The 144,179-nt window shown below is 40.1% G+C and overlaps 1 protein-coding gene across 1 annotated transcript; it reads left to right on the forward strand.

The window, feature by feature from the left end:
* The first annotated feature begins 5,059 nt into the window (after positions 1-5,059).
* On the forward strand, positions 5,060-81,189 carry LOC126165754 (ribosome quality control complex subunit NEMF). The gene is made up of 17 exons (XM_049920346.1): positions 5,060-5,236; positions 5,330-5,501; positions 5,592-5,794; positions 22,382-22,518; positions 28,105-28,268; positions 28,379-28,582; positions 36,286-36,572; positions 36,722-36,832; positions 36,915-37,111; positions 43,455-43,635; positions 60,133-60,327; positions 64,873-64,985; positions 77,763-77,985; positions 78,066-78,181; positions 78,381-78,523; positions 78,620-78,954; positions 80,763-81,189. The coding sequence occupies exons 1-17, from the start codon at positions 5,181-5,183 to the stop codon at positions 80,959-80,961; spliced, it is 3,036 nt and encodes a 1,011-aa protein (XP_049776303.1). The 5' UTR covers positions 5,060-5,180; the 3' UTR covers positions 80,962-81,189.
* Positions 81,190-144,179: the final 62,990 nt, after the last annotated feature.

The raw sequence follows: 144,179 nt of genomic DNA on the forward strand, positions 1-144,179 counted from the left end.
AAAGTTAAGTGCAGGATATACAACAATCAAAAGACTGAAGACGAAATAGGAGAAGCAATGCCAGAGGAAATGGAATATGGGATACCATAGCTGTAACGCATTTGCATGAGTTATTCTTAAAGAGAGGTACCTAGGTCACTTTTTATAGTTTTGTGAAAAACAAAATAAACTTATTTTTTCTTATGTGGTATTAAATACTGTTTTGGTAAAATTACAAATTAAAAATGTACATACGCCTACAATTAGGCACATGACATCATCACACGACGTGTAATGCCCAATAGGAAACAAGAAAAATTTGTTTTATCTTATTGACTTAGCGACCTTTCAACACTCAACAAAATTTAAAGTATGGTTTTGCTGCAAATAATGCAGGTTTTTATTAAATAATAAGTAATATCTGCTGTCTGTTAGCTCACAATATAGACACAAATCTTTAACAGTCGATGGATATTATTACTTTACAAAGACTTGTTTTACTGAACATTATTCATTATTGTCAAGAGAAACTGAAACTACTGGCCACTGTGAAAGTTAATCAAAAAAGCCTTTCTGTTTTCTACAGACATAACTTTCTTTTGCTATTTTACATGGGCATCCTTCCTTGTGGATAATCTTTGTAACTGGGTAAAGATACTACACTAGTGTTCTTCAGAGTAAAGGTATTCGGGGTTAGAAAACCACCTAATCTATGTCTTCACTTGTTTTTATAAGACCTTTATCTTTATAATATCTTTATGTTTTTATGTTCACGAGAGTACTCCAGATAATGATATTTGTAAATACTAAATTGGAATCTTTCATTTCTTGGAAGGTGTCTGGTTTCAAGAGAGACAGGACTTCTTGTAATGAATAGACCTCCAAGTAGAATACCTGATGATCATGTCGATCTTGGCTGGTGTTATTGTCCCTGGATTTTTTTTCAGCATTAGTTATAACCTCACTACTTCATGAGGAGTGTAGATAGTGTCACATTTCCTAATGGGACATTCTATTATGCTGAATTTATAAAAATGTCCATTTAAAGGGAAAATCTGTTTAATCGTTTGAAACCTGCAAATATCGGTTAGATCAACACAAACTCTTGACAATGTATGGTACTTGCTTTGTCCAGGACAATTATCTGAAAATAGGTGTTACTCAGTAAATGTCTGAGGAACATGGTTTTTATGTAGTCCAACAAGAATAAAGCAAATTCAACAGGTCCTTTGTGGACCTGACTTTCATGGTAGATGCAGTAATGGGCTAAATCTGTTTTAGTGTTGAAAAGACAGCAAAAAAAGTCACTAAGTAATAAATTTCCTGAACAGGAATCTTCAACAAACTTACATGTTGCATATAATCAAATACAAGACCTAAGATATTTTCATTTTCTTTACACTTTTTAGTCATTTCATTAAGGGCATATTTGAAATGTTTAACTCACATCTCTGCAAAATAATTTTTGCAGTCTCAACTCCTTTTGCAGTGTCCCATAAATGAGGACTGTGCATTCACACCCTTTTTTCCCTAAAAAAAACCAACATGTGGCAGTTTGTGGTTTTCTGACCTTTAAGTTAAAATTTTCTTTGAAATATACATAAAAAACTCATACTTGGTATCTGAAACAGGATGTTTTACCTCATACAAGTCATATGGTTTTTGACAGTTATTTCAGATGACAAACATGTAAAGTTTGTATCAGATTCATAGTGCATTTTGTACCTAGGAAATGAGCTTATATATTCACATATCCTCAAAAGTCCATTTGCGCCAATTTTTCTTGCATGGGAATGACTGTCATAATTCTCATGTGATAATGTCCTTCCAGACATAACTGTCTAATATGTTTAATACGAGTCTCAGTCACATCATAGAGCTTAAAGAAGCCCCCCCCCCCTTCAACAAACTTTTATCTTTGTTTCATGAAGAATTGAGGGAGGATAGTACACAGTTAACAAAAGATTACATTACTGATAATTTTGTAGAAATTATTTCTTATGGTACAAAATGTTTGTCTTTGTTCAAAAGAACAGTTTGCTGCCTACATTTTTGAATAAAAAATACTTTGCAACTAATTAACAAATGAATTTATCGTTTTAGTAAATGATGCTGCATAGTACACAGTGAAACAGTCATGATTTCTTACATTATCAATATCTGAATGGCTTAGATCACACACTAAACAATAATATAAATATTAAATATAATTATGACCATTAGGATACAATAAGTTTTGCTGAGCGAAAATATCAAATTTACCAAAAGTGATTGGACATAATTTCGTCATCTCTTGGTAACCATAGGCAACACTGAAGGCAAAATCATCATAATGTTCTTGTGTGATACACAAACAATTTCTTCTGCTTCTGGGAACACAGAACCAGTTATGTCTTTTACTTTTTTGAATTATGAGACTTCATATTTATCACCAGCAAGTAGCTTCAACACTTTAGCAACAAAAATAGAATCAACTATACTCACCACTCACATTATGGTTCAAATACAAAAGATGTAGTGATAAATTCTCCTCTGATTCATTGGATGACACATCATCCCAATTTCTTTGTTCATCACTTTTGCTGGAGCCCCTTTCACTTTCACATTGCTAAGTTTTCTGCTTGTTGGCTCGCTTCACATTTCTTTTCTCTTTTCCGTCTAACTTTGTCCTTTCCCTTAAAGCTTTTTTTCCTTCATTTGCAGCCTTCTCATGCATTAAAGTCAATATGATGCTTCCTCCTTGGGTAGTTCCCAATTGTTTTCTTAGGAGGAGCTTTTGGGAAATCATGAAACTCCTTCAGTGAGATATATGATTTGCTGGTGCTAGTATTATCAGTGTATAAACTTTTACTGTGTGCTTCAGCATTTTGCACATCATTTTCCTGAGTGTTTGTCGGTGCACATGACTATCTAAATCCAATAGTTCTACTGGATTAGACACACCATCAGAATTTAGAGCGTTGTCTGAAACTACAATATAAGGAAAACCAACTCACTGAAGATCTTGGCATAAATTGATAAATTCCACATTTTCTGAACCCAGAAGTTTCATTTGTTGGTGTCACTGCCTTAAGATAATTTTCACCGGCACATTCTTTAACTTCATAAACTGTCATAAGCCTGAATTTCTCAGTGTCCATGACTGTACATTGTTTCACTGTGTATTGTAGCAAACAAGTGTTTCACTGTGTACTAAAAACACTGTAAACTAAAAAAATTAGTTGAGATTCATAACCTACATATCTGCCACATCTAAAACTCATTAGTATATAATTAAATGCATATATTTGGCCCCAATAGAGAAAATTCCTCTTTGCTGCAAGTATTATGGAAAATATAAAATTTTTAAAGAAAATTAACAATAATTTGTGACTGGCAGAAAGATACAATAACAAACACACCATTACAATCAAAAATGTCTCTCATAAACGTCAACACCAAGGAGGTGTGGTCAACACATAGTGATACCAACATGAAGCAAAAATATTACTAGAAGCAGCTTAAATGGAATTTCACTGTGTAACATGTTTCACTGTGTACTACTCTCCCCTACATGGATTTAAAGAAGCACCATAATTCCTCATATGATGTAGCTTAACATGGGTCACTTCTGTCATCCATACAAAAACTTGTTTATCTTTAGATTGCGAATCAGCATGTAGAGAGTTGTATACCAATGCTTTATCTCTGTCTAAAACTTTGTAAATCAGTTTCTTTTTCCCCTAAAACCAAATAAAGAGATATTTAGGTTTAGGTAATGAATAAAATTGAAATGAGAGGTGATTACTTTTGTTCCTAGTAGTAAACAAACACCCACATAGCTACAGACATTTACCACAAGAGACAATTTTCTGTCTCCATACTGACCTGTTCATTGGGATAAACCACCTATTAGCCTATCACCCAATCATTTATCGCCACAACAAACAAAAGAAGCAAAAAGAACCAGCAGTAAAAAACAATTTGCATTGTAACCAACTCTTGAGAGTTGAAAGGGACCAGAGTCACTGACGGTTGTTGCTTATGAAACTTGCTTCAGAAAAGACCCTGGATGTAGCGTGTATAAAGAAAGCTTGACTGAGGGGCGTTTTGACAGTCGAACGTGTGTAAACCCCAACAGATAGCGAAAATGACCTCAAAAAAATATGACTTAGTTATCTTTTAACAGTCACCCACTCGTTTGTCTGTCTCCATGACCATTTGCAAATATCTACATCTACATTTATACTCCGCAAGCCACCCAACAGTGTGTGTCGCGAGTCGTTATGCCCTGTAACCTGCAAAGTAAATTAATATGTGAAAACTACTATCGCTTAACGAGCCACTGTCGCGACCATTTGGATCGTTTTTCCTGCCCCTTACAGAATGTTTGCAGTTTTCTTTTGCAAGACTTGTTGTGAACACAGGTCACGGAATAAGTCTCTACGATGAGCTAATGTGCTGAGCTGAAATATTCTTTGCGCGACCGGAGCCGCTTGTCGCTAAAATTTCTTTCCTAGTCCGATCTATGGCGGGTCAGCAGTGAATAGAAACTGTGTCGGGCGAAGGCACGAGATGTAGTTGAGTTATTGCATACACGGACATTTGCGCCAATGCTTGAATAGTTTCCTCAGCAGGGTTAAGGCCGACTGCCTGTCGTGTCGTCGTAAAAACATACTTAAATGTTCTGTGTGTATTTGAGCTACTGGTACATATTTCCATTGTATTATGATGAAAAATCTTGTAACATTGTAACATGATCCCTGGTTAATTCAATAAGATATCTGTGCAGACAGATCGTTGCGCGTGGACCGGCTCCACTTTACACCATCCCACACATACGTTTACATTCTGAGGACGAAGGATTTCATGCCCGTATAATGACTTCCTAAACGGGTAGTCGTAGACGAATTGTTACTTTAAAAAAAAGTTCGTTTAAAGAGTGTTAGCGTGGGTAACACCATTCCTTTCCTCTCATGTAACATATTTTATAGTGATTCTATCCGTTTCCCTGCTTTTACATGACAATTTACAATTTGCCAGGGTGGTATTATCTAATTCGTTGCCTGTGACCAACATTGGCTGCCCTGCATAAGCAAAACAAAAGCGAAAATGTCATCAAAGTACTTGAAAGGCCAAAATCTCTGAAGGACCTGTGGGATATGACGGCGTAACAATATGAGAATTGTTTATTTACAGTAGTTCTTGAACAGTTATTGAAAATGAAGACCAGATTTAGTACGTTCGATATTGTTTCAATTGCCACTGAACTTCAAAGGTAGTTTCGTCGTTTTGTGTATTAATTTGTTTGTGACAGTATTCCAATGTAGGACGTATTGATACAGTTTTATCCGCAAATTTTGTGTTTTAGGTTGATTGGCATGCGCGTTGCACAGGTATATGATATAGATAACAAGACATTTCTTATCAAGCTGCAAAGACCCGAGGAAAAATGTGTTCTGCTTTTGGAATCTGGGAACCGTATACATACGACGGGCTTCGAGTGGCCAAAAAATGTAGCTCCTTCGGGTTTCAGCATGAAGGTAGTGTTCACTTTAAATTACTTTGTTCCTTCACGCCACGCCCCCTCCCTCTTCCCAATAAACAAGTGAAATGGCTTAATTTTTCTTCAGATGCGCAAGCACCTGCGCAACAAGAGACTAGAACATTTGAAACAACTTGGCATGGACAGAATACTGGATCTTCAGTTTGGAACAGAACAAGCAGCGTACCATATCATACTTGAAATGTATGACCGAGGCAATATCGTGTTAACAGACTGCGACATGACAATTTTGTACATTCTACGGCGTCATGTGGAGAATGAAGATGTGAAGTAAGAGTTATATCTGAACTACCACTTCTTTTAGAATCATAGATAGTTTTACTTTTAAGATATTCATATTAAGCTAGACCCTTTACACTCTGAAGGCAACTTTTGGATATGTTTTAGCAGTATTTTTATACCTGTGTATAAGCGTTTTTCACAGTGCATTTGATATACTAACACCAGTTGGTGTATGTTTGGTTAGCATTTATTACTGAGCTTCCTCAAATCGAAGTAAGATGTGTGATTCATGAGAATTATTTCAGTAGAAAATCACAACGATAGTTTTAATTTCTGTAAGACTTTTCCACAAAACTAATGAATGCTATAGAAGAGTTGTTATAAATTCTGTTGTACACTGTCTAGCAGTCGAGTCAGATCGGATACATTTTGGATTAGACTGGAGAATTGGCACTTTTCTCATTTGTTGTCCCTAGACTACACTAGTTCATACCAGAACACATCACTTAGTTGTATGATGATTTAAGTCATCATTACTACTAACAAACTATAACTTGACATCTCATTTGTGGGGAGAGGCGAGGGTGCATAGGATTTCCTGTGGGAAGAGAGAGAGGTAGGTAATGAGCTCTGCCTCCATGCACTCCAGGTACGCAGTGTAGATAACATAAAGATGTGTTTGGAGCTTCCACAAGCTCCTGAAAATCGCCATTCTTTTCCAAACTGGAGTAGGAAGTAACCCCTCGTTGGACCAGCAACCACATCACCACCACTCATTTTCGAAGAAATCACAATGAAAATATCACCATGAAATGCAGACAGCACAGCTCAGCAGCAAATATGATGACACTGCTGTCAACACTGGCTAAATGTGCAGCACAGTTGGCAACGAACATCTGCAAATACCTACAGCACCAAGTCTCCAAACATCTACTGTTGGGAGTCCATATGCCAATTTATAGTTCCCACATAGTGCTCTTATGTATTGTGATTACTATCTTTGCTCACTTTTTTGTTGTCGCTCACTGTTTACATTCTGTGTAGTATTATACGCAACCCATGTTCAAGTATAAATGTAAAGGCTCGTTTGAAGAATGTGGATGAACCACCTGTTGTACTGATAAAAAGTGTTTCATGAGGTATAGTAAATACTGTAGGTGCTAACAGTATAGACAAACTTGAATACAAGATCCCATGTAACATACGTCCAATTTTTGTTGATTACTGAGATACAGCTGTTAGAATGTAGCCAAACAATTACAGAAGGTGTTAAGGAGAGGAAAATTATTAAGTTCAAAATTGTTTTTCTTAAATTTCACCTCTAATTTCAATGCATTATAGATTTCTCATAACAACTCCACGTGTGTCCGCGGCTCGTGGTCTAGTGCTAGTGTCACTGCCTATGTATCACGGGCTCCCAGGTTAGATTCCCGGCCGGGTTGGGGATTTTCTCTCCCCGGGGACTGGGTGTTTGTGTTATCATCATCATTTCATCCTCGTCATCATCATTTGTGACAGTGGCCAGATTGGAGTGTGTAAAATTTGATACTCTTTACGGGTGCTAATGAGCTCGCATTTGAGCGCCTTGCGAACCAGATATCATCACAACTCCATGTATAGCTCTTCTGAAGTCATTTGATGTTCTTTTATGAAGGCACCACTATTAATAATCTGAATGAGCAGTTCTTCTCTTGTTTTATTTTTTCTTTGTAGACTTCACTTTTCGGCCACCTCCACTGGCAAATCCCTCTAGAGGGTTGGGGTACAGGACCTTAGTGGTCAAGAAAAGTGACCATTTCTGCCAATCTGTCTCTCAGAGAATGTTAGGAGTACATGATATGTCACTTGATGACTAGAATATGCAGAGCCCCCAGATTTTAGATTAGATTAAATTCAGTTTTCATTCCATAGACCCAAGAAAAATGAAATGATTCTCATAGGTGTGGAACATATTGGACAGGATAACATAAAAACATAAAACACTTGAATATAATACTTGCTACCCTGATCATTTGTCATTAGATTGTCGATATAGGTGAATACAATGAGGTAAACTGGAACAGCTAATATTTGTGGAACTAACATGCTGTCAGAATGAAATCTGTTACGCACTATTAATAAATTTATCATACGCAAAATACCTGATCTTGACTGTTGTGACCAAGTGCTGTCAAAACTGAAATCTAACAGATATTTTTACTTAAGCTGGCTGAACAGTCTCTGTTAAGATATTCATTTATGGAGTAGAAGGAGTTGCCTATCAAAAAGTATTTCGAACTCCGTCTAAACTGTGCTTTATCTGCTTTATCTTTTACTGAAAGAGCATACCCATCCTTGTAGCAAAAAAAACTCTTCCAATAGCCTGTAAGAATGTGGTAGCTAAATGGGGCCCTGTAATATGATGCAGTAACATAGCGGGTCCAATGGACTGATGGTGTATCACACCACACTAAACCTTTACTAGGAAGCATTATTGAAAAAGTTGTATGGGTTTTTGTCAGACCACCAATGTGATCTATTAGTGTTACTGATTCAGTCACAACTGAATGTCGCTTCATTAGTAAATAATATTAATGACATTACTCAGTGATTTGAATTTAGACAACAACAAAATTACAATGGTGCACTTGCATCTTCTTTGGTAGGTGTTGAATATTCTGTAAACGACAAGGGAGAGGACCATGCACATGTTACATCATCTATGTTCTTGTGTGTGAAACACAGATACCTGTAGAAATTCTGCATGTGTTTGTTGAAGAAATGAGTCCTACCAACTGAATAATATCTTCTACCTCATTCATACTCTATTCATTTGCATGTGCAGATGAAATATGTCTGCTGGGTACTGCACTAGCCACACAATTTAATGAAAACACCGGCTTACACTCTTGAATCTGGTACTATGCGGTTAGGAAATTGTCTACCACATTCTATATAAGCAGCTACATAGTTTCCATTACAAACCCTGTACAGAAATACTATTTCTGCATTTGTAAATATGTGTGGCACACTTAAATGATACAGCATATTGGCCAGCTAACCGCGATCACAGTTGATAAATTCAGCTATGTAAACTCCATCACAACTTCACTGCTTGAACTTCAGAACAAAAATGACAGTTGATAAATACACCCATAACAACTGAAATGAAAATATCTCTCTTACCAGTAAAATGATATGCTATATGGAGTCTTTTATTTAAATTAGCATTTACTACCATATCCTAAAATAATTAATTTTTCTACTGAAACACACTGTATATGTTTAAGAATGATCGGTAGATACATCATTCAATTTAAATCATAATTCATTTCTCTGAGATTTATGAGGCTGTCAACATCATTTGAAATTTTGAACAAGTATTAACTTTTATTTATTTATTTTTAATCTTTCTACATATTTATATAAGGTCAACTCTGTGTCTATATGCACTATTACTGATACACAATTTTATAGAGAATTTTTATCATGTGATTACCATTATTCAATATACTCTGATGTTATGATTACAAAGTGTGGAAGAAATGAGCTCTTTGCAACTCACAAACTGCTATTCAGAGAAAAGCATTGTGGGTTGGAGGGGGGAGGGGTGGCGGCGGCAGGAATAAGCTCCGCCCACCTCAGACAGTGCTGATTCTACTGTTGGGCTGTGTGTTTCATACACATTTCACTCTGCAAACCATTGTGAAGTGCCTGGCAGAGTGTACTTTCCATTGTACTATTTATTAAGCCTTTTTGCCATTCCATTTACATATAGAGCACGAGAACAATGATTCCCTTTGTTGCATGCTGTTAGTTTAATATGGTCTTCACAGTCCCTATGGCAGCAATGTAGGGGGTCGTACAAAAGTAGAATTGATACACAGTAGTGATGAATGACTGTTGACACGCTTATTCTACATGATGATACTAACTATGTAGGGAAAAGATAAATCACTACTTACCATAAAGATGACACATTAAGTCGCAGACACCACAGTTAAGACACTTACACATAAGCTTTTGGCCACAGCTTTTGTCATAAAAAGAAAGCGAAACACACACCATTCATTCACATGACCAAGCACAGCTCATGCACACATGACCAGCAACTGCTGGTAGCTTGGGCCCAGACTGCTGGAGATAGCTGTCGTGTGTGTGTGTGTGTGTGTGTGTGTGTGTGTGTGTTTTTTTTTCCCCCTGTTGAAGACTGTGGCGTGTGTAAGAGTCTTTTAATTGTGCCTGTCTGCAACTTAACGTGTTACCTTTATAGTATGTGGCAATCTGTCTTTTTCCTACAGTGCTGATATTTCTGCCAGGAATTTTGATTGTTTAATGGTACTAATTGTTGGAGATTTCATGGCCTCATAAACAGCATTTGGTTGCAATGTTAATCATTTGGGTCTTGTGAACAACCCCAGTAGTCAGTATGTTCTTTGAAATTTGGCGTCATATTTTACACAGAGGGAGCTGAGATATTTTTTGTTTCTAAGTTTCAGATATAGATGTTGGTCTGATGTTATGTTTATAATATTTCTTTTATGTCTTGTAGGCAGTAGCTTAGATGGTTTTGTTTACTAGATAAATATAGCTCAATGGAGATGATGATCCATTGAGGAGGAACATTATTTTGAATAGTGTGGTATACTAGACCTATACATGTTGGTCCTTTTTTTGTGAGGTTGTGGAGACAGACTGAACCGTAGCATTGCCCAAGATCTAAGTAGGATTGGAAGGAAGTAGGTTTGGAAGTTGGTTATGAATTTGCAACACCAGTGAATGTGTTATGACTGCATTTTATATACATCGCACATTTCAGTTACGTTTGCACCCTTGAAAAACCTCATTTTCACACTGTGATCTGATCTTCAAAAGTTTTTAAAATGTTTGAGGCATTAATAACAACAAAATTCCCATCTCAAAATCCACTAATCCCTTGGGGGCCATATTAAGAAGTTATCAGACATTATTTTGCTAATATTTTTGTGTGGTTTGTGACGTCATCCGTTGGTCATTTCTTAAGGCTAATATCTCCACCGTGACCATGAGATCATTACTCTATCAGTATGGTGTCAAGTTATTGCTTATCCCAATTATTATTGTAGCTTCGGTGATGTATCTTTACTTCTAACTCTGCCTTATCTCTGTACTGAAAGTAGATAGTTTTTATCAATGTACAATTACTGATCTACTCTCTCTGATGTCCCCCTTCATCTTCGTCTAATCTCATCCTAATTACAGGTTGGTCTCTATCATTCTGAGTGACTTGCCCTTCATTTTTAACTTTACCCAATCTATCCTTCTCTGCTCCATGATGAAGAAACTGTTAGTTTCAAAAACAAGATAATCTGTATCTTTTACGTGGAGCTATCAGTAGTAGTACATGTTTCACCTCCTGAAAGTACGTGTCACCACCAAAACGGTGTCATAATTTACTTACTGATCTTTCCTCCTCTTTTGTTCAAGCATCTTACCCCATTACCCCCATTTCTGATTTCATTAAATATAATTGTTGCCATTTCCGTTTGTAAGTACACCAGGAAACAGTTTTGTTCTGGAAGCTGAGTGTGTGATATTATGCATGAAATATTTGCTCTCATGTACAATTTACACTGGTCAAAGCAATTAGGCAAGCACTCAGGAGTTCATCAAATGTTTTGGGAAGAATAGTAGAGTCACTTTGTGTGAAAAACACAGAGCTGGTCACCAAAATAAGTGGCTTGTGAGAGTTTGTTGATTACTGGTGATTAAAATGACGACGACTTTTGACAGTTCTGCACAGAGGAAGGATTGGGAGGCACTTAACGCTGGCACATGCCAAAGGTTCCTCACTGACTTTTGGTGCATAGTGGTTAATGGATCATCAGTGAAGCATTGTTAAATAGTAAATGAATGACAATACTGACCAGAGCACTGCAGTCAATAACTATTTTTATAAATGCTCAAGTTAATGCCATAAGTGGCATGGTTCCTAGGTAAGGATTATTGGGTCTACGGAAGCATCCAATTCCACCCGTCTGCTTAGGCCCATGACATAATGGTGGTGTGGTGTGTGACGTCATTACGACGCAGAGTTTACGCGTTGGTTGTGTCCTGTTGTGTTTGATGATGATGACCTCTCTCTCTCTCTCTCTCTCTCTCTCTCTCTCTCTCTCTCTCTCTCTGTGTGTGTGTGTGTGTGTGTGTGTGTGTGTGTGTGTGTGTGTGTGTGTGTGTGTGTGTGTGTGTGTGTGATAGCCATTTCCGCCATATTGACGACATCATGGGTCAAAGCTGACAGTTGGAATTGGACACTTCCATAATCCTGGAGCATCACTACCCTCTTGTTCGGAGACAGACCTGGCTGGTGCTGGAGCTGGTGTTGACATTCACGGATACGTTTCATCAACTGTGTTCTTTGTATGGCTACTATGAGGCATCGTATGTAATAACTTCTTCCATCAGCATTTCTTCCTCATTAACATTAAACTGCATGTTTAGTTATTGTTCTTTGCCACATAACTTTTCACCGAGGCCCATCTAATAGGACTGAAATGGGTGTGGTACGGAGAAAGCCTGATTATGCTACATTCCTTTGCTGTAACCAGTTCGACGACATAGTAACGTGGCGTTTTTGGCTTGTACAGCTTTACGAGTTGCATCATTTCTGCCTTATTCATATGACCTTCAGTTTTCTCAAGTGGAATATTTCTGTGTACATAGAGAAAAATACCTGATTTCCTCCAGTGCATTGTCAGAACTTTGTTCAGCACAACACTGTGGTATAGCACATTGTCTATTACCATTGTTGAATTTGGAGAAATATTTTGTAGCAGCAAATTGGAAAACCACCCTGTGAAATCTGTGGTGTTTATTCCCTCATGACAGTAACTCTTTCTTCTGGAATGAAATAGCAATAAAGAGCTTGGAACAATGACGCAAGCCAAACCAGCATGAAGGACGATTATGCTGCCATCCTTTCATATCATTGCTTTTGTTTTGTCTTTGGCTGTGTGGTCTTTCCAGGCTTTTGACAATGTGACATGCATTAGCTCATGTCTCCAAAAGCCACACAATGTCATTTGATTTAAATGCAGATATCGATGTCTGCAGGCCAGTGTGTCATTTCTCTTGATGATAAGCATCTGAGATGAGTACTTTTCATGCCGCATATCAAGCTTGTAGAGACAGTTTCAAAGAGACAACTTACTGTCATGAAATAAATCTTCTTTGATACTAGCAATATGATATGCCTCTAAATGAGATTTGTCATAAAAGTGGTCATATGAGAACACATTCAGTGCTTTAAAGGTATCAATGGTTGGAAGGGGAATTTCAATTTGCAGACAAGGCCACAATTTGTGGCTTTGTGTGTGTTGTAACTTCTTTTCTTTCCATTTCCAGGAAAGAATAACTTGATGCTGCTTCATCATTCTTGTCTTCCTTCTTTTCCTTCTCCTTTCCATTTTACAGCACCTCAGACCTAACAATTTTAAATGGAGTGGCTTTTCTATCCATCACTCTTGGAACATCTAAACCTTTGCACTCCATGTCAAAGCACTGTGTACAGAGCACACAAATTGTGGCCTTGTCTGCAAATTGAAATTCCCCTTCCAACCATTGATACCTTTAAAGCACTGAATGTGTTCTCATATGACCACTTTTGTGACAAATCTCATTTAGAGGCATATCATATTGCTACTACAGAAACTCTAATACACACATTCACAGAAAGCTTTGACAAAGTTAAAACACCCCAACAAACAAAGAAGGAAGTAAAAAAGAAAAGAACCACCACACTTCACAACAAGAGGAGAGGAAAACAGAAGCAACTGATGTTTAACTTCACAGAATGCACCATATTTGCCGATCTGTTACTAGCATAGGAGGGAAAATGGGCTCATCATTGGTGTCACCTGGGCAACAGCTTTGTGTCACTTCCACCAGACCAAACTGTCAAAAGTCACTAGTTATTTTAGTCGACAATAACTATGGCTTGTCTACTGCATCACATTACCCCTTCATTGACGGTATTATAAACTGATTTCAATCATCTTGTATTCTGTAACATCATGAGCCATTAGTTGGTTAAATACTGGTCAGTTACCATGTGGCATGGAAAATGGCATTTGACAGTATCATAGCATGATTTCATGAATGTAGACTTGATTTCAAGAAAACTGAGGTAAAAAAAGGTAGAATCTTCTGTGAGCAGCTTCTTGAAATAAAGGACTGAGTTTAGGATGTTACATCTGATAACCAGTTGAGATCAAGTACAACTTTGTATAAGACAGGAATCTTATAGAATTTTTGTCAGAGCCTATTAGAAGACATCCTTCATTGAAAAAATAGATTTACTGAGTTTAGCTCAACATGGGTTCAGAAGCAGTAAATCTACTGAAACCGCAGTATATGATTGCATAAATATGCTGTTAGAACTGTTAGATAGAAAACAACCCATAACAGGCATATTTCTGGATCTGTCAAAGGCTTTTGACACTGTTGACCACAAAATATTACTGGAAAAATTAGAACACTATGGTATCAGAGGAATTGCAAACAACTGGATTGCTATATTCCTAACCAATCGGATGCAGGGAGTCAACATGAAATATACTAGGCCTAATAGACAAAGCAACTCAATAACCAAAATACTATCAAGTAATAAAACTGTAAAGCAAGGTGTTCCACAGGGCTCAGTATTGGGACCCCTACTTTCCCTCCTGTATATTAATGACTTGAGCCTGAATGTTGATGCACACAAAACAATAATATTTGCTGGTGACACAACTGTACTCCTCAAAGGGGAGAATACAGAGGCTGTCCAAAAAGCTCTGAACTTGGCCACTGAACAACTCAGCAACTGGGCTAAAATCAACAGATTAACTATCAACACCAAAAAGACAGCTTCCATGAACTTTCACACAACACAAAATGCAAATTCCTCTCAGCCATTTGTAACTGTAAATAACCAGTCAATAGATACCGACACTGTTTTCAAATTCCTGGGTCTGTGGGTTCAAGATAACCTGAAATGGAATACACATACAGGAAAGGTAAATACCAGGATTTGTACTGGCTGTTATGCATTGAGTGTACTGAAAACATATGCTAGCCTGAAAACATTAACCAGTGCGTACTACACTTACATACAAGCCCACCTAAAATATGGTGTAATATTCTGGGGACATTCTCCAACTGCTCTGAGCACATTCAGAATCCAGAAGAGAGTAATGAGGATTATTACTGGGAGCAAACCCAGAGACTCCTGCAAACCTATCTTCAGAAAGTTGGAAATCCAAACACTGCCTTGCCTCTACATTCTTGAGACTCTAAAATTTTTCAGAAACCACATAGTGCCAACTGAACCCAGAGTTGTAAAAAATAATGAAATACATGAACACAACACCAGGAAAAATGCAAACCTGCATGTTATACGTACAAACACTCAACTGTGTAAAAAGGGAGCTTTCCACATAGGCCTCCAACTGTTCAACAATCTTCCCACCAGTATTAAGTCCATTGAAGACAACATAAAACTAGCAAAGCCGTGAAGTCATATTTGTTGTGTCGCTTTTTTACTCTGTAAATGAATACTTAGAACAGTAATCTTGCTGTTTGTGTTAAATTGAAAACATTGAGCAATATAATACATTAGGATACTATAGGCCTATGTTAATATATGTTAACAATGATAAATGATATTTTCCGACATCTGCAGCACACTGTGTACCATCAGATCACATGGAATAAATAAATAAATCCTCCTGACTCATCTTATGTGATTAGATTAGATTCAGTTTTCGTTCCATAGACCCAAGAAATGAGATGATTCTCGTGGGTGCGGAACATGTCAGAAAGTATAACATAAAACATTTGAATATAATACTTACTCCATTGCGCTGTTCACCAAACCTGATAACACCAAGATGTCAGTAACAGAAATGAAGTAGTTGTTTAAGAGGTTTGCAACACTAACTGTACTTGTTACCAAAGTTTCATTTATTTTTAGAGCTATCTGTTACTCTTTCTTTTTGGCCCCACTTGTCTCTGTCTTCACAATATCCCATACAGTTTTTACTTTGTTACCTGATGTAATTATATTTTTCTCATAATAAAACTGCTTCGATTTCTGGATTGCTTGCTTCAATATTTTACAGTGTTCTTTGTAATGCATTACAATTCTAACCTCAGAGCTGTTCCTAGATAGTAAATAGAGTCTCCTTTTTGTCCCACGTGATATCTTTATTCCTTGTGTAATCCACAGTTTATTTTTTGACTTGTGTGTGAGTTGAGTTACCTATAGGAGAAAACAATTGTCAAAAGTGGAGGCAGCTTTATTAATGGATGCTTTGTATTTTCTATTTGAGTCAGATGTATTGTAAACAACTATCCAGTCCATGTCTTTGAGCAATTTCCTGAATCTCTCAATTTTTTACTTATTTATTACCCTCCTGTACTCAGATTTAATAGATTTTTTTTATCCTGACAAGTTTCAACATTTAACGCAAGATGCTGCATGTCATGATCAAATAGCCCATTTACTATTGGTTTTGTGATAGTACTTTTTTCCCTAGATTTGTCTACAAAGATATTATCAGTAGCAGTCTCAGAGCATTTACATATCCTAGTAGCAAAGTTCACAGTAGGAACTAAATTGAATGATAGTGTTACTGACTGCAATAATTGTTCACTGGCAGAGCTTGTCAGTAAATCTACATTAAAATCCCCAGCAACCACTGTTTCCTTGTTTTTTGCTATGAGATGGGACAGCAGAGCTGTCTCACAGACTTGTTATAAAGAGGTTAAAATTCCCTGAAGGAGATCTGCATATACCTACTATTATAAAGGACTTATTATGAAATACTACTTCTATAGCACAAGCTTCTAAGTGCTGCTCTGAGCAAAATTTATTAATATCAATATTCTTGAAATCAAAACAGTTTCTGACAAATACAGGAACTCCTCCTTTCTCCATATTTCCTCTACGGAAATAAGAAGCTAACTTGAATCCTGTAACATTTAACATATCTATACCAGTGGTCACGTGATGTTCTGAGAGGCAGATTATATCAGCTGGTTTGCTCAATTCTAATTCTTCAACACAAATAAGCACCTCATTAAGCTTACTGCTTAGTCTTCGGATATTCTGATGCAATAGTGATAGCTGATTTTGTGCACTGGCTGAATTACAACTGGATGAACCTACAGCAGGTATAAATGTGGATGACAGAGGTACATTTGAACACATTTCTTTCCCCATATGAATCATTTTTCGTGGCCGCCATGCCACATAAACTGTAATGCACAGAAATACTTTATCACATTTATGGTAATATAGATCTTGAATCTTTTTCGCACCCCTGTATGCGAGTACCCCTTCATTTTAGGATCTGCAGAACTCAGTATGTGAATGACTGAATGAAATGTGCTGCACTTAGTGACACAAAAGGATCAGTGCTTAATATTTTTAAATATTGTTTGGAAAAAATAAGAAATATTTATTTTGATGTCTTCAGATATTTATATTAAATTTCCAACTATCCCATTTACCTACATTGACAAAAAGAAAAGTTACAATCGCCTATGAGCAGCTTTTTGAAATAAAGGACTAAGTTTAAGATGTTACATCTCATCACCAGTCGAGATCAAGTACAACCTTGTATAAGACAGGTGATTTGGTGTGGCTATAACAAAGGTGCCTACCACTGACATGCCACTCACAGTCAAGTAGACAATAGCTAGGGATCGTGTTCTCACGGAGGAAACAGCATCTGTGGGAGAGGATAGTATTTGAGGTACCTTTTGTGAATGTGGTATGTGTATATAGGTAGCTCTCCCAGCACACTCGTTCTCTGCAGCTCTCTGTCGTTTGGCAGCAGTCCAGATGATTTCCAGCTGCATGCAGACAGCATTTAACTCATTTGTAGTGATATGAAATGAAGTCATAAGTACAGCAGGTAGTAGACCAGTTCACTGGTAAGGTACAGGAAAAATAAAATAAGTCTCCAAAATATACTGCTTTCCTTGAGTATGTGAGACTCATACCAAATAGGACTATAGTGCTCTGCACATAAGAAAGCAGATAGTGGGGCGATGCACAGTGCAAGGACCAGTGCATCACATGATGATCCAGCCAGTAGCATCATTCTGCCACATCTGTCCATAGCATTTACTTCGGGGTGTGTGTAGAGTATTAGCATTGATTTTAGTTTGGGTGTGTCTATAACAAAGGTTATTAAATATATAAAAAAGGGCAGCACAAATGGTCACTGGTTTGACCTAAGGAGAGGGTGTGCTTCTACATTTGGGAATCCACGGAGGGAAGATGTCACTCTTTTCATGGGACACTGTAAAGAAAATTTAGAGAACTGGCATTTGAAACTGACAGCAGAGCGATTCTACTGCTGCCAATGCACATTTCATGCAAGAAACACCAAGATAAGAGAAATTAGGACCAGTATGGAGCCATAAAGATAGTTGTTTTTCTCTTGCTCTGTTTGTGAGTGGAAAAGAAAAGAAAATGACTATTAGTTGTATAAGGTACCATCCACCATGCTCCATAAGGTGGCTTGTGGAGTATGTATGCAGATGTAGGTACATCAAAGGCCACTGATATTTTCTGCGACGTGAATTGTGGGGTCCTGCCCACTCGTCTCGTGTAGGGTGCCTAAAGGATGCTGTGCACTCGGAATGCTGTACAACAATTCAAGCAAATCACATTAATAGTTTTTATTACAATAAAGAAGATAGGCCTAGGCAATACTTAACTCTGTATTACAAGAACGTGTCGCAAGCGATGGGCGACAGGCAGACAGACAGTGTCTTTCTCGGTATACTGTGTCCATACAAGCAATGGATATCCATAAGTAATAACTGCTATTGTAGTGCTCTCCTAGTGCAGGTCTAGTAGTGTGCAGCCGATGCTGGCAGTAGCGGTTCTTATATTCCCTTCTTGTAGAGGCCGCTCCTGTCGTGATGCGGTCCTTGTCGGCGGGCTACTGGCTGGTGTCGTCTCACAGCCTTCTCTGCTCTTGCATTCTTCGTCATTGTGCGGACGCTTGTGGTTACACCGGTACATGAATAACAATGCCATTTTAAGAAAACTGTAATGTAGTCACAAGTAATGATGCAAAATGGTTCCAGTCAAGTTGCTCTAACAGGAAACAAAGAGTAATAGTATGGAAAACCCATGAATGAAGCTGTCAGCAGTTGTCAGTCAGTTAAAAATGGTATTGTTGCATCAAACAATGAAAACTATAGGACGGAAAGTCAACAATGTAGAAAAAAAAGATAGGTTGCTATTTACCATAAAGATGACACATTAAGTTGCAGGCAGGCACAATTAAAAGACACTTACACGTAAACTTTTGGCCGCAGAACCTATGTTAAAGATTTTCTGAGGTCACAAATGTTTTTGTCCCCTCTCATTGAATTAAACAGTTAATAATACACGCACCAAATACTGGGAAGTGCTGTTTGACTTAATAGTTTTAGAAGTTTTATGTGATGACCAACATTTGATGTGACACACACATTACACCCAAAGTGTTTCCTTAAATGACTCAAAAGACATTGTGGGCATTTCCTGCACACTTTAAAGCAAACGGCACATTGTGTATAACAATATTGTTCTTATACGTAGAACAGTTAGATGAAACAGCAAAGAAGGTACAAGAGGAATTTTGTTGCAGATGATGGTTTCAGAATATAAAGAAATGTAAGCACTGAGTGACTTAGGTAAAAAAAACTTTAAATCTGGAGATGATCTTTTCACTAACTGACACATCACAGCAGTTTGAACTAACAGTATTTCCTCTGGAAAGTTTTACTAGGAGGGGGAGTGTTGATTGCAGTTGACAAAAATATTCTCTCTATTGAGGTCGAAGTGGGAGTGTTACAATGAAGTTATCGTGTCGTGTATAACAGTTTGAGGTGAAACTAAGTTAATTGTTGGATATTTTTACCTGCCACCTGATTCTGCTGTGACAATTCTAAAGTCATTCAAAGGAAGTCTGTGGTCAGTAGCATGTAAATGCCCAGATCATGCACTACTAGTTGGTGGCTACTTTAACCTATCGAGTATAGACTGGAATATCTGTAGATACATTGCAGGGGCAGATAGTCGTACAAAGTACTTTTGAACACGTTTTCTTATAGCTGTCTTGAGCAGCTAGTTCAGCAGCCCACATGCAATGGAAATATCTGAGACCTCGTAGCTTCAAATAGGCCAGACCTTATCGACAAAGTCAGCATAGAAATGGGAATTAGCAATCATGGTGTCATTATTGCAACTATTGTTACAAAAGTTAATAAATCGGTTAAGAAGGCTGGGACAGTGTTTCTGCTAGAAAGAACAGATAAGCAGTCGTTAGCATCCCACTTAGACAGTGAAATGACATTACTTAGTTCCAGTAAGGTGAACATAGAGGAACTGTGGGCAAAGTTTAAGGAGAATTGTGTGCCTAGTAAGTGAATTAAGGACAGAAAAGATCCACCATGGCTTAATAAAGTGAGGAAGCAAAGGCTATTGCAGTCTCAGTTCAAAAGAGTACACGCAGATGACAAGCAGCAAAGATTAGTAGAGATTCATGCATCTGTGAAATGATGTGTACGAAGCATACAACAGCTACCACCATCATACCTTAGCAGAAGATGTGGCAGAGAACACAAGAAAATTCTGGTCCTATGTAAGATTGCTAATTGAGTCTAAGGCTTCCATCTAGTTACTTGTTGACCAGTCTAGTGTGGTAACTAAAGGTAGTAAAACAAAAGCTGAAGTTTCAAATTTCACATTCAAGAAATTGTTTGCACGGGAGAAGCATACAAACAAACTGTTGTTAAACCATAAAACATACTCCTGTATGGACGACATAGTAATAAGCATCCTTGGTGTAGAGAAACAGCTGGAGGAGTTGAAAACAAATGTCATCAGGTCCAGATGGCATCTGAGTTCAGTTTTTCAAAGAGTAATATATAGCACTGGTCCCTTGTTTAGCTTGCATTTATCATGAATGTCTCACCCAGCACAAAGTCCCAAGCAACTGGAAAAAAAAGCGCACAGACTCTTGTGTGTAAGAAGGATGAAAGAACACACCCACAAAATTACAGACCAATATCTGTAACATTGGTTTGCAGCAGTATTCTTGAACATATTCCAGTTTGATTGTAATAAATTTTTGTGAGATTTAGAAACTTACATCCACAAATCAACATGGTTTTAGAAAACATTGCTCATGCAAAACTCAGCTTTCCCTTTTCTCACCTGATATACTGTGAACTGTGGATGAAGGATAACAAGCAGATTCCATATTTCTAGATTTATGGATAGTGATTGACACTGTGCCCTATTGCATGCTTTTAAAGAAGGTGCAAGCATATGGAATAGGTTCACAGATATGTGAGTGGCCCGAAGACTTCTTAAGTTATAGAATTCAGTATGTTGTCCTTGATGGCAAGTGTTCATCAGAGACAAGGGTATTGTTAAGAGTGCCCCAAGGAAGTGTGATAGGACCACTGTTTTTCTCTACATACATAAATGATTTGACGGACAGGGTGGACAGCAATCTGGGGTTATTTGCCGATGATTCTGTGGTGTACGGTAAGATGTCAGAGTTGTGTGACTGTTGGAGTATACAACATGATTCGGACATAATTTCTAGTTGGTATGATGAGTGGTAGTTAGCTCTAAATGTAGAAAACTAAGTTAATGCAACTGAGGAGGAAAAACAAACCCATAATGGTTGGATATAGCATTAGTAGTGTCTTGCTTGACACAGTCACATCGTTTAAATATCTGCATGTAACATTGCATAGTGGTATGAATTGGAACGAGTGTTTGAGGATTATGGTAGGAAAGGTGAATGGTCGACTTTGGTTTATTGGGAGGATTCTAGGAAAGTGAGGTTCATTATGGCTCGATTGTTTGGGATCCGTACCAGGTCAGATTAAAGAAAGACATCAAAGCAGTTCAGAGGCAGACTGCTAGATTTGTTAATGGTATGTTCAAACGACATGCAAGTGTGATGGAGAAGCTTTGAGGAATCCCTGGAAGAAAGACGATATCCTATTCAAGGAACACTATTGAGAAAATGTAGGTAACCAGTATTTGAAGCTGACTACAAAACAATTCTGTTGGCTCCACCATACATTGCACACAAGGACCACAAAGATAAGATACAAGAAATCAGGGCTATATAGACAGGCATATAGATAGTCGTTATTGCCTCATTCTCTTTGCTAGTGGGACAGGAAAGAAAATGACTAATAGTGGTATGAGGTACCATTTTCCATGCTTCGTAAGGTGGATTGCAGAATATTGATGTAGATGTACCCTTGTGCATAAACAGCAATGATTTCTTACCAAACCAATTCTTTGAAATTAACTCATGCTACTGGCACTGTTCATAATTTTCATTTGAAATGTGCACCTATAAACTCCTGCAAATATTAGATATTTGGTGGCCTGATCATCTGACAATAAATTCTAAATTAATTTATCATCATTGTAAATTCTTTTGATTATTTGAATTAGTATTAGTTTCTGTATTCACTTCTGCAATTTCATACTCTTGATTGGCCTCTTAGGGACTTCACTATCATGTACGTTTGTACCTTAACTATGTAATTGTTTTTTCATGCACTTTCAACTTTTACTTTCTCTCAAACATTTTGCAGATTTGCGATAAAGGAAAAATACCCAATGAACAGGGCACGAACTCATGAAGGAGCACCATCTCTAGAAAAACTTCAGTCAGTATTTGCATCAGCCAAAGAGGGTGATAATCTAAAAAAGATATTGAACACAAACCTTGGTAAGTATTACATAAATGTGGTAATCATTCTATAATGAGGGTGTTGGTAGGAACTATCAGTTCCAAAATTTTATTATATGTTTATGTGAAAGAAATATAATGTTGACAAGTTTCAGACATTTGCAAAGATTTTTGCAATTTAATAGTGTTTCACATTACATATTTCATAATAAATTAGTGTTATGATTTACAGGTACTGTAAGTAAGTAACATATCCTGTCATATTAGTTCTCTCATTTAATTGGAGTGTGTATTGTTTGCTTTTATCATAAATTAACGCTACTCTCAAATTTTCTTTGTGACTATAACCTGAAAAATGCTACGGAGAAACAGTAAAACTTGTACCAACTTTTTGCCATCGTAATAGATATCTCATTTTTGGTTATAAATCACTTACATTCCAATAAACTACTGGTAATATTTGAAGCATATCAAACTAGTAAATTAAAAGAGAATCAGCAAACTCAGTATAAAGGTATTTGTTTTTTGTTGTGTTAAATACTGTTCCAGGTATAAGTTGTTTGTTGACTGATATGTAAAATATTGTACCAGTTATAATGCAGCCCCACTGTGTTTGCTGTTCTCAGGCAGGAGATGAGTTGGTTGCTGTTTGTTAGCAGCTGGAAATCGCCCTGACTTCCTATCATGCAACTTTCTGGCAGATTAAAACTGTGTGCCGGACCGAGACTCGAACTCGGGACCTTTGCCTTTCGCGGGCAAGTGCTCTACCAACTAAGCTACCCAAGCACGACTCACGCCCCGTCCTCACAGCTTTAATTCCGCCAGTACCTCGTCTCCTACCTTCCAAACATGCAGTTTAGAGACTGTTGTGAAGGGGTGTGTTGGTAGTGAAAATGGCAACATTAAGTTTCTCAATAAGATCCTGAATGTGGGCTTTCCACAACAGTCTTCTGTGATGTGGACACCTAGAAATTTGAACTGTTCAGTTTCACTAAGCACATGCCCATTCTGTGAAATTAAAACATCGGGTTTTGTTGAATTGTGTGTTAGAAACTGTAAAAACTGAGTCTTATTATGATTTAGCATTAGTTTATTTTCTACAGGCTATGAACTTATGTCATGAACAGCACTATTTGAAACAGTACCATTGTTGCGCCCAACATCCTTTACTACCAAGCTAGTGTCATCAGCAAACAGAAATAGTTTAGAATCACCTGTAATACTAGAGAGCATATCATTTATATAAATAAGGAAGAGGAGTTGCCCCAGCACTGATCTCCCAGAGCCCAACCTTAGATTCAGTAAAGATGGAGAAGGAAATAGCCACGTCTTCTCAAAGAAACCATCCCAGCATTTACCATAAGTGATTTAGAGAAATCGTGGAAAGCCTAAATCAGGATGGCTGGATGTGGGTTTGAACTGTCATCTTCCCGAACAAGAGTCCAGTGAGCTACCCACTGCACTACCCTGCTTAAAGAAACAGAAACTACTGCATAATAGATATAAAACAAAGCATAGAGCAGTAGCTAGACAGATGGTGAATGAAATGCATATGGCAGCCAAGGGAGCAATGTGTGAAACTTTCAATGACTTCTGTATAGATTAGTGTCAAAAGATCTTCCACAAGAACCAAAGAAATTCTGCACATATGTAAAGGCTGTTAGTTGCTCCAAATTTAGTGTCCAGTCACTCATGGACAAGGTAGTAACTCAAAATTGAGAGCAGTAAAAAGCGGAAATGCTTAACATTTTTTTTAAAAGTTCCGTTACAAAGGAAAACCCAGGAGTACTGCTGCAGATTAATTCTCGTGGCACTAAAAGGTGAATGAAATAGAAATTAGTGTCAGTGTCGGTGAGAAATATCTGAAATCATAAAAACTGAACAAAGCCCCAAAGCCCGATGGACTCCCTATTGGATTTTACACCCAATTTGCAGCTGAGTTAGCCCCTTTGTTAACTATGATCTACTGTAAATCCTTCAAACAAAAAACCATGCTCAGTTGCTGGAAGAAAGCACAGGTCACACCTGCCTATAAGAAGGGTAGCAGGAGGGATCAAATATCCTTGACATCCGTTTGTTGTTGAATCTTAGAACATATTCTGAACTAAAACAAAATGAGAAATATCAGACAGAATGACCTCCATGCCAACCAGCATGGTTTTCAAAAGTATAGGTCATGTGGAACCCAACTCATGTTTTTCTAACATGATTTCCTGAAAGTCATCGATCAAGGAAGTCAGGTAGATGAAGAGTTTCTCAGTTTCCGAAAATCATTTGACTTAGTACCACACCAACACTGATTATCAAAAGTGCGATAGTATGGGGTATCAAATGAAACTTGTGACTGGTTTGAGCATTTATTGGTAGGATGCAGCATGTTATCCTGGATGGAGGGTCACCGACAGATGTAGACGTAACTGCCCCCAGGGATGTGTGTTGGCTCCCTCTGCTGTTCGTGTTGTATATTATTGATCTTGTGGACAATATTAATAGTAACGCCAGACTTCTCGCAGATGATGCAGTTATCTACAATGAAATGCAGTCTGAATGAAATGGTACAGATATTCATTCAGACTTCGATAAGATTTCAAAGAGCTGCAAAGATTGGCAACTTGCTTTAAATATTCAGAAATGTAAAATTCTCCATTTCAGAAAATAAAAGAAACATAGTATCCTAAGAATGTAGTGTGTGAGTCGCAGTTGGAATCTGTAAACTCATTCAAATACCTGGGTATAACACTTTATAGGGATATGAAATGGAATTAGCACATAGGCTCAGTCTTCCATAAAGCAGGTATCAAACTTCAGTTTATTGATAGAATATTACGGAAATGCAATCAGTCTATAAAGGAAAACTAAACTCCGTCCGAACAGGCTATGAAGGCCCAATGGTACCGACCAGCCGGTGCGCCATTCCCTCAGCACACAGGTGTCACTGGATGCGGATATGGGATGGGGGAGGGGGGGGGGGGAGTGGGCACGTGGTCAGCATACTGCTCTCCCAGCTGTATGTCAGTTTACGAGACTGGAGCCACTACTTCTCAATCAAGTAGTTCTTCAGTTTGCCTCACAAGGGTTGAGTGCACCCCACTTGCCATCAGCTCTAGGCAGACCAGATGGTCACCCATCGAAGTGATAGCCCAGCCCAACAGCACTTAACTTCAGTGATCCGACAGCAACTGGTGTTACCACTACTGCAAGGTTGTGGGCAATTTATATACGAGATTGCTTACAAATCACTCGTGTGACCCACGATAGAATATTGCTCAAGTATGTGGGACCTGTACCAAATAGTACTAGCAGGAGATTTTGAATGTATACAGAAAAGGGCATCACGAATGGTGACAGGTTTGTTTGACCTGCAAGAGAGTGTCATAGAGATGATGAAGAAACTGAACTGGCAGGCTCTTGAAGATGGATGGAAACTATCCCAAACAAAATTTCAAGAATTGGCTTTAAATGACTAGGAATATACTACAACCCTCCCCATATCACTCCCATAGGGACCATGAGGAAAAGATTGGATTACTTACGGCATGTACAGTCGTCAAACAATGGTTCGTTCTGTGCTCCAAATGTGAATGGAATGGGAAAAAACCCTAAAAACTAGTAAAGAGGGGCATAACCTCTGCCATGCACTTCACAGTGTATGGATATAGTTGTAGATGGTAATATTTGCAGAAACTAATTTCATTTCCTTTTTGTGACCATTAAAGTAAAAATAACATGCGATTGAACTGGGGAAGGTGATAAACCAAATGAAAACCCAACTTCTAGTGCAGTGCTCAGATATTATCTTCAGTTTATGCAATGTTAGTGGTGAAATTCACCCTAGCTTTTGTTATTCAGCTGCCTTGTGATGGTTGTGCATTGGCACATTCAGTATTGATAGAAAGTGTTGTGGACAGTGTTCACTATGTGTGTGATATCCATATGACTTTTCTTTCTAGAGGTTTTTGTGTGTCATGTAAGTTGTACTGAATAATAGGAAATTTAAAATGTCTGTGAGACTTGCTTCTGCCCTTCCAACCCAGTATTAAGTGGCTCACCAACACATACTGGTCTGTTAGCAGAGAACAAGGTGGCACATAGGCTAGGGCAGTGGATTGACATTTGGAAGGAGCAGTGTTAACATCATGGCCATTTAATTATTTAGATTAGGTTTTCCTGGGTTTCCTTAAACTGATGTAGGTGAATCCAGCATATTTCTTTGGAAAACAGCCTTGCCAATTGCCTCCCAATTCGTTCTTATCTGAGATTGTGTTCCACTTGGTTTTAATTTATGCTCCTCTTTGTTCATGGTTTCTCTTCCACATCATTTCTGCCCCCAGTGTTCTGTAAGGATTCTGCATTATAAATCTCTCCCTCCCTCCCTCCATGCGTGTGTGGAGGGGGGGCGCTGTGCATTATAATCTGCTATTTGATACCTTTTTTTTTTTTAACCCTAATTTCTTTTTTTGTCCTTTTTACCCCTAATTATCCATCAACGTTCCCCAAATTTTTACAGTTTTCTATTGTTTTTATTTCTACCTGTCTGCCTCCATAGCCAAGTGGTCACTGTGACAGACTGTCTTGTGGGGGACCCAAATTTGATTCCTAGTACTGCCAGGGATTTTTCCTTTGTGAAAGGACTGGACTGGGCTGAACTTAGCCTCGTGATGCCAATTGAGGCCCTACCTGATTGAGAGGTAACAGCCCACCTTTTTTTTACCTATCTTCTTGAACTACAGACCTTCCCACATCCAATTAACAGTCTCTGCACCATGTCAAGCCACACATTGAGGGATGTATGGCATATATAAGTGGAGATGCAATGTCTCCGTATCCTGTACTTCTCTCCCAACTCTCCAGAGTGAGCCGACAGAAAGAATCAAATGATTTCAAAAGGTTCATCTGCATAGAGGCTTACAGATTTGGGCATTCCAACAGAAATGTACCCTGGATGTTATACAAATTTAGCTCCATTGCTATCAGTGTCATTGTGAAGTAGAAATACAAAATACAAAAAAATATTAAGGCTCACTCATCCACTTGGTTAGTCTAAAACATGCTGTAAAGTATACTGACATCAGGCATCCTTCTCATTCATTATACAGTACTTCTGCTCCATATGTAGATCAGAACTATTCACAGAGAGGTGATAGCATGAGATTTGCTGTCCAAAAGCTCATTGCTAATAGAACAATACGTGTTGGTGAACCAGTTCACATCTCGTAAATTCGAATGCTAGAAGTGCATATATACCCTGACAAAATTTGTCGTTGGCACTTCTGTCAAGGCAATTTGCAGTACCACGTAGGAAATTATGTCCAGTCTTCAGTGCATCAGCAAATTGTGTTACAGAAGTAAATTGTGCAGCTGCAGCTATATGGCTACATAATTGTTAAAGTGATAGTAAAAATAATTTAAAAGTAATAATTTCACATCACTTTAGCTCGATAGATTTATTCAGTACCTGTATAGAAGTTAAAATTAAATACGTTTGCATGTTTCTCAAAGTAAGTGTTGATCTTGTCATTAAGACAATTCCTGTGTCAGTCTTTTCTTTGATAATAGAGTCCATATGATTGAAGTAGTGTTTGTTTGAACTATAACTTTCAAAATAATCATCATGCATTTGTTTAGAATATGGACCAGCAGTCATTGAGCACGTACTACTTAGAGGTGGCTTTCCCAGTGGATGTAAATTTGGGAAAAATTTCAGTGTGACAGAGGATTTGCCAAAGCTTTGTGAAGCACTTACTGAAGCTGAAAAGCTTATGGAAAATGCTGCTAGGCAAGTTTCAAAGGTAGAACTGATTTTTCATTCTTGCTTTGATTATTTTGAATTCACAGAATTTTCAAAATTTGTTTTTTCCATGAAGTGGTGTTTCTATGTGTATTATTTACAACTGTGCAGGGATACATTCTTCAAAAGAAAGAAAAACGTCCACTACCAGATGGAGGCGAAGAGGACTTTTTTACAAATATAGAATTTCATCCAATGATATTTGAGCAGCATAGTAATCAGCCGCATAAGGAATTTCCTACCTTTGATGCTGCAGTTGATGAATTTTTCTCTACACTGGAAGGTCAAAAGATTGATATGAAAGCTTTGCAGATGGTGAGAATGTTGTCTGAATCTTATTAGTGTTTTTTGAAATTATTAAAGTCTGCACAATAAGCATGAAACTATTTGTTGATGCTACAACCCTGTATGTAAATACTTGGCTAAGTGCAGTTGCACCAGGCCCCCGACACACTACACTTCAAATATTTTACAAATGGCATTTGCACAGGCTAGCCACCAGAGGCGTCCTGTGTGGGCCACTTGACTTGTGCACACAGCACATCATCTGCTACACCATCTACCGGAGGTCTCCTCTTTATAAGCTCAGTGCAGCAGGCACTCGCACTTATATTGTGTTCACACTTATTGTCAGCAACTGCTTGTATCAGGACTGTGATTGTTTCTGTGTTTGTATTCTGAGCTGCTGTTTGCTTGTAAGTGGAAGAAGAATAAACTTAGATTCTTTGTGGTCATGCTGTTGTTTGTGACTTACAGTATGATAATGTTGATAGGAGAATACGACTGCATACCTTACCATGAAGTAAGCTGGGTATTATGTGAATACTGTTAAATTTTATGCACTGTTCTGAGGTTGAGTATTTAAGAAATTCATAGTTATATTGATACTCATAGTGCTCTTTTGAACCCCAAAGCAAATTGGTATATCTGATGCAGGTTGGTAATTGTGTGAGTGTATTATTCTGTCTTTGTGTTTCTGCTTTAATTCTCTTGCAACTTTTTTTTAAATGTATATTATTGTTCACAGTAATTGATACACCACTTCTGTACCGCCGTTACCCACTCCTGCTGACGTGACTACTTAGGCCAATAGGAGAGAGTTGGAGAGAACGGTGACTGTGTGTGTGCGTGTGTGTGTGTGTGTGTGTGTGTGTGTGTGTGTGTGTGTGTGTGTGTGTGTGTTGGCAGGGGGGGGGGGAGGAAGAATGTTTTTTATTTCTTCTTACAAAGGACTTTAGAACCTTCTCCTAAAGCTAAACATCCAATAATCTACTATTAAATGTGCCTGTCTACTGCTCAGTGCTACCTCTATGTGCTGAGTAATATTCTATCCTAATTCATCACAAGTTATTCCTCCTTGGGTTTCCATTGTTTTATTTTGCCTAGTAGTTTCTCTACCATCTTACAACCCAGTACTCTTTCCCTTTATTTCTGTTCGCTGTTCTGTTACACTACTCATTGTCTGTCTTTTATTAGTTGTAATTTTTAAGACAGTTCTAAGTGTTTTTCATCCTCCACTATAAATCCCTGCCCCTGCCATCTGTGGCAATACTGATCCTGCATTATTGCCTCACTTGTGGAATCCCTCCCAAATAGCCTTACCACAAAATTACCCAGCTCCATCTGCAATCCATCCTTCCATGATGACCACAACCTTTTTAAATTCCATCAGACTATAACCCTCACCAACCTGGTCGTGCAAAACCAATTACTAAAACCCAGCCTTCTTGCACTACCCCTGCTCCAGCTCTAAAATCCTCCTCCTCTGGAAGACAGATTAACATTCTTATTCTCCAGGAACTAGAGCAGCATGCACACCACCACCACCTCAAAAAACTGTCCAATCAGTTCCCCTTGTACAATTGTAGGATGATCACTGCCCATCACCATCACAAGAGCCTCCATCCAACCTCCCCCACACTCCTTCATAGTCACCAAATGCTGTGTTACTGACCTACTACATTTGCCACACTCAGAAATTTCCTCCTGTCACACTACAAAACCCAGAGCCCAAACTGATCCATAAACAATTATGAGCCTGTCTTCCAAAAGCCTAAGTATCAGTCCTTTCCAAAGGCCTCAACCTTTTCTGCCTCTGCTCCAAAGTCCAATCATAATGGGCATATTAAATATCCTCTCTTCTTCTCCTGATCTCTACAATGGAAACACTTTTCCGTCACCAACCCTACCATTCAGACTCGTCCCAAAACCAGCCCTGCTGTAATCAGTTTATTCCATCAGCCAACTGTGATCCACCCTGCTGCCACTGAACCATCAATTGATAACTTTCCAGAATTTCCAAACCTCAAATATTACCTTGTCATCATTCCCCCAAAACCCTCAACATGAAAACTAGCCTCACACCCACAGAAAGAACCACAATCCACCATATTAAAACTTATTACAACCTTACAATCCTTCCTGCTAACAAAGGCTCCACCACTGTTATGAACTGCAGGGATTACATAGCTGAGAACCCACATCAGCTGTTGGACAGATCCACCTACGTGCCCTCCCATAGTGGCCCCATTCCAGAAATCCAGCATGATATCCAGTCCCTCTTCACAGTCCCTCTTCAAAACTGTAAGTCCCCTCTCCCATGAATTTCTCCCACTCCTCATCCCTGCTCTCATGCTTCCTAAAATACACAAACCCAACCACCCAGCATACCCCATTACAGATGGGTAGTACCCCTACAGAGAGAATCTTTGTGTTGTGGATCAGCACCTTCAGCCTATTAACTATAGCCATTCTGCTGTATACAAGATACCAACCATTTACTGTACTGACTCTCCACAGTTCCTGTTCCTTTACCACTTGGCACTCTGCTCACCACTCTCTATGCCCCCTCTTGGTTCTACGGAAGAGTGTTGAAAACTATGTGGAATGATAAGATAGAGAAATGAAATAGTACTCCAGAGAATTGGCGAGGAAAGGAATATATGGAAAAAACTGGCAAGAAGGTCAGTAGGTACAGAATAACTTCCATCGTACAAGAGGGAACTGTAGAGGGTAAAAACTGTAGAAGAAGATAGAAAATCCAGCAAATAATTGAGGAAGTAGTTGCATGGCCTCACCACCATTGAACACTATCTTTCTCAGTGCCCGACAGAGTCCAAACCAACTTGCTGGTCATCATGGCCAGCTATATCTTCACCCATAATTACTTCTTCCTTGAAGGCATCACCTACAAACATTTGGGAACCCGCTTGACACCATCCTGTCCCAACTTATTTATGGGCCATCTAGAGGAAACCTTCCTAGCCACACAGAATCCCAGACCTCCACACATGCTTCGGACACACTGATATGTTCATTATCTCGACCTAGGGCAAGGATGCCCTATCCATATTCCTCCAAAATCTCAGTACCTTCTCTCCCAGTCATTTCACCTGGGCCTTGTCAGCTTAATAATCCACCTTTCTCACTGTTGATATACACATTTCGGATGGCTCCATCTATACCGCTATCCACATCAAACTTAACAACCACCAACAATTCCTCCTTTTTGACAGATTCTAACAATTTCACACCAAGAAGTCCCTTCCATACAGCCCCACCCATCATCATCAATGACCAGTCACAAAGGCAAAGGAGTACCACTTCATGACATGGCGTCACCCAGGGCTGGAGCAACTGAATCACATTCTCTGATAGTGTTTTGACTACCTCTCTTTGTGCCCCGAAATGAGGCATGTGCTCCCACAGTGTTGTTCTGCCATGCACTGTGAACCTACACAGTATTCTGGTTCTGGTCCATCCCTGTTTCATTCTTCCTGCCAACCCCTTTAACTATGGCCCTTGTCCTTACAAAAGACCAAAATACAAGACCTTAGCAATACATCCTCCCACTACCACCTATTACATTCCTGTCCTAGAAATTTCCTACAAGGCAGAGTCACTTGTGAAAGCAGGCACTTAGTCTACCAACTTATCTGCAGACACTGTGCAGTGTTCTCTTGGACATGAAGAAGAGGCTGTGTGTTCTCATGAATGGCCAATGCCAAATAGTGGCGAAAAAACAGCTTGACCACCAGTTGCCGAGCATGCCATGCAACACGATGTGGTTGACTTCAATGACTGCATCACATCTCAAGCCATCAGCTTTTCTAAATGGCAGGAGTTCTCTCTGGAATGTATCCTTTGTTCCCATGACCCCCTTGTCTCAACCTTCGCGAATGATGATCGAGTTTAGGCTCATTCTGTGCACCTAAATCGCATATTCTGCAACAGCCAGTGAACATTCAGTATTATTCTGAGCAGTCTGCTCAGATGAAGCTAATGCAAGCATTAAGCTTGATAATTGAGAGTTACATTGTGAATTTTTATCCCATTTGTAGCAACTTGTCATTGCTGATGGTGATAGTAAGTGACAAATTGTACATACGTAAGCAAGAGACGTAATTTGGAGGATACATGCTTTCCTCAAGTGCAAAGCATTTGTATTTGTGTACTGCAACTGTCATTTGTAGCTGGCAACACTGTATCCCCATCTGTGCCTTAGCCTGTGTAAACCACATTGTTTGTGAAACTGGCTATAGTACCTTTTCTCCATTCTTCCAGCCTCTATCCCCTTCCCTGCTTCTGCTTCAGCCTTAATCATGCCTCCTATTCACCTCCCCCTCCCCCCCCCCCCCCACCCTAGTGCACCTCCATTGCCCTTCTCCCTTCCTCCTTCTCTGCTTGTCTTTTTTGCTTCCCCACCCCCTCCATAGCCAAGCACAGCCTCATGATGCTGAAACTAACAGCTTACTATCCTGCCCCAATCACGTTACCTCTTCCCTGCATGCTCCTACAGGCAGCACTGTGCACGTGTGTGCATGTGTTCATCTGACAAAAGACTTTGTGTCAAAGCCAAATAACATCCAAAGCCTATTTTCAAATATGTTTGTCACTACTGGGGACCTCATCAGTGTGGTTGGTAATAATCTGTCCCAATTCATATTAAAAGTAGATTAAGGAAGGACTATTCATGTTTACTAAACTTCTAATTACTCATGTGTACTAAACTTCTAATCAGCATTGACTAGGATATAGATAACATTGCTGACACACCCCTCCTGCCCCCTCGCCCCACCCAACCCCATACCATCACACACCCCTACTGCCATTCTTTCCAGTTTTTGCAATATTCTGAAAGTTGAGTTTCTTTTTATTCCATAGGGTCATTATAACAAAGTCATATTATAACAGATTGTATAAAAACATTAGATGAAAAACGACGTAATACACTTAATATATAATACACCAAATGCAAATTGCTAATAATGAGTAAGGAATGGAAATGTGACAGCCATAGCTTGTCATAAAGAATCATTGCAGTATTTAGGAAAACTAAATTTGGGTTGGGTGGATCAGGTAACAATTCTGACTCACTGCTGTATGTATGATCCTTCTGAAATCTCAGTTAAATAAGTCTTAAGAATTCCTGCAGAGAATGGAAGAGGTATGGCAGGGGAAAACCATGTAATTGTCCTTGAAAATACAAGGTTTCTTTCTGACTATCTTCAGTTCTTGCAAAAACCTCGTAAAATACTTTTCAGAGTAATAGAGAAGAGAGTGTTACTCACAGGTAGATGATTTCTCTGTCTTGTGTTCACTGAGTGCCGCAGCTGTTTGTTAAATAGTGGTTTACACCATGTTTTTCTTAAAGGAAGACTGTTGATGGCATTGTTTTTGAGGAGGCTGCAAACAACATAAGTGTGAACTTCCTGGCAGATTAAAACTGTGTGTTGGACCGAGACTTGAACTCGGAACCTCTGCCTTTCGCGGGCAAGTGCTCTGCCAACTGAGCTACCCAAGCATGGCCCAGGACTTGTCATCACGGCTTTACTTCTGCCAGTACCTCATCTCCTATCTTGCGAACTTTATTCCAGGAGTACTAGTTCTGCAAGATTCGCAGGAGAGCTTACCGTATTTACTCGAATCTAAGCCGCACTTGAATCTAAGCCGCACCTGAAAAATGAGATTCGAAATAAAGAAAAAAAATTCCCAAATCTAATCCGCACCTGAAATTTGAGACTCGATATTCAAGGGGAGAGAAAAGTTTTAGGCCGCACCTCCAAATCGAAACAAAGTTGGTCCATTGTAATATGAGACACAATTTAGGTCTAATGAATGACGATACGGCTACAGTAGTTTGGTTCGAGTCGTAAGCTTAGCAGTTAAGCTATATCAGGTAGCCATTGCTATGCGTCAGGCGCTCCGTCCGTATTTATACGGATACCCTTCCTTTTTCACGTGCTTCGTCTGGTTTCAATCAATTGCTTATTTTGCTTTGATGTGATAAGTGCCGTTTTCTATGTTATAGGTGTTTACGTCAGTCACTCTAAGCTGAAAATGCATTACTGTACTGTGTCATGAGTTGTTTGTCGCATTCTGATAGTGCGTGTTTACGGCCTGTCGCTGCTCGCGGCATGGCTTGCTTTTGTGCGCGCTACCGCCGCCTACAATTAAAAAAAAGAGGAATCGTCTCATTAGTGAAACAATGGCAGGAGACTGCTATTTGTTGTTACTTACACTGCTGCTTTCTTTGATAATGATCAACAAGAACCAAATCATAGACTGCGTATGATAGAACATGTTCTGAACGAGAGTTTGGCGAAAATTTTTCTCCGTTTGAAAATCTTTGCAGCCGCTTCTTTAGTACATCAAATTCTGCACAGAAATTAGTCATCTTAGATTTAAAAATCTAGTCAGTTGCCGTGCTTCATTTCTGACTGTATCACTATTAGGCATAAGAGTAATACGAATATAAACATGATACGTTACGTATATTCTTCCGCGTTTGCTGTTGTCTCACTCTAGTTTCGTAGTTTATTTGGCAGACAGGATTTAAATGAGATAGAAGCAAACACGAAAGAATACACGGCAAAATGTTTATATTCGTATTATTCTTATGGTGAAGAGAATACTGCATGTGATTCACATTTCATCAGGTTCCTATTAGCAACCATCTCTTCTCACAGGTAGGAAAAAATTCAGAACGTAGAGTTGGCCATAGTGACAAAAATCCCAGTCTCGCCAGTCAGATTTTCGTAGTACATTGAAATTCTGCTACATTCGAAGATGAACAATACGGAATTTGTATTTACTTCGTTGGATAATGTATGAAAATGCAGTGGTCGAAACTCGGGCGGAGAAAAAAAGCTCGTCTTGCAATTTTTTTTTAATTTTATTTACTGACGCAGAGGTTTTGGCGCCAGTATTTATCTTTGTGCCTACATAGGATGCCTGTGTAGCGCTACATATATATGCGACGGCAGAAGTTAGTTGTGGCGGCACTTACCAACATTTTTCAGAACTTCCGATTGCTTTGCACTTGATTCTAAGCCACAGGCGGTTTTTTGGATTACAGAAACCGGAAAAAAAGTGCGGCTTAGATTCGAGTAAATACGGTATGTGAAGTTTGGAAGGTAGGAGATGAGGTAGTAGTAGAAGTAAAGCTGTGACAATGGGTCGTGAGTCGTGCTTGGGTAACTCAGTTGGCAGAGCACTTGCCTGCAAAAGGCAAAGGTCCCAAGTTCGATTCTTGGTCCGGAACACAGTTTTAATCTTCCAGGAAGTTTCATATCAGAACACACACTGCTGCAGAGTGAAAATTTTGTTCTGGAACTTAAGCGGGATCTGTTTTTTGGTTTTATGCTAACTCCTTTCCATGTAAGTAGGAGACAGAGTTGATAAGTGCTTTACATTATGGAAACTGAAATTTCTTCTGCAAGGAACAGCTGTCTGTAGTGTCTGTAATGGAGCAGAACTCACTTTCATGTAACTCACTACAAACCAGCACAGAACATTGTGTTCAATAATTACGCTTTGTCAGCCTCATTTACACTATACTACTGTTGAATAATTTGGTGGCAGTAATGCTTATGGTCCAAAGTCTTTTTAATTTTTTACTCCAGAAAGAAGGAATGCAAAAAAGTGAGTAGATGGTGCATACTATGTTAATAAATTGTGCTGTTAATGGAACACACTTTCTCATTTGAGCTTGAAATTTATGAGAGTATCAATTGCAGGAGCGAGAAGCTATGAAGAAACTAGCAAATGTAAGAAAGGACCATGATCAGAGACTTCAAGCGCTTGAGCAAACACAAGAACTGGATAAGCAGCGGGCTGAGCTGATAACCCGCAACCAACAGTTGGTTGATGATGCTATCATGGCTATTCGTGCCGCACTGGCCAATCAGATGTCGTGGCCAGACATACAGGCCATGGTAACAGAACTCCAAAACCGTCAGCATCCTGTTGCATGTGCAATTAAAGGACTCAAACTTCAAATTAATCATATCACACTGCATCTCAGGTAAACTAAAAATGTTTCAATATATTTATTGTTTTTCTGTTACTGTTGAATATGGTCCATAAAAATTAAACATTTTGCCAGTGAACTTTTTTTATATATCTATTCTAATGTCCTTTAAATTTTTAATTCTGTTGACATTGTGCTTTCAGTGACCCGTATGCTGATGAGGATTACTCAGATGATGAAAGTAGGGATGAAGTTCTTAAACCAATGACAATTGATGTTGATTTGGATCTGTCTGCGTATTCCAATGCAAGGAGGTGACAATAAACATTCTTATGGTTTGTAACAGATATGTAAGATGAAACTGCTTATTTGAATCACAAAATTCCCATTTTACAGGTACTACGAACAGAAAAGAAATGCTGCCAAAAAGCAACAGAAAACCATTGAGTCTCATAGCAAGGCCCTGAAGTCTGCTGAGAGGAAAACAAAACAAACTCTTAAGGAAGTTCAAGCAATGGTAAACATCAGTAAAGCACGAAAAGTGTATTGGTTTGAAAAATTCCACTGGTTTATTAGCTCCGAGAACTATTTGGGTAAGTGACGTAGAGGGAATATTACAATAAGAGAAATTCCAGGCCAGAAACAATAAAGAAAAATGAGGAAGGACAACACTTACTTGTAGGTGACTGATGTTCATCATGCAGATACACTTAAGGTAGAAAATCTGTAACATTCTTGTAATATCTTAAATGACAAAAAAGCATCAAAATTAGTGTGTAACATACATCTTCAGTATTTTTCCAAGACTTACTTTAGTACTGTAATTGTTTTGGGTGGTACTGTTTGACTGCAGTTCTTATATAGTACAGGGTGAGTCGCTAACTATTGTCACCGAGAATAACTGTGTGAAAGTATGATAGGAACTGAAAAGTTGTGGGACAAAAGTTGCATGGGACAATTTGGGCCATAATATGATGTTGGTTTTTTGTTGGTAGGTGGGGTCACTTCAGAGATATGAAGGTCAACTTTGTTTTTTTTTAAATGGGATGCTATAGTTTGGTACTTATTTTCTGATAACAGCTATCGAGGTGAACCCAATGATGTCTCTTGGAAGGTCATCGAAGGTCACAAAGGGGGTATGAATGTCCATTTACAGAAATTGTTCGAAGTGATGACCATTGGTATGAATGCAGTGCTGCAATCTTCTTATTATGGATTGAGTGGTATTCCTTATCACATCGGCACTTATCAAAGCACATGCTCTGACAATTCTCTCTCGCATATCTTCAGGTGTAGTTGCAACGTCTTTATAAACAATGTCTTTTATGAATCCCCACAAGAAAAATTCCAGAGGCATCAAGTCTGGCGAACAAGCCGGCCACGGCAAACCTCCTCCATGTCCAATCCAACGATTTGGGAATTGTCTTTTGCAATCATTTCTAGTCATCAGTGAAAAAGGTGCTGGACACCCATTATGTTGATACCACATTCTGTTCCTAGTCCCTAAAGGTATTTCTTCCAATAACAGGCCTAATGTTTCTTGCAGTAATGTGGTGTACTTCCTACCATTAAGATTTCCTTCGATGAAATAGGGACCTATAATTCTATCCTCCAGAATCCAACACCATACATTCACCAATGACGGTTTTTGGTGTGCAACTTGCTGCAACCAACATGGATTTTCAGTTGCCCAATAATGCATGTTATGCAAATAAACATTTCCATGGTTCGTGAATGTAGCCTCATCAGTAAATAAAATAAAATTAATAAATGTGTCATCCCTCTGAATCTGAAGTTGAGCCCATCAGTGGAATTCAGTGCGACGCATACAATCCATACCAGTTAATAGTAGATGGAGACTGATATGGTAAAGAATATTTATGGGGGTACAGAATATGAACAACACTACTCTGGCTCATGCCAGATTCCCTTGTGATTTGATGCGAACTAGCTCAAGGATATTGAACCACAGTGGCAAGAGTACCAATTTCTGTTTCCTAGTTAGTAACTTTCCTTTGCCGGATGTGTTTCCAATGTGTTAAAGATCCAGTTGTTCTCAATTTATTGTACACATATTTTATGTGTAGGGCGAATATGTTGAGGATATCTTTCCGCTTATGAGTTTCTAGCTCTCACTGAATTTCGTTGGCATTCTCCATAAATGAGAAGCATGTCGACCTGCTCCTCGAAGGAATACATCATTCACATTCACCTGATTCAACAATACTAGTCATACTGTTCCTATTAGTGTTGTATTGCAAAACCGTCAAATGGTGTTTACATGTCAATGGCACATTAGATGGGTATGCCGTATTGAGCAAATATTTACTATTCGCATGATATACAAGAGAGAATTGTCTGAGCATGTGCTTTGACAAGTGCCGATGTGATAAGGAATACCACTCAATCCATGATAGGAAGATTGCAGCACTGCATCAATACCAATGGTCATCACTTCGAACACCTTCTGTAAAAGGACGTTCGTGCCACCTTTTTGACCTTCGTTGACCTTTAAAGATCTTACTGCTACACATCATTGGACTCACCTCTATAGCTGCTATCAGTAAATTTAAAAAAAAAGTTGACCTTCATATCTCTGATGCGACCCCACCTAGCAACAAAAACCAACGTCATATTATAGCCCCCATTGTCCCATACAACATTTGTCCCACAAATTTTTCAGCTACTATGATACTTTCGGAGATGTCCTAGGTGGAAATAGTTAGTGACTCACCCTGTATAGCAACACCCTGAAGAATTAGATATAGTAAGAATGTGCTTCAGCCTCCTGGTTATCTGGTTATCTAGTTCTTGTGTTTGCTCATGCACACGACATCTCTAATTGTGGTTCTTTTTTGCTAATTTTTTCATAGTTTCTTGCTCCTGCAAGATATAATAAGAGAGTGCTAACGTACAGGTTAGATGTAGTTACACTGACAAGGCCATCTAGTAGTATATCTTAGTCAAATAAAGTGAAGCTCCTTCACTGTTGCCACCAGAAAATTACATAAAAGATGGTGATTTATGGTTCCAGCAGAATCCTTTAAAACATCTATCTTGGCATAAACCACTAAACAAAAGAAAGGTCTTGCAACTGTGGGAGAAATAAAATCTCGAAGGTACTGGAAAGAGATGTACATGTTGTCACTGTGTGACAATTATGAGGAACTTTGGATGGACAAGGGAAACTGGAGGAGACTCATATATGAGGTCTGTTCAAAAAATTCGGGAAAATTCGTAATTTCATGCCAATGGAGTGTTGGAGTGAAATGCGGTTTGCATCCCTGCACACGCCTGTGTTTGGTATATAACTGCCAGAAGTTTCATTGTTGTATGTGCGTGAGTTATTGTTCAGTGCTGTATTGAGTAGGACGTTGCATCACACAGCAAATTTCGAGATGGCAGAGGTTGAGGAGCAACACTTCTGCATTAAATTTTGTGTGAAACTCAAAAAAAAACTTTAAGAGACACACCAAATTATGCAGGGAGTCTATGGTGATGAGTGCTGAAGCCATACTTGTTGTAACGAATGGTTCACACACGGCCAGATGGAAGTTAAAGACGATTCTCGTTCAGGACGCCCTTCAACATCTACTGCCAACACTCATGTCAGCAACATCATCAAAACTGTGTGTACCAATTGAAGACTGACTGACTGAGAGATTGCAGAAGAATGTAACTTTTCAGTTGGATCATGTCATGAAATCTTGACACAGCATCTTGAAATGCATCGTGTTGCCGCCAAGTTCATCCCATGGCTCATTCTGTGAAGAGCTTTTGGCCTGGTGAAACAATTCATTCCTCTTGCATCGTGATAATACATCCGTACATTCCTCCCTCTTGGTGCACAACTGTTGCACAAAAATTGAAATCACTGTGCTGCCTCATCCTCCGTACTCTCCAGACCTGGCCCCAGTGAAAACTTTTTATGTCCAGAGTTAAAAATGCCATTGAAAGAACAACGATTTGCAATGATAGATGAGATAAAAGAAAATTGGCAGATGGCACTTTGCACAAACCGGCAAGAGGTGTACCAAGATCGCTTCCAGAAGAGGAAATAGTGTTGGGAGTGGTGTGTCAATTGTGGAGGAGAGTATTTTTTAAGGAGACCATGCACAATAAGTAAAAGGTAGGCATAGAAATATTTTGTGATCAAAGTTCCAGAATTTTTACAATAGACCTCGTACATCATCTCCCAGTTTTCTGGATGTGTAGACTGATGATAAACAACATAGTGGAAACAAGGGTTCTGTGAAGTATACGGATAGTTGTATTAGTTTTTCTGACATCTTCCACATCCTAGATAATGTCCACTCTTCGGATCTGTGAAACAGTGTACCTAATCTAATAAGAACTACTGTAGAGTACCACATGGATCTGCAAATCAGTTTATACACAAATCTTGCCTTGACATGGTATCAATACTGCCTAAAATCCTTCTAACCTCAGGTACACTTGATAGACCTTAAAATATCCTTAATGGTATCAAAGTTCCCAGTGGCTTTAATGCATATAAGCCAGTCCACACTGTAAAAATGGTGCTCTGCACCATACCAGATAGCCCAACCCGAATTCACTGAAAAGCATATGGTTTCATGGGAAGGGCTACCTATGACAGCATTTAAGTGATCTTTTTAAAGGCCTGTATGTTTTGTTTGCCAGGTGAGGTGGCTCAATGGTTAAGGCACTGGACATGCATTCAGGAGACTCAGAGTTCAAATCCTCCATCTGGCCATACAATACACATTTTCTGTGGTTTCCTGAAACTGCTTAAGGAAAATGTTGGGATGGTTCCTTTGGAAAGGCCACCACAGTTTCCTTCACCAATTCAAGTTTCTGCTCTGTCACTAAAGACCTTCATCCCCTTTCCCCTCTCTGTGTGTGTGTGTGTGGGGGGGGGGGAGGGGGTGGGGGGGTGTTACATTTACTGAGGGGACTGTGCCAGAATGAAGTGTTACCTCGTGTGAACTATGGATGTACTTGGATAAAATTTCACCATCACTGTTCATTCTTATTAATCCTGACTTTCAGCCTTTTTGTTGTGAGTAATCTGAATGACTGTGCATTTCCTTTTCATTGTAAACATCTTGACCTTTGCATTTTCTTCTGTGCTAGTTAATGAGATGTTTTCTTCATCTGCTAAATGATCTAAACCATTTCTCCAGAAACATTCATTTATTGACTCTTATTTAAAACCAGAAAATATTTCATAACAATTCTTGTTAATAGATGAACTCTGTAGTTCCCATGACATGATGCCGATTGTCACAGTACTTATTGCTCTGTGGCAAACAACGCATCTGCGAACTGGGACAACACTGCACATAAATCAGCAGCTACAGCAAAGCTTGGTAAAGCAGCTATCGTCATCCTGTCTTTCAGAAATGCTGTGTCCATCTGCAAAAGATTTCGTGCACAAATGAGATAAGATTCCCAAATAGTAGGCAAGTGTAAATTGACTCTGTAAACTAAAGAATATCTTTATAGTGCCAATCATCATTTTTTTGTTACAATAGACATTGTGCAACATATCAGTTTACTAGTGTGATAGGTTACACCGCAGAGAGAGAGAGAGAGAGAGAGAGAGAGAGAGAGAGAGAGTGTGTGTGTGTGTGTGTGTGTGTGTGTGTGTGTGTGTGTTTGCCCTGGCTTTGCAAGGGTGGCACTAAGAAACAGTGGCCTGATGACGTGTAAAAATAATAATAATAATTATTATTATTATAAATTATATATACAAAACATCCCTTTGAATCTAACTGTCTACCCGGAAAAATAGTTGAAAATCCCTACAGTAGTTCCTGAGGTTAGTCTTCACATAGACAAACAAAAGCAGCAGGGGACTTTAGTAAAGTGAATAGATACCATAATTGTACGCAGGTGAGTAGGATGGGTAAATAAACAGTGACCATGTTTCTTCACCCACTGAACAGTAGTATCTTCTTTTGAGAAGATTGCTGCTTCATTGTAGGATCAGAACAATACATCCACATTGCTTTGGCTGTTCTGATTCTGCACATTAAGTTTGACTTACTTTGAATTACTTGTTGTGCTCTTCAAAAGAAAGGATATACTTTGTCTCATGCTCTTTTTATGTACTTGAAACCATTGACATCTACCATACGATAGTTCAAAGATACTATGTATTTCACAGACTGCCTGCCCCAAGTCTTCACAGGTAACTTCTATTGTGATTATTGTGCCCTGTGCCTATTTGTTCGAAAAAAATTTTGAAGTGGGTAATCCACATAAATGTTATCCCTTGACCTAAAGATGCCTCACCAAGATCCAACAGTAGTTATCTTCAGCTTGAACACCTTCTTCAGCTTGAACACCTTTAGTACAGATCCATTTCTTAGGTGAAGTAACACTTAGCGACAGGTGCCTATTGGCAAAAGTTAGTACCACTACCAGTTGAGGCATATTATTTAGATTCACGGAAATGCCAGTCATCACCACCTACTTTAATATTGTCATAATACAAGCTGTTACTTGTGCCTCTACTCCCTTCCTGTTTCATTCATGGCTTCCCACTGATCTTTGACACCATTTTGATGGCTGCCTCTTTCTCCTTCACCTCGTCCTGTGCACAGTTGTCTAGGTATATGTTACTTTTTTACTTTTCAACCATTCCTAAAAAGTGGAATTTTGTGTGTATATCCCACAAAAAACTCCTTTATGTGGGAAGTACAGAAAGTGAGACATTTAGCTGTCACATTAGGAAAGATTTATTTGTTATAGCATTAACCTGCTCATAAAAATGTCATTGTGCTTTCGATTTTACAGTTGGAAAACTACTTATAAAGTTTATTTAATTATGATGAAAAGTTCTCTTTCTCAATCCTGTATGGCAGAAAATTCTGCACAAGCAGACAAAAAGAATAATTTGACTGAAAACTAAGATAATCCAGTTTCTTTTCTCTTTCTCTCTTATTTCAGTCATTGGAGGTCGTGATCCAAAGCAGAATGAACTGATTGTGAAACGTTATATGAGACCAGGTGACATATATGTTCATGCAGATGTGCAGGGAGCAAGTAGTATTGTTATCAAAAATCCATCTGGGCAGCCAGTGCCCCCGAAAACCCTCAATGAGGCTGGCATCATGGCAATGTGCTACAGGTAAGTGGACAGTCCTGTCATAGTTTATTTTGTTGTAATTTCAGAATAAGAATAGTAAATCAATACAGCTTGTCACACATTTTGGATAATGTTGTAAAAATGAACATTATATATGTCAAATAATAATTGGAATGTTTTAAATATTTAATCAGGAAACATACACATTTATGATTTCTACCAGGGAAACATTGACCCAGCAATCAAAAATGTGTAGCCATGTGACTGTCAACTCGTCATCTTTTTACTTTGCCTGCCTTGCATATGGGGGATACTGTCCTACATTTTAGAGACACAGTGCGGTTTCTAGGCCTCATTTTTGACTCCAGGTTGTCATGGCTGCCACACCTACGTGACTTGAAAGCCAGAACGCTGAAGGCACTGAACATTCTCAAGTGCCTCAGCCACAGGTCTTGGGGCGCGGACAGGGCGTGTCTCCTTCAGTTTTATGGTGCTTTTGTGCGTTCACGGCTGGACTATGGCTGCACAGTATATGGGTCAGCGTAGCCATCTTATTTGCGGATCCTTGATGCTGTTCACCATGCTGGGATCCGACTGGCCACGGGTGCTTATCGGACCAGTCCCGTACCCAGCCTCTGTGCTGAGTCTGGCGAACCGCCACTTACCATCTTGCGGCAGCTCCTGCTGGTGCGCCAGGCTTGTAAGTTTCTTGCAGCTCCCAGCTCGCCTGCTCACCATCTTGTTGCCCATCCACCTCTGGACCGCCTTTTTTCCCGCTGTCCCCGGGCTATGTTGCCATTTGGGATCCGTGTGCAACGTGTACTAGAGTCGCTTGGTGTGGAGTCTATACAACCCTAAATCCAGGGTTTTAACTGCCTGCCACCCTGGTTACTGAAGAGGCCCAGAGTGATTTTAGATTTATTGCAGTACAAGAGAGATTGCACTCCTGCCACCGTTTTTAATGCAGCATTTTCTGCCATTTTATCTGAGCACCACGACTATGTAGCTATTTTTACGGATGGGTCGAAACAAGGGGATTCTGTTGGTTGCTCAGTTGTTTTTCCATATCGTGTCCTCAAGGTCCGACTGCCTCAGACTTTTACTGTCTTTGATGCAGAATTGTCTGCGATCTTGCGGGCACTGGAGCACATGAGACATTCTTCCTCTCCTAATTTTCTTGTCTATTCCGATTCACTCAGTGCCCTTCACTCATTGCAACGTTTGTATCCGGCAGACAAAATTGTCCAGACCATCCAGGATGCCCTCCTCCGACTACAGTGCCTGGGGAAGGTTGCAGCTTTTTGCTGGGTTCCGGGGCATGTCGGCATTGCTGGGAATGAAAGGGCAGATCTCGCAGCCAAGAAGGCGTGTCTCGATCAGTGTGCTATCCCCTTGCACGCACTCACCTCGCTGTTGAGCTCACGGGTCATGCGTCGGTGGGAGGATGAGTGGCTGGAAGTGACTGACAATAAGCTCCGTATAGTCAAGCCCACAACGCGTGTGTGGTGTACTTCCTTTCAGCCCCATCGACGGGACGAGGTTCTCCTCACTCGGCTTCGAATAGGCCACAGCCCTATGACGCATGGCTTCCTTCTCCGGCGAGAGGACCCTCCAATGTGTGGTGCTTGTGGCGTCCAGGTCACTGTGCGCCACGTTTTATTGGATTGCATTTTATTTTCTGACCAGCGGGTCGCGGCTGACTTGCCAGCGGACCTGCCATCTCTTTTAGGCAACACTCGGACGAATGTGGTTAAAGTTTTAAAGTTCTGTGCCCTATCAAATGTTTTTACAAAGATTTTAGGGAGAGGATTTTAATTTGCTCACTGTGTGACAAGCTCGCCCATTTTTTATGTAAGTGGCCAGCCAATAACAATTTCCTGTGACATTTTTGTTGCTATGTTTCCCCTTTCCTTAAGTTTTACTTCCTTATGTAGCATTTTCCTTCTTTTCCTACTTTCTTTGAGTGTGTGCTTTAGTTTTCTTAGGTCTGTCCACATTCGTTCCTTTTAATGTGTGTCAGGGCGCTGATGACCTCAATGTTGAGCGCCCATAAGCCCCAACACACACACACACACACACAGAATTGGAGAAAGAAATGTAGTTTTTTTTTTCTTAATCTTCAAAATTTTTACTGTAGAAAATTGAGCCTTCATTGTATACATGATAAGAAAACTTAATATGAAGCTAGGGGACAAAAGTTGGTTGTTCAGTTCTGTGGAAAGCACAGTTATTTACCTACCAAAAGTATGGGAATAAATAAAATCTTGAAATAAAAAATAATTGTATGCGAACAGTTTCAGAGCCAGCGTAGCAGTTTTTCAATGCAGTACATGACAGAAAAGAAACTTAGATAACAAGACAATGTTCATCCATTCACTACAGAAATTGTTCTACTCAAAAATTGTTCACCTTTGTTGGTTTTATACTGCAATAAGTGCTGGCAGATCTCCACACTTTTGTATTTTTTCTCTGCTGTAAACTCAGAACTAAAGATTCAATCATGAATCCATAGAAAACAGCATATTCACTTTGAACTTTATTGATTCATATGAACCATCTATCAAGCTTGTTGAATCTTCCCATTAGCAATGGATGTTGATGACCATCCTAGTACATTGTCATTTATAAAGTGACTTTTTAGTTTCTTTTTTCTTTTCCACTCATTCACAGTTCTGTGAAATAGAACAAAATTCCTGTATTGTTAAAAGCTTTGAAAGCATTTGTCTTAATTTTTTAGTAACATAGGAATCAGTGTTTACCTTAATTTATGTTTCACTAAAGACTTATTCTAGGGTTACGATTTTCTCTCTCCGTTGTAATATTTTTTCATTTACTTATCTTCCTATGTTGTCTCAAGTAATCCAAGTAATCCTTCTAGGTCATTATTTATTTAAAATCAAAGATGATGTAACTTACCAAACGAAAGTGTTGGTATGTTGACAGACACACAAATAAACACAAACACATACACAAAATTCAAGCTTTCGCAACCAAAGGTTGCTTCATCAGGAAAGAGGAAAGGAGAGGGAAAGACGAACGGATGTGGGTTTTAAGGGAGAGGGTAAGGAGTCATTCCAATCCCGGGAGCGGAAAGACTTACCTTAGAGGGAAAAAAGGACAGGTATACACTCGCCCCCCCCCCCCCCCCCCCCACACACACACACACACACACACACACACACACACACATCCATCCGCACATATACAGACACGGATGGATATGTGTGTGTGTGCGAGTGTATATTTTTCCCATGTGGAATGTTTCCCTCTATTATATTCATTATTTATTTATTTATTTATTTTGAATAATCCTTTTGGGGGGGGGGGGGTACGATAAATCAACTTTGTTTCTACTTTTGTTTTTAGCTGCAGTTGGGCTTTTATTATACTTATGCTTATGATGTGCTTAATATTTCTCCATTATATACGATTGTATTTTGCTTTTAAGAGGGGGACGGGGGGATCTTAGCCCACTTATATTGCTTTCAATGTAGTCAGGCAGTGACCTATTCTATTTCTCTTATAGTAAGCTTATGCACATTTGTTAGTATGCACTTATTGAGTGTATGGGGAGGTATTATTCCTAACATGATGTACTGTATCTGTTATATTCCTTTTGGTTTCAAATATGTGCTAAGATTCATCTACTTTGAGAAAGATTTTGACTCAGTTTATACAAAATTGGTGCTAATATACTAACAGACCATGAAAAATAAGGTTCTGATTCAACCTTTGTTAGTATAGTGAAGAACATACACATCAGTGGTACATTACAACTTGTCTTATACTTAATCGACTTAGTGAGACATTAATAATCTAAAGAAGACTGAGGCAAGAAGGTTTGGTGTCACCAGAACTATTCTCAGTGGTCCTAGAGAAATTTTTGGATGCTTAGACTGGAAACAAGAATGTATAAACTCCCGTGCAGTGTCAGGGGCCAGAATGGACCCACAGTTATTCCTTGGCTGTCATGGGAGGTGACTAAAAGGAGTCTTCTGCATAGTCAAGCTCTTACATTGATGACTTGGCTGTTTTAGGACACCTGTCAGCCTTAGCTCACCTTGCAACGTTTCCCTCAACCTTGTTGGCTATTCTACTTATGGACCACTTTAGATGCCTGACCTCCATTTTTCTAAATATTACAAAAGTGCAGGCTGTTCAGGGAAGGGCACTTTCTGGTACACAGTCTATCTATTGTACGCTGTGATCTTCTGCACTTACTACAAGACTGGATTTATGTTCACACTCTGAATCCAATGCAGTTGCCAATTCATTATTGAGGGGTTGTCATGTACCATGATGATGGTAGCTCTCTGACAGTGCAGGTATCAAACTGTTGAAGGAATTTGATGATGACGATTTTTGGTTGTGGGGTGTTCATCGGCCCGGTTATCGGCACCCATACAAATTCCCAGTCTTGTCACTGTCCAGTCGTGCCATTTTCCCATGATAATGAAATGATGAGGACAACACAAACACCCAGTCCCCAGGCTGAGAAAATCTCCAACCCGGCTGGGAATTAAACTCGGTACCCTGTAATCGAAAGGCAGCAACACTAACCACTATAACACAAGCTGCAGAAGGAATAGGTGCCTGTCCAATCTGGGGCTCAGGGCAACAGCTATTATCCCAGGTACCTGTTGCAATGGTGGGGCATTCCCCATGGGGAGAGCGTTCAGTTGGAGTGAGGGACATCAGGGCTGACAGTCCGCAATGAAATGGATTAAACTCACCCATACTGGTGGCCTTGCCAACATGCCCATCCCACTAGACAGAAAGCAAGATTTTGATGCAGAAGCTTATAACCTGTGAAGTTCCACTGCACCTGAATTGTGATATTGACTAGCGAGGTAAATCCTGCTTGACAGCAGTGATTTCCTGTTATCCAGTTTTGCTCACCTTGTTATTTCTTCACAGTCCCTATATCTCATCATCAGATTTCTTTTCTTGAAATGCGGCACTTTCTGCTGGAAGGTAAGACTACAGTCAAACATCTAGGATTTCAAAATAAATATGGTGATTCTCATAAACTAAGTGTCATATATTGTACTCTCATTTACAGTGACCTGTGTAATGAAGTTGTTTCTTTATTCAAAGCATCACAAATACATTAATACAGATTATGCCCAAAACAGTTGTAGTTAAGTTACCAATTGAATATACAGATAGCAGTATTTCTCTTGGCCCTGTAACATCATTGGAATTGCTATGACAATTTTTTGTCCATGGCTTGCGTCATATCTCTAGGGCAGAGTCATCAGTTTTACAATCTGCAGCCTGAGCATCTCTCTCCCTCTCCTCTTTTTCACCTCCCCTCCCTCCCTCCCTCCCCGCCCCCAACCTACCACCTAATGGAACATAAACCACATTGGTCACTTTGGAAGGCCAACTGTTTTCACCTTCAAAACAACTTTTGAAATCAGTCAAGAGAAGGACATTGGAGGAGTGGTATGAGTTGATATTGACACTATTTTAAATACTGTGGCAGCAATGATTTCATTTTGTTCGGGTCCTTCGCACTGAATACATGTGCCATGATGGTCTGAAGTAGTACTGCAGCTATCAGAGAGCATAAAAGGGCACTTCAGTCACACAAACATTATCCTTCTGCAGAACATTTAATAGCATTCAAGATGTGGTATCGATAGCTACGATGCCACAACGTAGGTGCGCTCTGCTAGGTTGGCACTACGACACAGACGACAGCGCCCTCTATCCGTCGCTGTGCAGCTGTACGAGCGCCGCTCCAGATTCAGCCCATTTGATTCCGAGTAGACGACCGAGCAACATTGTTTCTATTTCATAGTTGGCGAGCCACTACAGATTTTGCTTTTGTAACTTGATGTACAGCTTTGCACCTACCGTATTTACTCGAATCTAAGCCACACCTAAAAAATGAGACTTGAAATCAAGGAAAAAATATTTCCCGAATCTAAGCCACACCTGAAATTTGAGACTCGAAATTCAAAGGGAGAGAAAAGTTTTAGGCCGCACCTCCAAATCGAAACAAAGTTGGTCCATTGTAATACGAGACACAATTTAGGTCGAATGAATGACGATACAGCTACAGTAGTATGCTTCGAGTCGTAAGCTTAGCAGTTAAGCTTTACCAGGTAGCCATTGCTATGCGTCACGCGCTCCGTCCGTATTTATACGGGTACCCTTCCTTTTTCACGTGCTTCGTCTGGTTTGAATTGATTATTTTTCTTTGATCTGATAAGCACCGTTCTCTTTGTTATAGGTGTTTACATCACTCTAAGCTGAAAATGCATTACTGTACTGTGTCATGCATTGTTTGTCGCATTCTGATAGTGCGTGTTTACGGCCTGTCGCCGCTCGCGGCATGGCTTGCTTTTGTGCATGCTACTGCCACTTACAGTTAAAAAAAAAAAACCAGAGAGAGAGAGAGGGGGGGGGGGGGGGGGAATCGTCTCATTAGCGAAACAATAGCAAGAGACTGCTATTTGTTGTTACTTACACTGCTGCTTTCTTTGATAGTGATCAACAAGAATCAAATAATAGACTGCGTATGATAGAAGATGTTCTGAACGAGAGTTTAGCGAAAATTTTTCCCCGTTTGAAAATCTTTGCAGATGCCTCTTTAGTACATTACATTACATTCTGCACAGAAATTAGTCATCTTAGATTTAAAAATCTAGTCAATTGCCGTGCTTCATTTCTGACTGTATCACTATTAGCCATAAGATTAATACGAATATAAACTTGACAATAATACGAATATAAACATGACATGATATCTATATTCTTCCGCGTTTGCTGTTGTCTCACTCTAGTTTCGTAGTTTATTAGGCAGACAGGATTTAAATGAGATAGCAGCAAACACGAAAGAATACACCGCAGAATGTTTATATTCGTATTATTCTTATGGTGAAGAGAATACTGCATGTGATAATGCAACATAGGAAGATAAGTAAATGAAAAAATATTACAACGGAGAGAGAAAATCGTAACCCTAGAATAAGTCTATAGTGAAATATAAATTAAGGTAAAAACTGATTCCTATGTTACTAAAAAATTAAGACAAATGCTTTCAAAGCTTTTAACAATACAGGAATTTTGTTCTATTTCATAGAACTGTGAATGAGTGTTTACGGCCTGTCGCCGCTCGCGGCATGGCTTGCTTTTGTGCACGCTACCGCCGCTTACAATTGGGAGAAAAAAAATAATACAATAAAAAAAAATAAGAGAGAGAGAGAGAGAGAGGAATCGTCTCATTGGTGAAACAATGGCAAGAGACTGCTATTTGTTGTTACTTACACTGCTGCTTTCTTTGATAATGATCAACTAGAACGAAATAATATACTGCGTATGATAGAAGCTCTGAATGAGAGTTTAGCGAAAAATTTTCTCCGTTTCAAAATCTTCGCAGACGCCTCTTTAGTACATAACATTCTGCACAGAAATTAGAGTCATCTTAGATTTAAAAATCTAGTCAATTGCTGTGTTTCATTTCTGACTGTATCACTATTAGGCATAAGAATAATACGAATATAAACATGACATATGTATATTCTTCCGCGTTTGCTGTTGTCTCACTCTAGTTTTGCAGTGTATAGGGCAGACAGGATTTAAATGAAATACCAGCAAACACGAAACAATACATGGCAAAATGTTTATATTCGTATTATTCTTATGGTGAAGAGAATACTGCATGTGATTCACAGTTCATAAAAGTTCCTATTAGCAACCATCTCTTCTCACAGGTAGGAAAAAATTCAGAACGTAGAGTTGGCCATATTGACAAACATCCCAAACAGTCTTGCCAGTCGTATTTTCCTAGTACATTGAAATGCTGCTACATTCGAACATGAACAATACGGAATTCGTATTCACTTCGTTGGATAATGTATAAAAATGCAGTGATCGAAACTCGGGGCGGAGTAAAAAGCTCGTCTTCCACCTTTTTTTTTTTTTTTTTAATTTATTTACTGACGCACAGGTTTTGGCGCCAGTATTTATCTTTGTGCCTGCAAAGCATGTCTGTGTAGCGCTACATATATTCGACGGCAGAAGTTAGTTGTGGCGGCACCTACCAACATTTTTCAGAACTTCCGCTTACTTTGCACTCGATTCTAAGCCGCAGGCGGTTTTTTGGATTACAAAAAAACGGAAAAAAGTGCGGCTTAGATTCAAGTAAATACGGTATGTGCTCATCTCAGCCAAAATTAAGTACAATTTATGTATTCAAATTATTGTGTGGTGATCACCTGCTCCTCCAAGCTTCCTACATTCAGCCTACCATTCAGTTTTCAGGAGCAGACCCATGCGCCACCTTCCAGGCGGAATGCAAAACAAGAGACTTTGAGGGAATGCACAGATTTTAATAAAGAAAAGGAAGCAGAAGAGTGAGAAGAGTACATACCAACTTTGAGAGCACTCACCCCATCATCTCAAATATGGACTAAACTCTGCTGCATTTTGTCCACATTAGCTTCTGGCACATCCCTCATTGGCAACATCTGTTTTTTTCCCACGGTCATTAGTAAATGTTTTACAGTACACTTCACCAAAGTATCTGCATTCAGTAACTGCCATACTAATTTCCAGGGGGACACACACCTCGTGGAGTGAAACTACTTATCGTTCTACGTATAAGGCCCTGAATCTTGCAGTGTTCCATTAAGTGAATGGGAATTTCACAGCACTTTAGCAGAGTACCACAAGACTGCCCCTGGTCTCTGTAAAATCCGTAATCAAATGCTTAAACACCTTAACATGAACAGCATACAACACATCCTCCCCCCCAATCCCCACCCCCCATGCCCAGTGGTGGGAGTGTATTATTATTCTTACCAGAAACCAGGAGAAAACACACATATTGATTAATTGTAAACTGTGTAAATTATTTGAGAGAATGGTTAACAGATGACTTTATTGGGGCCTGGAAGCCAGAGGATATTATTGAAATTTCAACATGGCTTTCAGGCATTTCGATGCAACTCAGACCCGTTAATTCATCTATGATCTGCAATATGCAATGCTTTTGCACATCGTCAACATCTGATTGCCATGTTCTTTGATCTGTAAAAGGTGTATGATAACACTTGACGCCAATACATTTTGTCTATTCTGCGCAAGTAGGGCTTCCAGTGCTGCTTACCGATTTTTATCCAGAATTTCCCATCTCCCTATGACTGTTTTGGGTCCAGATAGGTTCAGCCCTGAGCAGCCAATGCATACAGGAAATTGGGGTCTCTCAGGGCTCAGTTTTGAGTGTTACCTTCTATGCCCTCACTATGATTTGGTATCGTAACTGTAGTGGGATCCACAGTCTCACTATCACTACATGTGGGCAATCTTTGCCTGTTATGGCCCTACATTATTGTGCACTGCAGAATGTCAACTTCAGGGGGCCGTACAAAAAGCAAATAACTGGGTCCTGAATCAAGAATATCAGTTTTCTCCCACTAATACTCGCATCATGCACTTTTGTAGACTGAGGATTCTGCACTCACACCCAAAACTTTACCTCTGTAACAAGTTTGGGTCACTTATTTGACAATAAGTTAACATGGATACCACAGATACGCCAGCTCGAGACTTCTTGTGCGAGGAAATTTAATGCCCTCAGATTTCTCAGCAGCACCTACTGGACACAGACCACACAGATATTCAGTGATTCTACAAAGCTTTGATTTTATCCTGCCTGGACTAAGGATTTGTCACTTATGTGTCAGCAGCACTATCAGTATTGAGCTTGTGCTCTACAGTGGTGAGTGGTCAGCAACTGGAAATTTCCATGTTAGTTCTGTATACAGCCCACTGGTGGAAGCTTGTACCCCACCACTGGGGGTCAAATACCAGCAACTCTTGACGAACTACGTGGTCACAGTCTGTCACGGGTTTACCCATGTGTTGTTACACGATTCTGTTTCACAACCAGTTGCTCAGACTGTTCATAAATCGCCCAGAAATTGTTAGACCAGCTGGGATATGGTTGAAACTCTATACGAGGGCCTCCAACTGCCCACTTCTGTCTGTGTTCATGGAGTTCCCTTTAAGTACCTTCCCCCTCCCTCTCTCCCCCCTACCCAGTCCAATAATTCAGTTGGACCGCTTCTGTGGCACTAAGAAAAATGCTGATCCCACCATTATCAGACACATGTTCTGTTCAGTTCTCCAAGACTACCCATATTCCACACGCGTCTACATAGGCGGATCAGTGACATAGTTGATTGTGCTTTTGCACACACAAGGGGCACGAACACTGCAGAGTTGGTGACCCTATCACAGCCTTTCCAGTACATTAATCTCACCGCAAACATCTTCCTGGTTTGTAGCGACTCCATGAGCTGCTTACAGGGTATATCTCAGTGCTACCCCATAAATGTTTTGGTTTCTGACATCCAAGACCTCTTAGTTGACCTCCACAGCTCTGGTATGGCAGAAACATTCTTCTGGACACTGAGCCACTTAAGTATTCTGGGTAATGAACTTTCTGACAAATTTAGCTAAAGAAGCAACCACAGGAAACAAACATGAACCTGGAGTGCAGTGTGCAGACCTATGATTTCAACTGCGGCATCAAATTTGAAAACATCGGATACTGAATGGTAGGCTACACAAACCTTATCAAGCTGAGAGCTATTAAATGGACCAAGAAGGCCTTTTCTCCAGGTCTGTTGGGAAGATGCCAGCGTACCGTGCTGTATGCGTATCGGCCACTCTAGACATACCCACGAGTTTCTTGTGTGTCAAGAGGAGTCCAGTTAATGCATCTGTGGTGATCAACTCATGATAGCCCATCTTCTTGCAGAGAGAACCCAGCTGGCTTACCTTAGACAAGTCACCAACCAGTCTACCTCCCCACCCAGATACTTGCAGACAGTGAGACAGCAGCTAACAAAGTCATATGTTTCTTGAGGGAAAGTGGATTTACCAATAAAATTTAATGCCTCTCAATATTCAATATCGGGGGTGGATGTGGAGGGACATCTGTCTTTCCTGCATGTATCCTGAGCGGCCTCTAACTACATCCTACCCATGCACTGTCATGCATCCTAAAATTATTCTGTACTTACTTTATTTATCTCACTGTTTGAAGACTGTGCAGATTACAGAACTAATTTGCTTATGTTCCCCATCCAATTTTAGTTGTACAGACTGTAGTGACCTTCCTTAGGGTGTCCTCGCAACGACCGGCTTCAATTTTTAGCTGTCTGGGTTTTATCTCACTTTTAACCATCTGACTTCAGCAACTGTCAAGCTGATTTTTAATCATGGCAATATGGTCACCAGCCCTGGAGCTGTCAGTTCTCCTTTTCTTGTTCCACACAATTTCATGTGCAATGAGAGACTGACAACAAAGATGTTTAATCCCTTTAAATCCATATCATCATTATTATCTGAAAGATATCATATTAATGATGTTGTAACTTTCTTTGCACACTTTGTGGTTCTTTAGTGGATACAGGAGTGAGAAACAGATCCAGTTCATTGACAGAGAATGCAAATATTAATTTAATCTACATCTAATATCAAATTGTGAAAGTAATAAGTAACTTTGTTAGCTTTAGTTGTAACATCAGTTGTTAACAGTAGATTTGAATGTTGAAATATATACAGATACGAAGGTTTACAATTCAGTCAGTATTCAATACAATGAATATTCCATAGATGATGAACCCTGACCGCAATGAAAGTCTGTAACTGTTATGAAATGGCAAAAAAAAAAAAAAAAGAGAGAGAGAGAGAGAGAGAGAGAGATCTTTTCATCGATGTTTGAACTTAAGTAGACCCACTGCTAGAGCTCAGAAGAGGGGATGCTTGCACATTATTTGTAGCAGTGCAAGTGTTCATAGCAGCAACCCATGCTGTGGTGGCGGCCGTAGAAAACATGGCGGCGTGACTGGCGGTGGGCGTTTTAAAGTGCAGCCGATGGATGGTGGCTGATACTGCAAATGGAACAATTTAACTGCCTTTGTTATACCCTAGTGCAGATGAACTTTGCAAACAAATTGAAGAATTTAATACAGCAACATTGAAAGACGTACTAAAAATAAATTATAAAATAATCTGCAATCGAAACATCAGAAAGAAAACAGCGTGCATTGGCACTGAAGTCATAGAATCAGTTGAGAGTTTTCGTATTTAGGGCAGTTAAAGGCAACTGAATGGACAGCAGAGTAAAAAAGACCAAGGGTGAGTATGGTTAACTAAACAGGGTTTTTAAAATTAAGTGTCCAATGTCTCTGAAACAAAGTTCATTACAATCAGCGTAGATTCCAGCACCAGTATCCATTTTTGGCAGTGAGACATTACAATCAGCGTAGATTCCAGCACCAGTATCCATTTTTGGCAGTGAGACATGAACACACTCTTTGTTCAGTTATCACTCAAGAGATGTGAATTGAAAATTACTAGAATAATAATAATAATAATAATAATAATAATAATATTTATTCTACATCGAATAATCATATACAATCCCTAGAAATAATACAGTTACAGGACATCATACAGATTATTCTTCTGAATACGTCAGTTTATAAATTACAAACTAAAGATTTATTTGTATTAATAAATTTTACATTTTGATGGATTTTACATTTGGTAGTATACAATCACGATATTACAAATATTGTTTTTATCAACATTATATTAGTTGTAGGTTACTTAAAACTATGAGCTTGACATACTTATGAAGCACTTTTCATACGGATATAATACTCGTCTAGGGAATAAAAAGGGTTTTCAATTAGAATTCTTTTTAGCTGATCTTTTAATTTGTTAGTAGGAAGGGCTATGAGACTTTTTGGTAGGGCATTGGCTAGCTTCAGCCCAGCATGAAGTGCATTTTTTTTTTTTCATATAAAGCTGTTCTGTGGCTATTTACGTGGTATCTGAACTTTTGCCTTGTATCATACTGGTGCAGGTCACAGTTGAAATTTGGATTTATTGTTTTCACAAGCAATATAACTTTCAATATGTATACACCTATAATGGTAAGCACACCTAATTTTGGGAACAGATTCCGACATGATTCTCGAGGTTTGGCACCACAAATAATTCTGATAACTTTTTTCTGTAGTATTAATAATGTACTTAGGTTGGCTTGAGTTGTTGCACCCCATATTTCTACAGCATAGTTTAAGTTTGATGAGAATAGGGCATGATAAGCAGTTTTTAGTACACACATGTCCTTACAATATTTGCTAATCATATTTATAGGAAACACATTCTTCGACAGCTTACATGCTAAGGAATCAATATGCATGTCCCATTTGAGGCTGTCCTGGATTGTAATTCTCAAGAACTTTGTCCATTTTTCCTTTTTTACAATGTCATTTCCTATGGATAATTTCATGTCAAATTCTATTTGTTTCCTTGTGTTTAATTCCATCATTGCAGTCTTTGAAGCACTTACATTTAGATGGCTTTCATTAAAATACTTGACTATTTCATTAGTTACACTGTTGCACTGTACCTCCAGACTCTCATAGTCTTTGTGTTTACACACTATTGATGTGTCATCTGCATACAATATTTTTGTACAGTTAGGAGAACAGTACTGTATATCATTAACATAAATCAAGAAAAGAAGGGGTCCCAAGACAGAACCTTGAGGCACTCCATATTTGATATCAGTAATTTTAGATTTGTAAGACCCACTGTTTGTTTTAAGCAAGACAAATTGTTTTCTATTGCTCATATACGATTTTATTAGCTCATAGCCAGTTCCTCTGATACCCAGGTTCCACAGCTTGTCAAGTAATATGGTGATGTTGACACAATCAAAAGCTTTTTCTAGATCAAGGAACACTCCAGTTACATACTCCTTGTTCTCTATGGCCATTATTATTTTGTCTATTAATTGTGCTGCTGCTACTGATGTTGACTTGTTTTTCATAAAGCCATTCTGATTTTCAAATATTAAATTGTGTTGACTCAGGAATGTCATTAGTCTAGTATAAATAACTTTCTCAACTACCTTAGAAAATGCAGGTAAGATTGAGATGGGGCAGTAGTTTTCAATTTTAGATTTATCACCTTTCTTGTGAATCGGGGTTACTTGTGCTGTCTTTAGACTATCTGGGAAACAACCTGATGCAATTACATCATTTACTGCTGTGGCCATGGCATCAGATATGTTGTCTATGCATCTTTTCAGTGTACTGATAGACAGTCCATCATAGCCTGCTGATTTTGTATTTTTTTAATGACATTACTATGTTTTTGACTTCCTTGTTATTGGTTGGGGCCAAGTATATGGTTTGTTTGATTGGAATGCCCCTATATCTATGCTGAAGATTCTTAAAATGGTCATTGACAGATTTTCCAACAGAAGAAAAGTACTCATTAAAAACATTTGCAATCTGACATTGACATTTCATGATATGCCCTTTATGGTTTATAGTAAAATCACTTGTTGATCTGTCCTTACAATCCCTAAAGCTATTTATTACTTTCCAAACAGCTAAACCTGTTTTAGTAGAGTTTCTTAACATTGTGGCTACATATTTACTTTTAGTTTCTAGCAGAAGATCTTCATAGTAATCCTGATAGTTCTTAAATTCTACCTTTAGTCTATTATTATTATTGTTATTATTTATCATTGCATATTGGAAGAGTCTAAGTTTCTCTCTTGCTGTTTTTACTTCTTGATTTATCCAGTTATTTTTTTGTATCTTTTTGCAGTCATTTACTGTAAAGGTCATTTCTGGACATGAGACATCGAAGCAATAATAAAAATCTGATGAAAACTCACTGAAAGTAATGCTGTTTTTTTTTTCACCCCATTGTAGGCTTTTTAGCAAACTGTTGAAATCTTTAACATTGTCATCATTGGTCATTCTTTTTGTCAAATATTGTTTCTCTTTTCTATTGACATGAAGATTTTCAGCTTCTATCAATACCTGTACTGCGTGGTGGTCAGAAATGGCAAGCTTCAGAACTGATGCACTACATGTAAAGTGGGACATGTTAGTTATATGTTGTCAATGCATGATTTTACACTATTGACCTCTCTAGTGGGCTCGTTTATCAGAAATGCTAAGTTAAATTGAGCTAGTATTAGCATTAGTTTTTTAGACACACAGTCATTGGACAGCAAGTCAATGTTTATATCTCCAGTTAGTATTATGTTAACCCAGCCATTTTTATTGCAGTGTTTACTGTCAATGTCAACAAGCAGGTCATTAAGAACATCAAAGAAACTATCTAGGCTACCAGATGGAGGTCTGTATAGGCCTATAATAATTAAGTTCTCTTTCCCCCACTTATAATTAATTGCTGCTAGTTCTATTACACCCTCAATTTTGAAAGCACTTACATCTATTACACTATAATTACTACCACTGGCTGCAAAGATAGCTACCCCACCACCACGTTTCTCTTTTCTACTGAAGGCAGAGCAAAAGATCATGGAAAGTGGCTTACATACACTAATTAGCTCATCTGTGTACCAGTGTTCGCTTATAACTAAAACATCAGGGTTATCAATTGCTGCAATGGTATCCAACTCGTGCTTATTGCCAAGACTTTGAAAGTTCTGCTGAATTAATTTGAAAGTGAGCTTGGATTGTTGAACGCTTGATGGACGTGTCACCCTACCAGAACCACTTATACATTTATCCCTAAAAAAGAAATATCAGTTGACAGAGTGGGTTTGGTATTTTTCACTATCCATTGATTCAAGTTGGTCTGTTTCCATGTACTGGGAGCCTGGGAAGAATCAGCTTTACATGGTGTTTTCAGCAGCCATTTGTCCAATGTCGTCTGTCTATACCCATTGCTGCAGTCTTCTTGTGTTGCGGAGCACTCATTATTCGAATGTGTGTGTTTTGAGTATACGTTGTTCGTAGCATTTACGACGATTTCACAAATAATGGACGCTAAGTGACTTTTTCCACGCCGATTGACAAAAGAGACAGGAAAACAGTCAAATGGATCAGGGAGTAATCTGGAATGCAAGCAGTAATAGCATAACAACTGTAACAAAAATTAAACAGAAATATTTGGAACAAGTATTTAGATGAATGGATGGAAAATAGTCCAAGGAAATACTTTACTGGGTTCAAAGAGACAAGGGAAGATAGAGACAGTGATATGATGAAAGGTATGTAAATGTTATAATAATAATAATAATAATAATTCAGAATTAATGTGACTGAGTGTAACGGAAAACTATAATGTATGGAAAAATCCAGTGGAGTCATTTATTTAGCAGTATACATCAAATGGCTGATGATGATAAATACAATGATGCTATTAATTTAAAAGCAAATACTATTTGGATTGATATTTCAGTGAATGACAATGCAATTTACCTGCAGTCCCACCTCCCAAAATGTTTATGCCATTCCTGTGACAATGAACTCTATAGTGTTCTCATTGTTAAGTGCTAAACAATTGTCAGATAAATAATATTTAAAATAGGAAGTAGCTGAGGTGGAAAGGAGAGAAACTATTTTAGCTGTGGATCACTCATGCCTTTGTGTAGGTACATCTGAATTGTTTTATCATCCATTTTGTTAAAGACGTAAGGTCATGCCCTAAGTGTTATTTCTTGTTCTTTAGTGTAGCATGGGATGCAAAGGTTGTGACCAGTGCTTGGTGGGTACATAGTGACCAAGTTTCTAAAACAGCACCAACCGGAGAATATCTGACGACTGGAGCCTTCATGATACGTGGAAAGAAGAACTTCTTGCCACCTTCCCATCTGATCATGGGCTTTAGCTTCCTTTTTAAACTTGAAGACGATTCCATACAACGGTACAGTATAAAATTAGTAATATTTTATCCAACTTTTGAATCTGATGTTAATAATTGGAATGTGTAGCTTACTCTTCAGTTGTGTAAGATATTTGTTGTCGTAATATACAAAAATGAGGAAAACCAACCATTCATGCACATTATTATGCACACACAAAGATAATACAGAGTGAGTCAGTTGCTCCTACTGTTTTATGCAACCCACAATACTACATCTGGCCTTCAGAAACCAGGCACGAGATTTTCATATTCTTTCGCTTGCTACATGCAGCCCATGTCCTACAGAAAAAAATGAACAGGACCTTATTCTTTGGGGGTTGTAATGAGATACCTTTTCTCTAGGGGCTATAGTTTTCGAGTTATTCAAGCCGTATAACAAACCCCTATTCCCACAGTCAGCCCCCACCAGTCGGCATTTCTAGCATGCTGTTCACGGCGTTCCCTCCTACCACTGTACAAGAATTTGTTATTGCATGAATTATTTCCCACCTTCAACCTTTTTTGCTCTTCATTGATTGGCCTTATTATGCCACCAGATTAGTCAAGCACTTACGAATTGTAAAACTAACATTTGTGTAAATTTTACCCAACAGTTTTGTGAATTTTAACAGAATAAAATAGATAATTACCTCATTGTATTCATGAGGCCTTCTGGCTACAAAACTACTGTGCTTGTAATATTTAAGTTTGGACCAAATTATCATTGTGATAAGTTTTAGCATAACATTTACAAAAGTTGTTTTTCTTTCATTACCTTAGGGGCATATTTAAATTAAGTACATTAACAAAACAGCTGGCTGTGCAGGGCAGCATAATAGCCCAATCAGTTAGAGACCAAAAAATGTCATATATCGGGAATAGTTCGTGTAGTTGAAAATTTTTGTGCTGTGGTTGGAGGAAGTGCTACAAACAACATACTAGAAATCCTGACTGATGAGCGATGATTGTGGGAATGGAGATGTGTTTGAAGGTCATTTTTATATTTTTTTCCTGAATAATTCGAAAACCGTGGCCTGCAGCAAAAACATATCTCAGTACAAAATTTAACTAAATTGCATTTCATACAAAAATGCCCTGCTCTTTTTTTTCTGTAGGACTAGTAGTTTGGGCGTAGTGAGCAAGAAAATGTGAAAATTACGAACGTCAAGTTTCAATGCCGAGTACAACATTACAGGTTGCATAAAACCGGTAGGGGCAGCTAAGCCAACTGGCTTTCAAGTTTTTGTTTAGTTTTGCTCCCTCCCCCCCCTCCCCCCCCCCCCCCCCCCCCCACACACACACATACATATCTGAGTTGGGTTAGCACTGATTGTTGTTGTACATATTGCCACAGCAGACAGTAGGAAGAGGAGAAGGAGAAAGGGGTTGTGGCAAGGTTAGGGGGATGTATGCAGTGACAGAATGAGAGGGGGTCTTTGTGTAAAATGCAAGAGGGAAAAGAATGATTGCAAAGTAGAGTGGTGGAGCTATGGAACAGAGAAGCAGGTGACCAAGAATGAAGGCCAGCATTGGTTTATGCCAAGGGCCACTCATTATTTGTCTACACATGAATGGTTGCCGTGCCTCATTTTTTTTACATTGGAATTTTCATGATTGTAGTTTTTTGTGGTATATTATTTTCCTTCTCCCATATATTTCTTCTTTACTAGTATAGTTTCAGTCATATATTAATTTCATTTGAAAGTATCCATTACTTGATGCAGAAATACTTCCACAGTAGAGGCAGGCAACCATTCAGATTTGGCACAACTTTGAAATATAGAAAGGTCTTGATCGCACAATTCTTTACTAAGCGCTGTGCATTTCAAAATATAATCATCAGACAGAAGCTGTGGAATGAAGTATACAAGAAATTAATGACAGAAGTGTACATCTAAGTATTCCAATATACAGTAATTCCAAATAGTATTGTACACTACTGGCCATTAAAATTGCCACACCACAAAGGTGATGTGCTACAGACGCGAAATTTAACCGGCAGGTAGAAGATGCTGTGATATGCAAATGATTAGCTTAGCTTTTCAGAGCATTCACACAAGGTTGGCGCCGGTGGCGACACCTACAACGTGCTGACATGAGGAAAGTTTCCAACCGATTTCTCATATACAAACAGCAGTTGACCGGCATTGCCTGGTGAAACGTTGTTGTGATGCCTCGTGTAAGGAGGAGAAATGCGTACCATCACGTTTCCGACTTTGATAAAGGTCGGATTGTAGCCTATCGCGATTGCAGTTTATCGTATCGCGACATTGCTGCTCTCGTTGGTCTAGATCCAATGACTGTTAGCACAATATGGAATTGGTGGGTTCAGGAGGGTAATACGGAACGCCGTGCTGGATCCCAACGACCTCGTGTCACTAGCAGTCGAGATGACAGGCATCTTATCCGCATGGCTGTAATGGATCGTGCAGCCATGTCTCGATCCATGAGTCAACAGATGGGGACGTTTGCAAGACAACAACCATCTGCACGAACAGTTCGACGACATATGCAGCAACATGGACTATTAGCCCGGAGACCATGGCTGCGGTTACCCTGAACGCTGCATCACAGACAGGAATGCCTGCGATTGTGTACTTAACGACGAACCTGGGTGCACGAATGGCAAAAGGTGATTTTTTCGGATGAATCGAGGTTCCGTTTACAGCATCATGATGGTTGCATCCGTGTTTGGCGACATGGCGGTGAACGCACATTGGAAGCGTGTATTGCGTCATCGCCATACTGGCGTATCACCCGGCGCGATGGTATGGGGTGCCATTGGTTACACGTCTCGGTCACCTCTTGTTTGCATTCACGACACTTTGAACAGTGGACATTACATTTCAGATGTGTTACGCCCCGTGGCTCTACCCTTTATTCGATCCCTGCGAAACCCTAGATTTCAGCAGGATAATGCACAACCGCATGTTGCAGGTCCTGTACAGGCCTTTTTGGATACAGAAGATGTTCGACTGCTGCCCTGGCGAGCACATTCTCCAGATCTCTCACCAATTGAAAACGTCTGGTGAATGGTGGCCAAGCAACTGGCTCGTCACAATACGCCAGTCACTACTCTTGATGAACCGTGGTATCGTGTTGAAGCTGCATGGGCAGCTGTACCTGTACATGCCATCCAAGCTCTGTTTGACACAATGCCCAGGCGTATAAGGCCATTATTACGGCCAGAGGTGGTTGTTCTGGGTACTGATTTCTCAGGATCTATGCACCCAAATTGCGTGAAAATGTAATCACATGTCGGTTCTAGTATAATATATTTGTCCATTTGATAACCGTTTATCATCTGCATTTCTTTGTGGTGTAGCAGTTTTAATGGCCAGTAGTGTACTTACATAAAAATCAAACTTTAGTACAAAGCAGTATTCGATAGCTGACAGAATTGTCAAACATGCCTACACGAGAAGAGGTTTGTATTTTATTCAGTTTATGTGCTCACATTCGTGAGCTTGGTACTAAAGTTTTATTTTTATGTAATTATGATACCATTTCGAATTACTATATATTAAAATACTTAGATGCACACTTATGTATATCTTCTGTCATTAATTTCTTGAACACTTCATTCTGCCGCTTCTGTCTGCTGAAATTTTGAAACGCATAACACTTAATAAAGAATTGTGCGATAGAGACCTGGTTATATTTCAGAGTTGTGTCAAATTTGAAAATACATTTGTTATTAGAATGAAACAAACTGTTGCTTCTGTATTTGAAAAAAAGAAATATGTTCAGTGTATTCTTTGCTCTTACTGTCATTCTGTGCTGTTGTTTAATCTCCCTTTACCTTAATAAGTACTGACTTCATGTGTTCTTGTATTTCTTCCTATTTCCTCCAACATTCCATACTATTTTTAGCTAATATGTCTCATGTCTCCATCTGTCCTAACTGTGTATGCTGTCAGCATATGAATATTTGAAAATTACTGGTGGATGTTTCTTCTCATTTGTGCAGCATCTCGCGTGGTGTTCCCCCTCTCCCCCCCCCCCCCCCCCCCACTTCTTGGGGCTTTCAGAAATGTATACTTGTCATTGTAATGTGGTGGTTCTTGATACCTTCTTCACTTCTTACGAGCTTATCTCAACAGTAGGCCAACCCCCATTCAGCATTTATGTTACTTTTCATAGTGATTGCTCATAAAGACTTTTTTTAGATGAATGTCCAAGAAACTCATTTCTAAGCTCTGAGCAAAACAGTTTGTATGACGGAACTTGTTCATGGTTACATTATTAAATATTTATGTGAGCTTCTACATCATACAATGTGAAAATAATAGAAACTGTAGACAAATCTGTCTGTGTGTATTCATTTGCCAAGCTTAAAAATAACATTGTTTATGGAAGCAGCAGTTTGTCTCAGATCTATAAAAATCAGTTTTCATAAATTAACATATGTTTTATGGCTGTGCAGTTAGCATGATGTTTTATTACTTAATAACAGTATCTGTCATAACAGCACAGTTTTATTTGATAATGATATCTCAGATAAAGATTTATGCATGTGATGTTCATTTTATCAGGTTAATTAATAAAATATACTGCTTTTCATAGGCATAAAGATGAAAGGAAAGTCCGAAATGTTGAAGACGATGCTATATCAGCAGTAACAGATATCTCAGCAGAGCAGGACCAAGAGATAGAACTGGTTGATAGCGATGATGAAGGTATGAGTGGGATTTCTATCCTCTCAAAACTGATGTACTTATTTATGAAAGTTAAAGCTGCTGCTTCCACATAATTTTCTCTTTTCTTTCTTTTTTATATATTCTTCTACCTCCTTTCTTTACATATTTATTCCATTAATTCGTTTCTTTCCTTTTATAGTTATTGCATCAGTTATCAGTTACTTGACTATAATTTTTCTGGTTGCTCACTTCTTTGTAGTTTCCTTGAAATGCAAGCCCTAGTACCAGCTTTTGTGTGTTTTTGTTACGTATTCATGAGCAATTGAATAGAGACATACACAAAGCAATGTTCATGACCTCCTCCCACCCTGATGACAACCACAGTACATTGTCAAATGAACTCCATAAGATACCAAATGCGTTGGGGAACTGTCCTGTTATATACAAGCTCTACCATGTCCTTTGTGCGGCTCAACATAAAATACCAAACTACAGTTCCAGAGGTCTCAGGTTCGATCCCTGGTCACTCTGATAGTGTTTCTATTTTTACTTTTTTTGTCTGGCAGTATTTGTTGAGGTAAAAAATGCTGAGTTGCCCTGTGGTTTAGAGTCCACATTCAACCATAGGTTCACTTATAACGGGCTAGGTAAATCAGTTCAAAACTTGAATGAAGGCAAGATTATGCCACCTTCAAAAGGACATGCCTAGTAGAGCACTGTGGTGTTTAAACCAACCTTTCAGTTGATGACAACTTTACCTTTTTATCACATCCAAGGACTGTTCGTTAAACATTTCTAACACAATTTGGGAATGATGTGGTGGTGCATTTCCTGCCGAAGGTACAGAGATGATGCTAGACTTCTCAGTTCCCTATCTAAATCTTATGTGGTCATGCCAATTTTTATAGCACGAGTAGGGGCGTGGTGTACTTTGTACACCACTTGTAGCCTTTGTTACCAAGGTAAACATGTATGAGCAAAAATGTTGTGTACTCATAGTTTAATTAAACAATGATACAATAAAATTATGTTATTGAGTTAAATCATTGTTTAATCAAACAAAAATAAAATAAACTTCCATTGCACCACTCTGTTGCCATGTACAAGTGTTACCCCACAGTAATGATCCCCTCGGAATATTAAACAGTGTAGTTGCATCAGATGCCTGCACAATGCTTATTCAGTTACTAATTATCTAGTAGACAATTAATCATTGTGGGATTGTGCTGCTAGTTTGGAATCTGGTCATTTTCTTGCACATTGCAAAATGTTTCTCACCAATCTCCCTGTTTGTTTTATATTACTGCAGCTCAATTGTACATATGACAACATAACTTATCATTGTGTTAGCTGAAGCAATGGGAAGGAGTAGATATGGGCTTTCAGTTGTAAAACAACAGTGGAACAGTACATAACAGTGTTGTTTGTGGTTGGTACACTTTATACATCAGTGCACCCGCTTGAAGGTTAATCCCACATAACATTCTCCGTGTGAGAATAATTCAACCATTTGCCAGTACAGTACCTGTTAGTGTGGTAGACACATTGTTTCATTTGATTTTTGAAGTGCTTGTACCCTGCCATTATTATGTACCATGACTCATTGTTATAGATGACCTATGCTTTGAGTCATCTATAACAATGAGTCATGGTACATAATGATGTAGATGACCTATGCTTTGAGTCCCCCCATGAACCATGGACCTTGCCGTTGGTGAGGAGGCTTGTGTGCCTCAGCGATACAGATAGCCGTACCGTAGGTACAACCACAACGGAGGGGTATCTGTTGAGAGGCCAGACAAACGTGTGGTTCCTGAAGAGGGGCAGCAGCCTTTTCAGTAGTTGCAAGGGCAACAGTCTGGATGATTGACTGATCTGGCCTTGTAACAATAACCAAAACAGCCTTGCTGTGCTGGTACTGCGAACGGCTGAAAGCAAGGGGAAACTACGGCCGTAATTTTTCCCGAGGGCATGCAGCTTTACTGTATGATTAAATGATGATGGCGTCCTCTTGGGTAAAATATTTCGGAGGTAAAATAGTCCCCCATTCGGATCTCCGGGCGGGGACTACTCAAGAGGATGTCGTTATCAGGAGAAAGAAAACTGGCGTTCTACGGATCGGAGCGTGGAATGTCAGATCCCTTAATCGGGCAGGTAGGTTAGAAAATTTAAAAAGGGAAATGGATAGGTTAAAGTTAGATATAGTGGGAATTAGTGAAGTTCGGTGGCAGGAGGAACAAGACTTTTGGTCAGGCGAATACAGGATCATAAATACAAAATCAAATAGGGGTAATGCAGGAGTAGCTTTAATAATGAATAGGAAAATAGGAATGCGGGTAAGCTACTACAAACAGCATAGTGAACGCATTATTGTGGCCAAGATAGATACGAAGCCCACACCTACTACAGTAGTACAAGTTTATATGCCAACTAGCTCTGCAGATGACGAAGAAATTGAAGAAATGTATAATGAAATAAAAGAAATTATTCAGATAGTGAAGGGGGACGAAAATTTAATAGTCATGGGTGACTGGAATTCGAGTGTAGGAAAAGGGAGAGAAGCAAACGTAGTAGGTGAATATGGATTGGGGCTAAGAAATGAAAGAGGAAGCCGCCTGGTAGAATTTTGCACAGAGCACAACTTAATCATAGCTAACACTTGGTTTAAGAATCATGATAGAAGGTTGTATACATGGAAGAACCCTGAAGATACTAAAAGGTATCAGATAGATTATATAATGGTAAGACAGAGATTTAGGAACCAGGTTTTAAATTGTAAGACATTTCCAGGGGCAGATGTGGACTCTGACCACAATTTATTGGTTATGACCTGTAGATTAAAACTGAAGAAACTGCAAAAAGGTGGGAATTTAAGGAGATGGGACCTGGATAAACTGAAAGAACCAGAGGTTGTAGAGAGTTTCAGAGAGAGCATAAGGGAACAATTGACAGGAATGGGGGAAAGAAATACAGTAGAAGAAGAATGGGTAGCTTTGAGGGATGAAGTAGTGAAGGCAGCAGAGGATCAAGTAGGTAAAAAGACAAGGGCTAGTAGAAATCCTTGGGTAACAGAAGAAATATTGAATTTAATTGATGAAAGGAGAAAATATAAAAATGCAGTAAGTGAAGCAGGCAAAAAGGAATACAAACGTCTCAAAAATGAGATCGACAGGAAGTGCAAAATGGCTAAGCAGGCATGGCTAGAGGACAAATGTAAGGATGTGGAGGCTTATCTCACTAGGGGTAAGATAGATATTGCCTACAGGAAAATTAAAGAGACCTTTGGAGATAAGAGAACCACTTGTATGAACGTCAAGAGCTCAGATGGAAACCCAGTTCTAAGCAAAGAAGGGAAAGCAGAAAGGTGGAAGGAGTATATAGAGGGTCTATACAAGGGTGATGTTCTTGAGGACAATATTATGGAAATGGAAGAGGATGTAGATGAAGATGAAATGGGAGATACGATACTGCGTGAAGAGTTTGACAGAGCACTGAAAGACCTGAATCGAAACAAGGCCCCCGGAGTAGACAACATTCCATTGAAACTACTGACGGCCTTGGGAGAGCCAGTCCTGACAAAACTCTACCATCTGGTGAGCAAGATGTATGAAACAGGCGAAATACCCTCAGACTTCAAGAAGAATATAATAATTCCAATCCCAAAGAAAGCAGGTGTGGACAGATGTGAAAATTACCGAACAATCAGTTTAATAAGCCACAGCTGCAAAATACTAACACGAATTCTTTACAGGCGAATGGAAAAACTAGTAGAAGCCGACCTCGGGGAAGATCAGTTTGGATTCCGTAGGAATACTGGAACACGTGAGGCAATACTGGCCTTACGACTTATCTTAGAAGAAAGATTAAGGAAAGGCAAACCTACGTTCCTAGCATTTGTAGACTTAGAGAAAGCTTTTGACATTGTTGACTGGAATACTCTCTTTCAAATTCTATAGGTGGCAAGGGTAAAATACAGGGAGCGAAAGGCTATTTACAATTTGTATAGAAACCAGATGGCAGTTATAAGAGTCGAGGGACATGAAAGAGAAGCAGTGGTTGGGAAGGGAGTAAGACAGGGTTGTAGCCTCTCCCCGATGCTATTCAATCTGTATATTGAGCAAGCAGTAAAGGAAACAAAAGAAAAATTTGGAGTAGGTATTAAAATCCATGGAGAAGAAATAAAAACGTTGAGGTTCGCCGATGACATTGTAATTCTGTCAGAGACAGCAAAGGACTTGGAAGAGCAGTTGAACAACAACAACAACAACATGCTTTGAGTGTTTAATGGCGGTGCTCCTGCATCCACACTAATCTCTGTGCCTGTCATACATGACAAACAGAGATATAAATCTGGGATACTGCACATTCAGAAAGATGGAGTGTCCCGAGTGACCGAACACCCTCAAAGTGGCTATGGCCAGATGTTCTGATGTATATTCCCTACACTACTGCCACAAGGATTTGAAGTCATCCCAGTCCAGTTATGCTTCTTTGCAAACTGCCCTGTTCACTGGAGTTATAAGGGACTCTCTCTCTCTCTCTCTCTCTCTCTCTCTCTCTCTCTCTCTCTCTCTATCTATCTTTTCACGTGGGAAAAATATATCTAAAAAGATGATGTAACTTGCCAAACGAAAGTGTTGGTATGTTGATAGACACACAAACACACACACAAAATGCAAGCTTTCACAACCAACGTTTGCTTCATCAGGAAAGAGGGAAGGAGAGGGAAAGACGAAAGGGTGTGGGTTTTAAGGGAGAGGGTAAGGAGTCATTCCAATCCCAGGAGCGGAAAGACTTACCGTAGGGGGAAAAAAGGATTAACAATGCCTGCTTGTGTCTGTATATGTGCGGATGGATATGTATGAGTGCGCGAGTGTATACCTGTCCTTTTTTCCCCCTAAGGTAAGTCTTTCCGCTCCCAGGATTGGAATGACTCCTTACCCTCTCCCTTAAAACCCACATCCTTTCGTCTTTCCCTCTCCTTCCCTCTTTCCTGATGAAGCAACTGTTGGTTGCGAAAGCTTGAATTTTGTGTGTGTGTGTGTGTATCAACATAACAACACTTCCGTTTGGTAAGTTACATCATCTTTTTAGATATATTTTTCCCACGTGGAATGTTTCCCTCTATTATATTCATAACTATCTTTTCAGTTGCTCATGGATGTACATCTGAGCCATCAAAGTTTTAGACAAACATAGGTAATTCAGTTAAGTTACTCCTGATACCCTGACATGATGAGAATTTTTAATTCTATAGTCTGCATGGTTGAGCATGCTTGTTCTTCTGTTAAAGAACAGTGCCATGCATGAAATAATTCCCAAAGAATTATAACTTTGGAAATTCCAAGATTGATGCAATAAACAAACTTGAGGAATGGCAACTACTCACCAGAAGCTAACCAGTGTGTGGTGTATAGGCGAATGTAACTGCACAATGATGTTGCTAGCTTTTACACTGCCTCTCTTTTTCCAGTTTAAATATGCATCCTCCAACACTTTGCAAGAACCCCCTACTCATACTAAATCTCCAGAAATGTCTCCATTTAGCTGCTGAGTCTGTAGATTGTGGTATAAGGAGTGTATAGCATAACTGGCAACGCTTTCCCACCCGAGTTACACAATAATTAATCCAGTCTGTCCATGAACTGACTTAGTGGAATGCCGTGCAGGAGTTCTTCCTTCCTGTAGGGGGAGATGCTCTTGTAGTTTTATGTCTTCCTGTACAGCCATAGCAGGACCATCAGATTCTGAAAATGCAATATTACTGTCTATGTTTTACTCAATGAAGTGGAAAGAAGTTTTTTGTGCAAATAATTTTTACATGGGATGCCATTAAGCTGCATTTATTTAAGAAACACACTAAAATGTGCTTGTTTGAACTGGTAATAGGCTAACTATTAACAGTAAGAGAGCATGGCCTACCGCATGACTAGATCACTTGACTACGGTGCCCAGCTTGTAATTTGAGTGTACAATTGGTATAGTTCTTATAAGATCGTATATCTTCAGTTATGCCAAACCGATTCATTTATTTAATAATATCGACATTTCCTGGTATTGTAAAATCACTGAAAGATAATTTTTATGACCCGCAGATTACTCCTAATATCTGAGTGGCAAAAGAAAACTTTTATTAGCAAATATTTATTAATAACAATTACCTGATTCTCATCAGAATAAAAGTACTCCCCCTGCGCATCTCTTTGCTGACATCATGAACGATTTCAGCATTGACATCTCATTCCACTGTCTCTGAAAGCGGCAGATGGTCAACTGCCTCTGCTAGCCAGCATGGGAATCTACCACTTGCTCCTTAATCTGTATGTACTGCAGTGCTGATACATTCACTTCACATATGTGAAATAGCAAAACTGGAAATAAAGTAAAATGAATCTTATCTGCAGAGAAGGGGCACCTTACAACTTGACCGCATGTACAAGCAAACATACTCACCAGCAGGTGTGAAAATAGCTTCAAGTAAATGATAATTTCTCCTTAGTTTTGTTTATACTTCGCTAAATTATTCATGAACTGTAAGATCCATGTGAATCGTTTGCTTAAAATTATATAGCTTTTTTGTGATATCAGCTATTTGATGTTATTGGTTATTGGTCAACATCAGATGCTTGATAAAAACATTGAATGATCTAGTTCCTGGTAACCGCATAAGAAACCTTATTTAAAAGTATGAAAACTTTGCTAGCTTTTGCATGAATTGTTTAACAAGCTAGAGTTACAGCTGAGAAAAATGATTCAAGTCCTCATACATTTAAAATATTTGGTAACAATTTTGGCAGAAGAGTAAGTCTCAGATATTCATTGAATTTCCTTTGTCATATCAAATGAACAGTTTTCTGTAGTTATAATCCAAGTAATAGAATTAAAGATTAGTTGGCCACACTCAGCAAATTTCTGCAAAAAGCCAGAACTACTTGCCAGTTCCACAGATATTTTTGATTAATGACAATCTCAGGGCTGTTGTTTTCCACTAACATGCAAACCGGGCAGTCAGATCTAGTCTCTCAGCTCTGGCCAGCTGCCAAGTCCCATGGTATGTTGGGTACATTGGCAGATATCTGCGTTTTGTCTGCAGTCACAGGATTGCAGTGCATGTTCTACAGGCCAGAGGCAACAGGCAATTGATTTCACAAGTTGTGACTGTATCTCACTGAAAATTCATTGTACAGTGCGGCATTTTTAGCCATTATTTTACTGTAGTGCATTTTAATTGCTTGCGTATGATTTTCTGTCTGCTTTGTTTCTTTCCTTCTTCATTTTCTCTGTTGGAAATGGTTGATAAACATCAACATCAAATCCCTCATTGTTTTTCTCCACACCAGCTGTTGTCTTTGTATTGTGAAGGTTTGATGTGCTAGGAAGAGGTTATTCTTGGTCCTAAAATAACAACTTGTAATACTTGTAAAATAATAGACCTAACATAGTTAAACTTAAGACAGTAGTACAAGTAACATTTGATTATTACCCATCATAGTGTTGCTTTGTTCATTTCGTCCTCCTTTTCTCCAGTTCTTTGAAGGTATGCACTTTTCTGAGCTATTTTCTGAAGCTTGATCTCAAATTTTGTAGCTTTGTTGCACATGTTTGTAGTTTTCTTTTGTTCACAGTTGGAATATTGTATAGAAATATTTAAACCATCTGTTAGGTGCCTTCATTTTTTTTTACTGTCTGAGCCATGCCCGGCTCGCGTTGATGCTGTTTGTTCTTTGGCATTTTGTCACAATCGATTGACGTCTTATTTCTCCCTGAGTTACTACCATAACGAGTTGCTGATTTGCCTCCATCAGTGGCAGCAGCAGCACTTATCGATACTAGTACTGCGGTACCATCTTTAGTGTGACCACTATATTTCCGCGTAGTAGTGTGTGTGGCAGTCGGTCGGTTGTGGCAGAGCAGCAAGGAAGTCTCCACAGTGCGAGGTCAGGCCGCGACTGCTGGCAGCATGCATGCGCGATCGGATTGTGAGGCGCTAGCTGCGAGAGCTACTAAGTTCGTTGCCCACCGAACCTGGACACTGAAGTTGAGTGATCAGCTAACATGTTATAAAACCTCAACTGCTGTGACATCTCTTTGTTCATTGTCGGTTGTTGCTTCCTGGGATGTTCCGGCTAGCAGCAATGTATGGTGTGTTGGAAGTCGGCCAAATTTTGCAGCCGTCTTCGTGTATGGTCTTTAACTATTAAATTGGTTGTTACTTACCAATGAAGTGCACCAGCGGTATTTTCTGCCTTGTGGCCGTTAACGCCCCAGTTACCTGCCTTGGTCATTAGTGTAGTTTTCTGGCAGTGTGTATGCTGTCCGGCACGGCGTGTAGTTTGACAGCCTTTTAGTTGTTTTTCATTTTTTTCTTAACAGTGGTTTTGTGCCTAGGCTGTTCTTAGACGCCAATTTGGAAGACGTAGTGCTGCTGTTATCTTCATCCTTGGCTCATATTTTCCATTGTCGGTCCTTCAGCCGTCCCTGGGTCGGGTTGCCATCCGACTATTTAACCTTACTCTTGGCTGCCTGTCTCACTCCACCTTACGCTAGAGCTACCTCCTCAGGCCAACCCTCGGAACACTTCTGAGCACCACTGTTCTGTTGATTTTAGATTGTGATTATCCTTTGAGTTTGAGGTACTGTGCGAGGCCTTCAACCAACTTAAATTAAAAATTTGAAGATTGATTTGTTTTATAACTAAAATTTTGAAAGTTTGTTCCATCTGAAATTCTTGTCATCCAGGCCCTATACCCCTGAGTTGTTCAATGTTTTTTGTGTGGCCTTCAGCCGAGTATTTACATGAAATATTTTTTTTTAAATAAGGTCTTCAGCTACATGTATTCTTTAAAGCAATTTTTTTATAATGTGTGTTGAGGCCTTCAGCCGTTCTTGTTTTTGGTGTGGTTTTGGGACTTCAGCCCAGGAGGTATCGCAAGTTTTCTTAACTAGGCCTTCAGGCATATTAGATCCGTTTAAGGTAATGTGTAATTAAGTGGTTCTTAGGAAAATGAAAGTTTGTGTGTTTTGTGCCACTAACAGTAACTGATTATGGCCCCCTCCACAACCATAACCTGATCCACTCTATCGTGCGAAACCAAATTTCACTGTCATTAATATTCATGGATCAGTGTCCACAAAAAAGATCTTTTTTGGTACAATTTTACAAATTTTTAAGTATGGTCATTAGTACAGTACTTCACAATAATTGACGCAGTTAAAATCTTCTGTCAGGTGAGAACAATGGGAAAGCTCCTGGAGTCTCTGAACATAGCGTATCACAGAAATCTGTTCATATGTGCCCAGTTGGGGAGGTGGGATTACTGGTTTCAAGAACTGCAAGTAACAGTCTGAAGGTCATGTCTCCGCTAATGCACAGGCGTGGCCTGTGGGTTTTGCAGAATATATTGGAAGCATCAATGGCCCATCATTAAAATACACTCCTGTGTAGCCATCTATTTCATTAATTCCTCAAGAAGCTAATCCAATTATTGTAATGTGCAGGCATCCTGTAACTTACAAATGAAATACCTTTCCCTTTCCCCATGTTTTCATTTGTCCAGAAGTGATCTAAACGCTGTTTTGCTGTCTTTAGTTTATTTAAACAAGTGTTCATCATGAACCATATTAATCATGGAGCTAACAGAGATTGCAGCTGCATGCAAAGGGACGTGTCACCTATGTTGGACAAAAATTGAATTTTAAACTGAACAATTTAAAACAATATACAAACTGTTTAAGTTGATAGTCTTCTACAGTATATGCAGAACCATTCACTGGTTTCCAACAAACTTTCAAAACATGCAATTCTCCCTCAACTGATTTGAATTTTCAGATCATTTAACATAAAATGTGAAAGTGGTGGCAGTTTTCTTTGTAAAAATCAAGGCCAAATCAAACAACCACCACTCTTTGTATTTACATTCATATGAAATTATAATTTGCTGTAATATAAATTGACTACTTATGTCTGTTCTAAAAATGATCCATGATACTGAAAGGAAAGTCAAGAAGAAACCAGAAGTTTATTTAAAAGTAGGTTAACACTCTAACATGCATTTGATTTTCCTGTACTACTCCCTTTCTTAGTGCTGTCTCCTTACTGGAGGTTGCTGACCACCATGGAGTACGTCTTCTCTCTTCTTGGCCATTCTAATCAGTGTGGTAGTATCTGGGCCATTGAGCCACTCACGGGGATTCTGCTGTCAAAATACTCTTCTCTGACCAGATTCACATTTTTAGTTTTCTTTGATGGTGATTTTTTTGAAATTGGACCTCTCATTTCCAAAAAATGTGTCCAAAACCCCTGCTTTCCTGCATTTCATTGTGACTGGCTTCAAATCATTAAAAAAAAAGTGCCTAAAATCTGTGCTTTACTGCGTTTGGTTGTGACTGACTTCAAATTGTTCAGCAGTTTGGTGTAGTACGTCTTGACTGGTCACATGATCTACAGGTGGGGGTCTTTAACATGTGCCCACATTCATTTTGGATACCTTGAGCTCATTCGTGGATGAAGTTTCATTTGAAACTTTCTGGCGGATTAATACTGTGTGCCAGACCGACACTCAAATTCAAAACCTTTGCCTTTCACGGGCAAGTGCTCAACCAACAGGGCTACCCAAGCACAATTTACGACCCATCCTCACAGCTTTACTTCTGCCAGTATCTCATCTCCTACCTGCCAGACTAAACAGAAGCTCTCCTGCAAACCTTGCAGAAGTAGCACTCCTGGAAGGAAGGATAGTGCAGAGACATGGCTTAGCCACAGCCTGGCAGAGGTTTCCATAATGAATTTTCACTCTGCAGTGGAATGTGCACTCATATGAAACTTCCTGGCAGATTAAAACTGTGTGCAGGACCAAGACTCGAACTCAGGACCTTTGCTTTCATGGAGTGATCTACCAAAGTACACAGCTTTATTTCTGCCAGTACCTCGTCTCCTATCTTCCCAGGAGCTCTCCTGTGGATCTTGCAGAACTAGAAGTCCTGGAAGGAAGGTTAGTATGGAGACATGGCTTAGCCACAGCCTGGGGGATGTTTCCATAATTAACTTTTACCCTGCAGCAGAGTGTGTGCTAATATAAAACTTCCTGCCAAATTAAAACTGTGTGCCGGAGTGAGACTCGAACTCAGGACCTTTGCCTTTTGTGGGCAAGTGCTCTACTGGCATAGTGTATTATCAAGTCCGAGGATCAGTAAAAGTGCTGTGTGTGGCTGAGATGTTAGAATAACTCTATCAGAAAAGATACACTCAGTACTTATGTATTTCATGTGCACCTACATGATGGCATTATGTGAATTATAAATATGTACCAATCTATGGATGTATTACTTTATTTACACTAGTGGGATTAATAAATGATACAATAGAGAAAATTTTGAAGGTATTGATTGAAGTACTTACACGGATTTTCAAAGAATTATGCATTTCTTCTGTGTTGGTCATGTGTGCATTCAAAACATCACATGGCAGCTGTTTGTTGACGGACATATTTCTGACAATGACAAAGCTTGTTTAAAGTCATAGGATATCACTCTGGGTTTTCTGTGGCCTTCTGGCCCAAGAAATTCACATATGAAATGATAGAAATATGAATGGTGTATTTATAAGTTTCTCTCTCTCACTGTATTTAATGATGCTCTTCATATAGTGGTGATGCTGAGTTGCAGATAGGCACAACGAAAAGACTTTCACAGTGAGGCCTTCGCCAACAATAGACCACACACACACACACACACACACACACACACACACTCTCTCTCTCTCTCTCTCTCTCTCTCTCTCTCTCTCTCTCTCTCTCTCTGCAGTCTCAGGCAACTGAAATCACCACTGGTTTCAGTTGCTTGCGACTGCAGTCATATATGTGTGTGTTTGTGTGTTGTTGACAAAAGGCCTTAATGGCCAAAAGCTTTATTTGTGACAGTTTTTTTGTCCCTATCTGTAACTCAGTATCTCCACTATGTGATGTGTAACAACCTTCCTTTTTATAATATTGTTACATTCCTTCCTGGATTTTCCATTGTATGATTTAATGACACTCCTCTATAGATTATCACTTGCTATCAAGCTCAGTGTTTTTTTCCCCCTCCACATTACACTATACTTGTGTTCAATAGGAGTGGGGTCCAAAGTCCTGTCTGGCCATCTAGATTTAGGTTTACCTTGATCACCTAAAGCCAGTGCCAGGATGTTTCCTTTGAAGCAGCAACTGCCTATTACCTTCCCCAATCTGAATATGTGCTCATACTCGAATGTCTTCATTGTTGATGGGGCATTAAACCCTAATCTTTCATCCATTACCATTGTATTCATTTGAAACTTCCTGGCAGAATAAAATTGTGTGTTGGACCAGAACTTGGACCCGGGAACTTTGTCTTTTGCAGGCAATTGCTCAACTGACAGCTATGTGAGCATGGTTCATGTCCCCATGCCACATCTTTACTTATGTCAGTACCTGATTTCCTACTTCCAGACTTAACAGAAGTTCCCTGTGGTATCTTGTGGGATTCATATCATTCAGAAGTATGACTTTGCATTTTCAGAACATTCTTGGTTATCCTTGTTTTCCCCCCTCCAACTCTCTCCTGTCTTCAGTCAAATGAAGAACTCCCTAGTTCTGAAAGTCGGAATTCCCCCCCCCCCCCTCTCTCTCTCTCTCTCTCTCTCTCTCTCTCTCTCTCTCTCTCTCTCTCTCTCTCTCTCTCGTGCTATTGATGGAAGCTTATCTGTTCTCCACTCCATAAGTAGAATTTTTTTTCTCATAAAAATTTTAGTGGTCTTTTTTTCTGTTTGTGATTTCTGCATGTTGTGTGTTATTTTAGGAGATGGAGACAATTCTCATGAGAAACATGATGAAGCAGTTTCCCAGGAAAACAATGAAGATGCAGAAGACCTACAGGCTGATGAAAGCACAAAAGAGATTGAAGCTGTTGAAGCAGCCAAGGGAGATATGAATGATAGTGATGCACCAAATGAGGAAGATAATGCAGAGGGGCAACCAATGTTTCCTGATGTGGAACTCAAAATTGAGCACAGTCTTAACAGGCAAGCAAAAGGGATAAACACAATGAAAGTATCATAGTTATCAGCAAAGTTGACTTTAATTGCTTTAATCACTATTTCAGATTGAATCTTCATGTAGTAAATAAACCTCAGAATGGTGTAAATGATACGGATGATCAGAAAATGGCTAGCAGGCATCAAAACAGAAAGCAGAAACCAACACAACAGAAAAATGAAGGTAAAGCAAAATTTAAAAAATGCAACCGTTCTTTCTTTTGTACTACTACTAAGATGGTATGGCTCATCCCTATGAAAATAAAGTAGTATTATTATGTACAAGTGCAGTATCAATAGTTATCATTAATCTCTGTAATTTTTGTCACAAGTTAGTTGCATTTGATCCATGTAATGTTGAAGTAATTATCATTATTGTGTAGTTGCTGAAGATTCTGACTCAAAATCTGGTAACAAGTCTCAGCAACAGTTGAAACGAGGACAGAGAGCAAAACTGAAGAAAATTAAAGAAAAGTATAAGGATCAAGATGAAGAAGAAAGAAAGCTACGCATGGAAATTTTGCAAGTAAGTATTATCCTACTTCCAGAATTACATTAGTGATTTACAGTGATGTATCTTTTACACACATTCTGCACATGAATTCTCTGAATATTTTTTCAGTCAGCGGGCTCTCCAAAGGACAGCAAAAAGGGTAAAAAATCTGCAAAGGATGCTAAAGGAAAGAATCAGAAAAGTAAAGGCACTAATGGAGTTGTAGCTTCTGCTGAACGGCAGCAAGCCGAACAGAAGAGTCGGCCGCGCCCGGCACCCAAGCCTAGCAATCAGGAGCATGGTGGGGATGAATCTGATGGTGGAGGTGCAGCGGAAGAAGTGGAAGTGACGGTGGCAGCTGAAGTGGACATGTTGGATTCTCTCACTGGTTGCCCCCTTCCAGAAGATGAACTACTATTTGCAGTACCCGTTGTAGCGCCGTACACTACACTACTTAACTACAAGTCAGTATCTATTAAGCATTTTATTCAAAACTAAAATAAAAAATTAATATTAAAAATATTTTCAATAGAGAAGAACTTCTTATAAGCTACCAAAACAGAACAGTACTACAGGCTTGTAACTTAAAGAAACACAGTTGAAGGTAGTGTGAGCCAAAAGCATGTTGGAGCTAGTCTCTGTTTTTAGAGTTAAGGAACTTTAATATATAGATGACTTGAATGGTGAGAGACCTCAACTGTTTAGTACAGTACAGATTATTTGTGTTGTGGAGTGCTACAGTTAAACTATGGCGACTTTGACCATGCTTGGTCGTACAGTACTCTCATACAGTTCTTGACCCGTAGTACACTACAAAATAGTTGCTTATCCCATTTACTGAAATCAATAGACTTGAAGTTAGCATTGTCAAAATTTATTGCCAGCCTTGGGCACACAATGAATGATGTCTCATAAGAGACTATAGTAAGACTTTTTTTGTTACTGAAGACTGACTAATCATAAATTCAAGATCGATGTTCTCTTCTTCTCCTTTGTTAATTTGATTTCACAGATTCTTCCATCTAGTGTATTCCTTAAGCTATGGGTGGCAATGAGGACACACTGTTGCACTACCGCTGAAGTCATAGCATTGGCTGCTGTGCCTCCAAAACTGCCCACAGTCCAACAAATGCCTGAAACAGAAGAAACAAAAATACAAACAGAGAGAAATGTATACAATACATAATTAAAACATGGGTTTGCAGAATAACATCTTTTATAACATTAATCAGTACAAGAATAACACCGTAATATGACATGTTTACTCTTTCGTACGCAACACTGAGGGAACATAAATTTTAAAATTTCTTCACCCTTTCTGTGTGACTACTTGAACTTTTTGTGTCTCCAGGTCCAAAGTTTATAGTAGCTTTTCCTCACTCTTTCAACAGATGTACTTCCTTTGTTTCTTATCCCTGTTTTCTAATGCATGAATGTCGAAAATTTGGAAATATAAAGGCTCAACTTGTGGTATATAAGAGGCCTTGTGAGAATAGCAGATTTTACATTGGCCAGACACATTACGTGGTTAAAGACAAGTACTATGAACATGGCTGTGACTGCTGTTAATATACCTGTTGTCATAACACTGCCAACACTGATACTGTGTATCCCTGTTGATTACTTTGTTCTCTACATGTATTTCAACTGCTTCTTTAATTGATGCTAAAGGATCTTGATATCTAAGAATTCATACTCTGCTCTGTATCTAAGCAAGGGTTGGCAAAAGCAGATTTTTTTCTGGCTGATCTAGTCTGTCATGTTGTCTTTATTCTTAGCATTCTTCTTAAAAGGTGTTACATGTTTGGCCAGTGCTTGATTCCCCATTCTGACAAAGTGTCTTATATACTAGTGGCCCCCCTTAGTCCAAGATTACAAGATTGTCTTTTACAGAATTTGGTAACGGGAGACGCATTTAATTCTGCATTTCTTGGAGAAAAACACACACACACACACACACAAATACAAAGCAGGAAGGCTATTCTAGTTGAGTTTTCCATGTTATGTGAATGCCTACAATGTTTGATACTTTTGAATTGAAATGCACAGTGAATTTTCTTCTCAGAATAGCCATCTGATCAAGTCTAGAACAAGATAAGTCCTCAGGATATTTTGTTATGTAGTTCCAGTAGAGATGGGACTTGTACCCCAACAGTATTTTCAGTGCCTTGTGTAATATTCCATAATTTATGCATTACAGTGAGACAGATAAGATGAAAAATTGGTCAGTAAAATTACACTATTTTATTTATAGTCTTAACTATATTTGCAGGTTCAAAGTAAAAATAACACCAGGAACAGGCAAGAGAGGAAAGGCTGCCAAAACTGCGCTCAACGTGTTTCTCAAAGATCATACCACAACTGCAAGAGAGAAGGACTTGATAAAAAGTGTTAAGGATGAAGACCTGTCCAGGAACATACCAGGAAAAGTTAAGATTTCGGCACCACAGTTGCAAAAACTGCGTAAATGATATTTTGTGAACTCTTTTCTGTATGTACATTGTACACGATCATATAGGAGAAAATTCTGATTTTACATGTTAGAATTGTACAAGGAAAATGAGATTATGACACTAAAATTGTTGTGCGTACTGTTGGAGAGGAATAATGTCTTTCATCGGGTATAAGTTTTGGAAAACTTGAGCTTATATATATATATATGCTGTGCTTCATAATGAAAATAAAGATTTTTTTTCTAATGTGTGTTTTACTGTTGCTTTTCTTACATAGTAATATTTCAAGCACTATGACAAAGCCCTTTGCTGTACAGGTAATAAATTTGAGACACCAAGCAAGAACAACATTACTTCCCCCACTTACATGATACCAGCTAAATGGTAGATATGGAGCATAAGAAAAGTTAGCTACCCTAAAAGACTAATGACTTAAATTGTCTGACAGTACTTTACCACTGAGCAGTGGGCATGTGACTTTATGCCCTGTTGATGGGGAAGCAGTCCTGACTGCAACCTTATCTACACAGTAAAATATGCAAAAGGCACATACCTGAAAATTCTCACACACTATTGCAGAGATTGTGTCACTCTTTCAGAAAGAAACAAGATGTGAATGAAGTGTTATGTCAAACATTTAAGTATAGAGCTTCAAGAGCCACTCAACAGGGCGGGGATCGTTACAATGCATCACCCCTCACATGGTAGGGTCTACCCCTGAATATTCCATGTAAGAGGTTACCTGCATGAAGAATTCAGGGTAGCCAGAGCATTGTCTATTTAATCCCTGTGGTTTTCAATATTTCCATTATCCCCTTTTTAAGGTAAATGTCTCCTAGAGACAGCTGCCAAAGCATTATATACATAGTTGCAATAATGAGTGGAGGAACAGAAAACAGCAGATTGGGCAGCTACACAGGGTGAAAAAATCAAAATGCTTGTGACTTTTTCATCAGAAGATGAGTAACCTGTTAAATGAGAAAGATGATCTTCTCGTATAACTACAGGAAATTAAAAAATCGAAAGGTAATTCTACAGATGTGTTACCCATAGCATAAGATAAATTATAGGACACAGAAATTGGACAGCTGCACCTGTGTGAATCCAAGTTAGTATTACATTATTGTAGACATAATATAAGGAAAAGTGGAGTGGCTATACACACACAAAGTGGAATCAAGTTCAAAGCCATAGCTTGAAATGAGTATAATATTGAAAAGCACTTGGATTGCTGTGCTTCAATAGCAGAGAGAGTACCAGTAGGATATAGTAAAAGTAACTAGGGATGTTACTGCGCCCAAGATAGTACTGGTTGAGGGCACTTGTAGTTACAGAGGCCCAGCTTGATTTTCTCCTCCATGGTAACATAATTAATAGGAGGAGATGGCAACATCAATTTATAATTTGTTTCTAAATCAAACAGTATTTCATGAAATACACAAGAGCCCATTAATACAGGATTTTTCTGTCCATTTCAGCAACAAATCACCCTAGTCTATTTGGTTTGGCTAAAAAGGTGAAAAGTAATCTTCATAGAATTAGAAAAGGTCATGCAGCCATCATTTTCAGAGACAAATTACTGGACAAACAATGGGAAGAAGTACATCAAGGACACACAGTAGAACAGAAATTTATAATTATTTCCTTAAATATTCTTGCATCACTGAATCCGCCAAAACAAGTCACAATCCTATTGAGGCTCTGTACATCATTTCAAAATTGTGTTACCGACATGGTATTTGTAGTACATTGATTTTGTAAGGTGATAGAATAGCAAGGGATTGTCACTGTCTCTGTGCTTGAATGTGATAGTACATACAAGTACAAGGTACATTGTAGAGAGAGTTATTGCCAGTTGTATATTTCATCCATTAGAGTAGTGATCCTATTTAGTCAATTTTAACAGCAAGATTTTACTCATTCATCTGTTATACTCCAGTCACCTTCCCATCGTTTTTCTATACCACACTAGTGTATTCCTCAAGAAAATTTAAAACAGCTAATCAAGACAGCCAGAAGGGTGATTTTTCTTTCAGCACAACTTCTGCAAAACCCATTGCTTGGTACGTGCCAACGCTAATTTATCACACCTTCCCTCGAGATTGGCATAATAAGATCTGAAGTAAGCTAAAGATGCAATACCTATAAAAATGAAATGCATAAGAGAGAGAATCTCGGTATACTGAAATTTTGAATAAATTAATGTTTCGTCTTGTTCTTGAAAAATACACTGCTCTTGAAATCCACCACCTTATGACAATGTGATCTCCCTGAAGGGAAAAAATGAAACACTTCAGATTATTCTATATTGAGAAGTTTATAGACACCAGCCTGCCAAAATATGTAATAACAGGTTTAGAAAATTTGATGCTTTTTAAAGCTACAGTGATTAATTTTGTGTTGACTAAAAAATAGTGTCACTCAGGTAAACCTTAAAACAACTACAACTGGAAGCTAGGGCATGGAATATAGCACAGCATGTAGCTATGCAGGGAGTGACAGTGTTAGTGGTGCATGGCCATCGCACAGCAGGGGAAGTGCCGTTATTCATTCGCCTACTCTGACATAACATTTTGCAGAAGTCAACACAGAATCCATAAACAGTGACCTTGTGCAACTTGAGTCTCTATCCGTGAGATCCAGCGCAGCTTTGACCACACCCCAAGAAAGTATTATAGGGCAGTTACTCTGCTCAGCATAATAAATGACATGATGGATGATATAGCAAGCTGTAAGAGGTTGTTTTTGTGTGGTGCTGTCATACTGAAGATTGTCAACACAAGGAATTTTTTGCAGAAGGCAAGAAAACCTGCAGAAATGCAGCACTTGGTGCAAGGACTGGGAGATGATCTTCAAAATGAACTAATGTAAGTAGTAATAATGATCCATCATTGTTTGATTCCATGATTGGCACTAAATCACTGAAAATAGTCTGATTTGATTTAAAGTGCACCAAACAAAAAAGGTGGAAAGACATGCTAGACTGAAGTGCAATGGTGAATCCAAAGGTAATGTGGTTCATTTATTCAACCAGTTCTTGAGTATTGCTCATAAGCTTGAGACCATCACAGAAACACTCATCACCTCCATTGGCAGAAATTACAAGATGGTCATTGTGCATCTCAGCCAGGGCTACTGTTAAAGTTCTGAGAAAACACATTCTGAGGACAATAAAGCAACACATTAATTCATCCCAGATTTACCCCATGAATTGTTCATTATTGTTGGATCAGAAAAATTTTGAGCTCATACTGAGGCTACAGTTAGTCATTCCTGAGCACCATTTGTAATCACATCTGGAAAGGTACCCAGAGTAACACACGACACATTGTAAGGTGGCTATGCAATAGTACTGTAGATGTAAGTGCATATACCTTAATTACAGTCTCACATGCCTTACAAAATACTCTGTCTATGCCTGTCATGCTTGAAGACTGCAATGTCACTTAGAGGACAGAAGAAGCAATGCTAATACTCGAAGTGCACTGGTCAACAGGCATCTGAAACAGCCATCCCTTTTAAAAAGTGTTGAGGGTTTGGGTATGCTCTGGTGGAGAAGTGAATCAGAATGAGTCAGAAGCAACTCAAAGGTAATAGAATCCCTTTATTAATTTATTACAAGCTCAAGTCTTCATCTGGCAGTGACCATAAAGTGAGCCTCAATCAATGGACCCTGTGGCAGCAAAGTATTGCAGTAAGACAGTGGCTGCTGGTATGCTGAGTGTGGCCCAGGTATGGATGGGGAAAATGGACATCTTAAAACCGATAAGGTATTTTAGTTCTGAATAACTGGTGTCTGTTTGGTCTCAGTTACAACTGATGTTTTTTATTTTTTACTAATAACTGGGAGAAAAAACAAAATATCAATTAGCCATAGCAATGGTGCTAAATTATTGGTTTTTAAATAAATCTTTTTTAAAAATGCGTAATTTTAATTCATGAAATTTCCATTGCGTTACTAGGGAAAATGGGAAAAGTGATCAGTGATACTTTAATACCAATGCTGACAGAAATGAGCAACAAACATAATTATGGCATAAGAATTGGTACAGCATTGCTGAGACAATAATGTACCTGTTACCATGTGGCATAGCCTATTGGATGGTGTGTGTGTATACATACAGAGTGCCATATTTGTTCCACCTGGTCTGTATGGTAGTTTCTCCCTGTTGTTGTAAGACATTAATTGCATTACAGAATGGCACCATCCACACTCCGTAAGCATTTTATGAAGTGTGGTATCAATGAAGTACAATACCTCATTTGCTTTAAAAGATTAAGAATGGGTGGAGTCACAACAAACTTGCAACACCATATAAGGAGAAAACTTAAAACAGCACAATTCATTTGTAGTTTACAATAAAAATAGAAAGTAGCTGATCTGTTGCCTGTATCTACATAATATGTCTTTATCTGCTTGTAGGATTTGAAACTGGACATATTAACTTCAAAAATAGAGTTCTTCAAACTCAGTTTTCATCCTTTGGTGCAGAATCAATAGGAGAATACCGGGGTGTTTTTGTAGTATTCAAACACTTAGCATTTTTCAAGAAAAGCAGAAAATGGTGGATGGGCTAAGTTTCTTTTATTTGCCTAGTTAATTTAGTGTTTTGATTGCATTTGTCTCGAAACTGAGGGACTCAAAATTTTTCAATTTTTGTTCAATTTCTGCGTTTATTACAGGAAATAACAGGAATAAAAAACTGAAAATTGGTTATTTCAGAAACCCATTATCTTGAGAGGTTTTAACGCTCAGTTTAAACTGCCCGTGAAAAAAAAATATATAACCAAAACCGGTTGTTTGTGCAATAACCAGCATCCCTAGGCCCAGGCATGGCACAACTTTGTGTTGTAGACAGTCTCGGCCGAGCTGCGTCGGGACTGATGAGACAGGCTGTCACTGCTTGCTGAATGAGGAACACACTCCTACACACCTGCGTCAGGTGTCAGACACAGGTATCCAGGGAGTGACCACTGGACCAGTGGCTGGCTGGTGGCACCTAGCACTGATCAGGGCCCCAGTAGCTCAATGTCCAGGAGAGCTTCAGTTCAACCTGCAGCCCATCGGGCAGCAGCTGGACCCCCTTGGCAGGCAGGATGATAGTGTATTGGAAGTGATCTTTAGCAGAAGCTAACACTGTGACATTTGATGACTCACTGCTGTGACACGTCGTAGCCTGGCTGAATGGTCAGTATTTATTTGCACTGAAACAGGATTGTTGTGGCATCACAGCTACTGAAGTCACGTATGCCACATGCCAGAGTGTCCCACGATTTCTGTGATCATCGAGGGACTGACCTGCAGGTAGATGGCAATGCCCGTCGAGTGCTGTGATACACTACTAGGTCAGCATATTGCTGTAAATGGCCTGCTTTACAGTATCAAACCCATCTGCCTAGTGTTGTGTCATTACAAAAGGAATGGGGTTACCCAGAGCTCAGGGTGAGACTGTGTCTTCTGTTTATGGACCATATAAACCTTTACCGGCTACTCGGAGAAAATTTGGACCATCTGTAAATGATCTCAAGTGCTAATTGTGGCAGGGGGGGAGAGAGTTGGAGACCAAAGTAAGTAAGTAAGCAAGCTAGTTATGCTGTACCACATAGGTTGCGATAGGGAGTGGTCTGATGTGGAAGGAGTAAGTGCAGTGCAGCTTTTGTACCTGTGCTTTGTACTTCATACTGAACAGTTACGTAAGTACACACACGGATGTAATGAATACAGAAATGTTTAGTGTAATCAAAACTGACTGCTTTATTGTAATGGTGCTTTTCGGTATAAATCATCTATCAGTTCTCGAAAAGGTGGCATTCTTTGATGGTTAAGGTTGGCAGTGGCTGTAAATAAATCAACAGTGACTAAAAGTCATCTGACTTGTACTGGTTCATAACTAGAGATCCGAGCACTCATTCATTTATTATTCATTCATTCATCCTCTCTTGCAGGTCCCCGTGTTGTTCCACGCAGTTGCAGGTGGACACAGTTTCCTACCTGTGTACGCTACTGCATCTGGGATGCTTCTTAGGTGCCAGCAAGCTTTTCCACTACTTGTGCCACCCTCTCGGTCTTGCTGACTGGTTCCACAGGTGCAACAACATGTGACATGTGGAGTCAGATTTGCTGTGGGCATTTGCCACTCACTTCCGGTTGCACTGTACTTGTGTCTAGCAAGTAGTCCTTCCCTTATACGAATTTTATACTTGTACAAACAAAGTCCCTACATCTGAAGTAAAGGGAAGGATCAGCGTAGGAAATGATGAAGAAAGAAAGGGCATTGTGAGAAGGCTTTGTTTGACTACTCCATCAAGACCGGATGGGCATTTGAGAATTCTTGTGTAGGTATTGTATTTTTATTGGTCCTGATGTCACCGAGGTAACTTATGCACAAAACATAGAACAAATCAATTTACATGTAAGCAGGGGAATGTAGTTTCTATGCATACACATTTAAAATTACAAATGATACACTTCATAAATTTAAATACTTGTATAATACGCTACTTACATCTAAGTGGATGGATAAAAATATCCGTGCACCAAGTGGCATTAGGAGCAGTGTGCGTTTTGCAGGGGGGCGATTGGGGGGGGGGGAATTCCCCCCCCCCCCCCCCCCCCCCCCCCCCCCCCTCTGCATCAGACCATCCCCTCCTCTGGTTTTAGTTTATGCATCCCAACCTGGGATGTTTATTTCCCACGCACTGGAGTAAAACTTTACATATAATTTAAATTTGCGGAGCCGAACACTGAAAGTTTTTAATACAGTCTTACTATTAATATGTTTGGTTATTAATTTTGAAGAAGTGTTATGTAGTAGGTAAGCATTTCAAAATATTTAGAACTAAATGACAAGACGACGCACGCCACATTTCCGTAGCATGCCACAATGTTGCAAGACATCTCTCCAGCGTAAACGAGGCTTTAGAGTCAGGTCTGTATTGTATGGTGGATGTGATGTGTTGCATACGAAACTAAAACCTGCAATCAGATCCAAACGTCGTGGTAAACTCTGAAGAGATGTCATCCTGCAGCAAGATAACGCTCACCCACATTCTGCCAAACGGACAGCCGACGCAATAAAGGAGTTGAGATTCAAGGTGCTGGAACATCCACCATACAGTCCAGACCTGGCTCCAAGCGATTTTCACATGTTTGGACCCTTAACGGAAGCACTACAGGGAAGAAGATTTGAAAGTGATGAAGACATCATTGCTGTGGTGCAAAATTGGTTACAGATGCAACCGATAAACATATTTTCTGATTAAATAAAAAAATAAAAGAAAAAAAAAGAAACTCGTAAAACGTCGGGAAAACTGCATTGAAGTCGAGGGATGTTAACGTAGAAAAATAACACATGTTTCAGTTTTCTATCATCAGAATAAGTACAACTTTTCACAAATGTACCTTTACTTTTTGAATTCCCCTCGTATACCTGTATGTAGATGATTTTGTAAATAAGCTTTACCTATAATGTACTTTTAAAGATATAACAAGGGATGGCTTTTCTGATAGTGCATACGCGTGAATAGTGAGTTTCGGCATTAACATCTATTTATAAATAACTGTTTAAACACGGGTAACGCCACGGTCCAAGCTAGTAACATATATAATTATACTAACCCCCTAGGACATGGTAAAAGCACAAATCGCACACTGATCAGGAGAAAATACATATAAAGGTATTGAAATTTGCAATCTTTTGGAGCCAGTAGCTTCTTCTAATGGCAGAACAGTTGAAGGGAAAGAAAGAGAGATGAAGGAAAAGGACTGTTTAGGTTTAGGAAATAAGGAGAGTTTGGAAATGTCATCCAGAATCCCAGCTCAGGGGAGACTTACGGATGGAATGAGAAGGGCAGACTGATTGTTGGGGACTGTATTGGATGAGATTTGGAAACCTGAGAGCGTAAAGGTGAAAGATAGGGTAATATGCAAGACAGAGGTTACTGACAAAACATCGTGCATGAATTAATAAGAGTGGAAAGCTAAAGATTTTCCAAAGGTTTCTGACCTCAGTATTTGCTTTTACATTTTTGTGAAGTTTGTTGTAAAGTTTAACTCTCCATACATTCTCCGCAAGCCCTCACACGGTGTGACAGATGCTACCTTGCCCCACTACTAGTCATTTCCTTTCCTGTTCCACTCACAAACAGACAGAGGAAAAAATGACTGGTTGTATGCCTCCATACGAGCCCTAATTTCTCCTATCTTATCTTTTTTATCTTTATGCAAATTGTACATTGGCAGTAGTAGAATCATTCTGCAATTATCTTCAAATGCCACTTCCTAAATTTTCTCATTACTGTTCCTCAAAAAGAACATCACCTTACCTCCAAGGATTCCCATTTGGGTTCACTAAGCATTTCCATAATACTTGCGTGTCAATCAAATCTACCAGTAACAAATCTAGCAGTCTGCCTCTGAATTGAACCAACATCTCCCCTTAATCTAACTTAGTGGTGATCTGAAACACTCAAAAATTATTCAATATTGGGTCATACTAGTGTTCTATATGTCGTCTCCTTTACAGATGACCCACAGTTTCCTACAATCTTCCCAATAAAGTGGTGTCAACCATTTGCCTTCCTTACTACTATCTTAACTTGCTCATTCCATTTTGTATCACTTTGTGCCCCCCATGAACCATGGACCTTGCCGTCGGTGGGGAGGCTTGCATGCCTCAGCGATACAGATGGCCGTACCGTAGGTGCAACCACAACAGAGGGGTATCTGTTGAGTGGTCAGACAAATGTGTGGTTCCTGAAGAGGGGCAGTAGCCTTTTCAGTAGTTGCAGGGGCAACAGTCTGGATGACTGACTGATCTGGCTTTGTAACACTAACCAAAACGGCCTTGCTGTGCTGGTACTGCGAAAGCAAGGGAAAACTACAGCCGTAATTTTTCCCAAAGGCATGCAGCTCTATTGTATGGTTAGACAAGAAGAGAATAGAAGCTCTCGAAATGTGGTGCTACAGAAGAACGCTGAAGATTAGATGGGTAGATCACATAACTAATGAGGAGGTATTGAATAGAACTGGGGAGAAGAGGAGTTTGTGGCACAACTTGACAAGAAGAAGGGGCCGGTTGGTAGGACATATTCTGAGGCATCAGGGGATCACAAACTTAGCATTGGAGGGCAGCGTGGAGGGTAAAAATCGTAGAGAGAGACCAAGAGATGAATACACTAAGCAGATTCAGAAGAATGTAGGTTGCAGTAAGTACTGGGAGATGAAGAAGCTTGCACAGGATAGAGTAGCATGGAGAGCTGCATCAAACCAGTCTCAGGACTGAAGACCACAACAACAACATTGTAATGTTATGTCAAATGATTTAATTGATGTGACAGTCAAGCAGCACACTACTAATGCTTTATTCAAACTTTATGAGATTGTTTCTCTTACTCATCCACGTTAATATACTTTTTCTGCTTTTAGAGCAAGCTGCCATTTATCACAACAACTAGAAATTTTTATCTAAGTCATCTTATATCCTCATTCAGTCATTTACCAATGACACTTTCCCATAAAACATAGCATCATCAGCAAACAGCCACACATTGTTTCTCACCCTGTCAGGCAGTTCATTTACATTTACAGAGAATAACAGCATTCCTATCACGTTTCCTTGGGGCACTCATGACGACATACTTGTCTCTGATGACATTCACCATTGAGGACGAAGTAATCGATTCTAATACTTAAGAAATCTTCCAGCCACTCACATATCTGGGAACCTATTCTGTATACTCATACTTTCATTAACAGTCTGTAGTTGGACAACATGTCAAATTCTTTTTGTAAATCTCACAATATGAAATTTGCTTGCTGCGCTTCATCCATAGTTCGTAGTATTTCATGTGAGAAAAGGGCAAACTGAGTTTTGGATGAGTGATGCTTTCTAAAACCACTCTGATTTATGGACAGAAGCTTTGTGTCTCAAGGAAATTTATTATATTTGAACTGAGAATATGTTCAAGAATTCTGTAGCAAACCGATACTGATGCTAGAACCGCCAGATTTTTTCGAGCCCCTAGAACCAGCGTCAGGACAAAAATGTCTTGCCTCTAATTGATGTGTTTGAAGCTTGTTCTTAGAGGTGTTTATCTTCATTCACATTGCCACAGGAAAACTCAATTCAGACCAGAGACAGAGCCGAAAGCAGGTAGCAAGCAAGTATGTCACAAGTGGGTCAGGTCGCCAACACATTACGACACCATTTGTTGAGTGAGGATACACATTCAGCAGTAGAAGAATGTGACAGAAAACTGAAGGAAGTAAGACAAACATATATGTTAGCTTGTAAGACATGTAGCAGGAAACTCCTATCTCTTTCAAAGAGGTCATAGCAAGGAACTGACACAGCAGTTACCATTCTGTTAAGTGAAAAAAACATATAAGAATATGGAGGAAACATGCAGTCCTTACGAATCAAGGCTCACATCATAGCCTCGCACCAGCCCGCTTTAAGTATCCCATCTCTCCAGCTCTCATCATGAGTTGATCATTGAGGTTGATGGCATTCAAAATAATAGCACTTGATGCCATGATTATGGTACTTTAGTGAATCTATGCCCTAGTTGCTCCAGTACAGTCTATGAACTAGCCGAAATGTACTTGAGATGATGGACTTCATCTGATGAACTTCATACTGCTCACCACCTCTGATAGAGGAACTGGCTCTCTACCAACAACACCACATAGCAGGGTGATGTCAGCACTGAACTTCAATGGAAGCCAACAACAGGGCCACTTGTGGTCCACATACCCATTCAACACTCAGTGCCTCTGAGTGCTGAAACTCCCTGCTGATATCAACCAACCACACAACTATTGATACAAGGTACAGTGTGGATGGCTCATCAAGGGTCATCAAAGAATATGGAGTGGGGCAAAGGACACTCCAACAGCCAGATCGGTACCACTTTACCTGCACCTGCTTGTTGACAACCCGCCCTGGCACAGGGGTCAATATACCTTGCCTGAGTGTGCAACTGCTGAGCTAATTGGACAGATGTCAGCTAGAATTCATAACGATCTGAATGAGCAACAGCTGAGGATGTGTGGAAGAATGATGACTTGTAAACAATGAGGAAAGTAATTCAACTCTAATAATATTTTACTAGTGTTGTTGGCACTTCACAGGTTCCCAACAGCTACCCTGATGTGTCCAAGCTCTGTCATATGTAAATTGTTGCCAGAAGTGAAGCATGCATTCCAACACCATCATCAGAGGATTTGGAAGTGTTCAATCCCAATGTCTGGAATATGGAGGCAGTGGTCTGCATCTACAATGTTCACACATTGCAGCAGTAACCGCAGTGCGGTAAAAACAAAAGACATTTTCTTTCTTTGGTTGTGATAGAGCAGGGTTTAGGTGTACTGATGGGCATATGTTCAAAATATCTTTTCTGAAACCTACAGAATCTGTTGATTTATCTTAACTCATAGGAAACTGTAAAGAGATGTATTTGGTACCATTGAGGTGTTCTATGTGTAGACAGTATGGTCATGTAACACACGAGTGTAGTGAGTGTCGCTGGTGACGATCAGGCAAAAGAATTGGTTGAGTCTAGTTTTGTACATTGTAAGTTGTACTTTTTTTGTATGTTGCCCTGTTGGAATCACACATTTTAATTATAAATATAAGTTAATGGTAAATTTCACAAAAAAAGGCTAGGCACAACATCAGATAGTATTAGTGATAGAATAGCCACTCTAACGGAGCAAGTATCTCAATTGTTAGAGTAAAATGCTCAACAGAAGATAAGCCATGATGAATTGATGGTTCAATTACAATCTCTGTGGGCTGTTCAAGAGCCACAGTCTGGTTCGAGTGAAGTTAAGCCACCAGTAGCAATACCTTTCCAGTAAATCCTTCAGCAGCTACCCTACCGTATTTACTCGAATCTAAGCCGCACTTTTCTTCCAGTTTTCGTAATCCAAAAAACCGCCTGCGGCTTAGAATCGAGTGCAAAGCAAGCGGAAGTTACGAAAAATGTTGGTACGTGTCGCCACAACTAACTTCTGCCGTCGAATATATGTAGCGCGACACAGGCATGCTTTGTAGGCACAAAGATAAATACTGGCGCCAAAACCTCTGCGTCAGTAAATAAATTTAAAAAAAAAGTGGAAGACGAGTTTTTTTTCTCCGCCGCGAGTTTCGACCACTGCATTTTCATACATTATCCAACAAAGTAAATACAAATTCCGTATTGTTCATCTTCGAATGTAGCACAATTTCAGTGTACTACGAAAATCTGACTGGCAAGACTGTTTGGGATGTTTGTCAATATGGCCAACTCCACGTTCTGAATTTTTTCCTATCTGTGAGAAGAGATGGTTGCTAATAGGAACCTGATGAAATTTGAATCACATACAGTATTCTCTTGACCATAAGAATAATACGAATATAAACATTTTGCCATGTATTCTTTCGTGTTTGCTGCTATCTCATTCAAATCCTGTCTGCCTAATAAACTACGAAACTAGAGTGAGACAACAGCAAACGCAGAAGAATATACGTATTGTGTCATGTTTATATTCGTATTATTCTTATGCCTAATAATGATACAGTCTGAAATGAAGCACGGCAAGTGACTAGATTTTTAAATCTAAGATGACTAATTTCTGTGCAGAATTTGATGTAATAAAGAAGCGGCCGCAAAGATTTTCAAACGGAGAAAAATTTTCGCCTAACTCTCGTTCAGAACATGTTCTATCATACGCAGTCTATTATTTGATTCTTGTTGATCATTATCAAAGAAAGCAGCAGTGTAAGTAACAACAAATAGCAGTCTCTTGCCATTGTTTCGCTAATGAGACGATTCCTCTCTTTTTTGTTTTAATTGTACGCGGCGGTAGCGCGCACAAAAGCAAGCCATGCCGCGAGCCGCGACAGGCCATAAACACGCACTATCAGAATACGACAAACAATGCATGACACAGTGCAGTAATGCATTTTCAGCTTAAGAGTGACGCAAACACCTATAACAAAGAAAACGGCACTTATCAGATCAAAGCAAAATAGGCAATCGATTCAAACCAGACGAAGCACGTGAAAAAGGAAGGATACCCGTATAAATACGGACGGAGCACCTGACGCATAGCAATGGCTACGTGGTAAAGCTTAACTGCTAAGCTTACGATTCGAACCAAACTACTGTAGCTGTATTGTCATTCATTCGACCTAAATTGTGTCTCATATTACAATGGACCAACTTTGTTTCGATTTGGAGGTGTGGCCTAAAACTTTTCTCTCTCCTTGAATTTCGAGTCTCAAATTTCAGGTGCGGCTTAGATTCGGGAATTTTTTTTTTCCTTGATTTCGAGTCTCATTTTTCAGGTGCGGCTTAGATTCGAGTGCGGCTTAGATTCGAGTAAATACGGTAATCACACCCTTTTCCAGAAAAACAACAGAGGGCATGACAGTATTCATTAAAGATGTGTTGGGTGCAGCTGGAATGAGTAATTGGTCAGATGAAACTACTCTGTGGATGGTTAACGCAGGCCATATGGGTGGAACCAAGATATAAGTCTTGTACCACGATATGCTGAGCAAGACGAGAACACTGTGATTAATCTAAACTCCATGGTCAGAAGAAGACTAAAGACTCCTAGGTATAAATTATGTGGACTGTGAAATAATTATTTGGTGTCACTGGGGACAACATAACTTGTTTTTAGGACTGGAATTACAGAGTTTCTTGAGCATATGGAAGTGTTGGCAACTGTGGGACAAGGGTATTCCATGATTCTCATGCCTGAATTCCTGGATAGGAAACATACAAAAATTAATCTTGACAGTGCACAGCTGAACTTGATGGGAACTTGTTTCCGATGAGTCCAACAGTGGTAAATGTTTCAGTGCTGAGCAGTACACCGACTGCTAAGGTGTCACCAACTGAACTGCATACATATGCATTAGAGATAATTACACATGGCATAGTAGCTGCTGGTACAGGGAATGTGGTTTGGATATCTGTAGATACCAATGTGCCACATAAGAGATTACATGTGGTTGAACCACTGCTGCGCAGTGAAGCATTAGATGAAATGCACGGTTTTCTATCAAGAAACATTGGGCACATAGCTGACATTAGTGGGGAACTGATGATTCCAGTAAGTTTTGACAACTTTGGGACAGATGAGGTGAAGCTCCCAAAAGGATTAATTGTAGCAAGTTTAGGGATACTTGAGGATGAGGATATTGATGGATTACAAGATGACTGAAGCATCAAACAAAACCTCATTGCATCTGTACTATGTGCCAAGGTTTGTCATTTGAAAGACAGTGGACAGGAAACCTTGAAACTTTGTTGTTACAATATTTAGATTTAATCAGTTCAGATAGTCAACCACCAGCAATCCCTATCACACAGCACCGTATACCAACAGGTGATAATCTACCAGTCTATAGGAAACCGCACAGAATAAGGAAATGCCTATACCCACTAGCAGACAAATTTATACATCAACAATTATGTGAGGGCGTTATCGAACATAGTGATAACCCATGGCCAGCAAATATTGTTATTGTACCTAAAAAGTCAACTGACAGTACTCGAAAATATTGATTTTATTGTGACTACAATTATTTGAATGCATGAACCACAACAGACGCGTATTCACAAATACATTAGGTAACCTAGATGGTTGACTTCGTTGCAAATACCATGTACCATGTGAAATCTGACAGTTAACTCTTTGCCACTTGTCACACACATCACACATTTTTAGTGATGTTACTCTGTTTTATTGATCTATAACAAAGGACACGACCATCTGATTCTTATTTTGACATTGGCTTACCAATGATCTGAGCCTATTTCACTTCTGAAGATGACAGTTTCAATTGTCAAAACTGGTAAAGTGAATGAAATAAAGGTTTTCTTGCACAGCTGGTTACTGAGTTTACCTTTGTTGAAATATTCTGCAGCTGCTAAACTACAGCTATGAACAAAATCACAATCTACAAATATGTAAACATTTTTCAACAATTGATCTTATAAGTGGTTATCACCAAGTGGAAGTGTTTTGTAAAGACAGACTCAGACAGCTTTCACAACAACTTCAGGTCATTACCAATATCAAAGAATGGCATTTGGATTGAAAAATGCTCCAGTTACACCTACAGATAAGACACTTCCTGAATTAAAACCAAGAATCTATACGGTATGTCTTGACAATATAACCATGTATTTGAGAACAACAGAAGACCATATTAAATGCGTGGATGAAGTATTCAGTAGACTGAGGGCAGCACACCTTACAGTTAGTATGCAGAAATGCCATTTTGCTCTGAACAAGTATTATCTTGGGCATATGATCAGTCAACATTGGGTGAGGATGGCTTCTTGACTTACTTCTGCTGTACCTGATTTTTCCAACACAACAGACTAACAAACAGTTACAATCATTTAATGGATTGTGCAATTATCATCATAAGTTTGTGATCGGATTTGCTGAAACTGCACAGTCGTTAACTAAGTTGCTATGAAAAGACGTTAGTTTTCAGTGGACAACACAGTCTCAAAAAGCATTCAAGCAACTCACGGAGATATTAATATCAGATCCTATCATAATATTCCCTGACTTTGAACAGAAATTCATGCTTTAATGTGATGCTTCCAACAATTCTTTGGGTTACATTTTAAGCCAGAATGTCGATGGGAAAGAACATCTGCTGGCATATACCTCCAGACAATTGAATAAGACTGAAACTAATTATTCAATAAATCAAAGAGCAATGTTATTCACAGAATCTATTATTTTCATTGCTATCTGTGTGGTCAGAAATTCAAAGTGATACAGACCACACATCTTTAAAATGGTTATTAGGGTTGAGAGATCTATCAAGTCGATTAATAAGATGGATGTTAAAATTGAGTTGGACTGTAAAGTAATTCATAAGCCAGGAGTCAAAATACGAATGCGGATACCCTAAGCTGGAAGATAGCAGTTCTATAAGTAGTAGGTGGAAACCAGGCAGATTCAATAAAGGCACAATCAGCTGACAGTGAGTGTCAGTTGTTTTCAACACAAACTCACTTTGAAACAAAAGAAGGTTTGCTATGCATGTCTGTAAACACATTGTAGTTCCAGCAGTGCTGAGAATTGAAGTGTTATGTCAAGCACATGACCACATCTTATTAGGTCATGGAAGGAAAAGAACAACTGATAGACATGTCGCTGATGATTTCGGTGGAAAATGTGTCACAATGGTGTAGAAAAGTATGTAGGAAACTGCATCCCGCGTGCACAAAGAGCAGATTGGAGGCATCAGGAAGTTCAGTTACAGAGCTATCAGAAACTGACAAACCAATTTCTATCATAGGATTGGATATTTCAGGACCTTGTAACAGAACACAAGTGGATAATAAATATGGCCTCACAATATTAGATCATTTTTCACAATATTTAGTTATGGTAGCCATCCCAGATCAGAAGGTGAGTATGGTAGCAAAGATAACGGTAAACAACTGGTTATTGAGATTTGGCATGCCAGAAACCGTTATTACACACCATGGAACTAACTATGTACCTGAGCTAATGAAACAGTTAAGACACTTACTGAAAATTAAGAAGATACATACCAGCCCATTCCATCCACAAATGAAGGACAGACAGAAAGATTCCACCATGCTTTAACCAAAATGTTAAACCATTACAGAAATGCACAGCATTCAGATTGGGGTAAATATTTAAGTTTTGTCATCTGTGCATATAACTCAAATGGCTTCTCACTGTACTAGGTAACACATGAGCGAAAAAGTTGTCGCCTTTTGATGTAGTTCAACCTGAACTGGTTCACAGTATGAACTAGTGAAAAATTTTGTGAAGAAATTGAGAGAAATTTGGTAAAAGGGTAAAAAAGCAAGCCAACACACAAGCTTTAGAGAATGAAGAACATATTGGGTAATGGGTGAGTAAACCGCCACAATACAGAATAGAACAATGGTTATTACTAGCTAATCCATATACCCCAAAGGGAAAACTGAAAAAGTTTTTAACTAGGTATCATGGACATTACCAAGTTATAGAAATGATTTTGCCAGTCAACATAAAATTGCAGTTGCCAACAAGAGCTTCTATAGTCCATGTAAGTAGAATCAAACTGTTTACAGGTGAGATTGATGTATTTCCACAGATTTCTTCCACAGTTAGGAAAGAAGAAGAATTACCAAGGAAAAAGGAACATCAGAAAATGTAAATTATGGACTTAGGTCTAGGAAACAGCATAAATTTTATATAAAATGCCTATATGGTACTTGTTACTTAGGTTAGTCTTAATTTTTGTTACTTGTCATGTTCTGTGTTTATTTACTTGCATAAAGGAGGGAGGGGATTTGTACTGCCCCTACTTCCTTTTCTCTCAGAAATTTGAGTTGCAACAGTTAACAGAAGTTTACCATGAACATTAATGCATAAGAAATGAGGTTGGTTAGTTGCAGGAGGGAAGCTGCTAAAAACTGCTTTTAGAACAGCAGATAGTGAAGATACCGAGAATTTAAACAGCTTAATTGTAAATGTACAAGAGTTAGCAGAAAGTACAAAATCAAAAGCAGACTAGCTCACAACAAGCATAGGAAACATGGAGCAGGGAATACTGAATGTTACTTAACAACAGAATTAGAACAATATGCAGAACACCAGAAATTTCTTAAATAGTGATCTAGAGAAAATACAAATGCCATTATGTGAACTAGATGAGAAATTGGTAAGAGCTACATTGTTATGAACCTTAGCAGGCAGATTAGATGATGCAAGGATTGAGGTCAAAACTTTGCATGACACAGTCCATCACAGTACTCACAGACAGCTGTGTGCAACATTCATAAATCCACAACAAATTTTGATGGCATTACAGAAAGCATAGAGAGACTTTCCAGAGGGCCTACCACATCTCATGCCTATAAACAGTGTGCTATCTCCTGGCATACTTTTCCTTGAGGATATACTTGAAAAATGGACTTAATATTTTTTCTGTAATACTTGAAAAACATTGACATTTTTTCATGTGATGTGCCTCGAGTGAAAAGGACATAGACAATAAGTACATTTATTATCTGTGCAGACAATGATTAAAGAAGACAATGTACTCATATACTCTGTTAATTTTCATTTGTCTGATAAAATAGAAGACATCGTACCTTTTGGTGTAGTACGGCTGCCCTAGAAAGATGCACTCTTCCTTCTTCCCTATTAAGAAGTGTGTAGTAAGTGTAATAATCATTAATTTATTTAAATCTTTTCAGACTATAATATGTTATTTGTTATTACTGAAACCATCTTTTATTTATAGGAGAATTGTGCCCTATCCTGCAGCTATTAAAAGTTTCATTAGTTACAATCTTACACTATTGTTGTCCGCCATTACGGTCACAACAGCTATTTTTGGTAATTATGTATCTCCTAGCCCAGTTATTACTGAGAAAACTAATTTAGACTATGTGTTTATAAAAATATTACAGTGTCTCTGTCATTATTTTCATTTAATGATGCAAATTTTGCCACAAATATTGAGTATGTTATTTTTCACATAGGTACATGCATACGAATCCTAAAGTTTCTCCACTCTTCAGCTGAGTGACATTACATTGAAATAAAAAGAGGAAACTATACATAAAAAAGGCGGAAAGAGGGGGACATAAAAACATAATAAATGGAGACAATGGAGGTTAAAATATACACTGACACGGAGATGTTCATTGTGTGTGTGTGTGTGTGTGGGGGGGGGGGGGGGGGGGGGGGGAATAAAAATGGTCAACATAAAGTTAAAAGAAAACAGTTGGTGAGTCATGGAACACTTAAAATACAATGGAGTCACACGCACAAGTTAAAAGTTGGCCACAGTACAACAACACACAGAACAAGAGACACAAAAAACCACTGTAAGCGATGGAGCACACACGAAGAATAAAAGCTGCTAGGAGGGACCTGCCAAAGGAGAGGGGGCCTGAGAGGAGGGATAAAGAGGGGAAAGAGGGGAGAGGAAGGTGCAGTGGGGGAGGGGGGCTGGAAGGGGGTGGGAGGAAAAGAAAAAAGGGGGGTCGGGGGTGCACCAAGAGGCAGGAGACAGATGGGGCAGGATATGGAGAGGAAGGCACATCAGGAGGGAGCACAGACACAGAAGGGGGGGCACGGGAAAGGGAGGAGGGTGTAGGAGGGAGAAAAACCTTTCAGGGGAAGGGAGGAGGAGGGGAGAGGGAGCCCTGAGGAATAGAAGGGGTAAGGTGGGGTTAGAGTTGGTAGGAGGGGTAGAGATAAGGGTGAAGCTCACTATCCGTGGGGGGTGGGGGTAAGTGCTGATAAGTTGTGTTGGGAAAGGAGGAAGAGGGGGGTGTGGAGATGGAGAGAGGGTGCGACACAACAGTAAAGGCGCAGCAATGGGCTGCGGGTAGAGAGGCTAGAAGACATCAGGGGGTGCAGAGACTCGAGTCAGCAGATGATGTACAGGGCGCGGATGTGCAAGATGCGGGAAGGGGATGAGGTCATAGAGGATTTGAATGGGGGACAGAAGGCAGATACAGAAGGCAAGGTGGAGTGCATGGGATTTTAGGATTTGGAGGGCTTTATAGAATCTGGGAGGGGCGGCAATCCAAGCAATGCTGACATAACAAAGGAGGGGGCAGATCAAGGATTTGTATGTGTGAAGGATGCAGTTCCCATGTCCGGCCAGACAGGAGTTTCACAAGTGACCATTGAAGAGTAGGATAAAGTGCCAGAAAGGTGGTGTCATCAGAAAATTGGTGGAGGTGAACAGGCAGGGGAGGTTTGGGCATATCTGCAGTATACAGGAGATAGAGGAGAGGGGAAAGCACATAGCCTTGGGGCACGCTGGTGATGGGATAGAAAGTATAGGAGTTGGTGTTGTGGATAGTGACATAGGAGGGATGATGGGAGAGGAAGGAAACAACAAGATGGATGAAATTGATGGGTAGAGCATAGGTCTGGAGCTTAAAGAGGAGCCCAGGATGCCAGACATGGTTGTAAGCATTCTGGAGGTTGAGTTAAACAAAGATAGTGGAATGACAGGAGTTAAGTTGGAGAGAAAGAAGTTTGGTTAAGGAGCTGGTCATCAGCTGAGGAGGGGGGCTGGAAGCCATACTGGGTAAGGGTAAGGAGGTGGTGCTGATTAAGGTGGTGATGAATACAGTGGGAGAGGATGGACTTGAAGACCTTAATGAATATGGAGGCGATTTTTTTTTTGGTTGGGTTTAAGGGCGCTCAACTGCTGAGGTCATTAGCACCCAGTCACTGTTGTTTGAGCACATGGAATCTGGTAAAACTCAAGGGGATGGAGGGGACACCAGAAGGACCCGACAAAGATGCAGACAAAATAAGTAAAAAGATTAAATGTCCTTGGACAAGCCAGTTAAAGTTATAAAACGCAGAATACGAGCAGCTGCTCGAGCGTCATCAGCTAAAACATCCGGTAAAGTAGATGGCAGGGACAGGACAACACGAAATTGACTAAAACGGGGACACGACAATAAAACATGGCGCACTGTTAATGCCTGACCACAAGGGCACTGCGGGGCTGGGTCACCGGAGAGCAGGTAGCGGTGGCTAAACCGGCAATGCCCAATCCGCAACCTGGTCAGAAGGACCTCCTCACGCCGAGATGGTCGGGAGGATGTTGTCCAAGCAGTTGGTAGCGGTTTTACTGCCCGGAGCTTGTTTCCTTGGAGGGATGACCAAGCATCCCACCACAACGACACAAGCCTCTTACAGACATCCCCACGAACGTCGGATGACGGGACACAATGGCAGGCTGGCCGAGGCAGGAGGACTGCAGCCTTGGCTGCAGCATCCGCAGCCTCATTCCCAGGCACTCCCACATGTCCGGGAACCCACAGAAAGCTGACAGAACCACCGTTATCAGCCAAAGAATGGAGGGACTGCTGTATCCGTTGTATCAAGGGATGGACCGGATAGGGAGCTCCAAGGCTCTGAAGAGCACTGAGTGAGTCAGAGCAGAGTACATATGATGAATGGTGGTGGCGGCGGGCATACTGAACGGCCTGATGGAGAGCAAAAAGCTCGGCCGTAAAGCTGGAACATTGGTCGAGGAGCCTGTATTTAAATGTGGCGGCCCCGACGACAAAGGCACAGCCGACACCATCGTCAGTTTTGGAGCCATCGGTGTAAATAAAGGTGTGACCGGCAAGTCGAGCACGAAGTTCGGCAAACCGTGAGCAATACATTGCAGCCGGAGTACCATCCTTCGGGAGTGAGCTGAGGTCGAGATAAATATGAACCGGAGCCTGGAGCCAAGGTGGTGTCGGGCTCTCACCCTCTCTGAAGGTGGTAGGGAGGGCAAAATCCAATTGTCGAAGCAGGCGACGGAAGCGGACTCCGGGGGGCAGCAGGGCAGACACATACAACCCGTACTGACGGTCGAGAGAATCGGCGAAGAAGGACTTGTAAGAGGGGTGGTCGGGCAGAGACGACAGCCGGCAGGCATACCGACACAGCAGTATGTCGCGCCGGTAGGTCAACGGTAACTCGGCAGCTTCAGCATAAAGACTCTCGACAGGACTAGTGTAGAAGGCTCCGGTCGCAAGACGTAACCCCCGATGGTGGATGGAGTTCAGCCGGCGTAAGAGGGACGGCCGAGCGGACGAGTAGACGAAGCTCCCATAATCCAGCTTCGATCGGACTATGGACCGATACAAGCGAAGCAGGACAGTGCGATCCGCTCCCCAAGATGAACCGCTAAGAACTCTGAGGACATTAAGGGAACGTGTACAACGGGCCGCCAAATAAGAGACGTGTGGAGACCAACACAGTTTCCTGTCCAACGTGAGCCCTAGAAACTTAGTTGTGTCCACGAATGGGAGAACAACGGGACCGAGATGTAAGGATGGCGGAAGGAACGCTTTATATCGCCAAAAGTTGATACAAACCGTCTTTTCTTCAGAGAACCGGAAGCCATTTGCCACGCTCCATGAGTAGAGGCTGTCTAGACAACGCTGAAGGCAGCGCTCCAGGAGGCATGTTCTCTGGGCACTGCAGTAGATCGCGAAGTCATCGACAAAGAGAGAGCCTGAGACATTAGGTGGAATGCAATCCATAATGGGATTGATCGTGATGGCAAAAAGGGCTACGCTCAAGACGGAGCCCTGAGGCACTCCGTTCTCCTGGAGGAAGACGTCGGACAATACGGAGCCCACACGTACCCTAAACTTTCGATCCGTTAAAAAGGAATCAATAAAAAGGGGCAGGCGACCGCGTAGGCCCCACCTGTGCATAGTGCGGAGGATACCTCCTCTCCAACAGGTGTCATAAGCCTTCTCCAAGTCGAAGAACATGGCTACCGTTTGGCGCCTTCGCAAAAAGTTGTTCATGATGAATGTCGACAAGGTCACGAGGTGGTCAACAGCGGAGCGGCGGCGACGAAAGCCGCATTGGACATTAGTAAGTAGCCGTCGAGATTCAAGAATCCAGACTAACCGAGCATTAACCATGTGCTCCATCACCTTACAGACACAGCTTGTAAGAGAAATGGGGCGGTAACTAGAAGGAAGGTGTCTATCCTTCCCGGGTTTGGGTATAGGAACAACAACGGCGTCACGCCAACGCATGGGGACTTGACCTTCGGTCCAGACGCGATTGTAGGTACGGAGAAGGAAGCTTTTGCCCGCCGGAGAAAGGTGTGCCAGCATCTGAACGTGAATGGCATCCGGCCCCGGAGCAGAGGACCGGGACAGTGCAAGCGCACGTTCGAGTTCCCGCATAGTAAAGGGGGCATTATAGGTTTCCAGATTCAGCGAGTGGAAGGAAGGTCGCCGAGCCTCTTCTGCCTCTTTCCTGGGAAGGAAGGCAGGATGGTAATGGGCGGAGCTTGAAACCTCCTCGAAAAAGCGGCCAAAGGCGTTGGCGACAGCCACCGGATCAACAAGGACCGCATTACCTGAGGTCAGGCCAGGTACCAAGGAGTGGGCCTTAATACCCGACAGCCGGCGCAGGCTACCCCAAACGACGGAAGATGGAGTAAAACTGTTAAAGGAGCCGGTGAAAGAGGCCCAACAAGCTTTTTTGCTGTCTTTGATGACTCTACGGCATTGCGCTCGGAGTCGTTTGTATTCAATACAATTCGCCAACGTAGGATGGCGGCGAAAGGTGCGTAAAGCACGTCGTCGAGCACGGATAGCGTCCCTACAAGCCTCGTTCCACCAGGGGACGGAAACGCAACGTGAAGAAGTAGTACGAGGAATGGAACGTTCGGCAGCATGGATGATAACAGCCGTGAGGTATTCGACCTGACTGTCACAACTGGGAAAATCGTGGTCCGGAAAGGTCGCCAGGGATGAGTTAAGTCCCCAGTCAGCTTTCAGTATGTTCCAGCTCGAAGGACGTGGGGATGGGGTGTGGTGCAGGAGACGAACGACACAGGGGAAGTGGTCGCTCGAATAGGTGTCAGAAAGGACATACCACTCGAACCGACGGGCAAGAGTGGTAGAACATATCGAGAGGTCCAAGTGGGAGAAGGTATGAGTGGAGTCCGAGAGGAAAGTCGGGGTGCCGGTATTGAGGCAGACAAGATTGAGATGGTTGAAGACATCTGCCAAGAGTGAGCCTCTTGGACAGGATGCAGGAGAGCCCCAAAGGGGATGATGGGCATTGAAGTCGCCAAACAATAAAAACGGCGGGGGAAGCTGAACGATCAGGTGCATCATGTCAGCCCGACTAACGGCAGACGACGGTGGAGTGTAGATGGTACAAACTGAAAAAGTAAAAGCAGAAAGAGTAATGCGGACAGCTATTGCTTGGAGTGGGGTGGTCAATGGGATGGGATGGTAATAGACGTCGTCCCGAATGAGCAACATGACCCCACCATGAGCTGGGACACCGTCCACAGGGGTAAGGTCATACCGCTCCGAGGTATAGTGGGTAAAGGCAATACGGTCAGTCGGGCGCAACTTGGTTTCCTGGAGTCCAAGGACGAGCGGACAGTGCAGGCGGAGGAGCAGTTGTAATTCCTCCCGATGAGATCGAATACCTCTTATGTTCCAATGAAACAACGCCATCGCTAGTCAAAAAGTTGGGGGAACGAGACGGGGGAAGAGCTGGTCACCTCGACGGCCGCGGAGGGCCAGGTTGCGAGGGAACAACGCTACAACCGACGGGAGGCGGATCCGGTTCCATCGACTGGTCGCCAGCTGCGGCCGCTGTCCCAGGTTGTGTAGGAGGGGCAGCATCATTTGCCGACGAAAGGCCAGCTGAGCGCCTGGCAGCAGAGCGTCCCGGCGAAACTGAGGACGGCCGGGAGCGGCGACTCACGGATGGAGCGTCAGTCGAAACGCGCCGGGGTGGAGAGGGGGATAGAGACTTCTTCTTGGAGGCCTTCTTGGAAGGCCGAGGAGGCACAGGGATGGTGGGCTGGACCCGAAGAAGGTCCTCACGCGCGGGGTCCGTTTTGGAACGCCGGACCTCGGAAGCCGGGGTCCGGAACGTGTTCCCGATGGACGCCTGAGAAGAGGATCGCTTCTCAGGTGGCGTGTGGGGAGAAGGAGGAGGAAGGATGGCCCCTGGGGCAGAGGGGGTGGGGGCCATGGGGGAGGAGGATTTGGAAGGGAGGGATTTGGGAGGCGGAGGCAGAGCCCCCTGATGGGCGGAGGAGGCGGAGGGGGGACAGGAGAGGGGTGAGGATACCGCGGAAGGAGTGGACACAACTGAGGCAAATGAAGTGGTCAATGGCACGGGATGGAGGCAGTCGTACTTCTTCCTGGCCTCAGAATAAGACAGCCGATCCAAAGTTTTGATTTCTTGTATCTTCTTCTCCTTCTGATATGCGGGGCAGTCTGAGGATCTAGGTGAGTGGACGCCAGGACAATTAACGCACCGAGGTGGTGGGGTGCATGTATGTTCCTCACGAAGAGGACGGCCACAATCGCCACAGAGGGGCTCAGCCTCACACCGTGACGACATGTGCCCAAAGCGCAAACACCTAAAACAGCGCATAGGAGGCGGAACGTAGGGTCGCACGTCACACCGGTAGCACATTACCTTTACCTTCTCCGGGAGAACGTCCCCTTCGAAGGCGAGGATAAAGGCCCCAGTGTCGATGCGACGGTCTTTGGGGCCGCGCTGGACTCGCCGGACGAAATGCACGCCTCGGCGCTCCAGGTTGGCCCTGAGCTCCTCATCAGATTGTAGCAGGAGGTCACGATGAAAAATAACCCCCTGCGTCCTATTGAGTGCCAGATGTGGGACAATGGAGACTGGGATGTCCCCTAGGCGGTCGCACGCCTGGAGCGCCGCCGACTGTGTGGCGGACGTGGTCTTGATAAGTACGGACCCTGAACGCATCTTGCTGAGAGCCTCGATTTCCCCGAAGATGTCCTCAATGTGCTGAACAAAGAACATGGGCTTGGAGGTGGCGAATGTCCCCCCATCGGTTCGAGAACAGACCAAATAGCGGGGGAAGCACTTCGCTCCAAGCCGGCGGGCCTGTCCCTCCTCCCATGGAGTGGCCAAGGGGGAAGGGGCAGGAGAACCAGAACCAGAAACGGTACTTTTTCTTTTGAAAGACTCGGCCGCAGAGCGACCCGATACGTGGTGACGTTTCATCTGCGAAACGTCCGCCCCGATACCACCCACTCCGACCAGGGGCTCTCCCCACGGGCGCCACCCAGCCGCAGCAAGGGCCACCTGGCAGGATGACCATTGCCGGGAGTCCTGATGCCCCAAGGAGACGGGCATCTACTCCTTGGCCGACGTGGGGAGGGTGCAGCTCAGGTATCGGCAGTACGATCCCTGTGTTGTCAGGGGGCTACAACCTAGAGGGTACATGACGACCCCACCACAACGGGCTGGCTACCGTGCTGGATTTCTGGTGCCATGGAAAGTCCATCATGATCGCTGGTGCAGATGGAGACGCACTATGGGCGTAACTGGGACAACCCAAAAGGCGTTTAAGCCCAATTTGAGTAATAGTGGGTATGGTTACAACGCCGGTGCAATGCTGAGTGCCAAGGTCTGAGTGCACTTAGGACCAGTGGTACACCACGTAAGGTGTCCTTCCCCAAAAGGCTCGTACTTCTGTAGAAATTTAGAAAAATGGAGGTCAAACCCCAAGGGGGACCATCACATGGAAGGCCGAAACAGTTGAAACTCCTTTTAGTCGCCTCGTACGACAGGCAGGAATACCTCGGGCCTATTCTTACCCCGGACCCGCAGGGGGGAATATGGAGGTGAGGCAGATGGGGTGATAGGAAGAGGTGTCAGAGGGAGGTTTATTGGGTTTCGGGAACAGCAGGACACGGGAAGTCTTCCACAGGTCAGGGTAAAAGCCCTTGGAGAGAAGGATGTTTTACAGGGTAGCAAGGGCAGCCAGGAAGAACAGGGGAGGGGGGGGGGGATTCCTTGAGGTGGCAGTAGGTGGCACCATCATGACCAGGGGCAGTGTTGCGTTTGGAGCAGAGGACTAGTTTGTGCGGTGATGGGAGTGTTTATGTCTGAGGGGGGTAACTGATCCAAGTACCGGAAACTAGGGGCAAGTGGCGGGACAGAGGTATCAGTGCATTCAAGGATGGTGGGGAAGAGGGAGTAATCAAAATGGAGATTGTCAGGAATGGAGAAGACCTCAGAGAGGTAGGAAGCAAAATGGTTGCCTTACTGAGGTTGTCAGGTAAGGGGCAATTGCCATGGATAAGAGAATAATGTGGGGTGGTATGGCTATCAGGAAGGCGGTGGAAGGCAGACCAGTACTTGGAGTAGTTGACAGGGAGGGTGGAGTTGAGGCACGTACATTGCTGGCGCCAGTCCCAGCGTTTCTTTGCTGTGAGGAGGTTGCGGATATGTCATTGTAATTACCAGTAGCAGAGGAGTGTATCCCAATCACAGGTGCAGAGGAAGGAGCAGTAGAGCCCGTGGTATTCACGGAGAAGAAGGACAGCCTGTGGAGGAAGTGTAGGTTGATGAGGGTGGATGAGTTGGTAGGAATGTGGGCCTCCACATCGTCAGTGATGGTCTGCTGGAGAAAGGAAGAGGCATGGGTGGCATCAGTGGCATGGTGAAAGGTAAGGGCATGGTTTTCGACCTGTGAGGCAATGGATTTCCAGTTTGCATCTTAGTCAGTGCAGCAGTAATCATGAATGGACTTTGGAGGGGCAGCAGGGTGGGGGGCAGGAGGGGGGCGATGGGTGGAGGAGATGGTGAGAAGGATGGGGAGGTGGTCACTACCAATGAGGTTGAGGATACAACCAAGGAGGTTGGAGGAAGCGAGGACAACATCCAGGGTGGTGTTACTTTTAGAACGGGTGTGCTGTGGCAGAGGAACGAGGTCACCGTGGAGGGTGGCAAGGAACTGATGCCACCGCCAGAGGGTTACAGGGTCACGGCTGTGGATGTTGAGGTTGGCGGCAATCACATAGGTGGAGAAGTGAAGTCATAGGGGAGAGGAGCTGTGGGACAGGCATAGATAGAGGCACAGGTGATGGTGAGGGAGGGAAAAAAGATGCTGAGGAGAAGACTTTTGGTCGGGTCATTGAGCAGGGGTTGTGGCCGGATAGGGATATGCTTGAGGTGTCCAATAGCAACTCCACCTCTTGCGTAGGGGAAGGAAGTTGTCGGTGCAGTGAAGGAGATAGGGAGAGGTGCAGACAACATGGTGAGGGAGGAAGGTTTCATTAAGGATGAAGGAGTAGACCTGGTGCTGGGCCACGATATGCATGAAGAGGTATTTGTTGGCAGGGAGGGAGTGAATGTTTAGGTATAGGAGACAGTATTGTTGATGTGCCTGGAGGTGGGAGGAGGGGAGGGAGTGGAGGGAGGAGGAGAGAGGGACTTAAATGAGGGTGTTTATGCGGGTGAATGTAAATTGGGGCTGGTTGTGGGAGTAGGTGGTGTAGGTATTCAAATGGAAAACAGAGCAGGCGGCAAGGAAGATCTGCTGGAGGGTGTGGGGGTGTTGAAAGGGGTGGTTGGTTGATTTGGGGGAAGGGACCAAACAGCGAGGTCATTGGTCCCATTGGATTAGGGAAGTGTGGGGAAGGAAGTCGGCTGTGCTCTTTCAAAGGAATCATCCCAGCATTTGCTTGAAGCAATTTAGGGAAATCATAGAAAACCTAATCAGGATGGCCAGATGCAGGTTTGAACTGTCATCCCCCTGAATGCGAGTCCTGTGTGCTAACCACTGAGCCACCTGGAAGGGGTGCATACTCTGCAGGACAACAGCCAGGAACCAGATGATGTCTTCAGCTGTAGGAGGAGGATGGAGGGTTTGTTGGGGTGGATGGGCTCATTGGTGGGACGAATGGGGACAGAGAGCTCAAGGTTGGTGGGCGGGAGTTTGGCTTTGCATTAGGAGGAGTAGGTGGGGTGGGATTCGTTGCAGATGTTGCAGGAAGAAGGAGAAGCAAGGTTAGGACACTGTTTGAGGAAGTGGGAGGCTTTACAGTGGGGGCAAGTGGGGAGGGGCGTGGGGGTTCTTGCAGTTTTGGGTGAGGTGGTCGTTGTAGAGAAGACAGCATTGGCAGTGGTAGGGTTTAGGAAGGGAATAGGACAGGTCAACGGGGTGTCGATGGTTGAAAATCAGGGCTCCCTGAGTGAGGAGGTGATCTATAGAGGAGGTGCACTCTGTAAATACATGCATGAGAAAGGTAGGGCTGGAGTAGTTGTAGATACGGTGGTCTGAGCGGATTTCCAGGGCGGGGTGGGCATACAGTTCTGCCAACACCTCTGCCTCCATTTTGTGATCTCGGCAGTGAGTGTTGGAGGATGATGAGGGGGTTGGGGCTAATGAGGAGAGGAGGAGATAAAGAAAGGTGTGAGGGATGCATGTGGGCCAAAGGTGATGCAGGGAACTTTCCAGAGGAGATCAGTGTGGAAAGACGGAGAGGGGGATTTGATGAGAACAGAGTCTCTGCGGGAGATAAGTTGGGCAATGGGGGCACTGGGAATGTACTTACGGATTCTGAGGGTGAGGGTGCAGGCGTCGAGGAATTTAGGATGGGGTTGGCAAGGACAAAGGTATACAGGGTGGGGGCTGGGGGAGGGCGGTGTCCATGGGGGGATCAGAATGAAGAGCGGCGGGTGGTGGTTCTTTGGAGGAGGGGGTGGAGGCAAGGGAGGTTTGGCGAGAGTGACCCAGGAGGAGGGACTGGTTGGATTTGGAGGTGGCAGGAGGCGGGCCCCTCGTGTGAGGCGGAGGCACTTTGAATGGTGGTTATGCACTTGGTGGTGGCGACTGTGGTGCGGTGGGCGGTGTCTCTGGCATGGGAAGCAGGAACAGTCATAACAGGATGAATGGGGAGTGGGGGAAGTCTTCTCAACATGTGGTAGGGGCAGGAGGAGGAGCAGGAGGGGGGGCAGGAGCAGGAGCAGGGGAGAGGGAGGGGGAGTGGGAGGGTCAGGAGCAGGAGGAGGAGGTGGAGGAGGAGGAGCAGGCACAGGAGTAGCATACAGGTGGGGATACAGGGGTAGGGGGGTAGGGGGTAGATAGGTAGATAGAAGGGGAGGAAACTGTGAGGAGGACAGGTGAACTAGAAGGGAGGGGAAGCCCAGAGGAGGCACTCTAGGAGGTAAGGTGGTCGCAGGGGAAGGGTGGGTGTAAATGATATTGGTAGTGAGGGTGTCCACGCTGGAATGAGCTATCTACCAGTGACAGGTGTTGCCACAGTGGGGAAAGAGAACAAAATAGCTGAGAGGAGATGGCAGCGAGCACTGGGCAGCAGCGGCAGTGGCGGCGGCTAGCACCAGGCATCAACGAGCACCAGGCAGTGCTGGCGGCTGTGAACACCAGGTGGTGGTAGTAGCAAGTACCAGGTGGCAGTGGCAGTGGACAGCAGCAGCAGATGGCAGACAGACACCAGCAGTAGACTGTGGACGGACGGCAGCAGTAGACAGCAGTGGCAGACAACAGTAGCAGACGGCAACAGGGGGCTCTTCCAAAAACGTCGATTTCGCCCTTAGAGTAGCCCAAGTGACAGAATCTTCCAATTTGGAAGTTGTGGGTCTTCAATGCACAGGATCATCTGATCATGTTCATATGTTGTTTTTGCTTTCATGTGCACTAATGTTTCTGGATGATAATGTAACTTCAATAAAAGGAATTAATTATAATCAATTATTTAACACATCAAAGTGTTGGATGTAATAAGTTTGTGTTAACATTTTTACGGTTTAAAACACCATAAGAAGATCTGTAATAAAAATAATTAATTCTATCTGTTTAAAAGACAGTTTCATACAACATGTGTGTGTCTACACACACAGGCACACACAAACACACACACACACACACACACACACACACACACACAGAGAGAGAGAGAGAGAGAGAGAGAGAGAGAGAGAGAGAGAGAGGTTCTCCATAACATGGGGCCAGATAAACAAATATATGTATGTAGTCATAAGTTGTATCATACTAATGAATATGAAACAAAACCAAATTATCTAATAAATTGGAGTTGGCCACTTATACTAAACCATATCACAGCATTATTCAGAGAAGCTATCAGAAGTAAGCACAGATATCCATGTGTTTGCTTTCAGATCGTTTACCAATAAGCTTATGCTACATGTGCACAGCATATTTTTTTAACTGGCTATGGATAACACAGCATGAGTTATGTGCAAAATATCAGTTACAAGACAGTCTTCAACTCTCTCAGAAACTTTTATGAGTAACCCTATAAACAATTTTGTGCAAGTATTTGTGTGTCTAGTTATAAGATCTTTTTTGTATGTTGTGTATTTTGTGTGTATTGTGTGAAATTTAATAACAGCTTAGCACAATGGTTAAGCCAAAGCAAAAGGAAATCCTTGACACTGAGCAGAATGACAGTACACAGGAACAGATAGGTTAATGATTCAAACTTTACCAACAACTGCAGTTCCAACGTGGGAAGCAGAAACCCAAAGTATAAATAAAAGGAAGTAGCAGACAAAGGAATATATTTTTACTACATCCAGTAGTTAAAATGTTATCAATATTTCTGCGCAGGGGGAAGCATCAGCTGATTCTTGAAACAGAATGTAGCAGGAACAGATTTAATTACTATCATGTTACAAAAACTGGATACAAGAGAAAAAGAGCATGAAGGCTCTTAGGGCAAAACAACTCCTGATCGGGTTTGAAAAGGAATGAGATAGGGCCAGTTGTACAATCTCTGCCTAGCAGCCCGTTAAATTCAGTTCTCGGAATAGCATGAAAAACGAGTTGTACAAACCTGGAATAATGTCTAAGAAGAGAATAAACTCGCAATAACTTTAACCACAGATTCCTGGCTGGTTAGCGAGCTTAACCAGGGAATAACTTTTCAGGATGGCAGGATAGTGACATATGCAGACAGCGATGACGAGATTTTGGCTGAACTATTAACGAGAATGAGGAAGGAAAGAGAGAGGGACAATGCCGATTCTGAATTTATATCCAGATTTTGCTTATCAAAGGAAGCTGTACTTTGCTTGTCAATCTTGTACATGAGAAACTGGAGCATATGATGAACAGGTGAGGCTATCTCTCTGTTTTCTTAAATAATACTCTTTATTTGGAGTAATATGCATTCGATTTCAGTACCTCATGAATCCCATCAGATTATTTTTGTAAATGTTGTTGTTGTTGTGGTCTTCAGTCCTGAGACTGGTTTGATGCAGCTCTCCATGCTACTCTATTCTGTGCAAGCTTCTTCATATCCCAGTACTTACTGCAACCTACATCCTTCTGAATCTGCTTAGTGTATTCATCTCTTGGTCTCCCTCTACAATTTTTACCCTCCACACTGCCCTCCAATGCTAAATTTGTGATCCCTTGATGCCTCAGAACATGTCCTACCAACTGGTCCCTTCTTCTTGTCAAGTTGTGCCACAAACTCCTCTTCTCTCCAATTCTATTCAATACCTCTTCATTAGTTATGTGATCTATCCATCTAATCTTCAGCATTCTTCTGTAGCACCACATTTTGAAAGCTTCTATTCTCTTCTTGTCCAAACTATTTATTGTCCATGTTTCACTTCCATACATGGCTACACTCCACACAAATACTTTCAGAAACGACTTCCTGACATTTAAATCTATACTCGATGTTAACAAATTTCCCTTCTTCAGAAACGCTTTCCTTGCCATTGCCAGTCTACATTTTATATCCTCTCTTCTTCGACCATCATCAGTTATTTTGCTCCCCAAATAGCAAAACTCCTTTACTACTTTAAGCGTCTCATTTCCTAATCTAATTCCCTCAGCATCACCCGACTTAATTCGACTAATTCCATTATCCTTGTTTTGCTTTTGTTGATGTTCATCTTATATCCTTCTTTCAAGACAATGTCCATTCCATTCAACTGCTCTTCCAAGTCCTTTACTGTCTCTGACAGAATTACAATGCCATTGGCGAATCTCAAAGTTTTTATTTCGTCTCTATGGATTTTAATACCTACTCCAAATTTTTCTTTTGTTTCCTTTACTGCTTTTTTTTCTTTTTTTTGTTTTTGTTTTGGTTTTAGGGCGCAAAACTGCTATGGTCATTAGCGCCCGGTCCGTGACTTAGGAAACAGTAAAAAACCGAAAATGGAAATCAGCAGCAATGGGAACGAAGGTCAAAAAATTGGAGAAACTAAAAGCAGAAGGAAGGCTTAAAAATCCTCTACAGAAAGGGGTTGGTTGTCCACAAAAAAAGCTTCAAATGACTGACGTCATTTCACTGGCACTAATAAATTCGAGAACGCGATCGGCTGAGCACGTGTCATCTGCTAAAATCGACGATATATCAGGCGACAGCTGTAGACGGGAGCGTAACGGATTAAAATAGGGGCACTCAATTAAAAGGTGTCTTACCGTCCACAGCTGAGAGCAATGGGGACAGAGTGGGGGAGGATCGCCGCTTAAAAGATGTCGATGGCTAAAAAGACAGTGCCCTATCCGGAGTCTAGTTAAAATTACCTCCTCCCGACAACGCGTTCGGGAGGAAGAGGTCCAAGCACAAGGAAGAGCTTTCACATCCCACAATTTATTATGGGGAAGTGTCGACCAATGTGCATGCCATAAAAGAACAACACAACGACATAAAACGCTCCGTAGATCGGTGACAGGAAGTGATTGAATAGCTGGCCGGAGAAGAGAGACTGCAGCCTTGGCCGCAATATCAGCTGCCTCATTTCCACAGATACCAACGTGTCCCGGGAGCCAGAGGAACACCACCGAGACGCCCCCCAAGTGGAGCAAGCGCAGACAGTCCTGAATCCGGTGGACCAGAGGGTGCACAGGGTAAAGAGCTTGGAGACTGAGGAGAGAGCAGAGAGAATCTGAGCAGATAACGTACTGTATCCGCTGATGGCGGCGGATGTAGTGGACAGCCTTGAGAACAGCGTAAAGCTCCGCAGTATAGACCGAACACTGGTCGGGAAGCCGAAAGTGATTTGGGGTGTCGCCAACAACATAGGCACTCCCTACACCTAACAATGTTTTCGAGCCATCGGTGTAAATAAATGTGGCTTCCGTCATTTGTGCACATAGAGCAGCAAATGCCCGACGATAAACAAGTGAAGGGGTACCATCCTTGGGAAATCGACAAAGGTCACGGAGCATCCTTTACTGCTTGCTCAATATACAGATTGAATAAAATCGGGGGGAGGCTACAACCCTGTCTCACTCCCTTCCCAACCACTGCTTCCCTTTCATGCCCCTCGACTCATATAACTGCCACTGGTTTCTGTACAAATTGTAAATAGCCTTTCGCTCCCTGTATTTTACCCCTGCCACCTTTAGAATTTGAAAGAGAGTATTCCAGTCAATATTGTCAAAAGCTTTCTCTAAGTCTACAAATGCTAGAAATGTAGGTTTGCCTTTTCTTAATCTATTTTCTAAGATAAGTCGTAGGGTAAGTATTGTCTCACGTGTTCCAACATTTCTATGGAATCCAAACTGATCTTCCCTGAGCTCGGCTTCTACCAGTTTTTCCACTTGTCTGTAAAGAATTCACGTTAGTATTTTACAGCTGTGACTTATTAAACTGTTATTTCAGTAATTTGCACATCTGTCAACACCTGCTTTCTTTGGGATTGGAATTATTATATTCTTCTTGAAGTCTGAGGGTATTTCACCGGTCTCATACATCTTGCTCACCAGATGGTAGAGTTTTGTCAGGACTGGCTCTCCCAAGGCTGTCAGTAGTTCCAATGGAATGTTGTCTACTGCTGGGGCCTTGTTTTGACTCAGGTCTTTCAGTGCTCTGTCAAACTCTTCACGCAGTAATGTATCTCCCATTTCAACTTCATCTACATCCTCTTCCATTTCCATAATATTGCCCTCAAGTACATCACCCTTGTATAGACCCTCTATATACTCCTTCCATCTTCCTGCCTTCCCTTCTTTGCTTAGAACTGGGTTTCCATCTGAGTTCTTGATATTCATACAAGTGGTTCCCTTTTCTCCAAAGGTCTCTTTAATTTTCCTGTAGGCAGTATCTATCTTACCCCTAGTGAGATAAGCCTCTACATCCTTACATTTGTCCTCTAGCCATCCCTGCTTAGCCATTTTGCACTCCCTGTTGATCTCATTTTTGAGACATTTGTATTCCTTTTTGCCTGTTTCATTTACTGCATTTTTATATTTTCTCCTTTCATCAATTAAATACAATATTACTTTTGTTACCCAAGGATTTCTACTAGCCCTTGTCTTTTTACCTACTTGATCCTCTGCTGCATTCACTACTTCATCCCTCAGAGCTTCCCATTCTTCTTCTACTGTATTTCTTTCCCCCATTCCTGTCAATTGTTCCCTTATGCTCTCCCTGAAACTCTGTACAATCTCTGGTTTAGTCAGTTTATCCAGGTCCCACCTCCTTAAATTCCCACCTTTTTGCAGTTTCTTCAGTTTTAATCTACAGTTCATAACCAATAGACTGTGGTCAGAGTCCACATCTGCTCCTGGAAATGTCTTAAAATTTAAAACCTGGTTCCTAAATCACTGTCTCACCATTATATATTCCATCTGATACCTTCTAGTATCTCCAGGATTCTTCCATGTATACAGTTTTCTTTTATGATTCTTGAACCAAGTGTTAGCTATGATTAAGTTATGCTCTGTGCAAAATTCTACTAGATGGCTTCCTCTTTCATTTCTTACCCCCAATCCATATTCACCTACTATGTTTTCTTCTCTCCCTTTTCCTGCTCTCGAATTCCAGTCACCTGTGACTATTAAATTTTCGTCTCCCTTCACTACCTGAATAATTTCTTTTAGCTCATCATACATTTTATCAATTTCTTCATCATCTGCAGAGCTAGTTGGCATATAAACTTGTACTATTGTGGTAGGCATGGGCTTCGTGTCTATCTTGGCCACAATAATGCATTCACTATGCTATTTGTAGTAGCTTACCCGCACTCCTATTTTTTTATCCATTATTAAACCTACTCCTGCATTACCCCTACTAGATTTTTTTATAACCCTGTATTCACCTGACCAAAAGTCTTGTTCCTCCTGCCACCGAACTTCACTAATTCCCTCTATATCTAACTTTAACCAATCCATTTCCCTTTTTAAATTTTCTAACCTACCTGCCCAATTAAGGGATCTGACATTCCACGCTCCGATCTGTAGAACACCAGTTTTCTTTCTCCTGATAACGACATCCTCTTGAGTAGTCCCCGCCCGGAGATCCGAATGGGGGACTATTTTACCTCTGGAATATTTTACCCAAGAGGACACCATCATCATTTAATCATACAGTAAAGCTGCATGCCCTCGGGAAAAATTACGGCCGTAGTTTCCCCTTGCTTTCAGCCATTCACAGTACCAGCACAGCAAGGCCGTTTTGGTTAGTGTTAAAAGGCCAGATCAGTCAATCATCCAGACTGTTGCCCTTGAAACTACTGAAAAGGCTGCTACCCCTCTTCAGGAACCACACGTTTGTCTGGCCTCTCAACAGATACCCCTCCGTTGTGGTTGCACCTACGGTACGACTATCTGTATAGCTGAGGCACACAAGCCTCCCCACCAACGGCAAGGTCCATTGTTCATGGGGCGAATTTTTGTAATTAAGTCATATTAAAATGGCAATTTGTACAAAAATAGTCTTGTTCATCTGGTGTGTTACAATTGCTGCAGTAACAAAAAGGACTGTTCTGTTTTATTTAGCAGACAGTGCCATTTTAGACTTAACCAAAACAAAAACCCACATCAGTTATGTGTACTATTTGCATGAAGAGCTTTTTCTATTTTTGACAAAAAATCAATTTTTCATGTTGCAAAACGTTTTGATAAAACAGTAATGCCCAAGTTTCATCATAGCAGAAAATATTGTTCCACTCTGTTTTCTATTGGGAATGCCCCTTTTTGCAAACACCACAGTAATTTTCTGTCTTTTAGTGAAAATTTTATGATCACAGGCCATACGCACCCCAGAGCAAGAATATTGTTTTCCACCCACAATTATTCACTGAAGTCCATGAACTACTTGTTCTTACTCTGCTAAGTTTAGCACAGTACAATTAAGAAAAAAGTTTGCCTTTTTTTTAAGTGATGCTTCCCCAGCTATAGAACATAGCTGTTGTTTCTTAGATATTAGTATTAACCACAAAGCCTACCCGTATTTATCATAAAATAAAAAGTATTTAACAGGAATCTAGTTCCAGAATGAGATTTTCACTCTGCAGCAGAGTATGCTCTGATATGAAACTTTCTGGCAGATTAAAACAGTGTGCCGGACTGAGACTTGAACTCGAGACCTTTGCATTTCACGGGCAAGTGCTCTACTATCTGAGCTACCCAAGCATGACTCTTGAGCCACCCTCACAGCTTCAGTTCTGCCAGTACCTAGTTTCCTACCTCCCAAACTTCACAGAAGCTCTTCTGCGAAACTTGCAGAACTAGCACTCCTGGAAGAAAGGATATTGCGGAGACATGGCTTAGTCATGGCTCAGCCACAGGTTCACAGAAGAGCTTCTGTGAAGTTTGGAAGGTGGGAGACCTGATACTAGCAGAACTGAAGCTGTGAGGGTAGGTCGTGAGTCATGTTTGAGTAGCTCAGATGGTAGAGCACTTGACCGCAAAAGGCGAAGGTCCCGAGTTTGAGTCTCGGTCCGGCACACAGTTTTAATCTGCAGGGAAGTTTCAGGAATCTAGTTATTGAATCTGCATAGTTGTAGCATGCAGAAGGACTGCACAGAATTTTTTTAACTTTCCTTGAATATTAAGCTATTTTCAGCGTTATCCTTCACATCAAACTGTAGTTAATTGAAGGCAACATAAATCGAAATTATTGTAATTTTGTGAAGTACTGTTCCTCTGAAATTGAGGGCTTCTTATGATTGTTTAATATAACAACAATTTTGATAGCACGCTAAAGTCCCTAGTTCACTCAGCCTAATCTACAGCAGAAAATATTGTTCATTCTTTTCTCCCATTGGGACGTTCCATCCTTTAGTGAATGCTTCATAGCAACAAAATTGTCCTCCACCTAACATTACTCCCATAAATATGTAAATTATTTGTGTTTATTCAAGCTAAGTTTAATACAGTAACATTAATAGATACATGTTTCTTTTATTTTTAAAAAAAGAAAGCTAAAGCAGATAGCTGTTGTATTTCTCAGTCACTTGTATTATCCAGATAACCACATCCACATATATCATAAAATAATTCTCCCTGTGTTACAAGAACGTGTTACACACAGACAATTTATTCACAGTTACAACACACGTGCTTGTTCGGGCGCCCGCACTCTCACCATCTACCATCTACTGATGGAGGAACTGACTGCCTTCTGACAACACAATATAGCAGGGTGCTGCCAGCACAGAACTTCAAAAGAAGCCATCAACAGGGCCTCTTGAGGTCCATGTTTCCATTCAACAATCAGGCATCTCCAAGTGCTGAAACCTACCATCTGGTAGGGAGAAGATCAACCGATCATATGACTACCAACACAATGAACATCACAGATGAGTCATCAAGAGTCATAACAGAATTTAGAGTGAGACACTTGTAATATTACTCTCCCTGTTATTGTGTCTTCATTTTTGCAACTGAAATTTTGATTTTGTAGTTTCTTGGTGACTAAATAACTGGTGAAAATTTGCCTGTTGCTATGAATATCTTTTTAATTTATCCCATTCTTCTATATCACACTGACTTCACAATTTCCGTTTCAGAACACTAATTCACATTGTCGTTGAGAAACTTAGAAATATACATGCATTTCCATCATATTTATAATACATAATCACAATAAAAAGTAACATCACAGCAGATATTTTGCGTTACACAAGTCTTCAAATTCTGACGTCCAAATTGGCGATCCATTCGAGGCAAGGTGGTGTGGCATTGAAAAAGTCAGTCCGACTACCCTGGTAGGCTCTTAATTCACAGTCCTGGGTGATGTTCTGTATTGTTTGATTAGGTGTCCCACAGTCAGAGCTAGGGCTGGGAAGCATTCCCTACTTGTGTAGATTGTGTGCACATAGTCCATGTCCTGTTCGGATTCTGTTTACACTTTTCCATAGCTCTTGTGGAAGTTCAAAGCCCTTAGGTTTCTTTGATGGACAGATAAGTTCACGGTTGACAGGGGAGGCACTATTACTCCAGCTCTCGTGCCATTTAGTATCCATGCTGAAGTTGGCAGCTGACAGTTGTTGGTCTTAAAGGGGGATTTCTGGAGCGGAGTCGTATTCTTTCCAAAGTTGGGACATCTTCATGGATAGGAAGTAAGGGGTTATTCATTATTTTTGTGTATTCCTTCATCAAAGCTTCCTGTCTTCGCAGGGAGGGTGGAGCTATATGACTAAGTGTTGGAAGCCAATATAGTGGGGTAGTCTTTATGCATCCAGTTATGGTTCTCATAGCAGCATTGAGGTGTGTGTCCACCTTGTTTACATGCTTGCTGGTTAACCACGCTGGTGTACAGTACTCGGCTGCAGAGTATTCCAAAGAGTTTACAAAACGAAAGAGCTTACAAACTTTCTTGACCAAAGAAGAATATTCGCTAAAATATATCATTGTTTTGTAAATGAATCCAGAAATAAATTTAATAATTAGTGTTAGATTGTGAAATTAATAATATGAATTTTGAATGTGACAGAAATTTCATAATTTCAAATATTTTTAATAGAAGAGTAATTTCAAATATTTTTAAAAGATGAGTAATTTTAACTGTACATACAGAGTACTAACAAATTAATTTCTTTTTACATATTTTAGCCTGAAAGATAACACATTGTATACAAAATCATATGAAGTTCATTCAGTTAAACAGCTTAGAATGTTCACCTATACCAGATTCGAGAGTATACATGGTAACAGTTATTTCTATATTAAAAAAGGTAATGTTAGAGCAAGGTGTCCCATTACAATATCCCCCTCACTAAATTTGGAAACAATATGATTACAATATTTTGTGACAGGCTATAAGGTTTGTCAAACAGTGTACAAACTGATGCCCAGAATAGAATATAGATGTATAGAAGTATCTGATACATAAGTTATTACAGAAAATATAAGAAAAATATTTACTATACAAATCATAATCTATAAATATATCACAATATGGTATTCAGATTTTCAGATCTGTGGAATATACTGTCACAAGACAAAAAAATCCAAAATCAAAACTATAACATTACACCACTAAACTATAGAAATAATTACAGAGACAATGTAAATTACTAGAACTATAAATTTTAAATTAACACCCATACAATCAAACCTTCAAAATCTTCAAAAGAGAAGAGAAAAATTTTAGAGCCTAAGTGTACGATGAGTGAGCTGCCTCGAAAAACTCATGATGATGGGTACGGACCAAGAGAATATACTCAATCATGAGTAGGAATCAATCAGCCACATAAACCATAGTATTTAAAGATATGTTGATTCAGGCAAGAACAAAATAATGGAAAAATATTAGGGCCTAAGTTTACAACATGGGGATTGACCCCTGAAGCCAAAACACACTGGGTACAAGCCAGCAAGAAATGTTTCAATACAACAAAATGGATAAAGCTCATAATCATCTCAATAAGTTCAATCATATGCAAAGAGTAATTGTAAGAAGCACCTAGTCTCAATCAATGGTTGTACACTCTCCTTGAGTACAGCACACACAGTCACAGTTTTTTTTTTCTTTTTTTATGGTTTTAGGGCGCAAAACTTTTTAATCAGCTTCAGAAGAAGATAATAGAACTGACCAAAACAAAACAAGCCATTCAGAACTTTGAAGTGGTAATGCAAAACATCAGAGATGACATTTACTCCATCCTTAATGAGATTAGTTTTGAAAATGCCAAAACGATGCCTGCCAAAATGGGCATAAAAAAAGAAATGCTTTGGAAGTGTGCAATGTCATCCTTTCTGAAATAAAATTGTTTCCATTTCACTGGTCACTTCATTGCAGGCAACTTATTTGATGTAAATCAATTTCACAAACACATCACAAGTTTTCTAGGCAAATACCTTGAAATTACAGACACATATACATTTCTGGAAAAAAGAAAGTTGAAGGGTGAGCTTTAAGTGTTCTATGCTAGGTCTGTGTTGAGAGCAGTTTCTGGTTCAGTTCATTTCTTTCGCTGATTCTAGAGAATGAACTTTGTGATACATTCAGTGAGACTGTTAAAGTTTTGAAACTGCTGGTCACGATGCCTCTCTTGACATCAGAAGCTGAGCAGTGCTTTTCAATGCTCAAGAGAATTAAAATGTTCCTACGAAATGCCATGAAAGAAGAACTACTGAGTGCCTTAGGGATGCTATCCTGTGAAAAGTCATTCGTGTGTAAAATGGAAGATTTCAGTTTGAGAGTGACAGATTTGTTTGCCAATTAGAAGGAGCAACAAATGAATTTCCAATACCATTCATAGTAATTATTTGGAAGCTGTCTTCCCAAATTCATGGAGTTGCTGCTTTTGGTGAATACAGTGTTTTTAGTTTTAAATGTCAGTAATTTGATTAAATTTGCTTTGCAAAATCCAGATTACAAGTTTGAATAATTTATATGGGTTCTATTACTTCTTGTACTAGCACTCATGTTGTAGTGGACACTTTTCTAGTAGCTGGCCGTGAAAGTAAAACAAACAGTGAGGTCTGGCTGTCTAGAGGAGAAGAGCAGAGTAGGGGGACAAATCACACCTCGCTCTCACAGGGCTAGCAGCCTATGTCAGTGTTGTGTGCTCCTGGGAAGGCAGAACCTATGTAATAATGGACATAAGGATCACTGATTCCATCTTGTATTGTGAGTGTCATATTCAAACGCTTTGACAGAGCAAGATTGCTCTCTGCACTCGTTTCAAAATAAGAATAGGAAACAACCAGTAAGCACAATTCAAAGCAAAGTGGAGCACATAAATAATTCCGTAACAGCTAGAGTGCAATTGTTAGCTCAGGTTGACAATGTCATTAACATGGAAGTTCAGGGCCAATCTCCACCAGTATCTTAAGCAACCACACCTCAAAACACCCCCTGCTTATGACTGCCACATAAGAGTGGCCACACTTATGCTGTGAGCAGTGAAGAACTGTGCTGTTGATGTGTGTGCGTGCGCACGCATTTGTCTGTGCGAGAGAGATTTTCAGAATTAGTGTTAGGTTTTATATCTTACACAGACATGCAAAAAAGATAGCTAAAGCAACAGCTCTCTTTTTTCTCTCTTATACAAACGCTTGCTATCATATTCTCCAGGAATATAAGAAGGGCATTGTTGTAATAAGTGTTTATTTCTGATTCCCTATAGTTTGATATAATATCTTATGAAATATTGATAAAATTCCATAATATGTTCGATACTACCAAACTAAGTTTTGTTTTGGCACCATCAATGAAATGAATCAGTAGTCACCACTGCCCAAGACAGAGCTTCCACCTTCAAGACATCTTTAAACAAATTTAATTTTTTGATTGTCATTCATTCCTGACACAAAACTATCTCTACAGTGCTGTAGAAAATCCAGTGGAGGTAAATGTATGATGGAAAACTTTGGATTGGAATTTTGGACCATGCAATACCATTATTTGAATACAGATTGTTGTGGATGCAATTTTCTGAACTACTGAAATTTTTTGATCTAAAACATTTACATTAGTTAGCATACTGTTTTCAACATTAAAATTTTTTTGATCTAAACTACTACAGCTCTGTTCCATTTTTTCCTCTATGACCTTCTGTTGAACTCTGACGTCATTAACATTCTTCTCCTGTTGTGAAGATTGTGCAATTAACTCATTTTCCAAAACAATAAATTTACTTTCTAATACATTGACTTTTTCATTCACACTTTTTAATCCATCTGACAACCATTCTTTAACTCTCAAACCTGATTATGTAATTGGTCTGTTTGGCATTATACTCTGTCCATTTTGTCATTGTTTTCAGTTTTCAGTTCATTTAATTGTCCCTATAATGAAGTAAATTTTTTGGTTAACTGATCATTAACTACACTAAATTCACTATTGTTATCATTTTTATTTCTGTTAGCTGATCATTAACTACACTAAATTTGTTGTTGTTGTCTATCTTCATTTCCTCTAATTTTACTAAAATCAACTGCGAAATATCAGTTTTCACTGTTTCTTTGCTGACTATGCTTTCACTTGGTTCAAACATGTCTAGGCTACATCCTACAGCTTTCACTTTATCACCACTACCCTCGTCTCTATTCATTTTCCTAGCAGTCACACGAGTCAAAAAAAAAACCATATGGTTTGAACTTATCTTTTTTCTTATTGATGTCCCTTGTCATAGTTGTAAAGTACTCTTTCAATTCATCTGGTCCGTCATTGTGGATGTTATCTCATCACTGTTGATCTGACTTTGTAGGGCAGCTCTCGGGTCTTCTTTTGCAAATGATTGAAGTTTATTTACATGAAAATACACAAATAATTGTCCTTTCTTTTTCTGCAACAGACAAACTTCATTATCAGTCAACAGAACACAGAATACAGCTGATGCCCACACTTGTAATCTTACCCTCCTACACATCACCATTAATTTTCTCTGTTTCTAAAAGTTTCGAAAGCTTCAAGAGGCACAAGATACACAAAAGAAAAACTTTTTACTTATCTTCATTATCTCATTGTTGTTGGCCCCTGTTATTGTGTCCAGGGGTGTTTTCTTGCAGCTGAAATTTTGATTTTGTAGGTTCTTTATACTAATTAACTAATGAAGATTTGCCTGTTGCTATGAATATCTTTTTAATTTATCCCATTCTTCTATATCACACTAACTTCACAATCTCCATTTCAGAACACTAATTCACATTGTTGCTGACAAATTTAGAAATATACACGCATTTCCATTAAAGGCATACCCACTACTACTAACATTCTGCGGCACTCACAATATTCCAAAGAGTTTACAACATGAAAAACTTACAAACTTTCTTGACCAAAGAAGAATCTTCACTAAAATAATCATTATTTTGTAAATGAATCCAGAAATAAATTTAATAATCAGTGTTAGATTGTGAAATTAATAATATGAATTTTAAATGTGACAGAAATTTCGTAATTTCAAATATTTTTAAAAGAAGAGTAAGTATAACTGTATGTACACAGTATTAACAAGTTAATTTATTTTTATATATTTTAGCATGAAACATAACACATAGTATACAAAAACATATGAAGTTCATTCAGTTAAACAGTTGAGAATGTTCACCTATACCAGATTCGAGAGTATACATGGTATCGGTTATAACTATATATAAAAAAGGTAATGTTAGAGGGTGGTGTCCCATTACACACTCCAGCAGCCAGCTGGAGACCACTTCATGCTTAGCAATGGCCATGCCTGCTCTCCGGCTTACAGCCATCCACCGGGGTCACTAAACCTTGCCTGGGCATGCAACCACAGAGCTTACTGGGCAGATGTCAGCTAGAATCCAAGATGCAGCTGAATGAGCAAGAGCCGGGGCTGGTGTGGAAAAACACTGACTTGTAAACATCAAGAATAATTGATTGGATTCTAATAATATTTTACTAGCATCGTTGACACTTCACAGGTTCCCAACAGCTACACTGACTTCACACAGAGGTTCACACAGCTCGGCTATCTGGAACTCTAATGGTCAAGTATTTCGTTTTAGTTCTAAACATTAAGTGCAGTCTTATGTTCACCACCAGGATGAGTTCTATCTTCACCTAGATAAGTGAAAGCATTCACTGTACATTGAGAATTTTTGTTAACAGCCAGCCCGTATTTCTGCCAATACTTATTATAAAACCATGAAATGAGTGAACTGACATATAAATTCAAACAGGAACTATTGCTTATCAACACAGGTATATGGGTGATAAACACTTTGACAGTTTGTTATGACTCCCTTCCATATATGTGACATAACAGTGAGCGTTAAATTTTTAGTTGCTCCATCTTTATGGATCATAAATCATGCATGAGGAATATCATTATTTTTGTGAATCGATTAAGTGACATCACATGACATGTAAAATTTTCTCTTTTTCTCTAATCAAAGAAGATTCACTTCCACCCATTTGGATTGAATGGTATTCCTAACATACAGAATAACAAGAAATCCATCCAGCTATTCTAATGGAAATGACCATTTTGCAAATTCCAGTTTCCACTCCTTCTAGGAATTCCAACATGAATAAAAACTGTTTCCCCCTTTGGTCCATCAGGAGCTTCAGTCTCAGTACCAACAACCAAATTACTGAAAAAGCATTTTTTATCTGAATTACAGTGCTTTTTAGCATCTATGTACCTCAATTTTCCACAATTTAGCTGAAACTATACTCTGTTCATCATTGTTACCTTGAAAAATGCCAGCAAAAGCAGCTGTGGCTGTACAACCATGAACCATTGTGGCAGAATTGCTGCTGCTATCTTTTCTATTACCATAACAATATGGTTACCCTTTGGATGAGACAGCCCATATAGCTAAGAGAAATGAGCATCATTCATGGAGTGTACACGTCTGCAATGAAAACTGGCCTCACCATTATGTAGCCACACTTCTGGCTGTGACACCACTGGCACTCTCATCCTCGCCAACTGTGGCAATGTTTTCATCCTACATCCTACATCTGTTGCACACACTTCACCCTTGCAATGGCCGTGTCCCAGGCTGTGCTGAGCTGCACACTGCCATCCTCATTGATTGTGTTTTTCAGATATTTTTGTTTCTACTGCTTCTTTTATAATGCTATTCCAAAGTCCCTCTGTTGTCATAGTGACAGGTGTTTTGTCAAATAGAATTTGGTGTCGATTTTCTAAAGCGTGTTCTGCCACATCTGATTTTTCAGGATTGCGTAGGTGTAAGCATCTCTTGTGTTCCATCTGGTGTTGCTCCACAGTGCATACTGTTTGACCAATGCAGTAGCAGCCACACTGATGTGCTATTTTACACAATCCAGGCATTCTAAGCCCTAGATTGTCCTTCACAGGCCTCATGAGCTGTCATATTTTTGACGGGGACCTGAACACTTGATCTTTCCTGACACTGTGCCACAGAAAGTCAAAAATGCAAGTCTATTCTCTTCTCCAGTGATTTTCTTCCTGCATGTCTCACCAGAAATAGCCTGTGATACCTGGTGGTGATTGTAGCCATTTTTCTGGGAGACTTTTCAAAGGTGGCTTAGTTCTAGTTGCAGTTTATCAGTGTCTGATGCTTTAGCATGGTGGACAAGGATGTTCAGAGTACCATATTTTTGTGACAGATGGTGGTGGCTAAGAGTATGTAGATACCAATTTGTATGTGTGGGTTTCCGGTAGCCCATAAAGTGTAGGTGGTCTCAATGCTAATAGAAGAAATTCTTAATAATGGCCTCTTCCAGTGATGACTGTTTTAGGAGCTCTGATGTCTTCCTCATTATTCCTGATGTCAGGTCCCATGACACTTTCTGGTAGGTATCGTCCTTGAAAATCTGCAGAATTTTAGTGTCGTAGTCAGATTTACTCAGAATGATGGATGTTTGCCCTTTTCGGCTGGTAAAACCACAATAAGGAGGTCATTGTGAAGTGCTTGAAGTCGGTTGTGTACAGCTCTAGTCAAGTTAGATGGTGGTCGTTTATATTTTGAAATAATCCAACAAGTTTCAAGATGAATTGTCTGCACTCTCACAAGGTATCTTGTGAGTAGGTTGTTCAACTCCACTTATAATATTACAGATTAGGCACTAGTGCAAAGTTAAGATCTTTTTAAGAGCTGATAGGGCACCCGCATTGATATCTCCCTCCATCATCTTGATGACAGTTCATCCTGTTGATTTTTGTTCTGCGCCATGCTATTGTTGAGAGATTCAGATGAATTTTCCTTTTTGTTTCACTGGGGTCTCATTTTGCGACAATGCCTGTTGTGCTGTAGTAGCCACATTGTACTATTCTACTACCAAGAGTATCTCTGTCAGTTGCAGGTGGACAGCCAGTAGCTTGTGACTGTTTGAATCCAGCTGTCTCCTAATGAAAAGTAATCTTTCCCATTGCAGGGTAGAGCTGGCACAATGATAAATTCTTCTGGCTGCCAAAGTGTTCATGTGATGACTAACAATGGCAAATTGTGGAATTGCATTCTCATTGTGGCAGCCTAGCAGGCAGGCTACAGAGCTTAGTAGGTTAGCTTTCTTAACACGCAGCTTCCCGAGGCATTGCTGCACCACATTTCCTCTGTGTAGAGGTACAAAATACTTGAATGCACGGTCTTGTGGCAAGATGAATTAACAAAATCTTCTAGGGCTTCCAGCCACACCACGTGGTTAAAATCCCTTGACCTTTCGACCGAGCTCTCCTTGGCCATTGTCAAGTGGTAAGTGACTTCTTTGTCACCACGGCCTCACCATTATATAGCCATGCTGCTGATTGTGGCATCACTGGCTCTCTCTTCTTCGCCAACTGTGGCAATGTTTTTGTCCTGCATCCACCGCACCTGCTTCAGCCACACAATGGCTGGATTCCAGGCTGTGCTGAGCTGCAAACTGCTGTCCTTGTTGATTATGTTTTCAGATATTTTTATTTCTATCCTTCTTCTATGACACTTTTGCCTTTCTGTGGCACAGTATCAAGAAAGATTAGCCGAGTCCTGAAGAGACACATCATCTCTTCAGTGTTCAAGCCCCCAGCAAAAATATGACAGCTCATGAGGCCTGGGACTTAGGATGCCTGGAAAGTACAAAATACCATGCCAGTGTGGCTACTATGTCAGCCAAACAAGTACACACTGTGGAGCAATGCCATATGGAACAGAAGAGGTGCTTATGCCCACACTATTCTGAAAAATCAGCTGTGGCAGAACATGCTTTAGAAAATCAACACTGAATTCCATCGAGCAAAACATCTGTTGCTATGAGGATGGAGGGATTTTGCAACAGAATCATAACAAAGCAGCAGAAATAAACATATCTGAAAACATCATCACCAAGGATGGCTGCTTGCAACTCAACACGGCCTAAGACCTGGCAATTACGATGTTGAAGCAGGCATGGTGGATGCAGGATGAAAACATTTCCTCAGTTGACAAGGAATAGGGCAGCAGTGATGTCACAGCCAGTAGCGTGGCTATATAATGGCAAGGCCACAGTGACATAGCAGTCATTTACCACTTTGCAATGATGGGGGAGAGCTCAATCAAAACTAGTAGGATTTCAGTAACCTGAAATGACTGGAAGCTTGAGAAGATTTCATTAATTCATGTCACCATGAGACCATGCATTAATACAAAATATACAGTCTCAGAAACATATTATTTCTTACCATTTACCAGTTCTGTGTATACATGAAGATTTATTAGTTTCTTCGTCATTGCCTGCTGATCCATCCAAGCTCCCTGCTGTACTTAGTTTTATCCCACATCAGAATCAGCTGAAATGTCCCTTTGTACTCTTCTTCAGTATTATTTATCAAAGCCAACATCTGCTCATTCGTGAGACTGTGACAATGAGTGAAACTACACTACTTCACAGTACCTGCATGTTCTGTTTATATGAAGTTATATTCCACTAAAAGATGTCATACAGTTTTAGATCTGCATTGCAGCAGCAGACCCAATAAAAATTGCCAAAAATGTCTAGCATACTATACAAAATGGAATAAAAATGTCATGTTGGCGATTCTAGGTATTTCTTGTTTTTTCTCCAAACCTATGTAACTTCTGGAGTTTACTTTTAATTCAAAATGAACTAAGCTAAGAAACATTAAAAGTCATGAAACTTCATCCAACTCCTAAAACAACTGGAAAAAGGAGAGGGGTTTAAATTTTGCTATGGGACAAAAATGTCCCATCAGTGATTCTAGGGTTAAGGATATTCATCTGTAATTTTGCAGGTCACTTCTTTTACCATTTCTATACTCACGAATTACCTACACTTTTTTCCAGTTGCTTGAGACTTTGTGTGGGCAAGAGAGTCAAGATAAGTTCAAGCTAAGTAAAGGGCCAATGCAGTAGAGTACTTTTTGTAAAACTGAATTGGGATTCCACCAGAATCTGGTGATTTATTTGGTTTCAGCTCTTTTAGTTGTTTCTTTATGCCAGGGAAGCCTATTAGTACGTCCTCTATAGGGGAGTCTGAATGATGGTCAATTATTCCTACAATTCTCCTACATGAACAGTTTCTTAAATGTGAAATTTAAAACTCCAGCTTTCGTTTTGCTATCTTCTGTTGCCACACTAGACTGGTCCATGAGGAACTGGACAGAATCCTTTGACTCGCTTAGCGATTTTACATGGACCAGAATTTTCTCATGTTCTCTGCACAATCTTTTGCTATGATATGACTGTGGTAGTTGTTGTATCCTTTACTCATTGATCTTTCTGCAGATGCATGAATCTCTGCTAACTTCTGCCTGTTGTCATTTGTGTGTTCTTTTTTTAACTGAGAGTGCAACAGTATTTTCTGAATTTTTTTGCTAAACAAAAATTGGTCTTTTCAAAGCTTAATCCATTTACTTGGTAAATACTTCTCCAGAGCAAGATTTATAGTCCATTTAAACTTTACCCATAATTCCTCTATGTTCATCATAAGGGAAATAAATAATGTCCACTCAGTGTCTATGTGAGATCCTAACAACTGCTTTCTGCTCTTTCTAGCAAAAATACTATCCTAGCCTCCTCAATTGATTTATTGACTTGAATAACCATTGTCACACTGGTGACATCATGATCACTAATCACTGTCTATACTGAAACTATCAATAAGATCAGGCGTCTTTGTAACTAAAATGTCTAGAATATTTCCGTTGTGTGTGGGATGTCAAACTAGCTGCTGAAGACAGTTTCTGTGGAAAGTACCATTCTGGAAGAGGGATGTGTTGACTTGGGCCATATATATGTTTCTGTTTTGTCTAGTAAAGTTTTCATGAATATCACAGTATTTTTTTAAATCTACTGTCCTTATTTATTACTTTATTTAAAAGAATATAAAAGTTTTCATAATGCAGTAACATTGTACAAGAGGGATACCGAATATCTTAAAACAGTACTTTACACAAGTTTCTGTTTGCATTCAAACATGATTTTACTTGCCGTTTTCTGTAATTTGAATATGCTGATAGCTGCTTTAGAGTTGTCCCATAATTTTAAGATGAGAATAAAATTAGGCATGATATGCTCTTTACTATTTTCCTATTACAGCAGGATATTAGTGAGCAAAGGAGGTCACGAGTCTAGCTCAATTTTGCCTTAAGCATTTCTTTATGCTTATTTCATTTTACACTGCTTTGCAGCCATAATCCAAAGAATTTGGTTTCTGTACTATCACCAACTGGTTCATTGTTGATAGAGAGCAATGAGGTGTACAAACAATTGTTCATAAAATTCTGAAATTTGAGTGTGATATCTTTTTTTTTTCTCTCTAGCGATTGAAAGCTGGTTATTTTGTGCCCAGTTACGAAGTTGTTTTGTGGTAGTGTTTACTGACTGCTGTAATTCTTCCCCTTTTAATATAATTGTGATGCCATGTGGAAATACAATCATTTTAAGATCATCATCATGAAGCTTACATCATTTATGTACAGGAGTATAGTCTGATTAGTATTCATAAATAGTTTAAAGGTTGACATTAATGTGCTTGATGCAAACTGGCTGCTTACAATTGCTGATACAACTGTTGGACAAACCTCACATACCATCATTTTCAAGCTTTGACAGCAGAATTTATGATTCACCGTGTCTAAAGCTTTTACTATGCTATGCTATGCTGTTTCATGTCCATCAGGCTTAATGCACTCATAAATGGCAGTTATTGTTCACCTGTCGTTCCTGATTCTATGATGTTCATTACAGAGGATTTTATTTTTATTTACATATTCCATTAGTTTTACATACATAACTTTATCTAAATTTTTGAAATGAAAGAGGAAATTGTGGCAGGCCTGTAGTTATTTATATTATCTCTCCCGCCTTTTTTATGAATTGGAATTATCTTGGGTACTTCCAGTACACCAATAAAAGTGCCTGCTTAAAGTGAGCAGTCACATAAGTTCTTTAAGAGTGTTGCAGGGACACAAACATGGGCTGCAAATTTGGAATTTTTTAATCCTTTCACTGCTTTCACTACATAACCTTGTGTGACAGTACTGACAAGCACTATCCAGGTATTCTTATTTTTGCCTGACTGTATCATATTATCTGCAATACTGGTGAAAAAGTTGTTAAATAAGTTGTCTAGATCTACGGGTTTTTTTATTTTCATGTGATAGTGTTATATTTTTGCATGGTGCTCGTTTCACCAGTTTCTTTTTTTTTTTTTTATTATGCTCATAAATGAAAATTAACTAGACACCTACTAAATAACAACAAAATAACAACTAAATAACAACAAAATAACAACTAAATAACAACTAACAAGCTGCAGATACACTTCCTGGGTTATGTGCCGGATCGTATTGTGTAACTTGCACAATATTTCATCGATGCAACTGCTCGACATCATCAGCTGACGGTAGCTGCTGCTGTCACCACTGCAAGGCATGACTGATGATAATCGCATGGCAGCGTCGAAATTTATCATGCTGGGGGCAGGGAATACGTGTGCGTAGGAAGACACTCGTAGTTGGAGGAAAATGGTGCTCCTGGTGCCCCCCCCCCCCCCCCCCTGCCCCCCTGCTGGGAACTGCAGGAAAGCCATCCGTGCATGGGCTATGAGCAAAGACTGTTCTGCTGGACTTCCTGTGGTTAGAAGCTGAATTACATCTTAGTAGTGCACTGCATTGCATGACGAATCAGAAGTTTTCGTTTTCCCTGTTTTGATTTAATGGCAGCCAGTGCTGGATTCTAGGCGGCTCTTAGTTGAAAGCCTGCATCCTTGTTGATCAGATTGCCCTCCATACGAATATGTATTGGCCTCCTTAACAACACAATCCCAGAAAGATGACACTGGGGATAAAATTGCAGTTTTTTCATAAAACATATGATGTTCCATGTCCAGATAATGCTCCGCTACTGCAAATTTATCAGGTTGCCCCAAACGTGTATGACAATGGTGTTCGACACAACATTCTTGCACAGTTCGGCATGTCTACCCAATATAAAATTTTCCACATTGTCATGGGATTTTCTGGCAAAACATCTTACTACACTGTTGGTACCTCTCATATCCAGAATTTGGAGGACTTCATAGGATGCCTGAAAACACTTAAGCTACAAGCGTCGAATATGTCGGTTAGCTTCAACGCTGTATCTTTATTTGTGAAATTACCTCTGCAAGACTCATGAGAGCTTATCAGCAGTCAGTTTGAGAAAGACATTGTGGCATTATTTAAACATGTGCTGATGCCAACTTATTACCAGTACTTTGAACATGTGGATAGTGTCACCATGAGACGTCCTCTGCCTCCCACAGTGGCCAGCTATTTTATGGAAGACTTTGAGGAAAAAGCACTGCAATAGGCAAGTCTCAAACATTCCTGCTTCTGGCGGTATGTAGGCGATACTTTTGTGTTGTGACCCCACAGAGTAGAGACATTACCTGTGTTTCTCCGGCATCTGAACTCACTCCATCCTAATATACAATTCACAATGAAAATGGAAAAGGATGGCATTTTACCATTCCTGGAAGTCAAAGTCAGAAGGAAAGCTGATGTTACACTGGGATGTAGCGTCTATCACAAATCAACTCATATGGAACCATATTTGCATGCCGCAAGTTATCATTGCCCTGCACAACGCAATAGTGTCTTAAGCTCTTTGGTGCATAGAGCACATGTGGTCTCAGATGCCGACAGTCTGCCTGGTGAGCTACAGCAGCTAAAAATGGTATTCCAACAGAATGGCTATTCCGATACGCAGATACACCATGCATTCTGTTCTAAGCAAATTTGAAGCAAGGATGTAAATTAAGATATGGAGGCAGCCACTGCAAAAGCATTCTTGGCCTATTTTTCGGTCATTAGCAAAACTGAGGAATTTATCACGCTTGGTCAAAGATGACTTTGGCCTTAGGAAACATGATAAAATCTCATGCCAATGTGGAAAATCTTATATTGGGCAGACATGCTGAACCGTGCAAGAACATTGTGTTGAACACCATTGTCACACATGCCTGGGGCTACATGATAAATCTGCAGTAGTGGAGCATTGCCTGGACACAGGACATCGGATGTATGAAAAGACTGAAATTTTATCCCCAGCATCATATTTCTGGGACTGTCTTGTTAAGGAGGCCACACATATCCGTATGGTGGACAATCTTATCAACAGGGATGCAGGCTTTCACCTAAACGCTGCCTGGAATCCGGCACTGGCTGCCATTAAATCAAAACAGGGAACAAGAACTTCCGATTCATCATGCCACGCAATGCACTACTGAGATTTAATTCGGCCTTTAACCACGGGAGCGTCTGGCAGCACAGTCATTGCCCATAGCACACACACAGATGGCCTTTCTGTGGCTCCCAGCAGGGGGGCACCAGGAACACTGCTTTCCTCCAACTACGAGTGTCTTCCCAAGCACATACACTGCCTGCTCCTGGCATGATAAATTTAGATGCCACCATGCAATTATCATCAGTCATGCCTTGCAGCAGTGACAGCAGCAGCTATCACCACCTGATGATGCCGAGCAGTTGCATTGATGAAATATTGCGCAAGTTATACAATATGATCTGGTGGCAAACCTGAGAAGTGTATTTGCAACAGATCCATCGGGAAAGCATGAAAAGTCACAACTAACAAGCTGTCTGTCTGCACGAAAGGCCATTGCCGAACTGTGGCCAAGAGACAGCTGGACCACTCAGTTATTGAACCTGGTGCCCAATATGATGTGCTTCATAGCCAATGACTGCTTCACAGCCTGATCCTTCCTACCAACAACAGCAGATGGGAACTCTCCGGACTATGTATTCTTCATCCAGTAACCACCACCCTGGCCTCAACCTTCACTAGTCCGAGTTCTCCACGTGCTTCCCTGCTCCCGCTCCAGCTCCTCGCATGCCTTCTATTCCACCAATGTACCAACAAGTTGTTTCACCTTCTCTACCTCTCTCCTCTCCCTTTTCCCCTCCCCATTCTGCTCCTCTTCCCTCACTCCCCAAACACATTCTTCACCTAGCAGCCGTACCCTGTCCCAACCACGTTCCTGCATGCTCTTACAAGCAGCAAACCACATTCCACCAACCCTACCCTGCTATTCCCCTCCCTCCATGCTGTCTCCTTACTCCCAAAACCCATCCCAGATTGCTGCTCACATAAGATGCACTTGCAGTCCACAGTCAGGGTACAGCAGCCATGTGTCTGAGAGTTATGCTTGTGTGAAAGCATGTCTGCTTTCTTTTACTGAAGAAGGCCTTTTGGCTGAAAACTTATATGTTTAGTAGTTTTCTCATTGTGCTTGTCTGTGACTCAGGGCCTCCTCTATGTGGTGTGTAGCAATCTGTTCTTTTCATAATACTGTTCTTATTCCGTGCTGGATTTTCCATTGTATGATTTTCTCTAAATAAGTCTGCTTTCCTCCCATAATTTCCTCACCCTGCTAGATGAACGAACCTCTGGTCCATACTTACTCAGTTTCTGATTCCTATTCCTTTCCCCAGTTAAGCAGTATTTTTCCTTTCTATCCTTTATTGAATATCAGATGCAACCCCAGGTGTAACTGAAAATTTTAATAAAATTTTCAGCTCACTAAAGTATTTTTCCTTTCTATCCTTTATTGAATATCAGATGCAACCCCAGATGTAACTGAAAATTTTAAAGAAATTTTCAGCTCACTAACAGATATGTTCCCAACCATATAGTCATCATCGGAGGAGACATTAATCATCCAACAATCAATTGGTATAATTACAGTTCTGTAAGTGGTGGGCATAACAATACATGCTGTGAAAGAATGCTACGTGTTTTCTCTAAAAGTGACTTGGAACAGACAATCATTTTGTGAATGTTGCAGTTCTTATTTCCGTGCTTGCTTAGAAAATTGAAAAGAAATTTCGCCTTATGCAACACACCTTTGTAGTTTTGTTTTCACTCAGACATGTTTCAGCACTTTTTATGGTGTCTTTGGTGGGTTTATTTGTTTATTTTCCTACTGTAAATTGTTATACATTAAATTTTAAAGAAACTTTTGGTATAAAATATTTACATTTGTAAAATGAGTGATTATTGTTAATTTTTTTTTTTTACTTTAGTTTGCATGCAGTACAGAGCTGAGACATGTATCACTTAATTGGTGTGTTCTACATATGTTGTATATTGATGATATGTCTACAGTTTCTAGTTATATAGTACATTTGGAAATAAAGTTGCATATGCATTTGTTTACATACTTCACATGAAGATATTGGATATTTGTGCCAGTAGCTCCAAGTAACAACAAAAGCACAAGAAATAAGCATGTTACCCTGACACAAACAAAGTACAAACACAATAACATCAAAAACTGTAAGTAACATGCTAAACAACATGATACATGGTGATTCTTGGTTGGAAATGGATAATAAACAGAAAAATAAAACAACATTTTGCTTTTTGCAGATGACAAGCTGTAGATTGTGTAGCTGACCCAAAGCTACTAGTATAAATATCCAGTAGCTTCATTTATACATCCAATTTATTTCCAAACGTAATATATAACTAGAAACTTTAGACATATCACAAATAAACATGTCTCAGCTCTGTATTGCATGCAAACTAAGGTAAAAATATATTTGACAATAATTGCTCACTGTTAAACTGTAAATATTTTGTGCCAAAAGTTTCTTTGAAGTTTAATATGTAGCAGTCTTGCAGAAGGAAAATAAACAAATAAACCCACTGAAGATAGCACAAAGTTGCTGAAACATGTCTGAACAGAAACGAAACCATAAAGGTGTGTTGCGTAAGGCGGAATTCCTCTCCAGTTTTGGAGCAGATAGTTCAGAAGCCCACTCATCAAGGAAATATATTACACCTAACAGCAAAAAATAAAATGGACCTCCTCGAAGATGGCCACATTGAAAGTGGCTGGTATCAGTGACTATGAGGTAATTGTATGTTTGGACTTCAGAAAGTAAGTTATACATGTCATCCCATGCTTAGACCATTGCACAATGACACTGGTACATCATCAGAAGAGAGTACATGTTCTGGCTTCCTACAGATGTACTCTCTTCTGATGTAATTCAGTTACAGTACATGTGAATCACAGTATTTGACTGAAATGGTACAGCAATTGGAAACACACTCCAAAGTACATGGGATAGTACTAGTCTTATGGGCAATGAATCTAAACTGCATAAAGATTCACTGTGAATTAATGGCAGTATACGACAAAATGCAATGTTGTGTCCAGTCACAGTGAAGTGGTGTCAACAATTTGACCAAGGTCACACAGATGTGGATTATGCTGATCGGTAAGTGCATATCTCATAACATGCAAATCTTTTTGGTAGAATGAAAGAAAGATTATCTTGAGAGAAAGAGAGTTTTCATCAATAAGGATGTTCACACAGTGGTTCTTGAATGGCTCCATGACCAAGGAGTGGATTTCTAACATTGAGAAGTTGAATGATTGGTAGAATGTTATTTACATAAACTTGGCAACTATGTTTCAAAATAATGTCATGCATTCAATAAAAATTACCTCGCCTGTCATAATAATGTATAACTTACAGTTTTGAAATCCTATCATGGCAACAATTATCACCAAAAGTACAAAGGTCAACTGAAACAAATAGAAAGATTAATATTTTCAGAAAACTGCATAAAGAGACACCATTGTCATGTATCAAGGAAACCTTTGCTTCTGAGCATGAGCATGTAGAACTTTGGCTCAAATTTAGAAAATGAATGACCATGCACTGTTAGGTATGTAACTAGTAGAACAGTATTCATAAACAAGCTTTTAAAGAAACAATGATTACAGCACATTAGTTACAAAATAAAGCACAGTGCTTGAGAGAGCTGTTAAAGAAGTTTGACTGTCAGAATTGGAATGTGTGAAGCTTCAACAACTACTGTAGCAGAATATTATCAGAAGATCTTGTGGCATTTATTCCCTATGTCAGCCCACATTTGATTACATTTCATCACACAGTACAGTAGGTTCACGCTACTGTTACAGTAGGTTCACGCTACTGTAAGCCAGCAAGCAGTTAAGATTAGTAACACTCCCCATCTCACAAAATGACAGAACAAATTGTGAGAATGAAGGTGCGAGTAGGAGCCACATCGTACTGGAGAGTACAGACAATGCAGTGATTAACACTCCAAGGCTTGGCAGCAAACATATAACTTTGTTCATTAATATTTACAATTTAAATGTTTATATACCTCCAACTAGATTGTTGACATTATCCACATTCACAGTTTCCTAAACACAATTTTAACTCCAGAATGAAGCTCAGATATCAATTAGAATTTTATGTAATGTTGTCAATCATTGGCCAACTAAACTGACCAACCAGAAATGTGACCTGCGCAGGGCAGCACGAAATACTGAAGCTAGCTTATTACTCAGTCTTTGACTGGTATTCAAGGAGTGTACAACTTACTTTCACACTGACACCATGTATTTACCGCGACTGTATGTTTAAGTGAAAATATTGGTCTGTCTTGGAAAATTTCGATATGTGATCTTGTATGGGAATAAGGGTCATATGGAGATTTTTGTGAATTTGCAGTGGTGCTTGACAAGTGAAGGTCAGACTCCATGAAGTTAGATTCAAGTATTGCTGTTAGATTGGCTCTAAAGACATTTTCGTTTTCATTTTTAATAAAATAAGTTGGTATCCTATCACCTGAGACTCTCACACTTGCCTTTTCATCATTCACAGTTGATTGTACGCATGTTAGAATCTGTGACTGGCAGAGAAGAAAGCCAATGGCCACAACATGACAGCTTAAGAAGACATGAGGTAAGCAAACCTCCACCTGTTGAGTTACGGAAATTGCAAAAAGCTTGCTGAACCTTCTTGTTTTGAGATGGTCAGTGGAGGCCTCCACATGCAACAATTTTCAAAGAACTTGTGCTGCTAGCATGTTCAGCACACTAATATGTCATGGTAGGAACATTCCAAATTTCATCCTAATTAGTTAGGAAGGGGTAGGAACTGCTATGTTGTTGTTGTTGTGGTCTTCAGTCCTGAGACTGGTTTGATGCAGCTCTCCATGCTACTGTATCCTGTGCAAGCTCCTTCATCTCCCAGTACCTACATGAGGAACTGCTATGAACCCTCACAAAACTAAAAAAAATTATGGTCATATAAAATGTTGTCAGTGACACCAAAGTTAGTGTGCAGACACTCATGGATGACACAGAAAATGAAATTAAGGGTAGAAAACAAAATCAGCAGTGCAAAACTCCTGTTTAAAATGTTCCTTTACAAATGGGAGATACCGAAGTAGTTTTGCAGTTTAATTCTTGCATCACTGCGAAGATAAATGATTTAGATTTTAGCATCAGCAGTGCTGAGAAACAGCCGAAATCATCACAATAGAACAAGCCACTGGAACCGAATGAAATCCTTGTCAGATTTTATATAGAATTTGCAGCTGTGCTGGATCCTCTTTTAACTGAAACACATACCATACAGCTCTCAAAAAATTGTGCTCAGTAGCTGGAAGAAGGCATGGGTCACATCCATCTATAAGGAAAGTAACAAAACGATCCACAAAACTATACTTCAACACCACTGACATCCATTTGCTGTTGAATGTTAGAACGCATTTTAACATAATATCTTCAACTTCTGTAGTCCTGTCATCCTCAGTAGTGTATAATATTACAACACGTTGATAATTTTTACTTTTGAAATGTCAAAACAAGTGTTCAGTTCCTAGAGCTGTGAAATCCGAAAAACAAAATTTCAAATAACAATTATAAGAAGAACGATGCTAAAAATGGAACAAAAGCACAACATGTAGATCATCATCCACAAAACCAGCCACTGAAGATGCCTTGCGAAGAATAAAGGCGAAATGCATATGGCACAAAAATTGTGTTTCAGTCAGTTGTTATTACATGGATCAAAAGTAAACAATTGTCAAAATACCATAACATAATGAGATATCTTGAAGATAAGGACCACCTCCATGCCATTCAGCATGGACTCCAAAAACACTGGTCATGTGAACCCTACTCGCACTTTTGTCGCAACATCCTGCAAGCCATAGATGAAAGCAGTCATGTAGATACAGTACTTCTTGTCTCACAAAAAGCATTTAACTCAGTACCACACCAACGCTTATTAACAAAGTATCATAGTATGGGTTATCAAACAAAATTTGTGACTGGACTGGGGGATTTTAGGAGGGAAGGTCACAGAATGTTATCATGGGTAGAGAGCCATCAGCAATGTGGAAGTAGGTTTAGATGCAGATCACTGAAGTGAACTGGTACCTTTGTTGTTACTGTTGGATATTTCTGAACTAACAGACAATATTGATAGTAACAACGGGCTTTTGCAGATGATCCAGTTACAGTATCTATAATGAAGTACTGTCTGAAAGTACCTGTACAAATATTCAGTCTTATCTTAATGATAAGATTTCAAAGTGGTGCAAATTTGGTGAATTGCTTTCAGTGTTTGGAAACGTAAAATTGTGCACCTCAAAGAACACAGAAAAGTAGTATACTGTGACTACAATACCAATGCATCGCAGCTACAACCAGTCAGCTCATAAAATACCTGAGTGTAACAATTTAAAGCGATGTAAAATGGAATTATCATCTACGCTCATTTCCATGTAAAGCAGGTGGCAGACTTTAGTTTACTTGTAAAATACACCAAAATGCACTCAGTCTATATATGAGATTACTTACAATGCACTTGTGCATCCCATCTTAAAATAATGCTGAAGTGTGAAGGACTAGAACAGCACTAACAGGGATTATTAAATTTGTTCACAGATGACCAGCAAGAATGGTCATAGGTTTGTCTCATTCAAGAGTGTGTCACAAAAATGCTGAAGAACATGAATTCCAGACAATTAAAGATAGAGAGACACTATCCTACAAAAACCTACTTACAAAGATTCAAGTACTAATATTAAATCAAAAATATTGGTTTACGCTACAGACGTACACATATGGTTTCAATATAAACTGTGAAGAAAAGATTAGACTAATTAACACTTGCACAGAAGCATTTAAACAATGGAATGGAAAGAAATCAAACGATGGAAAATCCAGAATGGAATTTAACAATATTATGAGAAGCGAAGTTGCAACTCCCCATATAGCGGGGATGCTGAGTCGCAGATAGGCACAATGAAAAGATTTTCACACGAAGTTTTCGACCAATGGTCTTTGTCATCAATACATACACACACACACACACACACACACACACACACACACACACACACACACACACACACACAAGTGTAGTCGTGTGTAACAGTTGCGTTTGTGTGAATATGTGTGTGTGTGTGTGTGTGTTTTTTGTTGTGCATATCTGCGTCTCAGCATCTTCACTATATGGTGAGTGGCTACTTCCCTTCTCATAATATTGAATGGAAAGAAATCCTAGTTATCATGCGAAACAACCTCTGTGATGTCCATCACAGTAGTTTGTATTATGCATGTATAAGGTGGTCAAAAACAGTCTGAAAAGCTTTTAAGGGTGTTGCAGTTTATGTTGTGCTGAGAAATAAGCATTTAGAAAAAAATTCGACATGTGCCATTTCCGAGTTATTTAGCACTGAAGTTAACCAACCATGCCATTGTGAGCACAAATTTAAATGGCCTGCAAGAGACGATGTCACCAGTTTCCTAAAACTGAATAAGAGAACAATACAAAATTTGGACATGGGACAGTAGTAAACATCAAATCCAAGCCACAGGCTGAGAGCAGTCTCGAGCATTATCAGCTGTGGTACGAGAACAACTGCCACTAATTGTATGTGGCACGTCACTTGCATCAACACGTGTAATGGCTTCATTGGCTAACTTCAATGCTACTTAACTCAGGAAAAGTGCAATGTAGTGAATTTTTTTCTTAACATTTATTCCTCAGCACAATCTACGCTGCAATACCCTTACAAGCTTCTCCATTATTTCTAGCCACCCTGTAAATATAGATACCTGTAAGCAGACAGATTAGTTCTTATGAAACAGAGGTGGTACTGAGCAATAGATAGGTACAATGTAAGCTAAGAAATCTCTCTCGAGCTTTCAAAATGCTAAAAATTTAATATTCCAATTCCCTTATGGTGATTGAGACACCTAATTTTTATATAGTCCAAGTTTCAAATTAATATTTTTGGACTTTTGTAAACTATTAATGCTTTGCCCGAGTTTCTGCCGAGGAGGAAGTGCAGCAACGAGCACGATCATATAAGGTCTGTACCGGGAAAGATGATCACTGCCGATCAATAATAGGATTCATTTAGTTATTGTGATCTACAGATTCCACTATGAAGGATAATTTTCAATGATGTGGAATGGCTCAAGGTGTACATCAACAAACAAGAAGCAGCTGTTAATCTGTACACTGTATTAATAATGAACTATTATCCCACTGTTTTATACTATGTGTGCTCACATAGGATAAATTTAACAAAGGAAAACTGTGAGTTTGCTGTTGTTTCCTCATATGCCCCTTACCATACAGCTAATATGGTTCTTTTATCGTTGATTTTATTCAGTTAATTTGTAGTAGTAATGTTTAATACAACTTTTCAAAATTATATTTTTAATCTATAGGGGTTCGTAACCTCTTGCTTCATGTCTGAAGGGAGTATGTGGAAGACATTTGTACCAGATATGGAACCTCACTGAAGGTTATGCATGGCAGCAAGGTTTACTGAAAAAATATTTCTCTCTGTAGTTTCTGTGTAAGTCACATTTAAAATGAAGCTGATTTTTGGTTATTAGCTACAAACAAAATTAAGGCAAATAGGAGTTACAGTGTGGAAAATAATGTAATACCATTCACTGACTTCAAGTCAACACAGTAAAAAATACATATTAGTGCAGAACACGTTTAAATGAGTTCTTACCCAGCTGGACCACATGAAATTTTACATACGACATTTCATTTATGTATGATCATCAATGTCTATTGCTTGCACTAAGTCATTTTCGTTGGTTCAAAATTGCACAATTTGAATCTGTAAGATTAAAACTGAAACAATAGTTGCTTATGCTATCATCAAGAGGCACATATTAAAATTCTCATATGGGTCTTTAACATAACTTGAAGATCCTTTATGCAGGCCAAGAACAGGATCAAACAACTACCGAACTGTGTGGAAATTTATATTTTACGTTTCATCATTTTTAGTTTACTTTTATTCCTGAAGTGTAGTTTCTTGATGTAACTCCCTGCTTTGTGTTATGGAGGTAAAATTCCATTGATGCAAGACTGATGTCTGTAGTAACACTATTGTTATAATCACCCAAGTAGAATTTTGGTTCTGTAAAATCAAAAGTTCTTGGTTAAGTTATACTGTTTAGTTCTGCCACAGCTTAATTTGTGATATCACATAGAGATTTCTCTGTGGAGAACCCTTATAAAAGTTGAAGTCAGAGGCAGTTAACAAACAAGTTCTGCTCCGATAAATGAAACCAGATAAATTCATCTCGCAAGTCTATTTTTTAAACAACAACAACAACAAACACACACACACACACACACACACACACACACACACACGCACAGTGCCACAATAGAAATCAGATCAGCATTCTGCAGCCAACTATCATACCTCACTGTAACTGTAGTATGATGGATGTACACCTCTATGATCAACATCAAGGTCTCTACAAGATTCAAATCAGCTTACAGAAGTGGTGGTGGTGCCTCCTTTCAGAAATTGCCTACATGGTGTGATAGTCAACTTGCGGGTATTGTAGAGGAACTATTCCCTGTTCTTAGATTTCATCCAAAGAATAATACTGGCATTACTGACAGCTCCAAAGATAGGAACACCAAATGTTGTAACATCTAGAATACAGAAGCTGGTACCTAAGGAAGTGTGTTATGATGGAGTGAATCACCTTGTCGCTGGTACCTAAGGAAGTGTGTTATGATGGAGTGAATCACCTTGTCGAAAAAATAATGTATTCCATGTGGTAAAGGCATGAAATTACTTGTGTAATGTGCAAAGTAACATCCTGACAAATGTGTTGTGACGTACCACACTTCAGATTATGCCTAAACTAAGAAAATGCAGTTTAGAAGAAAACATTTAGTTTCTACATTGCACAGTATACCAGTTTCTGTATTTAAATGCCTGTGTTTACACAAAAAAATTGTAAGTACATTATATAGTATTTCTTCCATGTTCACTTCTGTGCTACACATTACTGTTCTCCATATGATGTATGAAATGGTAAAGGGCCTAAACAAAGTACAATTTTTAAAATGAAACAATGGAAACACCAGGTAGGAATATCAACAGTGTAGGAAAAGATAGATTGCTGCTTACTGTAAAGAAGACATGCCAAATTGCAGACAAGGCACAATTAAAAGACACTTATGTAAAGCTCTCGGTCACAGCCTTCTTCAGTAAAGAAGAGAGACACACCATTCACACACATAAACAAGCACATCTCCCACACAAACAACCACCAACCCCAGCACCTCAGGATGGAATGCTAAATACAATAAGAAGTAAAATCATGTTTATGCACCAAAACAAGTTACAGACTAAAATATTAAATAAAGCCAGAAAAAAAAAAATGTGTGGGCAATGATGGATCAAGCAATGTGAGGAAATCATGGGAAACCTAAAGTTGAATGAGCAGATGCAGATCTGAAATGTGGAGAGCCTCATCAGAGGGCATTATAAGTTTATTTTTCTCCTTCACACCAGTCCTACTATGCATAGGAAAGAGTATATATGCGGACAAGAAAAAAGATTCTTTGTTTTTCCTGGCTAAAATTACACTTTTTCTCAGGTGAAAACATACAATAACACTGGTGAGAGCACTTTTTCCATGTT

The sequence above is a fragment of the Schistocerca cancellata genome, chromosome 1, assembly GCF_023864275.1.
Source record: "Schistocerca cancellata isolate TAMUIC-IGC-003103 chromosome 1, iqSchCanc2.1, whole genome shotgun sequence".
In the NCBI taxonomy this organism is placed as follows: Eukaryota; Metazoa; Arthropoda; class Insecta; order Orthoptera; family Acrididae; genus Schistocerca; species Schistocerca cancellata.

Excerpts from the sequence above, each read along its gene's own strand:
- LOC126165754 (XM_049920346.1), top strand. The coding sequence starts at position 5,181 with ATGAAGACCAGATTTAGTACGTTCGATATTGTTTCAATTGCCACTGAA. Across the intron at positions 37,112-43,454 it reads TAGCTCCGAGAACTATTTGG|TCATTGGAGGTCGTGATCCA; the intron begins GTAAGTGACGTA and ends CTCTTATTTCAG. Across the intron at positions 60,328-64,872 it reads GAAGACGATTCCATACAACG|GCATAAAGATGAAAGGAAAG; the intron begins GTACAGTATAAA and ends TGCTTTTCATAG.